The 143,276-nt window shown below is 46.4% G+C and overlaps 7 protein-coding genes across 12 annotated transcripts in view; 3 read left to right on the forward strand and 4 right to left on the reverse strand.

The window, feature by feature from the left end:
• Nucleotides 1-2,559: 2,559 nt before the first annotated feature.
• Nucleotides 2,560-19,035, reverse strand: LOC119458068 (fumarate hydratase, mitochondrial). Its single transcript, XM_037719870.2, has 10 exons — nucleotides 18,765-19,035; nucleotides 17,943-18,068; nucleotides 16,968-17,078; nucleotides 14,227-14,403; nucleotides 11,994-12,149; nucleotides 10,907-11,018; nucleotides 9,848-9,928; nucleotides 7,616-7,819; nucleotides 4,515-4,731; nucleotides 2,560-3,055 (listed from the first exon to the last, which is right to left on the reverse strand). The coding sequence occupies exons 1-10, from the start codon at nucleotides 18,876-18,878 to the stop codon at nucleotides 2,848-2,850; spliced, it is 1,506 nt and encodes a 501-aa protein (XP_037575798.1). The 5' UTR covers nucleotides 18,879-19,035; the 3' UTR covers nucleotides 2,560-2,847.
• A 478-nt stretch (nucleotides 19,036-19,513) lies between these two features.
• Nucleotides 19,514-32,073, forward strand: LOC119458069 (kelch domain-containing protein 2). Of its 2 annotated transcripts, none has more exons than XM_037719871.2 (10): nucleotides 19,514-19,809; nucleotides 20,285-20,355; nucleotides 21,944-22,165; nucleotides 22,916-23,009; nucleotides 23,754-23,822; nucleotides 26,075-26,214; nucleotides 28,102-28,214; nucleotides 30,017-30,177; nucleotides 30,487-30,533; nucleotides 31,828-32,073. In XM_037719871.2, the coding sequence occupies exons 1-10, from the start codon at nucleotides 19,657-19,659 to the stop codon at nucleotides 31,958-31,960; spliced, it is 1,203 nt and encodes a 400-aa protein (XP_037575799.1). In that variant the 5' UTR covers nucleotides 19,514-19,656; the 3' UTR covers nucleotides 31,961-32,073. The 2 variants fall into 2 exon arrangements, with proteins under 2 accessions (XP_037575799.1, XP_037575800.1); XM_037719872.2 differs by having other exon boundaries at nucleotides 19,515-19,752.
• Nucleotides 32,074-38,000: 5,927 nt separating this feature from the next.
• On the reverse strand, nucleotides 38,001-98,888 carry LOC119458070 (UTP--glucose-1-phosphate uridylyltransferase). Of its 5 annotated transcripts, XM_037719873.2 has the most exons (15): nucleotides 98,761-98,888; nucleotides 97,772-97,819; nucleotides 58,802-59,038; nucleotides 57,528-57,713; nucleotides 55,087-55,220; nucleotides 53,632-53,700; nucleotides 52,414-52,547; nucleotides 48,280-48,368; nucleotides 46,768-46,836; nucleotides 45,571-45,602; nucleotides 45,358-45,454; nucleotides 44,403-44,481; nucleotides 41,607-41,773; nucleotides 40,794-40,898; nucleotides 38,001-39,809 (listed from the first exon to the last, which is right to left on the reverse strand). In XM_037719873.2, exons 1-15 carry the CDS (start codon nucleotides 98,794-98,796, stop codon nucleotides 39,702-39,704), a joined length of 1,590 nt encoding a protein of 529 aa, XP_037575801.1. In that variant the 5' UTR covers nucleotides 98,797-98,888; the 3' UTR covers nucleotides 38,001-39,701. The 5 variants fall into 5 exon arrangements, with proteins under 5 accessions (XP_037575801.1, XP_037575802.1, XP_049526691.1 ...); XM_037719874.2 differs by lacking the exons at nucleotides 97,772-97,819; nucleotides 98,761-98,888 and adding an exon at nucleotides 87,011-87,168; XM_049670734.1 differs by lacking the exons at nucleotides 97,772-97,819; nucleotides 98,761-98,888 and adding an exon at nucleotides 86,246-86,385.
• Nucleotides 85,389-97,768, forward strand: LOC119458071 (uncharacterized). Its single transcript, XM_037719877.2, has 4 exons — nucleotides 85,389-86,425; nucleotides 87,673-87,801; nucleotides 91,166-91,320; nucleotides 94,918-97,768. Exons 1-4 carry the CDS (start codon nucleotides 86,053-86,055, stop codon nucleotides 95,074-95,076), a joined length of 816 nt encoding a protein of 271 aa, XP_037575805.1. The 5' UTR covers nucleotides 85,389-86,052; the 3' UTR covers nucleotides 95,077-97,768.
• A 2,693-nt stretch (nucleotides 98,889-101,581) lies between the features above and the next one.
• LOC119458073 (ras-related protein Rab-4B) lies at nucleotides 101,582-115,509 on the reverse strand. The gene is made up of 7 exons (XM_037719882.2): nucleotides 115,351-115,509; nucleotides 114,159-114,239; nucleotides 112,714-112,828; nucleotides 109,721-109,783; nucleotides 108,096-108,250; nucleotides 107,336-107,431; nucleotides 101,582-105,406 (listed from the first exon to the last, which is right to left on the reverse strand). Exons 1-7 carry the CDS (start codon nucleotides 115,364-115,366, stop codon nucleotides 105,294-105,296), a joined length of 639 nt encoding a protein of 212 aa, XP_037575810.1. The 5' UTR covers nucleotides 115,367-115,509; the 3' UTR covers nucleotides 101,582-105,293.
• A 1,254-nt stretch (nucleotides 115,510-116,763) lies between these two features.
• On the reverse strand, nucleotides 116,764-117,381 carry LOC125946762 (proteasome assembly chaperone 4-like). Its single transcript, XM_049670736.1, has one exon. The coding sequence runs from the start codon at nucleotides 117,181-117,183 to the stop codon at nucleotides 116,770-116,772; it is 414 nt and encodes a 137-aa protein (XP_049526693.1). The 5' UTR covers nucleotides 117,184-117,381; the 3' UTR covers nucleotides 116,764-116,769.
• Nucleotides 117,382-133,748: 16,367 nt separating this feature from the next.
• Nucleotides 133,749-143,276, forward strand: part of LOC119458072 (sodium/potassium/calcium exchanger 4-like) — an 80,551-nt gene continuing 71,023 nt past the window's right edge. The window contains exon 1 of the mRNA XM_037719879.2: nucleotides 133,749-134,342. Coding sequence (XP_037575807.2) covers nucleotides 134,171-134,342 — 172 coding nt within the window. The 5' untranslated portion in view covers nucleotides 133,749-134,170. The remainder of the gene's footprint in view (nucleotides 134,343-143,276) is intronic.

Genomic DNA, 143,276 nt, shown 5'->3' on the forward strand with positions numbered 1-143,276 from the left:
TTATTTACTGCATAGGAAGGTTTGCTTTATATTTTTTTCTCCAAAGTTCAGAAGGGCTATCTAATTTTTACAGCAGGTGGGTTATCATAAGGCCAATCTGCGCAATCAGATGAAAGAACCGCACATCACGTGACCCACATTGCTGGCGCCGACATTAAAGAGCAGGCGCTGTCCATTTCATTGTCAGATTCGGTGTGATTTGTCAGCTTTCAAAGCTTCTACAATCTGCAGGGTCATGGCAAGTTCATGCCACGACGACAACCGACGTTAAATTCGGCACCATATCGTAACTTAAGTTGCCGACGTCCAATGAAGCAGCGCCAATTAGGCCTAATAGCTTAATTAAGCAGTGTGGCCGTGACAAAAATTTGCCGCTGCATGGCCGATGTCGAAATAGGCCGCAAGCGATCGCGGAATGCTTGCTGCTAGTATATATGGGTGGCTCATCATGCGATTGGTCCTGGCTGAGGTGACGCGTGCGAGTTAGATTGATGGCTGTTGAGGCGGTGTGAAGTTCGTCGCCGTCTATCCAACACAATGTGCGTCGACGGCTATCGACGAGTTTGGGTGCTGCGTGTGCGATTGCCGCACTGAGCTGATGTCAGGGAGCGCTCGCACCACTACTGGCGGCACACTCGGCGGTCTTCTTGCGTCAAAAAAGTGAAACGTTCGCTTGGGCAACATCGAGCACAAGGGGCTCTGCGGCACACGCGACACTGCGCGAGTCTCTACACCGAATATATCGAATGATATTCGATTCGCCAATAGAATTATTTGAACGTTCACAACTTGATTTGATTCGCACACCGCTAGTTTTTAGCTTATCAGAAAATTAGCTTGACAAGTCTCGTCTCCGACGTTTCCATACGACGCCACAAGGTGGCACGTTGCATCTCAATTGTTGTACTGTAATGCAGTTAATGCCATAATTATCCATGGTTACTATCTCGATGTGGTTATTGTGGCAATGAATGCTGTTCCGAATGCCCACAGCTATTCATTTCTACCCATGGCGCGATGCTTGCAGCGCAAAGCACTGAAGTGCGGAAAGAAAAGGAAATTCAGTGCCACTCCACTGTGTGAAGGTGGGTGACCAGCAAAGCTGTGTATGTGGTGATCGACCGTTGCTCCGGTGAAACGATCCAATTTTGCGGGATTGGGGCCACATGGACGGTTCGCATTTCCTTCTGCCTCGCGGTCCTGGCGGCAGCACGCTTACGCTTGGTGCCCGCGGCCTGCTCATCGTCGGTGGTATCCTTCTGCCGCTGCCGTGCCCATTCCCTTTTCTTCGCAACACCCCAGAGATTTCAGTGGGCGCCACAAGGTGGCCCTACGCTTTGGAGCGATGTACGTTTCGCTTTCGAGGCGCTCACATTTCCGCCAGGGTGAGCTACATCACGTAATAGAGAAGCGAGCATAAGTTCCTGCGAAAAGCATGGTTTTTTTATGATCCCGAAGTTTAAAAATGCCGCCATCCCGACAACTTCATACGACGCCACAAGGTGGCGCGATGCGTTTGAAATTGTTTTACGATCCTGAAGTATAAAACGACGCCTTCTCGACGTTTCCATACGACGCCACAAGGTGGCACGTCGCATCTCAATTGTTGTACACGGCGGTCGGTCTAGTACACGGACGCGATCTCCAGGAACCTAGCCCTTAACAGCTTCGCTGTAAAAAAGAAGGAAGGGTTATCAAAAGACGGACAAACAGAAGCTCTGTTGTTCTAATATTTCATGATGACACCTGTAATTTGAGCAAAAACTAAAAAAACTTCACTGTGATTGCCGCTGTGATTGCCGCTGAGTACCCAGAGCACTACGCTTATGCTAAATTTGTGCTCTCATGGCCGTCTCTATAATCTTGCAGATTAATAACCATGTGGGCAATAAGCAGAGTGTCTAGTGCAAATCTTGCTTGGTTGGTTTAGCGAGATCTTCTTAGCAGAGCTTCTATACACTGAAGTCAAACAGAATTCATAATCAAGGCTTGCAGTGTTTATTTTTGAAAAAATTGCATGACTTTCTTTAGGAATTCCCAAGGCCCTGAAAAAGCACTTTTGAGGACAAAAGTAACATTCCTTTTGAATATTTTAATGTAATTTCTTGGTTTTAATACGGAACAAGCTATATTTTTTTTCTACCCAATACTGAAAAGCAATGCAAAACGGACTTCACAAGTGAACCACTACGAACTTAAGACAAAACTGCTAACCAGATTCGAATGGCTCGACTTTTGGATTGTACCAACCACGCAGCCAGATATCTGAGCCATGTCCACATACTTCAAAACGAAATGCAAGGATTTTGAAAAACCATCCTATTTAAGGGTTTTTCAAGCCCTTCAAAATAACATTTTAATATTTAAAGGTTGCTACAGGCCCCTATCTTAATTTACAGATACATGCAAGACAAATGCAAGAGTTTTGTACTGTTGTTTAAGATTACAGGTCCATTACCATTAAATATGGATCACACCACTTGCAACCGTCTATCCTGGGTTCTTTGTTTTGAAGCTTGAACGTGTGTTAGAATAAAGGCAAGCGATGTTGCAACATGACTCCATCAGACAAGAACACCATCCTTAACACAAGATGCATAACACTTTCATAAGGATTCGAGTCATCACGTCTTCAGCACAGTCCTTGCACCCATAAGAGTCAAGCAAAGTGCACGAACCGGGGAAGCATAAACTCTCAGGTGCTCGGGCAACAGTATGGCCAAGTTTTGTGTGAAGATTCAGCAAGATGAGAAAGAGAGAGGTGTTCCAGCATGAACGAAGAAGGAACGCTGTCACCGGTGCACTCAGACAAAACGATGATGGGAACCTCCCACTACTGCGAGCTCTTCACTTGGGTCCCAGCATGTCCTTGGGCTGGACCCACTTGTCAAACTCCTCGGCCGTGAGGAATCCGAGCTTGATGGCAGTCTCCTTAAGTGTGGAGCCCTCCTTGTGCGCCGTCTTGGCAATCTTGGCCGCTTTGTCGTAGCCGATGTGCGGGTTCAATGCAGTCACCAGCATGAGAGACTCATTCAGCAGCTTGGAGATGCGCTCCCTGTAATGGCGGCAAAGCAGTCAGCTGTTTTTATCAAAGTTGTAAGTGGGTGATGTAAACAAGGATATCTCGACAGGTGCAAGTACCAACTTCTATAGCCATAATAGCAAATCCACTAAAGCTCCATGCGCTGCCACAATTATGCTCAAATAACAGTGCTGGAATGAATATGCTGCTAGTGCAGCAATGTAACAACATTTCGTTATATTGAAACGCACTTCGTTATATTGACGTTCAAAATACAAGGTGTTTATGGAAAACAGGTTATAAAAAGTTTAATACTTTGTTATATTGAGAAGTTCGTTATATCAAGGTTTAACTGTAGTATTACCAAATCGAATCGATTCCCAAATCGATTACCAAATTGAATCGAATCGACAAGTAGGCTCAGGGGACATATGCTCTAACTCCAACATGTGTCTGCGCACTTTAACCCTTTAAGAATGGAAGACGAGCTCAGATCATCAAGCGAAAACTTGCCAAAACGACAAACGATGAGACCAGCTCGTTCAGCACTGTCAATAGTGAAGTTGGGAGCATACACATTTGTGTGCAGTAAATATTATATATTTTTTTCCTTTGTAAACTTCACCTTTCTCACAAGCTTTTTACATGGTCTTGCTTTATATAATCATCAGAATCATTTGCACGTGATGTTTGAAGACTGCAATAACTTGTTTGCAGTGAAGCCCACTTTTGTGTGTAAAACATTTTTTTCAAGGTAACATTCACCTTTCTGACAAATTTTTCGTGTGGTCTTGCTTTATATGATCATGAGACTCATTTTCACGCAAAAAATTTAATTCTGTTTTCGCATTTTCTTTCCATATTTTTGTCGTCCATAAAGGGTTAAGCTGCCCTATCCAAAATAGAGGTTGATAACTTCTGTGTTGTGTTAACTATCTTTCCTTGAACAGCAATATTTAAGCTACTTGCAGACAGTCATGTATTCCTTTTTGTGGTCACTAGGGCACTTTCAGTAATGTTTTAGCAAATTGCAGCTGTCAGTAGCACTGTATTCCCACAATTCCTGCACCTAAATTTTGACTACAAATACCAGTCGGTATGCAGACCGTATTACAACTCCTTCAAGCAGGCGTTCATAACAGCCAAGACATATTGGGGCAGTGCCCAGGCAGCTCTCCTAAGAAAGTTCAGTGGCCGCAACAAGAAACTTGGTCACCCATAGTTCAAAAATTGCTCAGTCATTTTTTAGCTTTACATTTCCTTGAGTTCAGTTAATTCTCCGTGTTGCAAAATGCTGCAAAGGCTGTCTGAATGACAACCACTGGAGAGATACTATATAAGTAGGAAACATGGGACGTCCTCCACAAGTACAGGGTGCTATATCTTGCAGCTGCGACAATTTTATCACAACGCATGAAAGTGTTTGGTTTCGGTAAAGCGCAGGACAATGATTTGCAACATATTAGTGCAATGAACAGAAGCGGCTGCTCACTTGTTGGGCACGATGCCAGCCACACAGTGGTCCGTGAAGGAGACACTCGAGTCGGCCAGGAGACGCACGGAGCGGAGCACGTTGGACACGATGAGCGGCTTGAACACGTTGAGCTCGAAGTGGCCGTTGCTGCCACCGACGGTGACCGCAACATGGTTGCCCATGACCTGAGCAGCCACCATTGTGACTGCCTCGCACTGCGTTGGGTTCACCTTGCCTGCAGTTCACCGAGAAAAGACACAGCGTCGTCAGGTCACATTTTTTCAACAGGGAGGGAAGTCTTTGTACAAAATGCAGATTCCAAGCTAAGTGGAATGACCATAGGGGCAGGAAAAGAGTAAGAGAAGCTCTCTCTCCTGCAATTTGTGTTCCCCGCAAGGCATACGTGCAATTGCAGGAGCCTAGTTTGCTGTAGTTACACAGTAATGACAAATGGTAGCATAGGCGTGCAGCTACTGGCTCCACCTAATGGCGTTAGTTGTGCAGGCGCATGCCAACTTGCTTTCTTCCCTCGACAGGCGCAAATGTAATGCGCATTTGTTGTTCAGCTTCTATGAGCTATCCCAGGAAACATTTCTCAGAATTCATCGACTCCTGGTAGTGACAATCGCTCGCACGTGCTTCATTGCGAAGGAACTTGCTTGCAAAGGATTTCGTGCTCTGCGTTGGAAATGGGTGATCATTCACTCGGTGACCGAAGACATTAAGTTAAATATTTTTTATTCCTTAATGCACTAACTACTCCCAACAGTTTGGCTAGCTGGCATTCTTTATAGTACAAAGAGCAATAAATGTCCTTTTGTGTGTTCACACTCCTGTGTAGCTGTTTTCTTTGTTTTCGAGAACAAGGTCTGCAGTGGTGAATGTGCACCACGTGGTCACAGTACCAGGTCGGTGATTCGAAAGCCCAGAATTTGCTGCAAAACTTTCCAGTTTCACAGCTGTTATCTGATGCACAATAAATAAAATGGTGGCTTCGATGTTGGTTACGTGTGTGAAAACACAATGTTTTACTTGCAGAGAAACTATGCTTTGACAAGGAACAAACACCAGTGGGAGAGTGAAGCTCCCTTGCCCGCACGGTGGCATGCAGGTTCTCATGTCGTGAGCGGCTCTAGTTACGCTACTGTTCCAGCGACCGTTAATGGTTGGAAAACTGCGGGCTCAGAACTTTTGAAAACACCGGAGCCCTTCAATCACACTCGTTAAAAACTCCCCATACACCCCATGTTTCAGAAAATAGAAAGAATCATTGACAAAAGGCATATTGTCATGTAACCTATGGATAGCAAAACAAACTATAAAATGCCATTTTCCCAAGCACCGCGACAACAAAAGCAGATGTACGAATTGTGGGGACTCACATGTGCTCTTGGGACAAAGGAACGACAACACAGTTGTGCAAACAATCCAAAGAGCATTTATTGCACCTTTCATGCACTAATGCACGCTAGCCGAATTACTACGCATACAACATTCACATGGGCGCGTGAATATGTTAGCCCGCAGGCTAGACACCAACGATCCGTGTTCGTCTATACCGGTGCCCTGTTCCCAGCCTCGCGAAGCATGAATCGGCACATGTGCGGTACGTCCGCATCGCTCACCGACGCCACTTCGAAGAGTAAGTGGAGGAAGCACCTTCGACCTTTTGCGCCCAAATAACCCTGCCATTAGGTGGCGTTAGAAGCGCGACACTCACGCCATCTCTCGCAATGCACCGCAACCACACCGACCTCCCCCGCCGCCGTAAAGTTATGTGGCGAAGCCGGATTACAGGAGACGGGAGCCATGCGGGGAAAATCACATCAGGGGACGTGTGAGAGTCGTGCATCCCCACAGAATGGACCCATATGAACAGCATCCTTTTGGACATGCGACTTTCCTCAATTCAAGCACTTTTTGAGCAGGCAATTGGTGATGATGCATCACAGAAAAACCTTATTTCACCAGCCATTGGTGGCACGTCAGTCAGTCAACCTCTGCAAATTGATGCCGAAAGTACTCAGAAGCTTAAACTGGTGTAATTTAACCATGCAAAAACACTTCCTACGTTAATTTGACTTCAGATTCCGACCAGAGGTCCCGACCGGCGCCAATGCATTTCTATGGGCTCAAAGTTTCGTTATTTCAATCCTAAAATTGCCCTTCGTCGGATAATTCGAACTTGACCAGTCAGCACGCACATGCCTGACCTCAATGGTGACCCCAATAGCGACCCCTTTAGTGGCAGCATGCCTAGGACTAACTTGGAGGACAGTGAATTCGTTGAACATACATCATTTCGCATTGAAAATGTCTATTTTCGGCCTGCCCGAGGAAGACTGTCAAGCAATGACGGAAGTTCACAATGTTTGATTATGGTATTTACCCAATTATAACGTGCACCTTTTCAAGAGAAAATGGGGCTGGAAATTGCCTGCGTGGTGCAATCTATACTAAACCAAAACCGCTTTTGCAACGTTTGTATCCTTTACCGCATAACACTAGTGTATTGCGGCAAAGCTAACTTTGAAAACCGTGCAGCAAAGCTTACTTTAAGAAACCGGGCGTCATTACGCAACACATGCTAGACCCTTGCCCAATTTTCTTGCTAAAAAATCAATTGCGTGCCAGATGTCTACTTGCTTTTAATGAATGAGTGCAGCTTTATTTCCCTTTGAACAATGGAGGAGGGTAAGAAAAAAAACCCCCTGACACCACATGGCAGCAAGATAGGTCAATACAACATGCAATAAAGAAATCTAATAGCAAAAAGAAAAGACAATAAAGGCATAAATTTGGTGCAGCATGTCAGCACATACAGCAAACACGCTGGCACGTTTACATTGGTTTAGGAGCTTTAATGCCATTTCTACGTTAGTTGTTAACTTTGGACACATAGAAAGTAGGGTGCCCGTTTGATTCGGGGGTGTGTTAGAATCGGGCAAATATTGGCAAGTGAACCAGTGGTGTGTTGTGGTGTTTTTCTGCATCTTGTTCAATTCAACCCGCGAGATAATTTCATCAATTGAGTCGGTCCCATCAGGGTCGAATTAACGGAAGCCGCCTGTATCTGAAAATACACGGTGCAGTTACTACTACGCTGCAAACGCACCGACCTGGCATTATGCTGCTTCCCGGCTCGTTCTCGGGCAGCGAGAGCTCGCCGAAACCACACCTGGGTCCCGATCCGAGGAACCGGATGTCATTGGCTATCTTCATGAAGCTGCAGGCAAGGACATTGAGGGCACCGGACACCTCCACCATGGCGTCGTTGGCGGCAAGTGCCTCAAACTTGTTGGGCGCCGTCACAAATGGCAGGCCTGTGACAACACAACTGCCACTCAGCGCGGGAGAGCAGCACACATGACTACCAGCAACAGACAACCCACATTGTCAAACAAGAATTTCCAAACATAAAAGGTTTTTTTTAGTCATGATGGTTGCCAACAGATCGTAACAGGTAGTAATGTGAAAGTGCATGGATGATCAGCCACACACTGCTGCTCTCACAGTGCACGCTGATGGTTACTAGACAAGCGAATGTTACAACTAAGTTGCATCTGACACAAAATACCTTTGGTATATGCGGTATTTGTTATAAGCGTAAGTTCGTTGCACACTAATAACAAAAAACATGTTAGATTTACTTCGTCATATCTGATTTTTTTTAAATGTTGATTGAGGTTTGGCTGTCCAATAAGATGCTAGAAATATCAAACTGTAAATGAAACCTCAATGTAAACAGCGTGCGTGAGAAGGTGCACGCCTTCCGGCATGCTTCAAGCCTATTAGGAAAACATGTGAAGACCAGGGTTCTCCCCACGATGGCCAGTGGTGGAAATGCTGCCCACCACTGGTTGCAAAATCTCTACCTCTCAAAAATTTCTGCGGAGAACCCTGGTGAAGACATAGGCAGTCCCACAGTACAATTTCTTGTGCAGCAAGGCAAATAATGTGCCTACAGAACTATGTTGGTGAAGCACCTTTGTAAGCTAAAAGCAGTTGCGTTAATAATTGGAGTTGATAATTTGATCATCTCTAGCTTAGGCACTGCTCATTAGAGCCCAGACAAGCCTTGTTCTTTTCTCCGGATTGATCCCCTCAAGCCAAACACTGCAAAGCTGTCTGCGTCGCTAATGCTGAGGATTGGCTACATGATGAACATTGATGCCAGGCCGGCTAAACATCCAAATTGATAACTGAATAGCTACGCTTTCTTATCACTAGTATTTATTTCTACAGTAATAGGCGGTTGTGCTTTCTAGAACATAACAGAATGCCAGGTTACTTTCTTACCAATGTTTATTTACTCGCTCATTTATTCACATGCCTTTTCTAAAACAAACTGCAAGTGTTCGTGCTTTCAGTGGAATATATTCGATGAATGAAAATGCAGTGTACCATATTTTCCGGTGTATAAGTCGCTTTTTTTTCTCTCTAAATTTTCGTCAGTGCGTCTTATAGAACAATGAGACTTGTATACGATTTTTTTTTTGTTTTGAAAAATTGCCATCAAACTTAGGTTGGATGCTATGGCCACGCGAAGCGCGCTGGGTTGACCTCCTCTGGCAGTTGCTACTGGTTGTGTGTCTGCTATGGAGGTACTGGGTTCGTTTCGTGATCGAGTTGCCGCGCGCTGCGCGAGAAGGACGGAGCAGCAATGCAAGCGTCGGCAGGCAGACTGCGAGTTGACCGACCCCGAAGTTGTCGCATCTGCAGATTGCTTTCAAAATACGGTGCACACTGCTGTGCAAATTACGCAGTTGCTACCAGAGTACAATCAAAGCCCCCTCCCTCCCACGCTGCCTTCCCGCTTTCCTGCCTTGTGCACAATTTGGCTCACTGTCGCACGCTTTCACTCGCACATACAGCATACCGTGCACGGGGACGATGTTATTGCTCTTGGACTTAATATAAAACATCGCGGCGACCACGACAGCAGAAATGCGCCTATATCATAACTATCGCAATTATATAGGAATGGCACCTATACACTTGGCGTGACTCGCGTTCACGAAGTGAAACGTCAGTGTAATTTTTTTTAATCGCTTATCGAATGAACAGCTGCGTCTCATACACCAATACGACTTATATAAGTCTCTTTTTTTCTTTTGGAAAAACTGCCAATTTGAGGGGGTTGCGACTTATAGACCGGAAAATACGGTAGGTGAACAGAATGTGCTGTTGGGAAAGTTGGTCGATACCTGGGGAAGCCATTGTAACACAAATAAGGCAGACACAGACAACAGAAGAAGGCACATGCTACAATGTCCTTGCTACATTTGCGCTTACACTGTAGCTGGCTGCCCAAGGGCGCTAATGGTGGCGTGCGGCCGTCGTCAACTCACCTGTAAACTGAGAGACCTTTTCGGCCACTTTCTCGGCAAAGCCAATTCTCGTGTTGAGGCCAGTGCCAACAGCCGTGCCACCTGGAGAACACGCATGCACAAGTTGCACTGAACTGCAGGATAGACAATTGCCGAGTTTCGTTGAAACAAAACTTGGCAAATTACTTTTGCTGGCATGACAGTCGTGATGCTACGGAGATGCGCACGACCGCAAATAGTTGTCCTCCAATATGAAAAAATAAGGATGTACTGAACACCTTTTGACCCCCTGAATGGCGTATATTCAGGGAATGAAATACCAACCAGCCCAATCTACCACTTTTTGTGGAGAGAGAGTGGTGGAAACACAATGCATGTCAGCTTGTCCTATTATGTTTCAACAAGCATTTCGTCACATAAGCTACTACGAATAAATGATGTGCGCTTAAGTTTGAATGCTGTCAAGTAATGGCCTTTTCTTTTTCTCTATTTTTTCTGCTAAATGATTGTGAGTGCCAAGTTAGCATCAGTGCTAAAGTATCAGTTGCTTGTAATAGCCGTATATCAGCAGCAATGAATGTTTAAAATAATCACAAACCAGAAGCTAACTGCTCTTAGGAATGCAGGGCTCCAATTTCTTCTTAAAAGTGTGAATTTGAAACCTCTTCGTTACAATATTTCACATCTAATAAGGTACATATAATCGCACGTAAGGATGTAATGCTTTATCTAATTTATCCTTGTGATTAGTATAACAATCACGACAAGAAAAGTGTGCCAATTGTATAACCTCACATAACACCACAATCATAATTTCGCTGCTGCAAACAAGATTAAGCCTGCTTAAACCGAACATGAAGATTATCATCTCAAATAACCATGCAACAACAAACTGAGTGCAAGAGCGAAACAGACCATTTCACCACGAAGCTCAGAAACCGTGTTGCTGAAGATGAAGAAACAACGTGGATGCTCAAAGTGGCAAGACAAAAATGCCAGCTTAGAAATGTGGCCGTCTCATTTCGCACGTGACAGAACATCGTGTAGTCTGCCGTCAAAGAGTGATCAGCGCACACCAACCTGCAGCCAGGTAATACAGACGCGGCAGCGTTGCCTTCACTCGCTCAATGCCGTACTCAACCTGGGCAGCATACCCGCCAAACTCCTGGCCCAAGGTAAGGGGGACGGCATCCTACGTGAGAGACATACCTATATGTACTCGTTGTCCAACAATATGCACGGAAGATATTTATGCCAGAAGTACACGAGAAGGACACCTAGGCCCAAATTCTCAAAAAAGTAGGGGTTTCAAATAGCGCATATTGAATCGAATCGAGAAAGAAAAAAGAAAAAGCCATATATTGAACCGAATATAGGATATCAGAAAGTCTTTCACAAAATTTAATGCTTACAAACTTTAGGCAAGAAAACATGGTGCTGCACTTGCTTGGGAGTCTTCTAACATTGCATAAGAATGTTGCAAGCTATCAGTAACCTAGGTACATAGAAATCAAGATAAACAGTAGTCTACTCTTACTAAAGGGAATACCAAATTAGTATTCCAGTACCGTTAACAACTCAGTTCTAGTATATGAAGGTCTGGAAGATATCTTTCCTTATCAATAAAATTTCTGTTGAATAGAATTAAGCGTTTAGTTCTTTTTTTCCCCTCTGAAACTAATGAATTAGTGATGTTCTGTTGTACTGAATACCAATGAGTTTCTGAATTCAATAGCAGACCTGTGTTTAGCGGCAATCTTATTTATTGCACTAAAAGTTTTGCTTTCCAGTTTTTAAAATACAGAAGGGCTAAACGAACTTTACGGCAGTTGGATTAACGTAAGGCCAACCTGCGAGACAGACGAAAGGACCCTGCATCACATGACTCAATCACCTAGCTCCTGACTCAATCACATAGCTGGCACAGTTTCGTTGTCAGGTTCGCTGTGACTTTCCATGTGTCAAAGAATCTGAAATTTGGAGGATCACGGCAAGTTCGCGCAACGCTCGCTAGCCAACTAGCCAAGCTAAGAACTCTAGTGTTATTCCTTCAATATTAATTAGGTGCTCCGTTTAATAAAGAATCACTGTATACTAAACGCTGGTAGAGAACAGGCTATTCAGAGTGGCGCAAGCTAAAACAACAGCCACAAGTGTTCAGGTTCACCTGAGTGTGAGTCCGGCCGATCTTGACAATGTCATCGAACTCCCGGGCCTTGGTGCGCAGCGCGTCATGCAACTTCTTGAGTGCCGGCAACAGGCGTGTGTCAATTTCCATGGCGACCGCTATGTGCATGGCGGTTGGGTAAGTGTCGTTTGAACTCTGCAAGTGTGCATACCAGTCTGAGTGTTAAAAGGTGCAGCTAGGAAACATAGAGGACATGAGCAAGCACAAGTGACGCGCGGGGAAGTACGTTCACTATATAGCCCCACCAGGAACAACAATGCGCACAGACACAAGCCACCAGAAAATGCTGTGAACTGAGGTTGGCTACAGCGTGTTGCATCTGGGTGTGCTGATACTACAACCGCATTTTATAAAACACCTACAAAAACATTTGCACGCTGCACATAAATGTCCTTGCCATTTGACGCTAACCTACGCGCATTTCTTAGGCCAGGAATATTTTGCCATTGTAGGGCAGAGCATTTGTAACCACTTTAATTCTTCTGATGCCCAACAGGCCTTTTATAAATCTGACTAGTTCAGAAGCTAACAGGAACAATCCAATGCGAGTTTGTAATGCTGAAGTGTGAATGCAGTGCCTGCTTTAGAGAAAACAGCCAAAAATGTCACTACATAACTGTATATTAAGTGTTAATGTTCAGCATCTAAAAATGAAACTGTGGGCTGAGAGGCACACTGAGCGGAAGGTTTTGAATGAATTTTCACAACAGGATGGTAATGCGCTTGGTGCTACTAAATGCCTGACAGCTTGTAAAAGGCCACACTTTGGGAGAGGTTGGGCTAAACCTTTCTTGTAACCTGACCATAGTGCCCTGAACCTTCCGAGCCTCTTGACATAATGGCAAAGGCAGTAGCCTAAAGAGTGCACTTAATGGCTGCAGCATTTGCAGGCATTTATTTTTGTATACAGTAGAGCCCCGTTGATACGTTTTCCAAGGAACTGTGGGAAAAAAAACATAACAGCTCGGAAAACGTAACAGCTCTGAATGGCTGCCAGTACAGTTATTAGACCTCGGCACTCGTACTGTGATTGGAGATGGCGCGTACTTGCATGTATAATTAAGGGACACGTACTACGTTCCATGACAGTGACTCCTTTCTACCCTTAAAGGGGCCCTGAAACACTTTTCTAGCTAATCAGAGAATTGCCTCACCATTAAAGGACGTCGTCTCACGAATGTTGTGCCGCAAAAGTTTTGCGAATCCATCAACCATAAGTGGATTTATCGCACCAATACCCGGCTTTCTCTCTCTTTTCATCTCTGCTAGTGCGCTGGAAGCTACACAGCAGCCAAGAGGGCAAAGCCCTGGCCAAAAGCCGAGTGTCACGGCAGCAAAAGGGCTGAATAGCGTAGTCTATAGACTACGCTACACAGCACCCCGCTGCCATCTCGGAGGCCACACGCAGTGCTAAGATGAAGCTATTGTTCGGTCTTTTTGAAATTGCAGACATGTATATTTATCATTTATTTATCTAAAAATTAGTAATTATTAGCGAGAATAATCTTATGGTCAAAATCAGCCAATGGCGTTAGTAAGCCAACTGCGTTAGTCGCCAACACTGCGGAAGTGAGTAAGCGATTTTTCGCCGATTTTGACACGAGATTGTAAATTCCCTGCTGCATACAATGCAGTAATATTTGGCTCACATAATCACAGCCGCCTCTACGACAGATTGCCAATGTTTTTTTGCTATGTTCAAAAAGTTTTTCAGGGGCCCTTTAATATGCTTCACTGCAATAGCTTGCATAAGCTTCACCGTATGACATCGCGGTATAGCGGCGAAGCTTACTTTAGAAAACCTGTGTTCAAATGCATTGCAAGATCCGAGAACATTACAGAATGGCGACATATCCAATGAGAAGATCATACACAGGAATCAATGGGCTTCAGGACAGGACAGCGAAAATGCGACGTAGTAGTAAAGAATGCGCAACAGCAAGGAACATTTCAACGGGGTCCAGTACTTTCTCGTCAGAAATGCCACAGCTACATCTAGATGTTTGTAGCATTCCTAACGGAAAAGCACCAGGTAGGCACCATTCAAGAAAGGAAATGTATGCAAGTATAGTTATTTCTAGATAGAGATTACACCCCAAAAAGGTGTAATTGTTCACCTAATAAATGGCACAGCGCACCACAGATGTTGGAGCTAAGCACGAGGTGGTCACCATGCAGCACATGGGAGTTGCACAAGGTAAGGCAGTCCCACCTGGCTCTTGTTTACGTGGTCGTTTGGATGAACAGGGCTTTTGCTGCCAAGCTTGCCTCCAAGGATCTCGATGGCCCGATTGGCGATAACCTCGTTGACATTCATGTTGGACTGGGTACCCGAGCCGGTCTGCCAGATCACCAGCGGGAAGTGGGATTCCAGCCGCCCATCAATCACCTACAGGGTGAAACAGCCACATTAAGATGTGCTCATCATCACCACCAGCTTGTTTAAATTTGCCACAGGACAAAGTTTTCTTACAGCAATCTCCACTTTTGTGACAGCTGACTTGATCCTAGGCATGCAATTTAGTTTTTTATCTTGTCACCCCATACCTTTTCCCTTGGTCCCCAGTCTGTTGCTCTATAATAGGTCACAAGTCATCTGCTTCAACACCCATGATACAGCCGATTCCATTTTATGTTATTGCATAGTTATCTCACTAGCTACATTTGAAACTAGCAGTAATAATGGAGTGAGATGTCCATATGAAAAAGGTGAGATTGTCCTTGGCTGTACTCGTAAGAAAACGACAGGGGATCTGGCGTGTTATAGGTGGAGCACGCAAGTATGACTATACAATTTGTACTGCGATAAAGAGGACGACACCACAGCGAAGAAAGCAGGACATTAGCATTTGTCCTGTACTTTTCGCTATGGTGTTGACCTTGTTAGGACAACATAAATTACAAAGTAGTGGCCCAGCAGTGCACATTGCCAAGAATGGCTGAAATCGTCACGGAACAGTTATCCAAGCTCGTGCACGAGGACGCAGCGAAAGGAAGACGAAGGTGCACCTGAGCTCGCGCGTGGATTTTGCCATATCGCCTTTTGTACATATGCTACTGTAAATACATATTTCTCCTCTTGCCTTCCTTGTCCTTGTTCAAATATTGACAGTGGAGAACGACTGTGGAACAATCTTTGGATGTCTTGTAGTGCTAGTTCTGACATGAAGCAGGCACGAAGAAAAATGGAGGACCTTCAAAGGCCTTTGCAGATCCTGTTAATCAGAAGACAAATGTAAAACTGTGAGGTGGCAAACGGGTCCAGTTGGTTGTATAATGCAACAAGGGAAACTTAGGATGGCACACACAAAGCATGAATCATAGCTCCCTATATACTTTCATGCATGTCAAAAGGTGCGTGCACAGGGCACTAGTCGTCGCCCCTAGTTCTGGTGCTCGGCGCCAGTCGGCGGTGCCAGCCGAGAATAGAGCAGACGATGCTGAAGCGCGGCGCCCACTTCAGCTGGCCTTTTTTTCTACGCACCTTATTTCGCTCAATTGAACCTAAGTGCCAGTAACACCTACACTGGCATGAACAAACTGGCCGCCGCAAGAAAATATGTGTATGAGAAAAGAAATAACATGAGAGTGTTCGCATTTATCCTAAGTGCTTCCTTGCATTTTTACATACTGAAGCTGGATTACACGCTAGCTAAGCAAAAAGAGCAATATGAAGTTTGAAAAAGTACGAACCACGCACAAATATTGCCATCATTCGCAGCTACAATTTGTAGCCATCCGTGACAGCGGCTTCCGTGTAAACGTTTTGGCTATGTCATTCTTGTCCATCACCTTGAGTGCAAATTACTTAGTAGAGGGCGGAAAAAGTTAGCCAGGATATTCTCAAAGAACTTCTCGTGATGATTAAAGCCTAAATAGCTTGACAGCGTTGTCGCACCACTTGAGCAGTGTTGGTGCTGAGGTCACACAAAATCTTGCGTTTGTGATTGAATGACACTGGCTAAATGCCTAGAATAACTGGCAATCTGAGCTTTCAGGATTCGGTATGTAATCAACAATCAAACACATCCACATTATTCTTGCGATTGTCGGTGACTGTGCGCAGAACGAGAAAGGCGACCCATTCAATTTCTTTTAGCTCGCAGTGCCACGACAGTATGAAGCTCTCGGCTAATGCAGTTTTCGGATAAATGTAATTTACAGAAATTACAAAGCAGTGCAAACTAAAGAGTTCGTTCAGTACAAAGCACAACAATAAATTTGCTAGGACAGGCCCACCTGTACCCTTTTCTGGGAAGGGCATGCCTGTAGTCAGCTTCACAAATGAAACCACCTTTTTGCTTTACATATAGCAGCCACTGCTTTATATTCATTTTATCATTTATCCTCGGCCATTGCCTCACCCAGGAAAAGTAGTATTATAGTAGACTTCCAGAAGTGCACACGCTACCTTTAAGCTTTTCACGCTGCCGGCCACAGCTCGCAGGCGCCTAGATATCGCCCCTAGAAGAGGGCACTGTCAGCCCAGAATGGGCGAAATGCGAGGCAAAGCGCGGAGGTTGAAAAGTAGCACTGGAATGACTATGCGGGCACAGACAGTATACGGGAGGTTATTCATGAACTAATGACTGCCCTATTTAAAAGCAAATAGCCTTTCATATACAACTATACATGATTAAACACAAGGAAATTTAAAAGTGCACCCTTAAGCTATGCCAAACCGCAAAAGATGGGCATGTATTTGACTGTATCATTTCCAGGTGCTCATTGCATAGAAATCGGTGTCCTTGGGTGCATGAAGCATGGTTTCTTCAGATATAAAATGGTTGTTGGTCTATGATTTCTGTGTCGTTCAATACAGTACCTTGTTGCATTCTGTCGCCCAAGATAACACATTTTAGAGCCAAAAAGTTTCCCTGCAATTACAATGCGAATGCACGAAGAATTGCACAATATGGTTTGGCAGCCAAAATTAAGTCGAAGTGCACTGACCTCATCAGCTGCCTGCGAGATGGCATCTGCCAGTTTGTTGTCCAGGCCGAACTCCTTGTTTACAATGGCTGCGGCTTTCTTGAGGATGCCAAAGGCTTTTATCACTGGGAGCTGAAAAGAGGACAAAGATTGACCAGATCAACAAGCTTATTTCAAGGAGCAAAAGGCCATTGTACCATTGGTAGCCACATAGGCATGACTCAGCATCATACAGTCACCCCACACTTGAGGCAACATTTAAAGGAGAGGTAGGACACATAAAAGTGTCTTTCTGCATTCATGCGGCACTATAAATGGTCGATCCAGTCTCCTTCAAGTGCACAATGTGGTTTAAGATGTTTGTACAGAAAAATAAAAAACATTACAAGCTAATAAAACAAAAACATGGGAGCATGGGAACCTCCAGTTCCAGTTCATCTCAATTATCTCTATTCCTGCTGACAAGTTATTTGATGCAAATTATTTATGACATCCTGGCAAAGTGAGTTAAGAGGAAAGTGGTTCCGTCTTGTGTGCGGTGTCAACTATGAAAACTGTATGGTAGTATTCCAACCATCCCGTAAGTAATCTAAGTACACAGGTGTTTTCGCATTTCGCCCCCATCGAAATGCGGCCGCTGTGGCCGAGGATTCAATCCCGCGACCTCGTGCTCAGCAGCCCAACACCATAGCCACTGAGCAACCACGGCGGGTTACGTTGTAAATAGAACAGTATATGTGCACAATATAATTTCAGTACGTGGTACTTGACTCTTTGAAAGCAAGATTATCATCGGACAATTTGAAATTATGGAAAGGTGCTGTGTACGTTGCTTTGAGCTCCACACATTCGACTTAAAAATGCATCACTTAATGCCAAGTGCAATGATGCCATGGAATGAAACGTGCCAATTCATAAACGGTCCTTGCTCTGAAGTGGCACCTGCAAACAACCTATAAAGGTTAGCCAACAGAATTCACGTCTCATGACACCTACTGGCATCCTCTCGTGCTCGCCACCAATGTCAAAGTTGAGCATGGAACGCATTGTTTGTGCTCCATAATACTTGTCACTGGGCACCTTCAGCTCGCCGAATGTGTCGGACTCAATCCGAAAGTCTCCCTGCAAAAATAACAAAAAGAAAGAAAGGAATTAAATGTGCAGCTAGCAATATGCATAACAGCCATGGTGGAAACAAAGCTTTGCACTATCATTTCAAAGCCACAGCCACAGCAGGTTTTCCTTTAACAGTTCTAACATATGCAGTGTTTGGGCCAATCGTGGTGTTTCGAACTGTGAAATTTCCAGAAATGTTCTCAGTTTTAGGATGAGCTTTAGCTCGTAGGGCACGTTGAAGGAATGGATATGTAGGCTTTACGTGCTACCTAGTGTCGTGACTACAGTGAATATGCCATTCTTGACGTGACTTCGTTAAGGCAGACCAGGAGAACGAGTAGCAACGCCATAAAAGATGAGAGCCTCTGGTTTTCTTTTCTTTTCTTTTTTTTAACCGGATCGACTGACGGACTTAGCACGATTGCAGCTTCCACGTAACGTAAAACTTACCAATGCCGATGCTATATTCTCAAAAACTAACAACAACAACAAAATTAACCGAGTTGCGTTTATGAGGGCCGCGAAGACGTGAGGCGCGAGCTCGTCCGACGCATGGCAAGACCGCGATAAAGTTCGCGTAACCTTGCCCACTCGGAGTGCAGTTAAAACGCTGCGGTGCTCTGCACGGCAACCACGCCAAGTGCACGACATATGCTCGTTCGCGAAGTACAGGTTATCTTTTCAACATCTAGCGAAGCTCACCGATCCAGCGGCTGCTGCCTTGCTAGCAGACGAGTGTAGGGCCATCCTTCCTTGAGAAAAATTGTGTCGCGCAACCTGCCGCAGCTGGGAGACGAGGGCGACTGGTAGCTTCATGGCTGCTTGGGCCGATAACAGCACGTGATAAATGGGAGGACGATGGGGGGAGAAGAACGCGTTTTGATGAGCGGGCGCTGGAAAATTGCTACTCCACGCAAGCACGGAACTTGACCGGCGACTCTCACGAATGACCTCCCTCCCCACTGCCTCCTCCTCACACGCTTGTTCCCATATGGCGTAGATGTCGCTATGTACCAAAATACTTCAATTACAATATGACGTCACATATAAGCTTATTTCTCCAGTGCTAATGCTTAATATAATGTACTAGCAAAAAAATTAAGTTTCCTTACCTCCTTTACGAATTAGTAGCGTTGAAAGCGGCCTTTAGCCATTATATTTTTTGGTTATTCCATAAATCACCTGCGTGATCACCCCGCTTTGTGCAGTCAATTCAACAAATAAGTGCTTCTCAAGAGATTTAATTACTCTTACAAAGCACAAAATTAAGAGGACGCGTAAATATAAATGAAATAAAACGGAACCCCATTGCACGAAATTTATTTCAGAAGATATTATATGACGTGTAAATATTAGTGGATGACCAAAACTAAACACTTTCTTTTAGCATTGCATGTAGCATTGCAAGTCGCGTCAGTCTAGTTAGTGCGCTAGCGGCCAACACGAGTCGATCAGAGCCCGGCCAACAGAAGTTACCAGTTCCATCGAGCGGAAAAGGAACGTCTCCAGAGCTTCAGCCTGCGTGTCGTGCGGAGATAGAAGTATCGTCTTCAAATGCGAGCGTCGCACACATTACCAGTGCGCGACAAGCAGCATGAGCAACGCAGAGAGCGCTACCAAACCGCTCCAGAGGACAGGGCACGTCGCCACTTCGTACAAGAACGGCGTGCTCGTCTGGGGAGGTTACCGGGTAGGTTCGTCAGAGGAGGACCATTTGCGACGCCGGCGATTCCCGCAGCAGGCGGCGGTTCGTGTTTATTTGTTTTGGTACGATGCGTGCATATTAATAGCCGTCGCTGTGCGCGCATGTTTTGCTTTTGGTCATCCAGCAGCTCGCGTCACTGCGCTTCGAAAGTGCAGCGATGCTGCGCGATGTGGACACAGCTGCTTCTGACAGCGTTACGAAGCCCGCTTAACCGCACATCGTGTTTAAACTTGCCGTCGAACGTCTTCACGAAACCTTGAACGACACGGGTATGTGTAGTGAAGCTGCCGTAACGATCCGCTCATGCATGGTTTCGGCGCTACCTGCAGTTTGCTCGCGGTTAGATGTGTGCATCGTGGTTTAACTATAGAACTACGTAACAATGATCGCGCTTTGACAAATTGCACTTAAGCTTGCACAACTTAGACGACGTTGCGCTCGCGCGTCGCGTGCACTCTGTTGCGTACACTTCACGCGGGAAGGAGCGCTTACAGTTTGTGTTTGCAAACCATCGCAGGAGACGGAGCGATCGACGAGGTACCTGCCCGGCAATGAGCTCTGGTTCTACGATACTTTCCTCGAGAGATGGTAAGAGCGTTGAACTTTTTTTAGTGGTCTCAGCATGGCGCCTGGCATGTCTGTCGCGAACTTTGCGTGGGACGTTACGTACGCTCGCATGATGCAATACGAATTGGTGGTGTGTGCCATGGGCCACGAATTATTGCCAGTGATACCCGCAATCGAGCGTGTTGCAACATTGCCGGCAACGAGAAAAGGGGACAGTTTCGAAAACGCGGCCATCTCGGGCTGTCAGCTATTCTTGGCACGGGCCGGCGTCTCGCGAAACAAAACTGCACATCTGCGAGTCAGCCGCGCGAGCAGCCATGTGGTTGCTTCTTTTGGCAATGTGCCAACGACTCCCCCGCTTTGATGTACTCGTGTGTGCCGTTTCTTTATCACCTCAATCACGATGAAAGCATTAAGGGGTTTTACGTCGTTTGTCTTTTTTTCCGCTCGACGACGGTGAGATAGCGAAACGAAGGCAGCAGGCGTCTCGCCGAATCCGAAACTGCCCGAGCGCGTGAGACAGTATGCTGGCTTCACGGCAACGCTTCTGTGTCGTACTAGGAAGCACGGCAAATGATACTTATTGCTCGTGTTGTGCAGGAAACACGCGTTGTTCCATGAAGGCAATACGTATACTGGACAGGCGAAACGAATCAAGTGAAGCGTCTTCATAAGGTGTGTTGGCGCAAAGCAAATCAGGAAGCTGGTTGACTCGTTTTAGTTTGCATATATGCAGGTAAAATTGTTTCCATAAACTTTGCGTGCTTGACAGCTTACAACATTATTTTCGAATCGAGGTTTGCTTGTCGCGACTACCCTCGTTTTTGTCACGTCCGCTGCATGCTGGTGAAAGCACTAATGATAAAACCCAAGTTGCGGGGATAGTAGGGTTTAGCTGAATATTTTAAAATGACCCCTTAGCACTCAAATATGCGTTGTTAACCCTTTCTGGACGGAAGACGAGCTGAGTTCGTCAAGCATGCACTTGAAAAACAGACGGACGAGCCTAACAAGTCCAGCGCTGTTTTACTTCTCATGCAGCCCTCAAGACAACTTGTGCTTGTCCTCTGCTCTGTGGTTATTCTGAACAATACCACATGGCATAAGGTGCCTATTGAAGACATAAGTTGTGAACCAAGACTTTTTGTTGTTGCATCACCAGCTGCCTATTTCAACAGGGCATTCTCCATGGGATGAGTGAACGCTTCAAGATAGTGTGATGAAGAAAACATGAAGGTTCAGAGAGTCCAGTTTTGAGTGAGAGCGAGTTTGAGTGAGAGCGATACAGTGTTGTGTGGAAACATGTAAGTAAGAAAACTAAAAAACATGCTGTGAAACCAACCTGTGTGTAGTGAAGCCCACCTTCGATACAGTTAAAAAATATTTTTCTGATAAGCTTTGCCACTCTGACCCAAAATTTTTAACAGAATCGTTCGCTTGGGGGAAGAAAAATATTCCGTTTTTATGCAAGTTTATTTCATTTTTTCTGGTTGTGTGACAATTACTAATGCTGCCAAGAGTTACTTTCTTCGTCTACCTTCAAACATAATTTGAACCAAGTTGCGACAATTACACTTTTACTACATTTTGTAACACGTACCTAACACAGGACCCTACGCACCCTGACTGGTGATGTCCCACCAGGCACGTCGGGTGCGGTGGCCCGAGTGCTGGGGGACACGATGTACCTGTTTGGTGGATTCCACGCCGACCGCAACACCAACCAGCTGTACCGACTCGACCTGATCACGCTCGCGTGGGAGCTGGTGGACGCGCAGGGAAACCTTCCGATCCCTTGTGACAAGACAGCTGGTTGGACGCACCAGGACTGGTGAGACACTCGGGCAACCAGATGAGTCTTTGCCAAACTGCTTCAGTTCCTTCCATTTGTTATATTTGCCTTGACTTCTTTAAAGGATAGCTTTAAAAAATAATAAAATAAAAATCAGCAGACCAGCACTGTCTCTGGCGCTGAACTCATTTGCACTGCAACTGCAACAGTAGCAGGCTGTCATAGTTGAAACTGCCATCTTCTCAAGAACAAGATTTTTTTTTTTTATTGTGGTGCACACATAACCTTCGCCTACCACAGTACTGGCCATTGTAGCCTCTGAAATATATGCACAGACGCCACCATTCTGAGTCACTGTGGGTGCAGTAATTGCAATAACCCATGGCAAGTGCCAAAGCTCTGTGATAGCACAGTTGTTAGCTCGTCAACCTCTCAAGTGCACATTATCACAGAGCCTGTGCTGGGCCAAGTTTTGTTTTTCTTTGCTGTACGATGATGGTAAGGATGATGAGGTGGCCTGACAATGGAAAGACAACAACATTGACTTGATGATGATAGTGCAACAGAGAGAACAGACAGACACAGCGTTCAAGCTTTGAACTACTGTTGCACTTTAAAAATTGCAGTTAAAAAAGATGGCAGTAGGAAGTTGCAGGTTGAGGGGGCAGGTGTGTCGGAACCTGGAGGTTGACCTCTGTCATTCTTGTGTAGTCTTTGCGATTGCTTGGTTGTGTCTCATTCCTCCCGTTTGGCGCGAACGAGCATTGTCATCTGTCCATGCGTTTGCAGTCTGTACGTGTTTGGTGGGTTTGGCATGGCGCCACGTGCGGGAGTGCAACGGCCGCTGGACTTTGCCTACGTCCATGACATGCAAGCACCTTGGGTAAGCATTTGCTCTTTTGTAGGGTTGTTCCAATGCTCAAATAGGAATTGAATACCTCTGATCTAAATATAAGTATATTCAGTTTAAGAATTTTGTAATCAGTTACTTTGAATGTTCATACACTTATGGCCAATTATACATGTAATTACTACGAGTATTTGAGTCTACCCGCTCGGAAAAGAGGGCTAACTTGAGTTCACTACTTAAGCTCCTCACCAACCTGGAACTGTGGAGGCTTTTTGCTGTTGGTCATCTACAAGTTGTCCAAATAAATGGATTTCTGAGCACTAGCATTGGAAAGGGTAAATCCAGCCCTTTTATAATTTAAAAATTTTTGTCACACTTCTGCTTCATGCTGCTGCTTCCGTTTTGGGAAACAGAGGAAAAATTGCTTTTCATTCACATTGTTAAAGCATATATTTCTCCAATATTTAAATTTCGCTAGAAAATGTCACCCTTGTTGCGTAGCTGATTGGTCTCAGTGAGTTGAATGCCACCGATTACCCCAGGTCCTTTTCACATCTCCGTTGTGGCAATGTTTTGTGAAACAAGAGAGATAGAAGCCGAAAGAAAGGACTCTCTTTCTGCACTGTTTTTTAGGTGCTAAATTCTGCGTTTCATATCTTGTGTCAGTTTTGTTTGTAACCCACCCTGACAGGAGGCTGTTGCTCTGAGTGGTGTCCTTGGTTGCTGTCCTCTTTCTTGTGTAATTGACTGTCCGCTTTATGTTTTCATTTCATCCAGAGGGGATGGACCAACCAGTTGGTGGTGTTCAACACCCACACCAACACTTGGAACTGGCCCATGTACAAGGTTTGTAACTGAATCTGATTCCTTGGTGGGGCACTAAACAGAGAAATGTTTGGTCAGTTTAGATTGGGTGATTGCTTTTTCTGATAGCTTACACCGCATTTCTTTGGAGGTCCCGCTGACAGGTTTCTTGCCTTTGGGACTTGCACATGTAACCATCTCATTAGTTTATCCTCTCTGTGGTGGACACAAGTGAATAAAACTTGGAACTTTCAATAAAAAATAAAAAAAAGCAGAGAAAGCTAGCTCATCAAAATATGTTGCACCCAGACATGTCAGTAGGGGTGATGTCATTGTGACCTGCACCGATTTTGTGGTATTTTTGCAAATGTCATTTCTCCTTATGCAGCATGTTCTAACAAAAGTTGCTTTTGTTAGTTTGGCTCGCGTGTTGTTAAACAAAATGCAAGCCTCTTTGCCACACTCATCTTTCTGCCGCGCGCACTCCCTGTAGCATGGTGTCGTCGCATTGCCTTGAAAAAGAAATAAAAAAGACATGGGGGGTGCCGCACACACTGCACGTGCCACGCCTTTGTCATATCGCGCCTTCTCTTTCGTCTCCTTCCCACCATCTCGCCGACGTCGGAGGGGTGGAAGGGAGTCCGAAGAGGGCCATGCGGGGTGCACAACATAAAAGTGGATGTAGCGAAGTGGCTTGCTTTTCTTTTTTTTTTTTTTTGTTCCTGGATTTCGCAGTCCTTTTCTTTTCGGTGCAGACACCTAGTAGCCAGATTTGATTGTTATAGCCAATAATGTTGCATGGGAGCATTGTAGTAAGTGGTTTATTTTACCATAGAACACACACAAAAGTTCAGGATGGGTCAGCTGCTGATTGTTACATTCGAGTATTGTTAAAGCCAGTAATGCTATAAGTGGGTTGGACTGTGCTTCTTTCTGTCTGATATTTGAATGTTTGTCCCTTTTTTCGTGCAACCCGGTTATAACTGGCATCAAGTTATAGATAGTCAAGTGACGAGCGTCACTTGTCACTTGATTATTGTGTGCATGTGGTTGCCTCTCTATTTTGAGCCTTGCGAGCCAGGAAAGTAAGCTCAGCACTACGCAATACATAAAACTATCAAAGCATGCGAGCACAGATGGTGCGGAGTCTGGCTAAACAACCTTTTGACCACCTGTCACATCGTTGTCAAAGGTAACGCCAGTGAGTTCTTTTTTGTAAAAATTGAAAGAGACAAGTAGCATTTGCTTCCATGTTATAATGCAACGCAATGATCTTATTATCAGTGGTCGAGAACAAATGATACAATAATAATGAGTTATTGCTACGTCATCAGGCTAGTACTAGGATGTCCCAGTGGAGTCTCAAATCGTGTGCTTCATTTACCTAAATATTTGAATTGCAAAAAAAAAAGCTCTCTTCTCAATAATACAGAAGCCTTAGACGACTTTGAGCATTATTCTATCACTTTAGCTTGACTTAATATTCGCCTTTTGTGTCTCTTTAAAGAATCCCAGGTGGTCAAAGTTAATCCCGAGTCCCCCACTAAGGCTTGCTTCATAATCACCCTGTGGTTTAAACATATAAAACCCCAGAATTTAACTTTAATCTTAGTATTCCAGAGGTGTAAGACATCAATCTAAGCTAACTTCAAGTTCATCTCTACACCAAAAGATGCAATGAGCTCTTCCTAGGCACATTGTGAATTCTTGCAGCTTCTGTTCATGAGCTGCTTGAGACTTGCAGCTAAACTTTTTCCAACAGCCATTTACAGGTATGCTGCTGGGGACACTTATTGGTTAGCTCTGTAGGTTAATCCAGTGGGTGCTGTGATGTATGGACCTGTTGGAGTGCACTCGACAGGTTGTCTTTAGCCTCACCATGCAATGAGACGAAGAGACACACGGGTGCATTAACTTTCTCTGCATCTATGGTTATAATACCATCGTACGCTGTGGCCAGGGTCTCATGTAGTGTTGCTCGTTCTGCAAATTGATATTGTTGAAGCCTGCATTCACGTGACAATGCGATGAAAGAACACTGTCTGTGTTGTACGCGGAATGTTGTCTTTCGCTGCCTGGGACAAATCGCAGCCAACGCCACGATTGCACCTGGAGTGTCCGTATAATTGCTGCCACAATGAAAAGAGGTGCAGGGTAAGGGCTTTGTAACTGTTATTTATTGTTGGAGCGTCACATGGGACTTACACCAAACCTAACGTTTGAACGAGATATGTGCCTACATGCTTGAATGTGCAAGTTCTCCGGAGAGATAAAAGTTGCCAATTGATTTCCAGGGCCGAGCACCGGTGGCCCGAGCAGCTCATGCGGCTGCGCAAATTGACAACCTGGTCTTCGTCTTTGGTGGTCGGCACCAGCAGAGTAGGCTTAACGACATCCACCGGCTGGACCTTGATGCTATGCAGTGGAGCGGCATGTAAGTGAGCCCACAACCTTACCAACCTTGTGCTGAACGTATTATAAGGGTATGACAAAAAATAATTCTGGCCTTTTTGTATTATTAAAAGCGGAGGTGTTTAAGGCTGAGGTTGAACCGTGCCGAGCGTTGATCAGATTTGCGAAGCGCGCGCCGGCCACAGGTGGTCGGAGAGTGGTGAGGATGAGAAAGGGAGAGCGCGCGCCGAGCAGCAGGTGGGAGAAGCCAAGGAGAGGGAGATGGCGGCGTAGGAGCGGCGCGACGCTTTTCGGGGAAAGATAGTAAGAGTGGGAGGGCGGGGGGGGGGGGTCTACCGAGCAGTATAGAAGCGTGCACTGTCGGTGCAGAGCATTCCAACGTTCGGCGACGAGCAGGACGAGGACGAAGAAGCAACTGTCTCCGGAAGAAAAAGCGGCGCGGCAGGGAAGATGACGGGAAGCTGCTCAAGCATGGGCCCAACGACAACGTGCCAACCCAGAGTTCCGAGCAAGGGACGCCAAGGCTAAGCGATGGCGAAGATCCGAAGACCCCGAGTTTCGAGTGAGGGAGGCGGCCTCGCGGCAATGGTACGAAGAGACTCGTTGGGAAGTAAAAGCCAAGTTGAAGCCACCAGCTCCGCTGTTTCATCAGTCTTCGCGACGTTAAGTCAGTGAAGCTGCGCTGATTTTATTATTATTATGAAGATTTGGCAGCGTTGAAATCGGGGAATTGCTTACAAAAATCAGGTGGTATCTTCATTACATTTCTGAAATGAAGTTGTGCAGAAACCATTGACGATGATTGTCAGTGTACGCAAATAGCCTGATCGAACAAAAGAAAGAAAGGAAGAATGTTTTCCTTGCCAAGTCCGACCATTAGCCAACCACGAAAACGGTCGAAAGAGCCAAAGTAAGCTATTCACTTCAAGAATGCCAAAGGGCCTGTAGGTGAGAGCTTTTGCATGACAGCCAATTTGTATTTTTGAAACTCAAGACCCCTCGTGCAAGGCATACGTGCAACTGCCCCTTCAGATGAGCTCACTGGCTTACTTTCATCTGGTCTCTCGTGTCTCAAATTGTCGTGCCTACTAGCTTGGCAGTGAGACAGCCATGCTTCCCGAGACAAACTTTATTGGGCAAACTTGTGGCCGTTAAAGAAGCAGCAGCGGCAGCACGGTGGACAGTCATCGTCAACGGTCAATGCAGGAATGCCATGCAGATTCCAAGGCTAGTATTTATACATGATCGTGTACTATATCACCATAAACTGAAATATGAACAAGTTGGAAACGACCACTGTGTATTATTGCGTTTCTTGGTTTGTCTGCATTTCTAACCATGCATTATTTTAGGCTCCAAATAGTACGTACGGGACTTCACCATGCTATTAAGCTGACCATGGGGTGATTGTTTGTCATAACTCTAATCTAATATGGCATAACAGGCATTCTGATCAGTTTTGTTTTTTATTCGCATTTCAATCTATGCTGGTAATGCACTGCAGATTGTTTTTGGGATTTCATGCATTCGATGCAGTGAATGTTTCACTGCAAACAGCAAGGGACAGGTGGACAGCTGATAAGTGCATCAGCTCAGTGCAGAAACAAAACACGATAACTACTCTGTCATGGGGGCCCCCAAAAATGGATAAATGTATTGCACTGCAATATTCATTTGGGCCAGAAATCTCAGACACCCTGCTCAGTGAATACAATTCTTTTGCTCTGGGAACTACTAACATCATGAAAATGCAACATTGAGCTGATCAGTTTGCATTCAACATGCTGAACGTCACAGATGATGTGATCAGATAGACTGTGCGATCAGATAGGTTGTGCGATGCAGTAATTTGCCCATGCACTGCCTCTCTTCTCAGCCATTGGTAACGGTTGATGCATCTTTGTTGCAGGTTGGACACCATTGGTGAGAAGCCGCGTGGTCGGTCATGGCACAGTTTCACGGCCCTTCCTCCATTCCGCATCGTCCTCTATGGAGGGTTCAGCCAAACGGAGGAACCACTTTGTAAGTGGGCGTACACAAACTCTGTGTTCGGTCATGATCTGGTTTTGGTGAATGCGGTGCAGTTACATGAAAAGTTTCCTTTGGCACTACAGCAGCTTGTACAAAGCTTGACTGTCGTATGAACCAAGTAAGTGGTCACACTACCCTTTTCTGCAGAACCGCAGCCGCATTGAAACAACGCGCTGTAACTTGTTTGCCAATTGTGTCCGCGTGTTGTCGGCAGCTTTGTTTTCTATCATTTCGATGACTTGTGCGCACATTTTTATTTACAAAGATAATACAAAGCCACAATTGCAAATAGGTTGCTAGAAATAAAACTGGACTTGTCAAGTAACTGAAACTGATAGTACAACACATTCTATGGAAAGATACGAGCTTGCTCTTCTAAAATTGAGGCTGTGTAATAGGCCAGAGCTAGCCTGAGCCTGGTGTGAAAGCCATACAGACGAAAGAAAAAAAGAACTGTGAAAGCCACACAGACGAAAAAAAAAAATATAGAACTCCGGGCCTTGTTTTCACACCCAGCAAGTGAAGTTGACAGGTGTACTGGCTTTTGAAGATCAGTAATATCATTAGTAAATATTTGAGAAGCGGTGACATTTTCCTATTGAATCTTTCAAGGCGGAAGCATTCAAGGTTTCTAGTCGGAGCAGCGTGTGTAGCTGCCAACTTTTGTGATTTTATCGTAAAGTGCCTGATTTTTCGGAGCTTGTTTACGATTTACGTAATGACCCAATAATCTGACTATTTTTGGTTTGCATTTAGTTTAGACCAAAACTAATTTCAAAAGAACATGAATACAGAATGTATAGTGGCAACCAAAATTTAGACTGTCATTACATGAATGTTTCACAAATAATATTCATGAATATTTCTGTTAGCCTGCAGCGCAGATAATTCTAGCTGCTTCACTAGAGCAGTGTATGTGCTCACAGCGTCCATAGAGAAAGAAGCTCGCGAATGTTTCTAATTAAGTCAGCAGCTTGAGTAATAATGCCATTTTTAGTATTTTTCAACAAACTTAAGTACTTCTTGGCTTCAAGTGTAACACTTTTCAGGTGTGAAAGTTGGCAGGTCTGATAAACACAGCAGCTTCCTTTGGCGCCAGCATTGTGGAAGCTGCTAAGTGTGACAGCTGTTGAATAGTGAGCAGTCTTTTGTAAGGTACGAGTTTAGGCGAGTTGGTGTTCTGTGGATTAAGCGTTACAGTGTAGTGCGTCTCTTGATTCTTGTTTTGGATTCTGTTTTGTCCTGCACTTGCGCCTTTTATTTGTGGTCCTTTTTAGTTGTGGAGTATCAAAAAAGCAGATGATTTGCAGGTTGCTCACTGTGGGGGGAGGTAACAATTGTATGCAGTTGGAGTGCTTCGAAGTCAAATGGGAAACTTCGCACAGGTTAGTCGTTTAGAATGCAGCGGTGAGCCCATGGTCAGTGTGCGCACGCCAACGACTGCTGCTGAAAAGAAAAAAAGCAAGTTCCTTTTGCACCTGCATTATTCACGCCGTCAGGTGTCACGTGCATCGGAACGCTCGCGTCGTCTCTCGTCACATCTGCATAACTGCAACACTAACTTCCACCATCGCGTGTGTGTTACGCGGTGAAGCCGACCTTCAGGAGATGCTAGAACCATGCAGGGAAGACGCACATCGGAGGACGTGAGATAGATGAGCGCCCTCAATACTTAAGTGGCCATTGTCTGTTGTGATCAATATTTGACGATACTGGCAGCACATAGCAGCTAGGAGGCAGCTCTTCTGTCGAAAAGCTGCTGATCTGGTGTCAAAATTTTCTCACCATCGCAGCTGACTGCTGGCTATTTGTGGTTCCTGCCCTGACTTGGGTCCGCGTGGAGTTGCAACTTCCTCCACGGCTCTGGCACTCGGCCTGCCTCAGCTGCGAGAATGAGGTCATCGTGTTTGGTGGCTGTGCGGGGAACATCTTTCAGCGTGGCGGCATCCATGCGGTAAGCCAACAGCATGTTACTGGGCATGAAACTTTGTTCGGTCTCTGCTCACCAGTAGGCTCGGCAGTGGTGACTGGTAGTGGTGATGAGCCACATTTTTTAGAAAGTACTCGGTGTTTGCCAAGAGACATGCTAGACAGCATAGGACACTTTTAACGATAAGATTCACATTGAGCACTTTCTTGTCATTGCTCAGGTGTTAGTATAACGCCACCAGTAGCCAGCTGTTGGGTTTGTCCTATGATTTCCCTTGCTGTAGAAACAGAGATTCATGGTGTTTTAAATCCTTTTTTTTTTTTTCCCTCACAGGAAGACACGATCATCACGCTGTCCTTTTCGCCAAGAAGTCTCTATCGGTGAGTTCACATTGGTTGAGCAGCATTACAATGCTAGTAATGTGCATGTACCTTGGCGTAATATCCAGCCACAGTATAGTTTATTTGATGTCGACTTGGTGCTGGCGAATCTACTGCAGAGACTTGGCACTCGTAACTCGTGTTAGATGTTGGTAAAGTTTCGCCTGAAGTCGTGTAGGCCACAGTAGTCACGTTTCTACAAATTCGTTAGTGGAAAACTCCCAATAGCCCCGATTCTTCCAGATCAGTTCCTACACGTCGCTTCTAAAAGATTCGCTTCACAGAGTAACGTTTTGTTACCTAAACCAAGAACTAATTGTGGAAAATTCACCACTAATTTCACTTCAGCTTGACTATAGAATGCTGTACCCACCAGCCTTAAAGAATATTCTGCCATTAGTTGGTATAAATTCAAGTTGCACGCATTCTTGCAATATGTGTTGTACTCAGTCACTTGTTTTACATATCATTTTTTTTCTTTATTATGTATCTATGCTTATATTTTAATCACGTATACATCAGCTTGCTGTTCGCTGTAATAACAGTTCTTATCTTCCTGTTTGTAAGTATTAGCAGGAGGTCTTGCCCTTGCATTATTTGACTACGAGTCCTCCTCCTGTATATGTTGCGTACCTAAATGTACTCTTATGCAATCAGAATTGATTCCGATTCTGCAGGATGATATGCCGGGTGACAGTGGCTGTGACAGGCTCACCCGATCGTATAGCTCGGGACCTTAGCAAGGCCACTCAGGCTGTGCTAGATGACCGTGCGGGATTGCTACACCAATACACAAGATGTCGCAGCATGCTGCACTTCTTAATTTGCTTTGCTGTGATGAAATCCTGCATGGCTTAAGCCTTGACCAAAGTCATAGCTCCTGCAGTCACCGTTTTCACTTAACTGTAATCAACGACCCTTTTGTGGTGCAACTGCGGGAGCATGCCAAGATATTCCACCCATCCCGTTGCGGGGAGCAAAGCTTGCATTTGCGGGTCAATGTTATGCAGTGAGCATGCTGTGTGTGTGACACAGCACAACAGCAAACTCGGAGTAGAATGCGCGTGGTGTACAAGCTGCCCACGCGCATCCTGTGCTCGCTTGCGTGTCTATCTTTCACTATGGTGGCAAGCACTTTGTGTGCACACAGGGTTGTCAGCATTATGCAACAAGTTTATTGTGAGGCTCGATTGCATTTGGGGGTAGCCCCACGTAGGGATTCAGTGATTGCTTTCCGTAGGAGAAGCAGTAGTGCCGGTTTTTCTCAATTTTTTTTTTCCCCTACTGCCTGCAGGATCTGCCTGGAACAAGTTCTACGACTCAGGCATCTTCTCCAGTCACAGTGGCCGATGCTGCCTCCGTCTGTCCGAGACACGCTGTACCTCATGCACGGGAACACACAGGGCTCCAGGCTTGATGGATCATGAACAACGAGACCCACCCTTGCTCACATGAATGATGATGCAATATGAACTTGTATATAAAATTGACAGAAAGAGCTCTAATTTATAAGGCAGAGTAAAAAAGAAATTCCATCAACAATTCCATCAAGATGTCTGGTTGTGTTGTCATCAAATGCCATGAGCAGCGCTGGCTAACGCTCCAGGAGCCAGATGTAGTAATACACGTACATGAATACTCAAGAAAGTGTACAACGAGGATAGCCTCCACCATAGCTCGCACGCGTAGTGCGAAACATGTGGGTTCGGCTCCAATCGGTGGCAAGTTGTCTTTTTGTCCACTTCCTTATGTATTCCTACTAGGCGTGTGCGTATATCAATTTTTGAATATTGAATCGAATAATGATATGTACATGCATTTATTAGCAAGTTGGTGAAATTATGTTTGAACAGTTCAATTACATTGTCAATGTTAAAAAACTAGAATAGTAAGCCGTTATACTAAGACATTGTGCATTTGGCTCATGTGAACTTGGACAATTAAGTAATTACTACTAGCTGTCCTCGCCAGCCTGTCTGTGCCTTATTATACCGCATCAAATGCCCGTAAGCTCAGATGCATTTAATCCTGTGCCAGTCGTCTCTCATTGCATTTGCTGTCAAGCAATAAGCTCATAATTGGAAGTGGCGCTGCAAAAAAAAAGTGCACCCTCGCTGTCTGCAAACCCCTGCTCCTTGCTACTGAGAGGCTTGCTTTCCCGCAAGGTTCCCACGCTAAATGGTTAAGTGTGCTTTACAGGCTCAATTTCGCTAACAGTACGAAATTATCGCAAAATTCAGCACAAAATCGCTCCATTATTCTTAGATTAGATAGAAGCAAATGCTAAGAACCGTGTTTGCTCCCGCACAGCCAGCATTATATTCGATTTGATTCGAATATTTATTTTTTGAATACGAATATTAAAAATATAATATTAAATTAAATGCAAACTCTTTGAATATTTGCACACCCTTAATTCCTACATTTCACTTAAAAACCACATTTAAGTTCACCTGTGCTTTTCCTGGCCTGATATGATGGTGACTGACAAAAGTTGATCCCTCATTTCCCCTGTTTCAAGCTGCTTGTGTTTTGTGTTTAAGTTTCTCAGTAACTACAATCATCTGACAAATGGAATTTGTGCCCAGAAAAGCAACTGCACCTCAAATTTGCTGTTGAGCAGTTGAAGTTTAGCAGCAAGCTTTTAAAATTTGAGGCTTGGTGGCACAAAAGTAAGTGTAAGAAAAAAGAGACATCGTACTTTGCTAAAGTAAGTTCAAAGCTTTACCTATCTCTTCATGATCGGCGTTGTTTATATGTTCATCCATTGCAGTGCATTGGTGGCTATGCCATTCTGCTGTTGAGAACGAAGTTGTGGGTTCAATTACCAGCCACAGTGGCTGCATTTCGATGGTGGCAAAATGTCAGTACGCTCGTACTATACACAAGAGTTTGGTTCACAAGAACCCCAGGTGGTCAAAATTAATCTAGAGCTCTTCACCAAGGCATCTCTTGCAGCCCATGTTGCTTCGCGACATATTAGAGGGCCTCTGCACCATCAGCTCGAAAATTAGTTACGTAGTAGCCGATGTGTACTAGTCTGCAATGAACTCACCAGCGAAACAATTTTTAAAAATGGTGCCGTAGTAGCAAAGTTTCAGACGTTTGGCGAACGACTAGGCAGCTGCCGCAGTTTTCCCGCTCTCCTTCACTACCCTGCCCCGCAGACACTCTCGCTGACTCCGTGCAGTGTACTGAAAGCTAAGGGTCGCATCGGCACACCAGAAGCAAGGCATTGCGCGCCCCTACTCGCCCTCCGCGAGACGCCAACTGAATGGGAAGCTTCATGAAAGGTTCAGTGGCACACAGGGGGTGAGCCCCCGTTCAGTCTCGAAACACGCAGGCGGCTATCGTCATGTTGGTGTGGTAGCCCCTCGTAGACTACGAGCCATGTTTTGAGGCAACAACAACTCACCAGTTGACAGTGTTTACCCCTGGCGACGTCACCTGGAGCACCCTGATAACATCGCCACGCAGAGAATGGCCAGGAGAGGAGCACGGGATCGTTTGTTAAAATTTGTGGCATCTCTTTGGTGCGTAGTGCTGCCGCATTCGCAAAAGATTATCGTCGCAGCATTCTGTACATGACACAAGTGTCTGTTTGAAGCACGTAAAAAAAATTTGAGGCGGTTCAGGGCCCTTTAAGCCCCATAAAAATACTCGTCTTTTATGTACGTTACAACACAAAGGCCTCTCTTGGCAGTTGCAGACTGGCTGACAGTGGCTGTTGAAACCAAATAGTACCATTGAAGTCCACATGCCTAATTGGGTCCTTAATTGCGCGAGCTTGCAAAAGGAAATAGACCTTACGGGTTTCAATGATCTTTAACTTCAATGGTTATTCAATGTGCATGACTGCAGTATTACCCCTCCTTTGCATCAACAGACACCATTTATTGCCTACTAATGCTCTATTTGACGAGGTTTGCTGCATATAAAAGAAAAATTTCAATTTTACTGACTGCAAGGAGCAGATTTTTCATTTTGATGACCACATTGATAAAAATTGCAAAAAAGAAAAAAAACTTAACTCGACAACAAAGAACAGTATCGAAATTCTGTAAGCTGCACCTAAAATTTTCTCAATTAAATTCTGGGATTTTAAGTGCCAGAACCACGACCAGATTGCGAGGCATGCTGTAGTGGGGGGACTCCGGATTACTTTGCATATTACATTAAATGCTTGGTACACTAGCACTTTTGCAATCTGCCCCTAAACGGAATGCCACTGCCAGGAATTGAGCGTGCAACCTTGTGCTTAGCAGCACAACGCCATATCTGCTAAGCCACCACGACGCCATTGCTGCATTTATTGCTACACCTATTGTGACATAACGGGACAAAATTGATTAGTTATGCACCGTTCTGGAATATATCGCTATATCTGTGTAACAATTTCGCATGAGCCTGCTTCACATACTCCAAGAAATGCAGTTTACTGAATTGCGATATCTGTTTTATTGCGACTAGCAATTATATGGACACTCAAAGCGGATTTCTGCCGTCGCCGTGAGGTTCCGTATGACGTCAACAGCAATGAAATCGTCGCCGTGCACCGTATGCTGTATGTGCGAGTGAAAGCGCGTGTGGGACGCGCGCTTTCACGGGGAGCGAATGCACGGCGGAGAGCAAACGCGCATTCTGCGCCGTGCTCCCTGAAGGGCTGTAGAATTAAGCGTCTCTGTACTCGCCGGCATGGCTCAGTCAGCTAAGGCATTGCGCTGCTGAGCATGAGATCGCAGGATCGAATCCCGGCCGCGGCGAAATGCCGGGATCTCGCCTCGAGGGAGGCGAAATGCAAAAACGCCCTTGTGCTTGCGTTGTAGTGCACGTTAAAGAACCCCAGGTGGTCAAAATTACTCCGGAGCTCTCCACTACGGCATGCCTCATATTCAGAACTCGTTTTGGCACGTAAAACCCCAGAAATAAGCGTCTCTGTCCTCCTTTACAATCGCCATATATATAGAGCAAACGCGACTTCTGTCGCACGACAGGCCATGGGGGGAAGGGAGGGGAGGCGATGTTTAGCTGTGCCACCAAATGCATAATTATATAAAAACGTCGCGAGGCGAGAAGGTGGTAAAGAGTTCCGACGCTGCTCGACGAGCGTCTCATTCTCATCTCATCGATAACCGCCGAGCCGCCCCCAGAGGCACCGGCAACAGTCACCAACGCCGCGCCCGTTCGGTGCAAACGCGGGAAAAACGTCGACGGCGTCGACAATTCTGTGCATTGCTGGTGCTGCTGCATGTCCAAGTTTATACAGCTGATAAAACTACTATCCTTACTCCGTATAGCTCTCTACTAATTTGCTATTGCAATTGATGCTTCGCCTTTCGGGTGAAACTGCTAAATGTTTTGATGCAGAGTTCATACTTCAATTTTTTTTTTAACAGAATCATGGCAATTTCTGGTACACAGAAACCCTAAATCAAAATTTCACTCCCTACAGTCAGTAGAGCTCAGAACTCTCTCTTGAAGGGAACGTCTTAAAGGCAACGCTGAATTGATTTCGATTATAATCGAAATCAATTCAGCTGTTATTTTCTGTGAAATGCAGAAATGAGAGCATTTCTGTATTTCACATGTATGTATTGAACAGGGAAATTGGAGTTAAAGGCAAGGTCAAGGTAAGCCTCTTTTGAACACCTATCATTTTTTGTTCCATAGCTCATTGCATGGTCCTTGACGGTCCGAAGTTTCTCAAGCATACTGCACGTGGCATGGTGGAGCTCTTCCTCAATTTTTTTAATTTTTTTTACCATGATAGCTCTTGTAGCCTCACTCCTCTGGTCTTTTTGATGTCCACCAATGCCCTAGCTGGAATCCAAAGATCCTTTGCGAGAGAATTGCAAAGAAAGAACAATTCTCACGGTGCTGCGTGGATTCAAACTAACGACCAACAGATTGGCAGTCCAGAATTCTACCACCTCTCAAATACTGTGCCGATGCTGCAGCAGCGGAGAATACTGATCCTGGAGAGCGCAATCGTGCCAGCTGCTGCCATGATTGGCTAATGCTTGCTCAACATCCGTGTACTGGATAGAGCTGGCATTCGCACCTTGTTCTTGTTGTGGCTTCAACATGTGTTCTAGCACGTCGTCTTCCCAGTTGTGGAGGTGGTCCTACATTAAGTTTTCTCCCACATGTTGGTTGGTTGTTGTTTAGTGAAATGGCACAGGGGGATGGGCCATGAATGCAATGATGATGATTGTTTATTTAATGGCACAAACCCACTGTGCTATGTGGCACAAAGCCACGCACCGGATGGTAATGACAAATGACCGAGTGCGCCGGCTTCATCTTCTTTTAGCACTCGTTTATGTTTACTGGCAGCACTGATGTCTTGTTTTCTTCAGGATTATTGTGAGCCCTATTAATGGGGCAGCCCAAATATCAGTTTGAGAAAAGCTGAAGAAATGCAGCAGCGATAAGCTAAAGAACTGTTTTACTATCAGCGGGTGGTCGAGTCGCAATAAGTAAAAGGAGGAACCTTCACAACCCGGAGGCACAACTTCCACAAACAAACACAGTTTGCACTTCTTTTACTTCTTGAAAGAGGACTGCTCACTCGCACCTGCCAATGTTTACTCCAACAAACACCGCACGAAACCGCCCAAGGCTTACTGCACATTCTAGGTGCGTTTGATTCGCCTGCACCACCTGAACCAGTTCACGAGGTGCTGCACCCTGCCATTCGTTTCAGCGGTACAGCAATGGCGCCTTCTGAACCACACCATTCGTTTCATAAGGTGAAGGGTTGGTTTACCATTTTTCTGCACCCTCTCTATTGTCGGTGCCAACTTGGTGCAGACGTACAGGTGCGAAGCAGCAGTGCAGCAAATTGCACTGCACACATGTGCAAGCGCTTACCTCGCTTACGTGCATCTGCAGTGTCTATGCAAGCGTGGGAGTATCTGCGCCTCAGAAGCCGATCATACCAGCAATTCAGGACCTCCCAAACTTACGCACTCCGTGACAAAACATAGTGCTTGCACCGCGCCTGCACCGTGCCTGCACCGCAGAACTCGGGCTGCACAATTTCCTAGCTTCTCGCGAACCGCCGTGAACTGGTTCACAGTGGTGCAGGCGAATCAAACAGACATTCTATTTAACCTGCTATCGCGTCACTGCTTCGCGTTACAGGCAAAACATTCTTTCTGCCAAGAAATGAGGCAAAATTGCGACTTTCTTCTAAGCACGATAGCAGCCAAAATTGGCAAAACTTGACAAAACATTTCTTTGATGCTTGCCCATGAAATTTGTTAATATTACTATGCAATGCTTCATGCCTCAGCTATGGTTAAGTAACATCGACTTATTCCCCATTGGACATACAAAATAAAAAGAACCCAAAAAAAGATCGAAACAATTTCTACTTTGATTTATTGATGTGGTTAAAAACAATGGATGCTTATCGGCAACTCGCCAATGGCAGAGGAAGGAAGTCACACAAACCAAAGCATGCAGAATTCAAGAATAATTTATTTCACGGCCTAAGACAAAACTTCCTACTTTGTACATAACTGCAGTCCATAGACATCCTTGATGACAATGCAGCTGGTGGATTGCTATGCATCCCTTTCTCTCGGCAACATCCGCTAAAATACTCATACAGCTAAATACGAAAATTGTAAAATAACGCTGCCCAGAGTTAACCAGGACACGCCCGTCACCCTGGCGCCAACACCAGATGTACGTGTAATCACACACATTAAGTAAGCTTTTGTTACAGCACATCCCTTCCCCGAAAACCATTAACGAAAAAAATTGCATACAAGATATCCCACATTTCCCAGATAAATAAAACCAGACAGCTGAAAAGGAACCATGGCCAAATAAAAATAAAAAAAGGAAACCATAAGAATTCATTCGTGTTTTATAGAACTGATAAATCCATCGGCAGTCAGCCCTGGCATCACTTCTGCAACAACAATCAATAACACGAAGCCTCCTGGTAGGTGTACAAAGGCAGGCTTACGATTTTCAAGTTGTTTAAAAAGTTAAAGAAAAAAAATGATTAGACTTGTTGCTGACTCAATGACTTATCACAAATCCAAGGCTTACAGCGCCGTTGAAAGAAATGGCACAAGGTGTATGCAATAAGTTCACTCCTGTAACAACATTTCTTTTTTCAGTGAACCACTTTTTCCATTCCTCTATGGCACAGGTGTGAGCTCAATTTTGAGATGTTAAGCTCACATGTGAATACCCCTTAAAATATGGCATCCTGAAAACTGCTGAATGAAACTGCCTGACAACATACTAATCACCACTCATTTCTGTTAACTTGGCTCGGACTAGGAGTTCTAGCTACAGGAACGGCACTACGGGTGAAATTCAGTCTTACATGCGTGTGAACAAGCGCGGGAGCTACAGGAAAATGGATGGTCAATACCACACGAGATGTAATGCCTTCACAAATGATGCAGCAGGTGAACGGCACCCTGTAGCTATCACGTAAACTAGTGTCGTTAACATTCATACGTGCAGACGAACGTCTGCGAAAACACTTACACGCAACAAGTTAGCACCGTGCGTCAAAGTGCCAAAAACATCTCTGTACGAGACTTTTGCTGCACGGCAAGGCTGTACAACACCTCTGAGATGTCTGCAAGGAATGCCGCAATGAACTGTGACACAACCGTGTAAGTGAGCAGACACAGTGCATCACGACGGTGACGTGACCATCACAACCGCGGCATGACTATGTCACGACTTTGTCACAATGAACCATGATACGACCATGACATCATGGAGATGTACTGAAAACAAGCTTGCACAGCACGCAGCTGCTACCTGCTGCATTACACATTTGCCTTTGGTTCACCTTAAATGCCATCGAAACATTATCTAGCTTGCGCCAAAGCTAGGTCAGCATTTGCCACACGATACGGGCATGGCTTCTGTGCACGGCCTATGCTCTAGCATTTCTTGCATTTCCTGCACTGGTTTGGCAGCATTAAATCTCCGTGAAAGAGCTTGGGAGACATGATACTACAGAATGGGTGAGAGAAAGCAGATAAGGCCATCACTGTATAAACCAGATAAACAATTCGCAACAGGAGAGAGCAAGTGTCACAGCACAGCCCAAGCAGAGGAAGGTCACCAGATGGGCACAACACGATAACTGCGGGATCGCAAGTTTTCCGAGCATCCCCACCCAGCCTAGTGGTCCAGGATGCGCAGGTTGCCCGACACAATCTTGTTTTCGAGCACGGCCGATGCTGGTATATCGATCCGGTCACCATGGTTGGCTATGATGATTACCGTGCCCTGCAAATGAAGTTTGCAATGGTTTTGTGCCAAGTATACAGCTGCACAAAGAAATGAACTGCCTCCTGGAACTTTCCAACAGCATGTTGCAGATAGCACAGACACACCAGCAGATTCACGCCATTAATGCATAAAGTCATCTCACAAGAATGAATATGAAGAAGGGGAACCGAGGGTACCGATTTTTGTTCATGTCTACCATATGAAATTAACAGATAAAGAAGCCAAAGAAAGCATAGGGGAAATTACTGGTTGTTTTAATTGAAAGTAGACATGGTATTGTAAAGGGAAATGAAAGTGGACAAAAAAAAAAAACAGCTTGCCGCTAGTGAGAGCTAAACCCACGTCCTGTGCATTACACATGCCATGCTCTTGCCAATTCAGCTATGGTAGCGGTTGTTCCCATGTCCACATTCTTAGATATATATATGTGTGCATACAAGATCTGAATCTGGTAGTGTTACCCCTGGTCAGGCAGTATAAACCAACAATTTTCCTAGTTAATCCTGGGCATTCTTGAGCTAAGCGAACAAATAAAAAGTGCAAGGGTTTCGCTTTCTCTATGCCCTATTTGGCTAACTTAGCAAAAGTAAATGCAATGCAAGAAACATAGGGTCATTACACGTCTCATCAGAGTTCCAGCATCATGATAATATTGTGAAAGTCAACTGCAGTATGTTGGTATGCACAGGCTAACGTAGACAAAGTGTAATGCCATAACCGATTGCCATTACGAGCAGAGTGTGCTCTACTTGCACGTTCTGAAGATGTCGTGTGAAATGATGGCAGAAATGGCAGCAGGAATCTCCCGACATCAGCGAATTACTTTTGCAACCCAGCTACGTATTGTACTATCCGTTGTGTAGCATAAAGGTGTCACCACAGCTGAGAGAATGGCCACAGTGTAATGGCCAACTGGTGTACGCGTGTACACACATGCACACACACACAAAGAAAAAAAAAACACCTTCACAGACAACTCACCCTGAGGGAAACACCTTTGCCAAAAGTGACATCACCGGACACCGTCAGGTGGTCCAGTTCCAAAATGTCTGGTATGCTCGCAAACCGGTTCAGGAAATCTCGTACCTGCATTGTAGACCGAGGTGAGACTCTTGATTCCACCATGTGCTGATTGTGTTTATACAGAGAAGTTACATCCATGACAAAGGTTATGCACAGAAGTTAGTTCAGTTGCTGAAGTGCTCTTTTTTTTAATGTTTTCCCTGAGCACACACCCTTTGTGGCACACACATGCACTGTATTACGATTGTTTACATTTAGATGCTGTAGACCAGGAGCAGCAAGCTAGGCACAGCAGATACAGCAATACAGTGTCTTTGAATCACAGTGACCTTTTCAGTGACTTTGCTTTTGCTGATTTAGCGTGCTTCAGGAAGTTGTCTTACTCAAAGCGAGTAGCCCTCTGTCTTGTGCCTTGCATTTCTACGAAAGGGCGGTGCAGGCACCATCACAATTTCTTTCTCGTATGCATATTTTTCTTCAGTCTTGCTTGCCACGTCTTTCAACATTTTCGCAAGCAGAATCTATTTTTCGTGAAACTTGACGCAACATTCCTAAATTTGAGAGAGTTGACCGGCATGGAGCCTCTCAAGCAGAACGGCTCAAACCCAAGTGCAGCAAGAAACAGCTGCTTGTTATAGAAGGAAACAAGCTGATATAAGACCTTCTCAGCAATTGTAAGAAAAGTGGTCTGCAAGCTTAACCAGCGATTCTGGCCGCACATCCGAGCCTTTCGAACTTGCTGCACAGCCAGCGGACAGCCGAAGCTCCCACCTTGGAGAAGTGGTTGTCGCCCAGCTTGATGAGGGGCACAGTGGGGAAGGCGCGTTTGGGGCTCATGACCAGCGTGCCAAACTTCATGTGGTACAGGTTGCTCATCACCAGCAGCAGGTCAGAGGTCTTCTTCACCGGGAGGAAACGACTGCGCGGCACGTTGATGCCTGCGGGTTTCGATAGAGCACACGACATCAGCCAACGCGGAATATGCGAGCCGGGACACGTGGGTGCAAGATGATGCCCGAGAAAAAGAAGTGGGCATCCGCTTTTTGCCTGGTTCTTATTATTGTGAATAGTTCAGTGTGCGCACTATACATGGCGAGCTTGTTCAAGATGCATGACTCGCCGACAACACGCAGGGGACACTCTTCCACACATTCAGCTTTATCAGCATTGTGCCATATCAGTGATGTTTTTATGCGCATTCTGCGCGTGGCTCTTGAGCAATACGCAAAGTCACCCTGACGAAGACGACAATGAACTGACCCCCTTGCTCGAGCTGACCGCTATATTGGTCAGTGCTGCAATTGCTTATGTAAATATATCTTGTAAATAGTTTTTAGTATAATTACGGCTTCACGCACAGAACAATATGAAGCACACTGCGGCTGAAAGTAAGCTACAGTTCAAACACGCAGAATAGAGTCCGGTAATTTACTTTAAGAATGGCAAACAAGAAAGGGCTTTACAAGGGCTGTTGGTGCATATCTTATGTTCACACGCACTGAAATGGTGTGCGGTTACGAGCGAACTTACAAGAGACATCTGAATTTGCCACAAATAAGTTTCAATGAGAAATGAAGCTTTCAACCGAGCCTTGACTATTTCTCAATTAAGCCTTCTTTCTTGGACCTGAGAGGGAGTTCCAGCAAGCTTGCACATTTAAGCTAGCCATAACCCCCAGCAAAAAGCTTATCAAGACCAGTATCACTGCCCGAAAAATGTATGGAAAACAAGCAATGCAAGTCAATTGATTGCAATGTAAACACTCTTTTTACATCATTACCGAGCCCGAAAATTGACACGAATGTATAGGCAGTTGCTGCACATGCATGTCCTATATATGGCTTGTTAATGTTGCTCACATCGCCTGAATGTAGTGTACTAGTAGTTCAAAAAGTTCACCGATCGATTACGATACTCCCTAATGTGAAATTGGAGTGTAGCTCTATATGTGTTTTCATTTCGCGATATATTGGCTCGAGCGGACAATCTGCGGCACGTTGCAAACGGAGCGAAATGTGGCGACGACTGCCTCGCTAATCTGGAGATGGTGGGTGACGCGTAGGTGCGACTCACAGCAGTCGCCTCCAACAGAACCTCCCAGACGCCGCGTGCTACTCTGGCGCCATCTCGTAGCCATCGTCGCCGCACTACGCTTTTCTTCTCACGCTTTCGCCATACCCTCCTCCTCCACTTTCCTCCTCGTGGTCTCTTCGCTGTCACCGTCTTTCATCTCCCGCTGCGCTCCGCATTCACTCTCATCCTTCGCCGTGCTCGTTCGCTCCTTTGCGAGGTACGAGGCTGACGCAGGAACGGGCGCCTAAGAGCTGCACTCTAAAGGAAAGTTCTGGCAGAACCCATCCCACGTTGACTGGTGACATTAATGCGACTAGCATTTAAGCAATGTAGCGACACACTGTATTGCTCACGACATCTTCATTTACTATATATAGCGGTCATTCAGAGATTTCCATGGCCTCGTGTCGATTACCAATTGCACTTATGAGGGGTTCGTTCTTTTAGCTCGGCAGCTTATAAGGCCTTCTCAGGTGGATGTCCTAACTGCAAGAAAGGCTCTGCAACTAGTTCTATGTATAGTCATGATTGATGTAATAGCTGGGGGCAACATGCAGCTGTTTTGTTTTGTAATACGTGGACTTGTGCACCTCCAGATGCCACAAAGAAAGCTTCGCTAAGTGTGGCTTCCCAACTGCAGCCGGTTTTGTCTCGCTGGCACTGTGAAATTGGGGTTCAGCATATCTGACTTAGTGTGATTCCATAGGCTTCTCTTTCAGGCAAAAAGTTTTTCATTTTTTTATTGTGAGCTAGAAGAGTGCACATTCTCACTGTTATCAGTACCGTATTTGCACGATTCTAACACGCCCCCGAATATAATGCGTCCAAAAATGATAAACTGATAAAAGCGATAAACTAATCTGCACAAAAGTGAGAGCGCCCCCCAAATCAATCTCGCAAACGTGATTGCAGTCGAGCACAAAATGAACCCACAGCAAGCTTAAAAAAAAACGTGCTCTGCCGCCATCTCGTGATCGCGATGACACTGCGTCTGATGGCTCTGACAGTAGGTTATTGCCAACGCTGCTAATACCATTTTGGTATTTGTATCCGATTCAAACGTGCAGGCGAATTTCGGACCACTTTGTTTTGGAAAGAGGGTGCACGTTAGATTCATGCAATTACAGTAAGTTGTTGCCAGCAACTCGCATGCCCAACGTCTCAAAGCGCTGGCTTGCACAATTGAAGCTGGTAAGAGCGTTATGTGGAATTTGTAGGCATGCATCCATGGTCTAATGGGTATACAATCGGGCTGCTGTGCCGAGAAAACCAGGTTTGAAACTAACCGTCGGACATGTTTTCGTTTTTTTTTTAGAGAGTCTGGCAATAGTGGTTAGGTAGCAGCGCACTAAATTGAGGTTAGGCTAAGAATGCCAATTGCATTAAAAAATTTTGCTCTGGATTCACATAAACTACTGATGTTTTCAAACCAGCCAGCGGGCACATTGCAAAACACAAAAGGGAGGATTTCCCACATCTTGAATCAAGGCTCACCAATGGCATTCTGGAAGTCCTTCATTGCTGCTCCAGCTGCCGTCTCGAGCTGAATGATGTTGATGCCCGAGTCCAGAGTCTAAAAAAAAATGAAAGAAGGTTAACCCCTTTTGGCCGAATGAGTCGTAACGCGTTACGACAAATGTCCGACACGGAGAAAAATAAACACCAAAGCTAAATAACCGAGCATTACTCAATCTAATTACGTAACTTGTCAATTTGGCACCGCAGATAAATGTGGTTCTACTCGATAAGTTGCAAATATCCTTTGTGTCTCATCACACAGACCTGCTTAGGTACTATTTGAAGGCCATTAATCAAAGAATTACACAATTGAGTGCCCTGCAAGATTGCAAAGATTGCTTTAGTAGTATATACTATATTCATTGATAACCAATTTAGCCAAAGCGAAATTTATTTGCCCCTTGCTTTTGAAAGGGACATGAAAGAGGAGCACTGCATCAGTTTAGATTATTAAGAGACTATTGTTAAAGAATCCTACTTTTGCGCCGAAATCCCCGGGTTACAGATTTCAAAGTATTTTCTTGTGTTTGGGCTGTTGTGGTTGAGTAAACATTCTTGAAACTTCTCAAGTTCTGGCTCTGGCTCTTTTAGGATGCAATGTAATCCATTTTTTACTGATAAAGTTTTAACTAGGCTTAAGCAGACACCATCAAAATCTATGACATGACGGCGAGCTCGTGTGGGAACTTCAAGGCAGAAGCCCCACTTGTCTTTTGCGTTTGCGTTTATTTCTGGCTTAACAAGCCTCTTCTTCTAATGGTAAGTGTGGCTTTTCTGGTGTATTGTAGAAAGGTAATTTACTAACACAGCTGAAACAATTGGTCTCTTTAGGGGGTCTCTCTCAATTGGTCTCTTTAGGGCCCTTCAAGACATGCCAGCCGTATCCAGCTTGTGGACGCACAAAATGAGAGAAGGGATCAATTCAACTGACCTTGTTGTTGATGATGACCTCCATGTCGATGCCACCAGTCTCCACCAACTGGCCAACACTGCTCAGCTTCATCCAGAGATTGTTCGTGTTGAAGATCCTGCATGACAAGCACAAAGGTAGAAAACTTAAAAGGAATGTTCAAAGAGATAAAATATTAACGAAAGCAGGGATACCAAAAAGAACTTGTTGACACATGCAAAGGAAAAAACTCACTTGAATTTCTTTACACTCTTAAATTCGTCAATCTGTAAGGAACAGAACACATCAAGTCAGCAAGAAGTGTAGCATCTCGTAGGAAGAGAAATTAAAAACGGCTCTGTGCGAATTCTAGACCATGAAATGCACATTTGCACCGTGCCTCAACAGAAATTCCAAACCCTCCTCAAAGATGCATGAACGAAAGTCTGTGAGGTCACGACATTGGATAAAATCTCAATCCTTTTTTGTGTGCTACATTGCTCATACATGCACATGTGTGTGTTGTACTACTAAATTTCAGGCCGCAGGCCTAGACTTCGAGGAAAATGTGTTGTGGAACCAGTGTTATTCCTCGCTATATATTGCATCACCGTGGTTGCAATCTTGCACCAACTCACGCAGAGCCATTTAGCTGGTGCAGCCTTGCCAATGCTATGTAGCCATGTACTAACGACTGCAAAAGGTTACCACCGATATTACACTTCTCATCAGCTGGTGGCACACACACACTTCATTTCCTAGTGGGAACCTCAACAGACCCTTTTCCTAATTCGCAGGTGTGCTTTTTTTTTTGCACTGCACATTCGCCCAACCAATGTCGGCAACGACCTTTGTTCGAATGGCAGACGAAGTGCTACCTGCATATGCTGGATCTTGTCTCTTGCGAAAGGCTTCATCAAGAGAGCCATGCTTAAAATTTCCATGTCACACAGTCGCCCATGCCCAGACAAGCAGACTGTGCTCGTACAGTCAAACCTCGATATAACAAAATTTGCGATGTAATGAACTATATTTACTTCCTCATCTTAGTTCTATTGAATTAAGGAAACCTCGATATAGCACTTTCGATATAACGAAGTTTTTCGCTGCAAGTACAACTTCGTTATATCGAGGTTTGACTGTACGCACCGATTGCAAAAATGACCACACTGCCATTAGATCGATAAACTACGTCGTCGAAGAGATAGCTTTAAAACTATGAAAAGGCTTCATAGTTCAACCAGCTAGCTCCAGTCATAGGGAAATGTGTTTTATCCAGATGTTCTGCATTGCACTAACTTTCAAATTAAAGTGCAGACTTCACACAGTGCAGAACTTCGACCCAAGAAAAGGTTAAAGATTCCAGTGAATCCTTAACTGCTAAAAAGGAGAGAATAAAGCCTGTGAATGTCAGCTTACCTACAATTAATAGCAAAAGAAGGAGCAACTCACATTTTCCTTAGGAACCTGCGCAATTTCCAGTAGACGAATCTTGTTCTCGTACTCAATGAGCGTGCCACCCTACAAATTCAGAAAAAAAAAAAGAAGAGAATCAATGTAGACACCATTTCTGAACTGGTTCAGCATCACAGCCAGTGTCAAAGCTCTGTATTCGTTGCAACAGTTTCTTTGCTGCACTCCATGTAACACTATCTTGATGTTGGCCCTGTGCAGCTTTTTATCTTTACTTCAATGCCTTCCTCTTTTTACATAAGAAACTGTCTTGGGTGACACTGCAAAAGGCATACAGTTCCTAACAAGGCCATGCCACACTTACAGCAGCATCACAGTGAAGCAGACATAAGCGAAACAAATGCATTGAAAAAATATACAAAACATTTCTAATGTATAAACACAAACAAAGCAACAGCACAGTACATTCTCTACAGCAATCAAAAAATATCAAGCGACAGATAATAGAAAAGTAGCTTGCAGATTATGTAAAAGCCAAGTATGACGAAAACTTGAAGCGTAAACAAAAACAAGTTGCAGTTTCGCCCCAAAGGCTAAGCACTGATTGGGATAGCAAATTATTAGAGAGCTATACGAAGTAAGGATAGTAGTTTTATCGACTGTATAAACTTGTAAACATTCACTTACTAACCAAGTTAACAAGCATGGTGTCACCCGCACACAGGTAAACGAGAACAAATGTCACTTGATGACTGCAGACACTCGCTGTCAGAACGCTGGCGTGACGAAGCGTGCGGCAGCAGCGGCGAGCGAATTGCCCTTTGTGCTGCCTCTCGCTTCAATGCGAACTGAGCGATAAGAACACAGCGCGCACACAAAGCCGTCAGCACTCAGCGCAACTAGAATCTGTGCCCACCGCAAATAGCTTTTAAGATAGAGCCCGCGCGGTTGTACTCAGCCACTGCCAGGTTTGACTGTCAAACCTCGATATAACGAACCTCGATTTAACGAAATTCACGATGTAACGAACTATCTTTATTGCCCCCATCTTAGTTCCACTGAATTAACGAAATCTCGATATAACGAAATTCTCGATATAACTAAGTTTGTCGTTGCAAATACAACTTCGTTATATAGAGGTTTGACTATCTAAATGCATTTAAGGAGTCTATAACCCTTGTGTCACAATGGCACACACCCAGAGGGCCAAGTTGTTCATTCCGCGAGAAACCACAGATACCAAGCCCCCCGGGGGTAGGCAGAAAATGCTTCACTTTAAATATTGAATCTGAATAGTCCGGCATGTGGTTGTACAAAAGTGTACAACCCTGCACCAATGGCACAAATACGAATGCCAGGCTGCATACCAACGTGTAACAGAAATTCACCTTCTTCAAGGAAACCTCGCCCCGTGAACTTTTGGGGCCGACTGTGGCGAGGTACACCAACAATCAGGCATAAATGCATGAAGGCACCAATACCAGAGACATTCTATGAGATGCACAGGTGCAAAGCAGAAAAAAAGAAAAGCCTTGCAAACAAGCCACGCACCTTGACGTCGGCTCTCGTCTTGTCGGTCACTTCCATGACGAAGTCTGGGGCTTGACTTCCACTTGTACGAAGCAGCATGTTTAAGATGTCTGAATGCATTTTTTTCCAGTCAAGGAATGTGTTAGCTAACTATACAGAACCGCTAAAGTTAAAATAGTTTTTTTAGAAAGCAGCACACACTTGACACACACTTAAAGGGACACTAAAGTGAAATAAAAAGTCAAGCTAAAGTGATAGAGCAATGCTCTAGAACGTCTAAGGCGTCAATATAATCGCGAACAGAGCTTTAGTAATCGATAAATTGAGGTAAATGTAGGACACGATAAGAGACGCCCCAGGGACATTCCGGTACTTACCCGAAGACGAAGGCACTCCCAAGAAAAAATATGTCACTAGTACTCAACCACTCGTATTAAAGAGATTGTTTCGTTGGATTATAAGACGGAAGAAAATGCTACTTGTCTGCTTCTATTACATTATTAGAAAACAAATACCTTTTTGGCGTTACACTTGATAACGATGCGGGCGGTCAAAAGCTTTCGTTTTCGCTCGACTCTGCGCCGCGCTTGCTTTCGAGTTTCAGAAGTTTCGTTATCGCGTAGTACTGCGCTCATGGAGGAAAAGCTTTTCCTTCCTCCATGACTGCGCTGGTGCTGCTGGCTCGCTAAACTCGCACTTGAATTTGCTAGTAGCCTGAGTCGTGACGGCACGTCCAGACGTTGACCAGCTTCGTTGCCCGACATCGCATTGCAGGGGTCCTCGCTGCTTTCGCGCTCGGAAGAGCCGGTGTCGAGGCCGCTGTCGTAGTAGGCAACAACACCGGCAGCACGAGCCCTCAGCAGCATGTCATGCTCATCGGAGCTTAAATCACTAAAATCGAGCCCAGCATCACAGGCCAATGCGTCGTTCTCAGGGTCGTCAACTAGTTGGTCCATTGCGACGAGCGTTGACGATCACCGCGTTGACAATTCGGCACGCACTTTACCTTCCGCTATGGTGGCTAGCCACCATTCTTCCGCTTTCACACTGCCGTCGGCTCTGTCTTGGCTCTGTTGCTGGCCGCGCGTTCGCGCTTTCCGCAAAAAAAGAAGAAAAAAAGAAGCCGCAGCGCCGTCTGCGGCCGCCGTTTTACTCACCGGCAGCACATCACGATATGGCCATGACGTCACCACTCCTCGCTCGGGCGCGCGATTTGAATTGCGTTAGAGGTACGCGGACCCTTCAGACGCAATTTTCTTTTAAAATAAGTCTTTTCTTGGCACGAAAGAAGCGTTTCAAGGTTTCTGGTATCATATGTTAACAGTCCACATTGAAATAATATTTACCTTTAGTGTCCCTTTAACTCTTTGAGGTGCCAATTAATTCTGTTGATTGAAAACTTACTTTCACTGCGTTTATTGCGTCTACAGAATTATTAAGAGCATACAGCTGTAGAATAGATAAAGAACTTTCAATTCTTTAGTGAGTTTTATGAAGGTTACAGATATGTGGACTCCATGCGAAAACTCACTACAGGAACGCCAAATATGATAACATAAACTATTTCATGTCCAGCAGGCTTGAAAACAACCTATCTAGGCATTGAAAATAATGCCTATTGCAAAACATTGTGAAAAAAACTAAAGAAGTGAACCCGCTACATACAACAACGTACAAACACTGAGCAAAAACATCCAACCGACTACCTTCCCACTCATTTAAGACACTTTGCACTTTCACCGAAATCTGCAGCCCTATTCCAATTAGAAGTGTTTCAAGATGTATGCAACACGTTTTGAATATCATTACTTTCATCAATGCCTTTGCTGTTGATGCATTACCTTGGTCTACACAATCGTGTACACAGCGCCCTAAACGGTTAAGAAGCAGATCTAGACAAGCTAACTTTAATTCATATTCCTTTTGAGAGTAAAGCAGAGAGTTAGTCAAGCATTTTTTGTTTAAAAGTATTACGAAATGAACGTCATTCAGCTGGCAGTAACTTTAAACGACAAGGAGGCTGCGCCTTTTGAACACAGCTAACTGTTTTCAAGGCTTTTATACTGTAGCTGGTTTGTTTTACTGTTGTTCTTTGCTAGCGTCGGTGCTCTCTCACATTCATTACCTTTATTTTGTGTGTGTATGTGTGGCACTAAGCTATACACTGTAATGCGAACACCTGGGCATGGTTGCCCCGATCCACTGGCGTTCTGTAACACCACAAAATTATGCACAAGAGCATGTGCGAGTGATTTATTACTGAAGAAAGTAAAGGAATTGCTTACAGCGCCGTAACACTCACTCCAGTGAGGACACCTCAGCAGCACTGCACGAGGAGGGAGGGGTAAGGGTTTGGAAAGAGGGAACAGATGTATGAAGGGGAGAGAGAGTATGTGCAAAAGACCACTTGTCCTTGATTGTATCTCCTGCGTAGTTTTTTCTGTGTAGCATAAAACCTGTCTCAGCTACAAATACACTGCCTTTTGAAATAAATTCACATTTAATATTTGTCTGTGCCTACTTCCTCATTGCATGTCTATATTAGTGCTGTTCTTTTTTTCTTTTATTTAAGTGCCCAGCTTTCCAGCCAGCTCCCTCAAGTTCGCTTTCTATTGAAGTGCGGAGAAATGAATGTACATGCTTGCACACTCCACAGGTAAATGTGCTACTGCTGAGCAAATACAGTGGAACCTCGCTGATACGATCTTCACGGGAACCGGAAAATAAACCGTATCCATCCGAAAATCGTATCATCCAACATATTATCCAACCAAATCGTAATATAGGGAAAAGAAGAAGGAAAACGTATTACGCCGAATCGTATCAACGAGGTTCCACTGTATCAGGCGTAACTATTTACTGTGCTCATTACAAGGGCCTTGCACCATCTTTCATTCTGTCAGCTCTAGCAGCGACACATAGGCCAAGCGCAGCCCTTGTCGCACTTGCTGCACCATATTACAGTTAAACCTCGATATAACGAAGTCAATAAAATCAGCAAATTGCTTCGTTATATCGAAATCTTGCTGCAATGAAATTCAACCTTTTATGCAAATAGGTACAGTCACCAATGGATTTTTATTACACGGAAGGGGCCGCTAAATTTTCCAGTTTATCAGGCAATCGGAAAACGCAAATTTGAGAAAGAAAGTCGTATTGTTGAATTTGAGAGTCGGCGACAAAAGATAAGTTTCATGCCGCGTCTACGGTAGCTTCACATCGGCGGTACGAAGCGAAGCCAGCCACGTTTTCACGTGCACTCCACCCCCGCGGCTGACAGTGGCGCCCACAGTGGCACGACGCTATCATGAAAAGTGCAGAGAGCAGTGAGCGAAAGCTTTGCCTCACGCTTCAACTAGTCTTTGAAACTCGAGATTACGCAACCTCCAGTACTAAACTTGCCAGACGACAGCGCCCATGATGCCACGGCATCTCGGCACACCCATTCTTTGCACACGTGGCAGATTACCTCTAAAACGGGGCACGCAAGCTGCGTATGCGCTCAGCTTCCCTGACAGCCATGTGCAGCCACGGCCGCGCTAAGCAAGAAGACGCGCGCCAGCCTGCCCCTCACAACCCTAACTACCCTCTAACCTGCTCTATAAAACCTAACTACCCTCAACCTGCCCATCACTAACCCCCACTCTAAAGAGTTTTAGCTTGTTCATGAAGAAACATATTGCGCTTTGCGTAATACAGTGTTACCAGAGGCGTTTATGAGAGTAGCCGAGTTGGTGGCGCCATCTTATGATACAGACTTTAACCAGAAAGGACATGGCTACTATTGTGGCGACTTACCATACTCTGCTCATCTGTGGTTGTGAAGTGATTGCAGTGACATAATCATTAACATTCAGTCACTCTATAATTTGTACGATGGGAACACTCGCGTAACACTAAAATGTTTAAAATGCATTGTAGTTGGACAAAGCATCACAAGACATCGCTACCAGCATAGCTACTGCCATCCACAGCTCCAGTAAACCTGGTATTTTGTAAAGGGCACTGCATTTACAGACAAGCTAAACCTCTCTTTTAGCACGCACCTAAAACTAAGAACAAACCGTGTAGTGGAAGAATGAAGAATACTCCATTTTGCCGTGTTGCAGCAATCCTGAAACGGGGGGCTCTCCCAGAGGGGGAAAAAAAGGATACTGAGGTCGACTGTGGCACCGAGGTTGTCAATGTTGGAGATGAAGCAGTACTCGCGACCTTCCGTCAGGAAGTGGTCCATGAGCCCCGATTGGCAGAATGACGTGTAGAAGTCCCCGTGGCCAGGAGGGTAGAAGCTGCCAGAGGGAACGGAGAAATATCAATATCAATGCTTGCATGCAAAAGCAGTTTGACAGCACATCGACAATCCTGCCTCGCATGCCACAGGAGAATGTAGGGCAAGCTGACTTGGGAGGCAATTTAAGAAAATTAATATTTTCAGAGAACAATATGAAATGCATTTTCAGTATGGCATCGTGATGTTCAGTACAGTTAACGACTAATGCGGTTTGGCAGCGATAATACTGTCATGCGTACGTTAATTCCATTTTTTTTTTCAGAGACCATTTTTCACTTAATCTTCACTGTAATCAAGCTATCACTCAGCACAAGACGCACCTGCTGTACCTGAAATTTCCAGAATGTGGCCACCAATTCTATCCTGATAATAAAGCAGCGGTAAAGACGTAAGACAAGAACAAGAAGGCAACAACAAAGCACTTGTGTTGTCCCCTTGTTGTTCATGTTTTTGTCTCTAGCGCTCATTTATTTATTGCGCATTACCAACTCATCCAGCAGTCTATCCTTCCGAGTCTTGCCTAATGATATTGCGGGTGTGATGCAATAGCATTGCCTATTCTAAAATATATATATGTATATATATACACAAGCAATTACTCTGAGACATGCGGTGATGCATGTATAAGCAGCGGACGGACTTGACTTGTCAGATCAGATTTGATGAACAATGACAGTGCCCACCTGTACCATTGTCATAGAAGTGTTGCTCCTCCTTCTGTGCAAAAGTTCGACCAATAAAGAGTTGGATTCTTAAACCACGCTTCTGTCAGTGCCACCACGACTTGACAATAGGAAAAAATGGACAATACCCATTGAAATTGGGCAGAAATATGTTCTGTAACAGACTGTAAAACTTTTTTTACAAAGAATCGTTAGTACGGTTCTGAGGCCTGGTCAGCGAAATGGAATGAAATGTCGCGACATTTGTAATTTCAGTAAAGACAGACAAGCTGCGTTCATCTACATGGAGATGGTCAATGTTATCGACACTCCATGCACACATCTAGTCAGAATGTTGTTTCTAGTATTTGCTCAAGACCTTGGCCTTGAATCCAGACGAACAGCGACAATCGTACTCACCCTTCATCTGATGGTGAGTTCAGCGAGGTCACAATTGGCATGAGGGTCTCCTTGTTTATCCTTGGATACCTGGAGGGTGAACAGATGATGACATCAGATCGTTATTCCTCAGAGAGAAGGGAGGGAGGTCACAAACAGCAAACTCAAGTTCTTCATTTACCCTTACATCACGACTAGCTGCAATATGAAATCCCAGTTAATTACACTAAGAGGAAAGGGAATATATCGACAGACCCTTCCACTAGTCACATTGTGTGCTAAGAACAAGACAGAATACAATGCTTGCATGCTCATTTGAATATAAGTCAGAAGCAATACACTCCCCAAGCCAGGAACTGAGAGAAAATGAGACTAAACACACAAAAAGAAAAAAAGAAAAAAGAAAAAAAACGGGCAAGTTTGCACTCCGTCGTGCAAAGCTTCGGCACAGCGAAACTGTCGATCCTCAAGCCTTACTGGCTGTTACTGCTAGGTATTAACTTGGTTTACCTTAACTACGCATGTAGGAAGGTATTCTCGAGTGATCATTTTCGGAGGTACCTTCCCTTTCGCGACATTTCGCGTGACTAGCGCTGGACGCATCGGCGCCTACGAGCTACAGCGTTCCTGGCATGCCACAAATACAGGCAGGCTAACCAAGGTTGGCACAGTGCCAAAAACGCTGCTGCCTGCTGACGCCGAATGCATTAGAGGCAAGCCGCTCGATATCATCGGCCAGCTTCGCTGTGTCTTGAGCTTTGCGCAGTCTAGTGCAAGCTTTCGCCTTTTTTTTTTCTTCTCGTGGCTCAGCGTGCCACGGAGAGAAGAGAGGCGGGGGTCGGGAAGGGAGGGATCTGGCGAGGAGGAGACCACGTGTGCATGCGCCGCGCCACCCTCCTCCGCCCTTATAGTTGCTACGGCTATGGTGCGGTAGTTTCTTGGTACGAACCACAAATTACAGCTGGCTTAAACAGCTTCGCTGTTAAAAAAAGAACGAATAGGAAACTGTGCTGCGAGCTAAATTTCTCTGTAACCCACATTCTTCCCTTCCAGTGTGGTTCACTGCTGTGCCATCAGCACTCGAGTATAAGAGAAAAATGAAGATATCCTGTATATGAACACTAAAGGTACCCAGCTGGTGAAATTTAGTCTGTCTTTTATAACATAGGTACAGCATCTGGGTGCAAAAAATTACCCCCCCCCCCCCACAAACCTTTCAATGGCCCCCCTCTCTCCCTATCACCCTTTTCCCCCTTTATTGGAAATTTTATAACGTTAGGTTTAACACAATGAAGCCATAGTGAACTGCAAAAGTCGAAAGGTGTTGAAATACCTGTTCAACACCTCTGCATCCCACACAATACACCTCGCAACTATGGCAGCAGTCAAATGATCCTTACCACATTTTTTTTCATGTGTGCGTGTGTGTGTTTGTGTGCAAGCACTAACTTAATCTATGACACAGTTTCCACGCACCTGCTTTGGAGGAAGGTGTATATTTTGACCTTGAAGCCCTTGTACTTGCGGAGAACCTTGGACGTGTCGTCATCAGTGTTGAACGAATTCATGAGCACCAGGGGCATGTTGGCATTGTACGTCCTGTTCAGGTACTGCAATGGAATACAAACAAACTCCGAAAACAGCTTTTCCCGCATCTATTCTACTTTGTCTTCAACACCCGCTACACCTAATGACCTGCAGTGAGTGAACAAAGGATGCCACAAGGTGGGAGCCAAAGTTCCCACAAGGGGACTTGTCTTTATTGGGGCTTTTGCCTTTTTTTTTCGAGGCTTACACCTAACGAAGTTGCATGATAGCTGGTGTCAAAATCGCTCACTCCAGCTATGGCCTCCCTCTGCAGAACAGAAGCAAATCTCAAAGGCCATGCTTTTACGTAATGCAAGAACCGGTAGCGATTGCAGGAGCCAAGAAATATGTCACGGTTGCCATGTTCTGCGCACCACCTGTAGCTCATTGTGCAGATTATGCAACTTTAATGCCAAGGGTGAGATGTTATTTAATTGATTAAGCATTACTGTTTAAAGGTAGAGTAACGCAGCTTTACATACACAAAACGAGCCATACACAGCAAGTACATGCACTTGTACAAGCACTTAGTTACCCTTTCTAAATCAATGTTTTAGAGGTGAATGTAGCAGAAGGCTGTGTTAGAGTCACTAACAATAACAACTTAATCTATCTAAAGCCAAGAAAGAAAGACCTTCTCAAACAGCCTTAACAATGTGTATAGTACAATGTTTTGGAAGCACACTTAAATGCTTCTTGAACATGGTAAATAAACCTGCATCAGTTGCTAGACAATGCTCTCATGAGCACCTAAGTCAAATGTCATTCTTGTAAATGTAACCAGGGAGCATACAATTCCATTGAAAAGACTGCCTGCCTTCTTTGACCTCACGAAATTGCTCAAGGTTATTGTGGCACACCAGTAAAAATGATGCCTACTGGCCAGATTTCTTTAAATGTCACAACAAAGCATTACTGCTTCCAGCAGGACAAGACACGGATAAATTTTGTGACGGATAGGGCGACAGTATGATCTTGTGGGGGGAACAATATTACTGTGCTCATAGTATGGCCTTGGAGATAGGGTGGCATGATGGTCTGATCTTGGAAGCCATGTTGACACTAAAGCATAACGAAATGGTTCGAGGAGGAATGCAGACATGCACAACTTCAGGTGCCGAAGCAATGAAAGAGATGCTGCGGCAAAGGCAGCATCTGACTGCCGACGACTGCTCACGTGAAGCACATACAAAAACTTCTTTTGTAGTAAAATATTGCTGAATTCATGCCTTTATACAGCCACAGTACACACCTTTCCTAAAAGGTGTCACTGTCCCATTTCAAGGCTCAGTGTGCTTCAAGACGTTCACAGAGGGCTCACTTCAAGGAGCACTTGAGGTCACCTTGGGAATCTGTCTTATCAGAACTTAAATGGCATTGCATAGTCACTGTTAAGTTTACCAGAAAACTTGGGCTGCCAGATTTTGATTTTAAGAAAGTATACTGTACAGTCCTACTGCTTATAGCTCAGCTGGCTAAAAGTGGAGGAAAATACAAGTCAAAACAAGAGTTACAACACCAACCAGTCTGCAACAGTCTAGAACAAAACTCGGAGGGACCTATCAGTTTTGGGGGTGCACATTGTTTACAGAAGGCTGTGCTCGACTAAACTGGTGGGCAAAGCACCCCATTAATTACTACGGTGAAAACTTCCTTGGAATTGACCACTTTAAAATGCGGACTAAATTCAGCATTCCAAGCTCGCCGACCAAAATGTACATAAACGCGTCGCCTAGCACCTCTGCCATTCAGCAGCGAGGCCATGCCAGCGCAATTCTTCGGGCATATCCGCTTTGCTTGACATCAACATAGAACAAGACCTGTAAGGACGTCTTTGCAGAGACCAAGCGTGTCAAGAATCAGTGAAGTGGGTTACAGAACTGCTGGGCCAAATATGAAACCAAATTATAATTTATTCTGCCACCGTGTACAGAAAATACAGATGGAAGGATTGCAGATGAAAGCTGCTCCTATGCAGCTGGTCACGACCACAGCCCCTCTCAAATAAGTTTTGGCAGAGGCAAAACACAGCACACATGCACTTTTGCAAACAAAACACTAGGCTTAATATAAAAAATCAGGCTTAAACTATCAGTACATCAGAACTCAGTAATCAAGGTCAGGTATAAACTTGACTGTGGTTCTTGATATTTACGGACAAATACATCGAGGTGGTTCAAGCAAGACAAGGTTCTCCATGTCTTGTTGGGTAACGCAATATATTTCACATCAAGTGTGCCAGAATTTTCAAATTGCACGCACTTTGCAAATATACTCCACTGAAGCAAGACAGAAGCACGTGCGCACGACAAGACAGTCTCGGCACCCACCTCAATTTGTTGCACAGTCATGTCGAGGAAAGTGAGGTCATTGCGGACGGGGATCACAGACTTTGGGCCCTTGCAGCCCATGCTTGTGCCGAGGCCACCGTTCAGTTTCACCACCACCAGCTTGTCGAGCATGGACCGGATGGCCTCCTCGTCTGTCGGCGCTTGCAGCGTCTCATACTTGATGACCTGCAATGGCACATTACCCGCTCTAAGTATAACCACACCCCTCTCTCATCAGCCGCCCTCTCTTGAAGCTACATGTGCCACACGCTGCTCTGATACTGGCCTCTCACACTCTCCATAGTAGTGTTGCTTTTGCTATACAAGTGCAGTTGAGCCAAAATCAATGTGGTATAAGCAAAGGTAAAACACGAGTGAAAATTAAGATCAGCCACCGGGAGCAAACGAACTGTGTCGGTATTTCAAAATTCACGACATTCCCGTCTCTCAGTTGAAATTTCACTTGAAAGGTCAGCTTCATGGATAACCATCTTCACTTCAAGCACTCCTTCAGCCATACACAATCTTTTGACCCTGCGCTGCTTCATAAGCAGATGTTGGAATAATCTTCCCAAGGGATGTCAAGGTGGAAAACTAGTTATGCAACATTTGGCGAAAAGTTTCATATTTATGCTTGATCCCTTGTAGGACATTATATAATGTTACGCATTGTGTTTTGCATGTCTTATGCTTGTATTTCCTGCCACTACCTGGGCCCCCCCCCCCCTTTTTTTTGCTTTGTATAAAATGGTTGACTTATATGATCAGCCTTGAGCTTTTCTGTATTCTTTCCCTCTATTCTCTATTTCATTTTGTCCTCCACTGCCATTATTTTACTGCAAGCGCTTTTACTCGATGCTTCTTAGGAGTTTGAAGGACTGTGTGAATAAATAAACCGCAATAGCCGCACAGCCGAGCATACGCCTTGCTCCTACCCAGCAAAATATGTACTTTTGCCCTCTAACTCTTTCGTTACCACACCTATTCAAATTAGCCAATTTTGACACGTTTAAATACAGTCTCTCACATACATAATGCTATCCAGTAGGTAGCCCCGAAAAAGGAATTCCGGAATGCATCTGGAAACACCAATTAGTTTTCTACCATCTATAATGCCACATTATATGCTAAAGCATTGTCTACAGCAAGGAAAAAAAAAAGAAAGAAGGAAGGGTATCCTAGATTCCCTAAAAAACAGTCATTTTCTCGCCACTTTCCCGCGAAAAAGCTAAACAGAGAAATTACTTTGCCCAACAAGACAGACAGACACTCACCGAATTTTCGGGCACGGGCTGGATTTTGTCCCAGACGACAGCTGGCCCGGTGTCCTTGACGAACTTGTGGAAGAGGCGCTGGAAGCCGCGAAACTCGGCCTCGACGGTCTCGCGTTCGGCAGCACTGGCCGTGCGGCAGAGCTTCTCAAGCTCCTGTGCCAGGTGGGCCTGGGCGTCCGCCTTGGACATCTCCTTGAACTCGGTGCTGTCACTGTTCTTCCGGCTGTGCCCGAACATCTGCACACACGACAGAGTGGCACGGAGGCCGTTAGTTGAGGTAAATAAGAAACACGCAGATAGAATTGCAATGTTGGAATCAGGGGATGGATGGTTAGCCTGCATCCCAAGACAGTCCACATCGTGCTAAATTTAATAACACAGTATGTGCCCTGCATCAAGCAAAGTAACTTTCAAATATTCATGATACTGGGTAAAATTCTGACTGCCGATTCTGGGCAATGTCTCCATCAAAGTATATAGCCACACAACATTTATGAACAGCGATTTATAATTTGTGACCAAATAGGCTGCGCAAAGTATCTACAACACAGGATATTTGAAAGAGGGGTGTAGGAAGGGGCACTTTCTGTAATAAGTGAAATGCACAGTGTGTTTTAGTTATTACAGAAACTGCCACTGTGTACATCCCTCATAAGTACTCTGTGAGAGTAGTTGTGGGTACTCCGAACAGCCTCTTTTTCACTTTTTGCGTACTTCTTTCGCGCCAACGCCAACTAAAGCCACATACAACTTTAGAAAGGCAGCAACATTTGCCCCTCAAAGGCGGATGCACACTAGCCTCCACCAATGGGTGCGCACTCTAGACTGACGTCAGAAGCCAGAAGGCCAGTGATCCCGTCGACGGAGAGCATGGCAGCCCACGCTTCGAACTGAGCCGAGTCGCGTCAGCGGGACTACTACTTTAGTCATGGAGGCAATCAGCTGCTGCACTTTGGTCATCTGGGCGGGGCCTCTCCTGCCTTCTTAAGTTGTACCCGACTATAGCTCTTTGAGGCGATCACCGTGTGTCGATTATGATGATTTCCGTACTATGGCAAAGACCTGGGCAATAAGCGGGTGGTACATTTAAAATAAATAAGGAGAAACGAAGGAATACAAGCCACTATAACAGGGTGTGCGAGAGCACATGTGCATGCACCAGTTTCCTTTACGCCAAGTACGCAGGAACGAAATGGGCAAATTCATAGCATTTCATTAGCGGCTTCACAGAGATTCCGAAATGTGCATTGGACCTGCATAACTTTTCTTATCGGTAAATTCTAAGAGAGCCAAACAATGAACTTAGCAAGTTCTAAGAGCTTTTACTGAACCACCACAGCTCAAATATGAAAAAGTGCTTTGAAATCTGTGACCTCACAGTGACGTACCAGTGCTGGGGTGCCAGTGCAAAACTAACAAAAAATTTAAATTTTAACATTTATTCTCACTTCCAGCAGGAAACCAAAAATCCTATTACCGTGAAATTAATGAACATATACTTTTGAAAGGATACCTCATCAGTCTAAACTGACTTGGTGTTTCTCTTTGGTGCATCTTTTAAGTATAGTGTCTGGCATCATCCTGCATACTAATGCAGTACAGAAAGCGCTTTTGACCATCAGAGGTTGTCTTTTACAATCTGCTAGGTTGCACATTATTCCTTTATGCGACTGCCCAGAACAAACAAGATGTTTCGTCCCCATACGTAGACAGTGAGAATGAAGGGGTCAAAAATATGGTTAAATAAGCGTAACAGCACTCTAGGTAAGCAAAATTAAGCATGCTGTATTTTCCGGGCCATAGTGCGCACCCGCTGTATACACCGCAAGGGCAACATTCAGCTGAAAATTAAGCTCGTCTTTACATTGTCTGCAACTAGAAGACTTCACGATGTCGGTCTCACCGGGGCAGAGTCGAAGTTGTGCAATTTAGCGCAGCAAAAGGTTGCAGGCACAGTCAGGGCTGCTACGTTTTGGCCTAGCAAGGCTGCAGGCCAGGTCATAAGACAACTCCGAGAACAAGGAGAAGCTTTCAATGCGGCACACTCACCGACCAGAAGGGACATCGGAAAATGAAGATGCAGGCAGCAACAGTGTCCGCCACATTTAACCCACTGACTACCGGAACTGCCGAATCGCGGACGCAAAAAAAGCCGGCAATATTGCCAAAGCCGGTGATGCGCCTGGTGGACAGTATGGTTGGGTTAAAAGGCTCTTCACAGATGGTGCGACTGGAAATATACGCTACACATGATTAAAGATGTTGTCGATAGATGGATCTATTTATCTACTACAGCGAAAGTTAGATTTTTGTTAATATTTAGTATTTACTATGGAGTGGAATGTTCCGTAGTGCCTGTATGTGTAAAAAATTATTCGTGCGGAGGGCAGCGTGGCGTACTTAATAATTGGTAACCAATGGGTTAACGACAATGCAGATCAATAAGCAGCTAAGTGGGCACAACAGTATCAGATTTCTCACGATGGTCTAAATAAATGTTTTTCTCTCTCTCTCTCTCTCAAGTCAGCTTGGCTTTGTAGTGATGTCAGACGCTTGGCGACGTATGGAGTGAAGGCGCAACAGGGCCCTGTTTTTAAACGTGCCTACAATATTAAAAAATTAACTCATATATAGCTTGCACCATGCTAAATTTCACCTTTTGGACATGCACACCCAAAGAACTATAGTCTGGAAAGTACGATAAAAAAATATCAACAAGCACCACCAAAAACTGATTTAAAGCAGTGAGTAGATCAAGGCTCAACAAGAGTTGTATAGATCTGTGTTACAACAGAGCAGAGAGAGAGGAGCTGTACTTGAAAGCCGTCGCATGCAGATAAAAAGTTGCAAGTTTGTGATATTTTCAGACAAGAGATTTCCTTTTTATTTTTGTTGTTCTCAATACCATCTGGTTTTTAATTCGAGGAAGTGTGGAACTTCCTCAACAAGAAAAATCTAAAGCGCAACACACAGAGAGAGTGGTTCCGGTAAGCTGTTGTCAAAAGCCGAGCCAACTGAAGAGCTGAGCTATTTGTCATGTTGCAGACATCACGGATGAGCCACGAAAAACAACACATTATAGTTGGGCTCCCAAGTGATGTTTGGGCAAGGTCGTGTAAACTCATGGTGGTGCGCACACATGTTTGTGTACGCGTTCACATGTGCGCATGCGTGTAATAAGGCCACACTGTGCACAATGCATGTGAAAAAAGAAAAAGAGGGAAAAGTGCTCCGCTGCAGTTCAGTGTCATATTACTTCCAAGGCCTCGTGTGACGTTACTTTTTCGCTGCCCCCCAAATTTCATTTATCTCCGATGTAACTGTACCCTCCTGTAGTAAAACAAATTAAAAGGGCACAATGAGACAGCTGGCAACCATCTTATATCATCAAAACTATCATCAGCATTAATTTCTTTCAGTCAGCAGTTATTTGTGTTTTTATTTTATACATCTGAAGCTACTGGAGCAACTGGTAGTCAGGGCACTAGTCGCAGCTTAAGTCACCAAAATGTCTCTCTTTCTTGATCCAGAATGGCTGAATTCCTTTAGCCAACCACAATGAGCAGTCATCAGAGGTCTCAAACTTGACTTGATTGATTGTGGCATGCGAAATCCTTGGTAAATGTTTGAACACCACTTTGCAAACAGCAACGCCTGCTGTTAGATCATGTTACAGTGCTCTTGTAGCATGCATGACGAACTCCATCATAAGCAACAACTTCACTATATGCATGAAGGCGCAGCTGTCACTTCCATAATAAACAGGTGCACACGACTCGGGCCAGTCAGTGTAGTCCACACCCCGCACGACGATGCATGTGTTCCTCGTCTGGCCCAGCTGTGCACACAAGCGCTTGGCTGACTGTCACAATCTCAAGCCCGTAAGAGTGAGGGGAACTGTCTCTCTTAAACATGCACCATAGGAAATATTGAGTAAAGCTATGCAGTTAAATTACGCTTACAGAAACCATGTTAGTTTTGTGCCGAGAGATCCATTAGTCAGATCCCTTAGTCCGGGAGAAAACTGCGAGTGAAGAGGCCGCATTCTTACGCAACTAAAACTGAACACTTTCAACAGATAACGTGATGTACATCAGCGCAGGTCATCATTCTCCATTATTTTACCGCTATCGGGTAACACCAGAGTTGGAGGAACACTTAATTTTTTTTCTAGAAAATGGCAAAATTACAACAGAAAATGGAGCGAACAGCACGGAGACAAACCAGAAAGAAGTAGTTAAACGCCCCATTGCACAAGAAAACTGTAACACTGTGCACTTCACTTCACTTGTTGCGAAGGGCTCCGCTGGTGCACCTACAGTGAGTGCTGTGTTGCAACAAGGATTGTTGGAGGAAACAGCTTTGTTCGGCACCTGCCTTGAAAAAAGAAGCCTTCGCAGAAAGGGCCGCCACATTTCCAGAGCTAGCAACATGAAGTTGTTCAGTCGAGAAGTTTGTGAAATTTGGCCGAACCAAATTTTCTTTCGTGTTGCTTTGCAACGTAATAATCTTTCGTTATTATAAGCGGTGGACTTCTAACAGTATGTCACATTGTACGGCAGAAAGAGTGGGCATTGCATTCACTAGCTCTGTTCTTGGTATAAGAGACACGTGACAATTTGGACACATAATAAAGACGATTTGCGGCTCATGTTTGGGAGTTACGGAGCCCAGTTGCTCAGACACCCAATTTTCAATTAGCACTACGCTCTGAGAGCACCTTTTATTTTAACCAAGCCCCTATGCTGTTAGACGTTTAGAATTGGTGAAAAAAGAAACAGTGCAGAAACATAAATAATGAAAACAGACATTGCTTCATTGCGTGCAGAAGCCTACAACAGGTGCGTAACCGTTTAACTATCCGTCTAAGTTACCCGAGGGCCACTGAGGTCAACCACGGATAACTGCGAAATATATAGTGCTACACTTTTTAAGTACGCACAGCAGTACAATGCACGACAACTGCCTAACTAAGGCAAGACAATGGAAGGCAGATGTGTGGATTGCGAAGGAAATGAAAACGACTGTCAGGCCGAAGTTGCTGCGCATGCACAGATGTGGAGCCTTGTAACTTGTATTCGATGAGCTGAGTGTATGTACTGTGAGCGGCAACCAATCAACTATAGCCAAGGAGCGGCTACGTGTAACCGCACAATAAAACACGCATAAACACACAGGTAGAGAACACATACTTTCACACTGTCCTTTGGAAACTAACAGCAGCCTTTTTAGCAACTAAATTGTAGATGACAGCTTAGACGAGCATTATGTTTTCACCGACTCAAATCGATGCTAAGAGGAAGCCGAGAGTTCTCATCTGAATACACAGCAGCGGAGAAATAATTTCGTGTAGGGCATCCGCTGTGCCAAATTTGATCAGGTTTCTTGCATTTCAAAGAAAGGATTAAAACCTGCTAAGTGTTGACCAATGTATTTTACGAAATTTGGCAAAAATCACTGAGGTTTATCAAAGGTAAGCATAGAACTTTAAAAATAAAATTAAATTCTGGGGGTTTTCTGTGCCAAAAGTGCTATATGACTATGAGGCATGCCTTGAACTCTGGATTAATTTTGACCAGCTCGAGGGGTTTCTTAACATGCGGCTAAGCTTAAGTACAGAAACATTTTAGCATTTTGCCCCAACCAAATGGAGCTATCGCTGCCACGATTGAACCTGTGAACCTCGAGCTTAGCAGTGCAATGCTACAGTCACCAACCTATCGTCGTGGCTGAGCGTAAAGTTAACAACTCAGAAAAGAGTAAATAAAAACGATGTCACAATTCTGCGACCCGCATTTATTTGGGACATCTAAAGCGGACAAAGTTCATGCGGTATGCAGTGCCGTGCACTATACCGATAATTTGTGAACAGTGGTTTTCCAAAACTTGTACAAACAATGCAACTACTTCACATAAGCTATAATTCATCATATTTGTCTGTTTTGGACAATATAACGAATTAAGTTTACAGAACTGCGATGTGTGTTGTTGATGCAGAATTATGAAACTGTAAACATTGTGCTTAAAAATCATTTTTGTTTATATTCGCTAATTTTGGGCAATATTTATCAAAAAATAAAAAATGAAGCCACTAAAGCAAGCCTCCTGCCTCCAAAAGTCAATAAAGTTCAACTTCCTAATTCCAACAGATTTCATTCAGGATGGCTCAGTGGTTGACTAAGACGAGCATTTCTGCCTTTTGCACGTGTACGAACAGGGTAGTCGAGAGGTTGCCCCAAGCTAAAGATACCTACCAATCAAAGAACACTTGACATTAAAGAGATCCTAAGAGCACAGCTTAGATCAAGCTTCTGGAAAATTTCTCGGTGTTCCTTTTGTACCAAACAATGGCACAGGTGACAGTGAAAATTGCTATTGACGAGGCCACACCATTCTTCCGCAGTGCTCTGGGCAGCCTGGTGAGGGTACAGAGTTAGGGAACCCTTGACACAGTGCAAGCATTGACCGAAATAACTTTCTCACTGCCCTCTTCCCATCAGTGGTATCCTTCAGACTTCAAACCTGCACTAATTGAACACCTTGCGTAACGTGCAATAACATAGACAATCGTTTTTATTTTTATTTTCATGTAATTAAACCAGCTCCCTACTGCCTGAATGGCTCTGAAAGCAGTAAAATGAAACGAAATGAACAGTGAACTACCGTGGCCACTGGATTTCATCTCAACTGCGCTCAACGAAAGAGACAGTACATAATCTATCCATACCTTATAGCCCGAGAAGCAGCGACGATAAGCCGCAAGTTCTGTGCAACATCCATTTTGCCTACCACTGGCGATGGGCATGTTTAAACGAAACCTGAGCTTTAGTGGTGCGACAGAGTGCACTGTAACGTGCCTCAGAATGAGAAAGTGCCTGTCAGCTCGCCAATATTGGAGCAGAAAGAAAGACTGCAAAACAAGGCTTTTTTTTTTAAAACACATGTACATGAGGAAGATCAGCTGCTGCAACACCTGCCTACCAGGAACGACCTTGCACCATCCACAAGTCTAGAAGGCGAGTTTAAAGAGAACAAATAAAAGAAATGATTTGAAACCGTGATCCAATGTAGCATACGAGCAGGAATTCCGCAATAGAGCAGGAAGATATGCACCTGCCGATTTGAGAGCCACTCATAGGCAATATTTTTCTCTATAACTTTTGCATTTCGCTGTCGCTGACTTCCTCCTCTGCAGCGGGACCTAAACAACTGCGCCTACTGTGCATACTATAAGAGCTAAATGATATCACATTGTCAGCACGGCCCACTTTAATTATCCCCGAGGGCCACAAACAGGCATGACATAGTAGAGCGCACAAGACAGGTAGAAAGCAAACGTCCATGCAAACGAGATCGAAATCTCGCAGTACACCATGCAGAATTCCAAGAGCACTGTAAGTACTTATAACCCACAAACACCAAAAGGAGCCTTCATGGAGTTTTCTGTCCGACTGTCTGGTTGCATGTAAAATTTTTCCTGTTTACCCATTACACGCAAGAATGGGTCAACGGGATGATGCCAAACGGTGTGTTTTGAAGTGCTGGCATAACTTAACATCTTTAATACATCTCAACACACTGAACACATTATATACATACTATCTGCAAGGTATTTACACGAGCCAGGCAAGCAGGCTATCTAGTGAGTGAGTGAGTGAGCGAGCGAGCGAGCGAGCGTGCGTGCGTGTGTGTGCAGCGTACCAGGAAAGCACAGCAACTCAGGCACTTTAGAACTTCGCTTGACAAACATCATTGCCACCGAAGAAAGAATAAAACCTACCACATGACCGAACATACTGGCTCTATGAGCAAATGGGCCCTAGTCATTTATGTTTTCATTCTTTTTCTCCAGCACACTTAGCACTTAATACCTAATCAGTCTTGCAGCTCAGGTGCAGCATGTATATATGCATATGTTTGTCAGCAGGTTTTAAATGTCATTAGTAGCTGGGGAAATGAAAGTGGATGAACAAGCAACTTCATGCCAACTTGGCAGCAACTTTGCCCTGTGCTTTCCTTGGCTTTATATGATTGTGACTAACAAGAATCGGGCCTTTCAGTCTCTCTGAGGTATGTGAGATACAGTGTAGACCGCTTATAACGTAAGTCGCCGGAGTCGCGAATATCGGCACTATAAGCGGTACCGCACTATAACCAAAACAACGATTTTCAAGCCCTGGACGTATGCAAAACATGTAGACCAAGCATGTAGACACGCCCCCTTTGTACCATCGCGCATACCTAACCAGCCACTTGAAGTCTGATGTAAAACATTGTGAAAAAGAATTGAAAAGGTCAGCCCGCTACATAATGACATACTGAGACTGAGAGCAAAAATCCAGCCGCCTAACTTCCAAGACATTTTACTAAAGCACTTTACATATATTACTCAAAATTGCAGCACAGGTTCGATTGGAAGTGTTCCGAGATGTATGCGTGAAATTTTAAATATGATTATTTCAGCAGTCCTATTTTTTTTGGCGCACTATCCCGGGAGTGCACAATTGCGCACACAGCACCTGAGGGCATTACCAAACGCCCGGAGACTTGACCTCAGTGATGAAAAGCAGAGAGATGTAAAAAAGATGAAAGCACACAGTGCACACAAATTTGAGTGTGTAGAGGTGGCACTTGTACTTACGCACAACAGAACACATCTTCAGAGTGAGGCCAGTGCTGTGCAAGAAAGCAGGCATTCACAGTTGAAGCCAAACCATACACATCCAATATGTCCCTATGCAAGTCTATTGCTTGAGGTAGAGGTCAAGGTTTTCTAGAAACAATGAATGGTTCTTAGTGCCTTGATAAGACATCTCTTTATAAGCGGCTTTCTTTTACAACACCAACACGAGTTGAATGCCGTGCCGAATGCTCCTGCTTTAGCGTTAACGTACAACAATGCAAGCTGTTGATGATTTTGATACGAAATAAAGGTGACAAACAAACAAATAACCAAATAAAATTTGAAGTAGTTAGTGAAGTTGTCATCAAACGATGCACAGCTGTTCAGCTTTACAAGGTCACTTGCCCACTAAAAGAAAGCCTTAACACGTCTATAGTACAGACTACACATTCTGACGAACTACACATTCTGAACTAGTCTTTCACCAAAGTCTGTACCATTTGCTCTTGTCAAGAAAACACTCAAAATAATGCCAATATATCCAGACTTCAATCGCAAAATCCAGATGCTGAAGGGAAGGTCTAAATAGAAAGATATGGCCGGGAATAGACATGACATTGGAATGACCTTGACGCAGGGCTGGCTGGGCACAAAGCCCAGCTTCGAAAGAAGCCCTGCAGTACTTGCATACAGATGTTATTTTTGGCTCCCGAAAAAACGGAGCGGCTACGACACTTTGGGCCACTGTCTCTTCCACTCAACAGCATGCTGTCAGCAATACAAAGCTACTCATCATAACCGACTGGAAAAAACATTGACATAAGCTGTGTAATTTGTCAACTGCAGCGCAGCATACGCAACATAAAGACAACACAATGTGCTGTCAAATCGTAATTTTCGTCTTTGTTGGATCGAAGCTAACATGCTGCACAGCTCGCAATGACTGGTCTAACGTGTACTACTGATCTACATAACCATGTCGGCTCCTAACGAAAAAAAAAAAAGCAACATAAGATAAAGGTTTGCCCTATTCTTCAATAAGCCATTACAAAACAATTCTGCATGTACAAAGCTAGCGTAGTGGCTGCATGTCTGCGTAAGAGCCTTTAGAAGCAGACTCTTTTCAGTAGGAATGTAAAAAACTGTAGCTAAGCTAATGTTCCCAAATATCCCGTGCTGTTCCCTGTTCTGGAACTCTACAGCCAATAACAGATAACCTGACAGCAGCTAACCTCATGAGAGTGTATAAGACATGCTCTTTGACACAGACATGCTCTTTTCCCCTTTGACACAGCGCAAGAAAAATGTGAATTTGAGACTGCAAACGCTAAAATCTCCGTTTTACGAGTGGTTTGAGAGCAAAACCTCACGACAGATATGGCAGGCATCACTGCCATAACTAACTAGCAAGAAGTGAAGTGATGGCCGGCTGCAAGCACGACGCCGCGAACTCACATCCCAGTGCCCCATATATTTTGCTTCTTTTCAAGTTTGTCCATTGTGTAGGCTGATCTTCACAAAGCTCACACGATGTGGCCACCACACAATCCAACTGCGCAGTAACCTCTAAAAACCATTCGCCAGCAGTCAGCCACATTCGACCCTAGTGTAACTGCAACATCACCGCTGCTTCATCATAGTGATCACGCCACCTTAAAAGATCAGTCAACCACAAGCTGCTTACTCTGCAGCACCTGTCAGTGTGCCTGTCCACACATTTCACTTGTCATAACAATGTAGTAAATGGATGGCTCAATGACTCACGTGTTCAATCACACCTGCGAACCTGGACAATAGCAAGAAGCAAAATCTGTGTGCCACGCGATGATTGCCAGAGTTGCAGATGTGAACGTTATGTTCACATTATTCACAAATGCACTGCATTTGCGATGAATTTGCGGCAATCCCTCTGAACCTATTTATAATGGAAGACAGCACGAAAATGAAATGGATAGCATTCACACGCAAAATCTAGAGGACAGTTGTGTGTGTACTTCACGCATGTTTTTGCTGTCTGTCAGTTCCAGGCCGTCGAACCGAACAGAAACTGAACTGAACTGAAACTAACTGAACCAAAAACTGGAGTTGAACCGTTACCTTCAGCTGAACCTGAACCAAACCAAATAGTTATTTTTCCACCACCTTGGAATTGAACACGAACTTGTTGGAGGAGCTGTTCCGAACCAGTTCGATAAGCAGTTCATAAGGCTCTGGTAATCAGTGTTGCCATAAAACTTTGTCTATATTTTTAACGATCTGTCTTGTCTGTTTCACAACAATTTTTTGTATTAGGTGAACTCTGACTTTTTTTTAGTGATGTGACAGAACAGCTGGCGACATTTTAGCCACTTCGAAATTAGAAATGTTTCGAAGATTGCCTTCTATAGAATACAATTTACCATTTTAAAGCTACAAGTGAGTGGCCGAAATTGGATGTGTGATGCGTGGGCTCTGTGACCATGATGAAAGAACAGTTGCTTTCGCATCAGTCGTCTTCACACTGTGTATCCCAGCACGACAACTTTCACAGGATTTGCACTGCACTGACAAAATGAGCGGGTTTTTTTTAACGTCTTTACAAAAGCGATTTGAATGTGTCTTAATGCTGCAGGTTCAGCAATTTCACTAAATACGTTCGATTGGTGAACAGTTGCAAGCGTAGCAGTAAAATAAGTTGGCCAAGGCCTGTTGCTATGAATTTTATGGTGAGATTTAGAACGTAGTACAGTAAGACAGATCAACCTTAGGAAGGCGATCTGTAGAAAGGAGAGTGGAGCGGCTGAACACATTCACGCTACTCTGAGCCCGCTGCTTCTTTTTCTCATTGCTTTTGGACAAATCAATATTGCATGGTGCTTTCATCTATATTAAAGGGCGGAAATGCAGTATTTGACCTCTATATATCTCACGTAATTGGCTTCGTTAGTCTTAACAAGCAACCAAGCGCGTGTTGCCGAACTTAGCTCTCGTTTCAGGAGCACCAAGGACTACAAACACTGCAGGTATAATGTGGAGCAAGTCACTTTTTGTGCTAGGAAAATCAGATAACTCGTGTTTGTTTTAATTGTGCTGCATTTCTAACTTCACAATATGAAGGTAAGCGTACAACTTTCGCTGTCATCATCCGTTGTTATGTAAGCATACATCAGTAAAGCCCTCTACGTTTTATTGATAAATTCGCTGCTTATTCCTCACCTGCATGGACATTAGACAAACGTGAAATGTGGCAGCAGATAATTTACACCTGCGTTAGCCTACACTATAGTGTTTACATTACTTAAAATTCAGCTGAAAAGCTTCACTGACAATTTTAACAACTTTGACGGAAAATTTAGCGACATTATTATTTCAGTTTAGCAACACGCTACAAAAAAAAAAGTTAGCAACACTGCTGTGGACCCTCTGCTAGGGCATGTCAGACAGGATATGTTAGAAAAGGTTCGAAGCCTCCCGCAATCAGCAAACGGCTCCCACGCTACAGGCAAAACTCAAATAACCTCACCTCAACTTAGTTCTGACACTCATAACGCTTTTAATTTTTGTGCAACCAAGGCTGGTTGAAGTGAGCATGGTCATAAAATAATTGATCTCCATCAATTATGCAGCAAACTACAAAATGGTGCAAAGCTCGTAATGTGGAAGGTGCATTAATTCAAACACGAAAAAAAGAAAATTGATAAGGCCTAAGTTTTAGTCTTTTAAAATAGCGGAATTTGCATGGGTGCGTCATTACAGTTTCATTGCAGGCTGTGGAGAACAAGACATCCTTGTAAGGGCAACGCCTGTAGCACAGCTAGGTCTGTGTCAATACGAAATCTTGCTAAATGATTTCCTCACTAGTCCCACAACCTCAATGGGCAAGGTGCACGCAGATGTATGGCAGCTTACAGGTGCAATAATGGAATTAATCGCGCTTTCAACGCATTTGGCACTGCGGCTTCAAAAACAAATCCCAGTAAACCTGTGCGCCTGCAGTCACTGCATAATCAATTTGGTGCCTATAATATTCAAGACATTAGAGGCACATCAGTAGGCGTGTCACGTAAGAGTAGAAATAAACTATACCTTTAGCTCAAATTAAATGTGCAGGGTGAAGCTGAAAAACATCATTTTCTACAGTGTTGTGTTCTCCTTAATTCCGAACTGTTATGAACCCCTATGAACCGGTTCGAACCATTACATTTTTGGCCCAGAGCAGAACCTGAACGAAACTGGAAAATATTCAGAAGTCTAAACCTGAACCCGAAACGAATCCAAAATCTTTCTCGTTCAACACTCTCGTGAAATCTGGGTTGCTGACTTCAATCAGGCAGGTACCAGTTAACTCAGACTAAACTCCTCAGATTTATATATGTAGACAGAGGGGCAGGAGGGTCGGCGTCTTACACTCTAGTCATATGGTGCAATTTTGATCATGATTGAGACGATTTCAAGCTGCGCAAGGGAGCCAATCGCAGTCGAGAAGTTCGATCATAAATTGACTTCAAAAGTGCACCACATGACAAGGGAGCGTCAAACCATAATTAAAACAATGACAGCTGCAGAATCAAGAGTACGAAGCCTACTTACTGGTACCGGCTAGGTACACATCATGAAAGAGTGCACGAGGTAGTATCAGCTCGACGGCATGTAACAATTGTGACTTCAAAGCATGCATTCCCTTTCATAACTGTTGAATCCATAATGGTCTTGCGCATTTACACACATCGCCATCAGCACAAAATGAAATGCAAACAAGTAGAAATAGACTACAATGTCTTTGCATTTCTATGCTGAGCATTAACGACCTATCAGTAATGCAGGCTCTGACACGTGGTTTTGGACTACGGCACCATCAGCAACAAGCTATGCAGCGACTGTGCATCTGAACGTGACGCAATCATGGATGAAAGGAGTTCAGGACCAGTAAAATGTAAGAATTATTTTTACTTTGTTCATACTGCTTTCTTATCTGTCTTATCAGTTACAGGTGCCCAATTATGGTGCCAACCAGTGGCGTAGCCAGGGGGGGGGGGTTGGGGGGGTTCAAACCCCCCCCCCGAAATTTTTTCCGCAACCCCCCCCCCCCCCCCCCACTTACCCGCCCTTTGTTTTCGTCGCTTCGCGCTGACATAATTCATGAAACCGGTGCTACTATCACAATTTCATTCCTGGGCGCTTCCGTTTGGTTGGTAATTTACAGCGAATCATGTCTGCATATGAAAAAAACTGTCACGGTGTTTGTCAAGGCTTTGACACTCTGTGAAGTTTTGAGCGAGAATGTGGCGGCCGCATTCTGAAGCAACAAATGTGCAACAAATGAAGCAACTAATGCGGCAGCCGCATTTTAGATGATGGCGAAAACGCTCGAGGCCCGTTTAGATAGATTTAGGTGCACGTTAAAGACCCCAGGTGGTCGAAATCTCCGGTATACATTTCCGCCGCTTCCCTTCAGGTGCCGATTAGGTCACGCTCGCGCAGGATCTTAGGCTACGTTCACACTTGGTCTCGAAGCTGTAGGAAGCGGCGAAATCTTGCAAAAATCCGCCAGCCTAGGCGGCAAAACAGGCAGAAAAACAGGCTGCGAGCCAAATCAGTCTCGGGCCGATTTTTTCGCCATGGCGAAGCGGAAACGCGGCGGAATGTCGTTCTGCTTCACTGCAAGCTACACTAGCATGTAAACAACCGGTCGTAAAATTGAACATGGCACCAGAAGTGTAGGCTGTAATGCTGATCGACGCGATCAAGAACCAGCCCTTGCTCTACGACAAGAGTGGCACTAAAACGTACTGTCGGCAATACTCGCGATAGTATTCAACGTCGCGCGACCGGAGGTGCGGCAATGAAGCCTTGGCGTGACCCAACTTCTCGCGCTTTTGCAAAGCCAGGCGAACCCACCACCGCCGTTTCCGAGGTGTCCGCGTCTTCCGTTTATTCATTGTCCATTTCTAGAAAACAAGTAGGTAGAAGTATAAAAGCCATTTCTTCTTCCACTTCCACGGCAGACACTAGTTAGGCAGATTCCTCGTTGGCGCTCCATAATTCTCCTCGCACGTGTACGGTATGTTGCAGAAGTCGCGGGGTGCTTTCTCGTCACGTTACATGGGCTTGCCAAAAACCAAAGGTAGCGCCAGTACACAAAACACCAACACCGGAGCATGAAGAACAGCTCAAGCTGATCGACAGAGCTCGCAAGATGGCAAAGGCCACAGGGGCCCTGGACTGAGGGCCCCTGTGGCCTTCAGTCCACGCCGGGAAAACTCCTTTGTAAAAATAAAGTTTTTCATTCATTTCATTCATTCTCGTCGCGACGATAGATTGGGAGCGTAGGTCTCACGTAGGACGCGCAGGCTTTGGCGAGCCCCAACACAAGGGCCAGCCCGGGTTTTAGCTGTGGTGTTCCCGTTGCCCCTTTGGTGTCCTGGAGGCGCCGACAATACGAAATGATGAAATGTTATTACAAATTGTAAATAAAAGCTATTAAAGAAATATTCTCACGCCTAGGCACCAACCTGTGACTCAGCGCTACCGCGCCCGTCTGCGGAGAATTACGGATCGCCAACGAGGAACTTACCGAAGGTCGCAGATGACAAGCGAATTTGCGTAAAATGATCACTTTTGATGACGGTACGTGGGTCAAAGAACGAACATACCGCTCGACATAATGCGATAATGAGCGCCACCACGCCGACAAACGTACGCAGACTAGATGGATCTGGACGAAAACGGCAGCGGCGGCCGCGGTGGTAGCAAAACAAATGTAAACAACTTGGACAGGCGCGGAAAAAACTTTCCGGCCGCTTTGGCCTTTCCGCCCGCTTGCCGCTTCCCAATCGTGAACGTAGGCTTAGTCTGCGCGAGAAACGTCTCTTGTTTGCGATTGCGCCCCTATACGGAAGGCTGGTAATTACTGTTGTGTGGTTGAATCCCAAACCAGCAATTACGGAAGGCTGGTAGTTGCTGTTTTGTTGTGGAATCCCAAACCAGCAATGTACACACGAAGGGGTTGATGACAGCAGTGGAATTCCACCGACTCGCAACAGAATGCACGAAACAGACAGCCGACAAACATGAATTACTGCTGTGCGCAGTACAGCGTAAGTGAACTCTTGTTGCAGGTGCTGACAGTTCTCGTCGGAGTTCACGCGTCCTGAGAAATTGATTATGTGCACTATGCACTGAACAAGACCGGATTTCATTCCTGCATCACTAGTACACCAATCAGTCGAGATTCTGTGAGGTACAAGGCCACTTTCTGTTTGCACCAGCGTAAGTGAAACAGAAATGAGTTGCACGCACTACTTAAAATGCGTACACATGCCATATCTACGCTGTGCGGTGAAATATTCTTTACAATTCTGAATCTGTTGACGTAAAGGCCAATGACGGCTGCACGCTCGCACACAGCGGAAGACAGAGCGGCCCATGCACTTGCCGCAGGAAATGCAACCCTGTCGTATGAGGGAGCAGGGCGACGAAAGCTTCGAAAGAAAAAAAGAGCCTTACGCGTTTTTGCGCGTATTAAGTTTTCTAGCGCAAAGACGCAGCGAACAAGCTATTTCTATGGGAGTAGGTATAGCCTGGTCACACGTGCATTTTCACGCGTATAGCCGTCCTTGACTTGTGAAACGCACATCGCCCCGACGAGGACGACGCCATCTACGCTTAACGGAAATTAACGATTAACGATGTCTTCTCCGATCGGGCGGGTCGTCTCAATGATGCGTTTTCGAGACTGGTCTACTAAATGTCTTTGATATACATGTATAGAGTGTGCTGAAACTACCGACATTTATTATCGATCACGTGACCTAAAGGAAACCAGAAGCTTGCCCCCCCCCCCCCCCCCCCGGTCGGGCCGGTGAACCCCCCCCCCCCCCCGAAAAAAATTTCTGGCTACGCCCCTGGTGCCAACGCAGGAGCACTGTGAGCAAACAGCACTGAAACTTTGCGTGCCAACAGCAGCGCCATAAAACAAAGCCTAAGCCAGCGGAGGAAACAGTTTTCAGCAGCAGACGCTGCAATTTCGCGTCAGAAGATTCACTGCTCATCTTGAGGCACACATGTGTCGAGCTTCTGACCCGACCGTGCAAACTGGCATGTTAAGACATAAGACTGCATGTGCTCCTTGCAATGTGCACGGACAGGGACAGAGCGCTTTGCTAAATGCACTGGGCTAAAGCAAACGTTGATACATGTGCGTGTCTGTTAATATCATGGCCTCTCTACTAGGCAGCATCAACGCATCTGCAGTTGCACACTCTCATAGCGCCTCTTGGCCAGCGCTGATTCCACAATGGGGCTACTAGTGAAGAGTGGAAAATAACAGAATTTGAATAGTTACCGCGGTTCTCATGACAGCATTATGGTAGCGGCCGGAGCGGCAGTTCGGGCGCGGAGGTGGGCGGGGCTTATCTCGACGACTGGGCTACGGGTCCAGCCGCTCCCGCTACCACAATCATCGCCGGCGCACGCCGACGACCGAAACAACAGTGGTGGTGGTGGTGGTCAGTGGCAGTGGACAGCACGACCCGACGCGCGCGCCGAAGTTGGCCCCTGAAATTTTGTCGCTTGCCGGCGGGGGGAGGGGCGACGATCGAGCTACGGCGAGGGATCCAGACTTCCTCGGCGACGGCGGGCGTCGCACAATTTTCTGCCGATCATTTCTACCGGCCAGTCACAGCCACACAGGCCTGCCGGACGGCGCGCGCCCCGATCGACGTCGTCTTCCTCTCTTTCTAGAAACGAGCTACCCAAATACCCAATCGCGTCGGAGCGAAGAGCTGCGGAAGACAACGCGCCGGTGGTGGTCCTGCGTGGAGTAGAAATAGTGTATCCGAGCAAGGGAGGCCCTTAATTGTTGTTCGCGCTGCCGAGTTCCGCCGTGTTCCACGCGCGCCAACGAATTAAGCACGGTGTATACTTCAGCGCCTCCCCTTCTGTGGGGTCAGGCGGAGGCCCGTTTCGTGCAGATATTGCAAAAAAAGCGACTAATAAAACATATTGTCTATTATATCCATCTTTCATAGTCTTCAGGTTGGTCGCATCTCCACTCCACACACTTTCGCGGACTTTGTCCACGTCCATATAGTGGATGGCGAGCATGTCGCTGCACACGCAGAATAAGCGGAACACTTAATCAGACATTGTCTTCCTACGGTTGAGCCCAGGTACACTTCCCTTTCCTGCGATAAACGCTTTTCGACATCCTCCCGGCCTCCAACATCTTAAATCGGGCCTTTTCCAGCCCCGCAAGGGGACGCCACTCAACCCATCATCGCCCTCTCCCTCATTCTTTTATCCCGTTTCTTCCCACTTCCGTCTCCCCAGAGACGCTGAGCCGTGCTCAATTTAGGGATGCCTAAGTGTGTGCCTCTGCTTCGCCTCAACCTCCCCGACAAACGCCATATATATGTGCGCTGAACAATGACTGCGATCTCTCTCTATCACTTTGGAAGGGAAGGAATTCAGGTACGGGGGGCCTTCTATGCAGCTGCTACGTAGTCCGAGCTGCGACCGCACGTGATTTTGGGGGGCCAATATAGAATTGGCACTGAAATTTGGCTCAACCTCCAGCGGTTGGAATCGTTCCGGGGCGTGACGACGACCAGCGTATGGTCAATCAATTGAGAAGGGCGCAGTGATCGATCGGCGGATAAACGAGAGGCTATAGCAAGGGGTTAACCAGTTCGCGGTTCAAGGACAAGCCAGCCAGCGCGCCAAACGTGTAAATGAAAACCTTAATTATGAACAATAAGCCACTTACGCATGGTAAGGTATTCTTGCAAAACGCTATTTTCATTCATTCGACAAGAAGGGCCTTGATGAATTATTGGAAAACACGGTCTAAACTTCTTTCTTTGAATTTCGCGCCGAAACCACATAGCGCTACAGGCGAAGTTCTCAAAACTTCGCTTGTCTCATGACGTCACGGCGGGCTCCAGGTGCGGTTTTTTTTTTTTTCGTTCTATTTATTGATCATGATTCTTTTCTCCCCCTTGTGGAATTTGATAACGCAAGTGTGCTTCCACCGTGATGTCGCTTTTTGTGCCCGCAGAAAATTTAGTCTAGCAACTAAATTTTTTTTTTCTCAGGAGGCACACCGGCCCAACCATAGAGTTGTCAGCAACAACAATAAAAATTCTATGGGCCGAACATCAACACACTCCCTACCATTCTGTATGAACTATACGCCTGACTGACGACTGGCCCCGCGGACCCGGACTATAGGCTTCCGCGTTAAATGAAGTAGTTCTGTCTCTGCCAAACGCTATCACCCGACGCATGTGAGGCGACCTTTGGAACCTCTCCCGATCGGAATAATTTCATTCGAGCACCGGAAGACGATGTATACGAATCCCAATCCCCGCGGCAAACACCAAAGCAACCTACAACAACGCTCCCACTGACATTTGCGCGCCAGCTGTATGTACAAGTGACGCTGGAAGCCTAAGATACCATAGTACGCGGAAGCGTTTCACACATACGAAATTAAAAGAAAGTCGCAGTTTTGCACGAAAGGCGAAGCATCGATTGCGATAGCACATTATTAGACAGCTATACGCAGTAAGATTACGCAGCTAATAAAACTATACTAAATTACTGTAAACATTCATTCACGCGCGGTGTCGCGCGCACAGGCAAACACGAACACATCTAATTCGATGTCCGCGGACACCCGCTGTCAGAATGCTGACGTGATGAAGAGCGGAAGCAGCGGCGAGCGAATTCCCCTTCGTGTTGTTTCTCGCTTCAACGCGAACCGGCTGCAGGTGCGCGCGAGAACACAGCACACACGAAGCCATCAGCTATCTCAGGTCGGCGAGCCTTCGAACCCAGCGCAGATTACTTCCACGACGCGCGCGCCGCCGCGCTAGAAGCCACCATCCTTAGCGGCTCACCTTCGCACCTACAGCATATGCCAGCGATCTTATCACACGTGGACTTCATCCGGAACATCACGGCGTCGACAACGCCGACGAGTGTTTTCGTCGCCTGGAGTGTCCATATAATTGCAATTGCAATAATAATAACCATCGTGAATGCGCAGCCTTGCAAAATTTTCTTTTAATTTTATTGCCGTGATATGAGGCCGTACTCAGAACTCTATCCGCACGATGTTCTTACCCACGCCGTTGATGAGTATACCGTATTTACTCACATAAAATGGTCGCATCAGTTCCTCAAATCTTCATCTTTTTATGCATTTAAACCTGAGCTATAACTATAAGTTTACATCCCTCGTTTATTACCTTGCGATATTTGTATATATTACGTAAGCCTCTAAAGTTATTTGACTATAGCATTGCAGTTCGACCTCCGAACGAACCCCGGCCGCATTTCGATCGGGGTGCATTGGGTGCACGTTTAAATAACCCCCCAGGTGCACGAAATTAATCCAGAGTCCCTCACAACGGCGTGCCTCACAATCAAATCGTGGTTTCGGCACGTAAAACCCCTGACTATTTTTTTTTAGCGGTTGTACTTTCGTTACAATGCATATCACGCGATAGTGATTGTTTTTTTTTTATCTTTTAGGTTATGTTTCATTTTTTTTCTTTTTCCTTGACGCTTGCTGCTTTTCTTATTTTTTTTTCTCAATTTTTGTTACTCCGTAGGTCCCGTTGCAGCCTGTCACCTTGGGACCCTGCCTCGTCCGTATATTACCTGTAATCCACTGACTGTCTGTTGAATGAATTATAAACTAAAACCCCCTAAGTTGGCCATCAAAAATTATTTTTTTCCCTCGAATAATCATCGCACCCTCAAAAATTGTCGCAGAGACAGTCGACTGCTTGTTTCCAGCCTGACTCCACGTTCAGCTATAGCGTATGCAAATAAAGGGAATTTGCTGTTCCCGGTTGCATATAACATGTGCGCTCCTCTTGCAAAGATAAGTGCTGTATGGAAGCAATATTTTGTTTGAGCTCAATTAAAAGTCACTTCATTTTTCGTTCTCTTATTTAGCACCTAGAACGTTCTTCTCGAAAATTTCCCCCGCGTAATTATCGCACCCCCCAAACACCGCATCAATAATCCGCGAAAAAAAAAAAAAAAAGTGCGAGCGTTATGCGAGCAAATACAGCATTACCCGGCGTTGCCAATAAGCATATTGTGTTTTGCTTTTTACCAGGTCGAGCACGCGCACGGTCTTCTGCTCTCTCTTTCTTTCTTTCTTTTTTTTTTTTTTTTTTTCTTTTTTCGGCTCCGTTTTGCACGTGTTTGGTCAGCACGGGCGTGCAAGCGCAGGTGCTGTTTCGTTTTCATGCACGGAAAAGTACATTTTGCAGGTCTAGTCGGTTCATACTGCTAAGTAGACATTAAAAATAAGTTTATGGACGCTTAGCGCAAACAAGGAAATACATCATGCCCTTGTTCCGTCCTTCCTTGTGTGCGCTAAGCGTCCAAAAACATATTTATTCTCTACTGAGCAATACGAACTGTAGCCGGTGAGTTTGCAGGCATATCCGTTTGGAACAAATTTTGAGAATGGCACGTGTTTCGAGACACGCGCCAATCAACTCGCGGTACAAATACAATGTTGCTGCTCCACGTACTTTTTTAACAAAACGCCTTTTTTTATATACATTAAAGCAGAAAGTGAACTGGAACGGCCATATATTCGAACACGTTGGCAATGAATATTTCGAAACTGGTGTCATTCTGAAAAATTAATTCAAAGTGGATACATCGCCTTGCGAGCTCACCAATTACAATTCGTAAATTGCAATACATGCCACGAAGTAATTCGTTAAGTTAATTAGCGATATATTTTAATTAACTGAAGATGTGTTTCGGTTTTTCGTGCAAGTAATGTCAGCTTCTTTGAATAGTCCAGCTCAGTGACTAGAATTATGCTATGTGCCACCCAGGCCGACTTTTTTTTTCTGTTAAACTTCAAAATTATCACCGCGTATATTCAGTTGCGCCAACATAAACGACTATGCTCGTCCAGCTAGCAGACTCCGCTCGCCGACCTTGATTATCGCTTACTAAAGCAGATAGTCGGGCGTTCGGCCATCGACTTCGCCCGTGATTCGATCCCTGCATCTAACACGTATGTCGCTACAATCAGTCAACGTTCTCGAGTAAAAAAGAAAAAAAAAAAGTTTGGCAAGAAGAATCACGATAAGATCCCCGAAGGCGTGCGCGACTGGCAGGGCAGGTCAGAGCACGGCAAAAGATCGAGACATCACCAGCCCGTTCGATGCCCAATGGGGCACGAAGACCAGTATCGGAGATCTGCCATCGACCCCCTCCTCTCATGGCAATCTAACCAATTTACTAATCTCAACGCTATAATTCTGCTACCCTCACCCAAGTTTTCATTCTCGCCTAGGTGAGAAGCGCGAGATACTTGTCATTTTTCCTCAGTGTTCCATGTCTGCACTGGAGGCACGCAAGGACCACTGAGGTCCATTCTGCCTCGTGGACATTCCTTCGGGTTGATTCCTTGCGAACTATACCAACTATAAGCGATAGAGTTACTGTATAGGTTAGGGAGCCTATAAAGAAAGCCTATACAGTAATTCTAGAGGGCGCCAGCTGCGAGCGCCCCATCAGCGACGCCTATGCCATGATCTGCGCACACAGCGGGCGACGTCACACATTAGGGGAGGAAGAGCTGTGTGTGTGAAGGCGCAGAGCACAGATCACGGCACAGGTGGTCTGTCGTGGATAAAGGGAGCCTATGCAGTAACTCTAAGAGGGCGCCAGTTGCGAGTGCCCCATCCTCAACAGACAACTGTGTCGTGACCTGGTGCACATCTTACACAGGGACGTGCGGGTGACGTCACACATCACGGCACGAAGAGCTCTGAGGGTGAAGGCGCAGAGCCGCAAGGGCCCCCGCAATCACCGCAACAAGTCGAGACAGATCATAAGCGACCATAAGCGATCACAAGTGGTTTTCCAGGACCTTCCCGCCTTAATTATCACTTAATTAATCAAGTCGGACGTTCATCGATTCTTCCTGACAGGGAACTGCGACACATCAAAAACTAAGCTAAAATGTGAATCTAATTTGTCCCGTCGAGCGCGGCCGCTCGCAGCCATTGCAATGAAGAATGGTGGGTGCTAGCTGCTACGGAGTTTCAACTGCGGTGCTGTGATCACAACAAGATATACTGCGCTGTCGTGGTATATCATTCGGCATTGTGGCTGGCAGAGAGATCTTTTTTTTTTTCATTCATTCAATTTTTATTGATAAATCGCAAGAGATATGGTTACAAGCTATCCGGAGCGACATAGCCTACATTGGCTAGTGGTCTATCCACTGAAGAATACGTCGAACAGGTCAACAGTGCAAATATATATGTATACAAATAATATGTCCACAATCGCATCATTACAAAATATAACAGGTAAAATAGGTAATAGATTACACCGACGACAGCAAGCGAAAATGACTGTTTACAAATCTCGATATTGCAAATAAAATATTTTCGCACTATTTTTTAAAGTTTCGTGCTACTTTAACTTCTAGCTAGGGGTAGTTGATTCCAAATATTTGTCCCGCGAAATTCAATTGATCGTTTTCCGCATAAATTGCAGCACGTAGCAGGCAAATTAAAATTGCCGTTCGATGCGTGTCTATAGTGTTACGCGATGGTAGAGGGTGAAATTGTCACTTCGCGTGTCTGCCGATGTGCGCCAATAAGGTTTCGTGATTCACGGATGGCATGGAGGATATATGCAGCAGATTACAAAAGAAAGCTATCGCCGACTTTGACCATTTTTCGATGGCTTCTGCCCAAAATGTTTCGTCTGTCTGTTTCCTTCGTTCATGATCATCACCACTGACCCTACAGCTCATCCGTGCTAGGGTCACTGAGCCGTCCGCCTTGTGGAGAGTCTGCCAAACTCCATTCATCATGCTTTGTCAGCTCAGCTGAATACGCACCACTCTATATATACGCACTTCTTAGCGTCAAGTAAAGAGCAGGTTGCAAACATCTTACGCAGCCGCAAGCGACTGCTTTACGGTCACGCGTTCTCGTGAACCTTGTCGTATATGCAGGGTGTACCAGCTATATCATGCACCAAGATTTAAAAATATGCAAACGCCACGTAGCTGGACAGAACCGAGGTAACGCCGTTTGCCGTCGCTTGGAGATACTCAGATTCTTTTTTGCATTCCGACTTGCGGCAAGAAACCATTCCATATTCCATTCTTCATACACGCTTCGTCAGTAGCTCGGATGCCGCCGCGCCGCTGCTACCGGCGGAATCGACCTGGCTATGGCTACAAATGGGAAAGTGTTAGGCAATACATGTACCAAGGCGTGAAAGACCCGAGTGGCAGACAGAGGGTTAACGCTGCTCTGTAACCATGGAGATAGCGCACGAGGTCCGCGAAGCCGGAAGAGTGATCTCTATATAGAGAAATTCGTTGTAGAGAGAGCTATACTCAAACCACATTTATGCTCCATCCTATGTGTTGTATAACGCAAGCGGTAACGGCCGCACGCCTGTTATAGTTTGGTCTGGTCACAATTGGAATTACAAATACCATCCTCAGTCGACGTTCTATATACTTATCCGTGTCTTCAAAGAGAGAGAGAGAGAGAGGTTTATTTGAAGAAAGGCAGAGAGGTCGGCTTGAGCGTTAGTTAGCGGGCGGGCTGGTTATTATGCACACTCAAGTTTGCGCGCAAAAAAAAAAAAATAAAAAAATCACTAAGGCTATAGACGACACCGAGCGCTACCCAAGTAGTTTGAGCTTGATGTGTCCTGCGCATACGTATGTCTTGGCGTGGTTCTTCCGTAATGTTTGGCGCGCAAATTCAAGTGTCACCATTCAAATCGTTTCAATCGTCCTTTCCAGCCCGACGGCGGCCACGTTAACGAAACCAAAAAAAGGGCGGAGCTGTAATCAAGCGGCAATACACGGCGCAGGTAAATGAAAATGCGCGCGCAGACCAACCTCGCGCCGCCAACGACCAACCTCGACCAACAACGTATAGCACGCGGCCGCAAAACGAGAGGGGGCCGGGGCACAACATGAGACGAGCACGACCTCGTGGTCACGTCGTAATGCACGGCAACCCGCCTCCCACACCGCGGCCTCTTGTAGCGAGACGCACTTTTCCCTCAAGGTACTTCAGTCTATACAGCGATTTATCTCGCGGACTCGAGCCGCGCGATCGGCCTTGGCCGGAACAATTATAACGAGTCCGTGTAGCGCAAACTGTCGCGAAGTTGTGTACAGCGGGCGCGCCCGACCCCTGCAGCGTGACGACGATATTTAAAGCGGGGGCGTTATCTCTCTCCCGAGTATATATACGAGGTTGGCAGAGGGAGGGTCTCGTGTAATCGCGCCCAAACACGCGTACGCCCATCCACTCCACACAACAGCTCGATAACGAAGGGCGATAACACGCACCCTCGTCGGCTGCAATACAAACACACGACGGGGCCATACAACAACAAAAAACACAGGCGCGCTTAAGCATTCGTATCATCGCGCGCAACATCTGCATTATCACGCGCGCGCGTGCGAGCTCGTGGCGACCCAGATGCGATCCACTATCGGAAACGAAAGGATGCAGAAAAAAAAAAAAGTTGAACGGATGCCATCGAGGGATCTCTCTCTTACCACTCTTTTCTCGAAGTAAGTCGACATGCTTGCGACGAAGGTTGTCTCCTGGGCTGTCTCTCAAGTTCGGTTTGATGGGAGGGGGGAGAACAATCGCCACACAAAAAGGGCGGCTCTGTTCCAACAACAGTTACTTTGCGGTAACTTCAACCGCCGGCAGGCACTCGTTATAAGAAACGCGCGCACTCGATAGGTCGAGATTGGGATGGCGTATAGTTGCCGAAGGCAGAACACGATGATAAGGTCACAAAGGACGCCACCACGGCGGCGGTGGCATGATCGACGTACAATTTCGCCTGCCCCTTTATGAGCCGCTAACGCGCTCTTTGGCCCCGCAGTCGTCACCACGTCACTTCCCTTTCGACGCCCGCCACAGACGCCGCGGCGTCGAAAGGAATTGCCGACCGCGTCGACCTCCAAACTCGGCCCACTCAGCAGCGGGCTAAACTGACAAGCCAAACGACGCCTATTGGATCGGGTCCGTTAGCTGGCTCCGCCACACAGTCGCCACCGTCGAAAGCGAAACTCGACGTCGCATCGCTCTCCAACAACACTGTCGCTTTCGCAAGGTCACGCGAGAAGCAGAACTTGGCACGACACGCATGTATAATGCGATCCTCGCGCGACAGCCTTCCGCATCATATTTCTCTGTCGGTACGGACTCCCGCCGCGGGCAAAAACGCAAGGAACATCGGGGCGCTCTCGGATCTTAAAACACCACAGCAACGTGTATCGTATATAAGACGTTCGATATTATCGTAATTACACGCATGCAGCGTTTGTCTCGCGCACGACGCTTTTTCTTTTTCGTAAACATTCGGACTTCCTGGTGGAGGAGAAGAAAAGAAAAATAAACACAGAAAAAGAAAACCGAGAACGGTGGCAGACGACCTTCGAACTACGGGAAAGTAGCAGACGAAAAAAAGACGAAACCGAAAGTGCTGTTTACGCGCGCTCTTCACGCGGGAAAAGACACGACAAATATCGCGAAGCGATTGGCGAGCGACAAAAAACTCGCGCGAACGAGGCGATAAAAAAAAAAAAAAAGCGGCCAAATTTGGGGAACACGTTTTGTTACACTAAGTTTGCGGGAGAAAGCGCGCGAATGGACCGAAGTTGTTCCGGTTTCATCCGGGAAATCTAGCCGACGAGACAATGGTACAATCGTACAACTAGCACCAATCGATCTTTTCACGCGACACCAGATACACAACGGCCGCTATATAACGTTGCCGAATTGCCGCGAACAATGCCGAGAAAAAAGGTAAAGCACGCAGGAGTCGGTCGTGATCGAAGACCGGCGCGCCTCCGACGGCCCTTTTCTACTGAATCGCGGCGATAACGCCAATATTTTTTTTTTTTTTTTTTACAAAGCACAAATCACATCGAGCGTAACTTTCAACAATACGATCCACTAACCCTAAATATATAAGAACATAACATAAACATATAGAAACATAACATTTGGACATAGAGTTTCTCACTAGTGAGGAACCCTATGCATTTGGATCCCGGATTACGGCAACAGCGGCGGCGGGATCGGCGGCCGACTCCGCCGCATCGCCCAACACATAACGGTGCACGGCGCGGAAAAAAGCAGACGAAAACAAAGAGCAAAATAGGAAACCGGAGCAAGCGGGCAATCAATGCACGCCGCGGCAGCGGCGTCGTGCAAAGCGGTGGGCCGCTCGGTGGTGCCCCGTCGGGTTCGTGCCCAGCGTAGCGTGCAGGGAAAACAACGCCCTTTCCCGATAAATTCATCCGTCTCGCGTCGCGTCTGGTTCACCCCGCCGCACACAACAGACACCAACGCGGTACTTTGCTGGTGAGTGGCGCACCGCCGACTCGTACTACGTGTGTATGTCGTCGTCGACTAGGGAGCGCGATCCACAACGAGAGGGCAGCGACGCCAGGTGTGACTTCGCGCCGTAGACATCAAGGTGGTGGTTCCCATGTGAAACAGGAAGCGTGAAAAGGCGGCGCCGGTGTTTGTGTTGGAGGTGGTGGTTGCCGCGGTGCTACGAACGCAGCGACGATTCCGAGACGACAAATATGGTGCTTCGAAAGTCCGAGTACCGCAAGAGCTTCAAGTGGTTCTCGCCCGACAAACGCAACGCCCTGTGGCTGGAGAACGCGCTGTACCGCGCCGAGAGGCGCCAGCGCGAGTACGGCCACGAACCGCTGGGCGACGAGGCGGACAGCGGCTACGATGTGGGAGACTCCGAGTCCGAGGAGTGCGGCTTACCACCGACCAAGCTCCGGCAGCTCCGGTTGAAGCTCATCGCGGCGGCGGGTGCGACGGCACGGGCCGCCGAAGATCACGACGACGACGTTGGCGACGGCCGCCACCGAAAATCCACGACGCCGCAAGCAGCTCCCCGTAGTCGTCGGCCGGCGGAGGAGGAGATCGACGCACGCTTCCTCGGTATGTGCGTGCCGATAAATTGAGATGCGCTTGCACACGTGTCGGCGCTGAAAAGAGACCTCCTGTATAGTTTATTAACTAATGCTGGCGTCTCAGACGCGCCGGCCAGCGAACGGTGCACGCACCTGCAAGGAAACGCCACAGCCAACCAAACGCGCGCGCGTGGTCGTCTGCGAAGCGGTGCATCAATGCATGCGCGACGCGACGTCGATCGGAGGTAAAAAAGCGTGTGACGACCCACATCAATGCGGTCGAACGCTTGACACGTCGCGAGCGTTTATAGAAGGCCCCTCCTTGCCAGGCACTTAAAAACAATTGTTGACGCGTCGGCGCTTGGAGGTGTCGTCTGCTACAAGAGCTCCGAAAGTGCCGTTGCAGACGGCACCTACAAAAGTCAACGCAGACGAGTTCAAAAAAGAAGCAGCAGAAGTAAGAAATCGGAACACAATCGCGGTTTCTCAGCGCTCGTCAAAAAACAGAGAGCGAGCCAAACAAATAAACAAAAACTTTTCTCTAGCGCATTAGCGCTCGTACAAACAGCTGTACAGAACGCGGCCGAAACGAAACAAAACTCGATCTTCGTACCGAAGCGTCCCAGCGCTCGAAGTGCGATCGTCTCTGACCGAAACGCGTCGTGGAGTCGACGCTCGCAGCGGAGCCGTTCATGATGATGCCTGCCTCCCACGCGCGCCCTCGGCGACTTCCGACACTGGACGAGGACTCCCGACGTTTGAGCCAGCTTGATTGCGTGCTTGGCTGCGTACGCGCGCTGTCATCGAGATACGTGTTTCTCTCTTCCCCTCGCGTCTTTTCCCTCCCCTTTCGGAAGCCTTCGAGCGTATACGCAACATATTAAAGATGCGATGGAGATGAACGAGGAGTGGGAGCGAGAGAGAGAGGTCAGACTATCGAGAGATTGTTTTTGTTTTCCTTTCTCGCATCTTTCCGACATCATCCGACAAAAGTGTGTCGTCTGCAAAAAAAAAAAAAAAAAAGGAAAAAAAAGGAAAGGAACGTCGTCTGCTATAGCGACGCGTGGCCCGCGACGCCGGCGTCACCGACGCGATAAAGGACAACAACGTGCTGGCAGTTCCCGAGTGCGCACGTGAATCTTATCTACATTAAGGCCGCACTGGCACATGTGGCGATATCAATGTGCTCTCGCGCAATTACACAAATGCGATATGCAGCAAAACATGTGGATGTGCTTCAGCTGATTTATTGTCTGTCGTGTCTTATATCTGCAGCACCTCCTGACAAGCACACTGCCACCACACAGACCGCGCGGCCAGCCAAGAGAGATGTCACGGTGCAGACTGTGCGGGCTGACATCATGAAGCTGCCCCGAGTCACTCAGGACCACAAACGCCGAACTCGTGAGTCAGAATTAATTGACTGATACTATAAGCACGTGTTCAAGCTTCACAAACCCTCAGTACATGTACGAGGCTCTGAACTACCAGCTGCATGCTGCATTGCAGCTACACTTCAAAAAAAAACATGGTAGCAGATGCTTTGCACATCCTAACGCAAAGTGGTTTAATGCAGCTGTAAATGTAATGTTAGACAAGGGAGCGTGCAATTGAAATGTTTTAAAGAGCTTTAGAAAGTGTTTGTTTACTTATGACTAAAGAAGTATTACTAATTTGGTTGTGCACACCAAGCGCAGCAAAACTACACATACGGCCAACTGTTAGAACTTTGTACACAGAGGTGCACAAAAGGGGGCAAGCAATTCATTACTCAGTGCCGCAAGTGATACTACACAATAGAGGGACATAATCTTACTACTTGGCAAATCTATTCAGACTTTAAGCCTTCCATCAAGTGACATACAGCACCAAGGATTGCAACCACGCTTTTTCAAGAAAACCCCTTACAGCTCTAAGCTGTCTTTTCACACTCGCAGAGAACCAGACAAACTTTAAAATCAAGCCACAAGTTTTTGGCCCAGCTTATGACGAACATGCACAGACGCATAAACACCTGCCTGTCCAGCTCAAGGAGCTACACTAGCAAAATGTATTCTTATTTATTTATTTCAGAATCTCGCATTCGCTCAAGAGCATTGTAGCGGGAGGAACGTGATTACATTTGCAATATTTTCGTAAAACAACAACGCAGCGTTTGGTCACACTCAAGAATAACACAAAGACACATGCGAGAGCATATTGTTATGCCTTTAGCTTCAAAATCAGCAAAAAGCTGCAAACTCATGAAAAAAGGTTCTGAGGTAAATATTGTTCAGTGCTTCATGTCCTTCAATGTGCGTGTCACACTAGAAGCTGGGTCATTGCATCATTGCACTATGCTGCTCTATTGTCACTGTGAAAGGAAACCGCGAGTCTATCATCGTAACAAAGGCATCAACCTTCACAGCTAATGTGGTACAAATATGGTACATCTGTACCACAGTGTACAACATTTGGTACCACAACAGCATACATTTGGTACCACAAATGTACCACATTTGTACCACTGCTGTGCTGTGCTGTCTAAATGTGCTTGGAATGCAGTCGGGTGAATCAGCTTCAAGCACAATGCCTGCTTCTGTAGGTCTGATATTATGTCACCGTCGGCAGGTGATTGTCTGGGACCCTGTTGCGGTTTCATCATGTCTCAAATGACCCAAGATAGTATGCCTCATTGTCTGCCACCAGCGCAGTCTGTTTCCGCAGCCACTGTGCCAGTGACAAGTGCACTGACAGGCTCAAAGACAGAAAAAAAAAAAAAACATATTCTGAACTTTGTGTACCATTCTGGTCACCCAAAGCCAAAACTAGCTAGTACATAAAAGAAGAAGAAAAAAAAAAAGAGAAAGAAAAAGTGGAAGTCTATTAATGCAAATGCTAATACAGGCTCTTTTTCACTGTTTCTTCAGGTCACAACAAATATACACCGTTGAATCTCAATAAATTAAAAACAGATAAATTAACGGACATAATAAAGTAAATATAGACTGTTGCTCGTTGATATCGGTACAGTAACAAATAGATGCTTATAATAAACATCTGATATAACGAAGGTATTTCCATGTCAGTGTACCTTCGTTATAACGGTGTTTGACTGTATATACTGTGTATTTGACTGTGTATGTGTATATTAACCTTGCTTGGAGTGACTATAATGTGACATTGAAGTGGCAGTGAAACACCAAACACTACCACAACGTTTAGTTATCAATCTAAGTCTTTATTGGGCTAAGTTGTGCCCGGAAAGACAAGAGCGCACAAATCACAATGATAGTGGCTCACAAGGTATTCAAATCTACTCTCCCGGGTGAAGTGTGTCCGCTTTTACATACATATGTCTCAATGTACATTCCAAAGTAATTGCTGGTGCTCACGGACGTTCGAGAATGTATACAATGCTATTTGCAGTGAGCACAAGATCTGGTCAGATACTGCCTCCTTTGGTATGTAGAATCGGCGACAACGTTCCAAGAAATTTCGCATAGTGTAGGTGCTGTCCTGTGACGAGCGACAGCTTGATAACAACGATGATCCAGTAGAAACAACCACCTGGCAAAAAAGTAAAATGACGATGCGTGGTAATATTGTAACAGCCCAGACAGCTATGCTCCGAGCGTATATCCAGACTCTGCAACATGTTTTACAGGCACAGAACAGATGCCATAAAAAACTTGCTCAGCGTATTCCAACATGCACATGATGCACACTTTCGGTGAATGTAATGTACAAAAATAGTCAGTGCAACTGAAAGGCTCAATATTGTCACGGTATTGTGAGCACAGCAATGAAAACGCTCATCAACGTGATGAAAAAGATGAAGGGTTTGTAGGCTAGACTGTGCCATTTTGGCTGCTCCCCGATACTTTGTAAATAAACTGTACCTACATTTCCATTCAGTACTTTTTTTTTTTGAACTGCGACGCTTCGATGGAGGTGCGGGGTAACAATCCCCCATACCTCTCCACCAAGTGATCATATAAAGTACACAAAAAGAAAAAAAAAGGAAGCTGTCTGGTAACTGTAGGTAAGGGCAAGTTTGTGTGGATATGTATAAATATACTCTCCCCTACAAATTCCATACGGCTTAATTAAATAAAAAGAAGCAACTTTCCCCGATACTTTTCTTGGCTTCAGTGTCGCTTGCCTGTATGTGGTCGCTTATAGCTATTTCAGCGAGTACGGCACCCTTTTCACGCTTCAGAGACACACCCAAAAACCCTTCTTTAGAAGCGACGCATCAGCTCCCGTGTCTTCTTTTGCATGGTCGCACTCGCAGCATGCTATCTGTACTACCTCGGAGCAGCAGTACAGGTGTCCTGCAGGCATAAAACGCAAGAAGTTGTGTAGTCGAGCCGGCTACATCACTCAGGGAGCCAAGGCTTTACCAGTTATATTCAGCGATCATTCGCACTCAATGAGTATGTCCCAAGAATGCAAACAAACTTCTCATTTGTTCCTAATGCTTTATTTGCGTTTTTAATAAACGCTTCATAACGTGCAATATAATGACTGCAGACTGCTAACGTTATGAATGCTAGAGTGTGAACATTGCTTTATATCAGTTGTCAAAACGGTCTGGTCACTATTCGAAAAGTATTTCATATTCGATTTGCTTCTGACACTACTCGACTCGCATTCGATTAGGCCTCAAAATTTAGTATTCACGCACTCCGACATGCCTGCTGTCCTTCCCGTTCCGTGTTCCAAGAACCCTCCATTAGAGCCAAGCACAACAGCCTCGTGTCTCTCCTGTCATACTGCTCTCCAGGTAGCAGATACCGCCCAACTCCCAGGAAGGAGCCAGAACAGTGTCGACACTGTTTTGATCTGTGGGGCGCCCCCTTTGAAAACTTTGGCTGGGCAGATGAGGTCGACACAATAGGGGCAAAACAGACGTTCAACGTGGCCGCCTCAACCAACGAGGTGAGCACCAACTCCTATCGTACTTGTGTAGTTTGTGCGAAACATCGCACAAGGTGTGTGCGTGTGTGTGCTTGCCATTCATGGTCGTCCCCCAAGACTGAACAAGCCCACGATGACAAAGCACTGACACTGCTAGTGAACATTATTATGTGCCCAATGTACCTACGATAAAGTGATGTTGTGTTAGACAATATGGAGGAAACTAGTGCAAGGGCTCTAATAAATAAACAATAAACCAAGAAAGTGGACTGGAAGATAGTTGCCACGGTGGCATAATTTATAAAGCACCGCAGGCATAATGCAGATGTGGATTCAGCTCCCACTGCGTGAAATTGTGTTTTTGTCCCATTACATGTCCCTCTACCTTACCACATCTACCTTTCAAGTAAACACGACAATTAACTTCCCCTATGCTTTCTCTGGCTTAATTGTCTGTTATACTTCGTGTGGTTGTGAACGTGCAAAAATGTGCACAAGCTTTCCATTAAAGCTTTTTCCTAGTCATTGCAACATTCACTGCAAGAAGGTGAACTTCTGGAGAATTCGTAACAGTATCAGTGCCCCATGTTATCACACGTGTTTCAAGTACTAAGTGGAGACGAGTGTTACACGCAAATTTCACCTTGCAGTGTCGCTTTACAGCGATGCATAGTGCACTGCCATAAAGCCACTCTACTGTTCAACAGGAGTACCAACCACATTTCTTTTTTTTTTTAAGTTGCAGAAGCTCTGACACATGCTCCTTCCACATAAAAAGATAACACTTAGCAATTATGAGCACTGGGAAGCTATATCAATTTTAATGTTAAAGCTAGTCTCAGAATGCCGGACATAGAGCCCATCGACGTTATCTTCACGTCATAACACAGAGCAATATTTGCTATTGTGGCGCAGTAAAGCCAAGTGCGATGAAGTTGCTCATAAAAAAATAAACAAGAACGCTGTACATGCTTCTTCAGGCCGCGCTCATGTTTGGCAGCTGCAGTGATCACAGAAACGGTGCAAGCCAGCGTATCATGACACCTCCTGGTTACCGAAACTGGTTTGTCGAAACAAGTATCATCGTAAATTATATAGGGCGCTCTGAGGCTTATAAGAATTTCTTCTTGGATTTAGAGGGCCTGAACCTCCATATACAGCAAAAAAAGAACATGCAGAAACCATTGACAATGAAATTGTCTGCGTAAGTGAATAGCCCAAATGGACGAAAGATTGAGCGAGCAACAGTGCCCACCCCCTTCCTCTAACTCAATTGCACAAGAGCTAACGCACGACAGTCCCCCCTTTCTGCACTTTCACCATAATTGGCATTACGAGGCTCACGAATACAGTTCACTCATTTCACTTTGCCTTAACTACACGTAGAACTACAATACCAGTAAACGCATGCTGGTTGGGAGGATGCACGTTAAACTGGCAACGCCTGCAAAAAAGCAGCAGTGCTGCTTGAAAACCAGACAGGTGGCAGCCCTAGGTACATAGTATATCCTGAGCCAGGTTATATGTGCAAACATATGGCTTGCTTTGAAGACACAGGCATACTCAATGTGTTCTAGGTGCCGCACTAGGAGAGTTATGTAAGGGCCACCTGTTTGCACCATTTGTATTTATTAACAGCGGAGCTGTTTATGCCGAGCATAATCTGTCTGTCGTAGACAGAAAAAAAACCTCCGCAGAGTGATGACGTCACATCGCGTTGCCTAGTAACCGCCGGTGCAGGTGCGTGCTCACTTCGCCCGACACAGACACGGCTCCGCCGAGCTCCCGCCAGCTGTGCGCTACTGCGCATGCGCCGTGATGTCATCCCAGCACGTCTGCACTCGCCGCCCGTACACTGTGCATAGCTTTCACCCCACTTCCCCTACGACTTCACCACCAGCTGTGCAATACTGTGCATGCGCTCCTTCGTTCCGTACAAAAGCCGGTGCGCGGCGCGCCAGACGTAGACATGGGGAGACCAAGGAAGGGTCACACTGCCGAGGAAGAAGCCGCTTACCAAGAATCGCGGTGCGCTGCTAAGCGAGACTGCCAGCGTCGACGCCAATTGGACCCAGCACGGTTAGCCGAAGTAGCCGCTGCAAAACGACGACGGCGAGCCGGAGACCCCGAGTACGTCTAGCGAGAGAATGCTAGCGAACGGGAGAGAAAGCGTCGGCTCCGAGAAGATCCCGACGTAAAGTGAGGCTGTGGCTTCAACACGACTGTGTGATTACTGTGGTGGTGCGACTTGGCATTTGCCTTGCATTGCTTTGCATCACTACGTAAAACTTGGCATTAATTCATATAACTTAGCATCACTTGTAAAAATTAGCATCACTTGGCATTACTTCATATAACTTAGCATCACTTCGTATTGCCAGGACCAGCTAGGAACCGATCAACTCTGCTTTAAATTATGGGGTTTTACGTGCCAAAACCATGATCTGATTATGAGGCATGCCGTAGTGGGCGACTCCGGAAATTTGGACCACCTGGGGTTCTTTAACGTGCACCTAAATCTAAGCACACGGGTGTTTTCGCATTTCACCCCCATTGAAATGCGGCCTCCGTGGCCGGGATTCGATCCCGCGACCTCAGCAGCCCAACACCATAGCCACTGAGCAACCACGGCGGGTCCGATCAGCTCCGCTGTGTCTTTAGCCTTGCGCCACTAGTGCCAGCTACCCCGAACTTTGTGTTTATTGCCTAACATGTGTTATCTTTGTGCGTATTGTATGATGAAGATCGTTTTTGACTTGTATCTTTGTTGGTGGGTTATGTGATCTGTAATTTCTTCATCTGTGCGTTTTCATCGCGGTCTCACGTACATTTATATGTCGGGACTTAGTATAGTGTATGCTGCCACTTCTCCTTGCCTCTTGTAGTCTCTGTATGTTCTAGTGTATCTAGGACAATACCCCATTTCATGCATAGCAAGCAATGCTACAAAGGCTACACAGGCTTCTTTCACTGCTCTCATGAGCAACCGAAAAATAGTGCGCCACATATGAAAGATGGTTATCTATGTACGCACCATGTACTAACTCGACGTACAATATGTCGCAAAATATGACGTATTTACATGAAATGCGTAGAAGATCTCAATCTATTTATCAACAAATGAGCGCTGTGACCTGTTTCTGCGACCACAGCCCATCACTTGCGCTGGTGACCAAAACATAGTATGTTGCACGAGGCAATATGCTCCTCGACGTACACTTGCATACGCAAGTTGTAGTTGATAATGAAGTAGATCATCCGTGGAAAATGTCACACATCAAAAACAACTGCCCTGCGAAAGGCACAAATTGAGACCTCTATGACCACAGTACTTGAGCAGCTACAGCAGCATTGCCTGCAATGTATGGAACTGAGCCTAGTACGTCTATGCGGACTTCATTTACTCTCCTTAGCTAACTCCACTGAACATTTTACAAACCTGGGACCTTTCTTTTTATCTCACGATATCTTTATTATTTTCACTGTTATGCAAGAAGGACTAGCCATCAGCATTATAGGTTGACTAAATCTCTTCCTTTTATTTTCATTTCAATAAAAAACACCCACATTCTACAGCTGCTGGTCACGTCCGAACTCTCCTTTTGCACACCACCGCAGGTGTATCCCTCGGCCCTGGCTGCTGCGAGAACACGGCAGCGGTCACCGACGCCGCCACCGCCAATGCAGCGCAAAACCTTCCGGTCGGGCCGTCCACACTCGGCGCCCCCCAAGGACCGGCGCCTGTGGATCTCGGAGTACAGAGAACAGTACCGATGAGGTCGCTGTCTCCAGCAGCCACATCATAGTCAAGGGATGACATGCAGCCGTGCATGCCACCTGCTAAGCCAAAGAAAGATGCGCAACGACTGCCATAGCCCTGTGGGGCCCATAAGTTAGCAAGCCAAGCTGGTTCTGTGATGCCCACGCCCTTGCTGGTAGTCGTGTAGAGTGCCTGTTAGGGCAGCTCAGTGACCAACTATGCAGACAACTCACACACACACACACACGTCAAGCATGCTTGTCTCCCAGGCTTGCACCTATAACACATTCCAGGGAGTATTATGAAGCTGTGGTCATGGTATTATGCAACTCTGCCACAAGAGGCCGTCTAACCAACCAGGGCAGCCGTTCAGTTCCCAGGTGCTAGACAAAGCCCAGCTGCCACACGTAAGAGATAACAGGGTTCTCATATACATGCAGTCATCACTTAGAGCAGCCTTTAGACCTGGAACTGGAGTCTCTGGAACTGGCCTCATGCCTGTGATGATGTCAGTGGACAGCGACCGAGTTAACTTAATAGTGTGAGGGTTGCACTCGGCTAACAAATGTAACTGTTGAAAATTGTCACCGAGCTGAGCCAACTATGGTCTACAGTTCAGATTATTTAAAGGCTTGCCATAGGCTGTATTGTAGTTAATCAGCCTTCATATGAACCAAATGAAAATGCACATGCTATAAGCATTGAAGGTTTTGATGACTCAAAACACAGGTCATTTTATGTTGAGTTATTAGCTTGCAGCACTGACAATGCATGACCTCGTTTTAGTAGTTCTGTGGTGGGCGTGCATAAGAATAAGACTTAGGTAGGCTGCAACAGTTCCACGTGGGTTCACACAAGAAACCAAAGCTCTGTCCAATAATGCACCTTGGTGATGGGCACAGCACAGCACGAGCATACAGTATTTTTATTGCACTCTACTCTTGGTAGACGTGAGCAAATGCAGTGTGGCATGTTTGATTCCATTCATGCTCACATCAACCATAGTCGAGATGAGACTGCGTCAGACGTGTTGCTTCAAGGACACATCTCATGCAATTTTACGACAACAATGGCACACGTGGATGCGCCAGAACCACGCCAAACATTCCAGAAAGCACCATCTCACGAGTACTATTCAGGAGCCGACGAGGAGTATGATGTCGTTTTCTGCGCTCCCGTTTTGAGGGAGTGGTTGTTGCAAGCTAAGCGCATCACTGCCAGAATACCTTGCCTACCACTACTGTATACTCTAGTAGTTAGTCAAAGGAAATCTTTTTTTTTTTTATACCTACAGAGCCACGACAACATATGTCCATCACATGTGTGTGCAGATGCACTTATCACTAACACCAGCCTCCTAGATAGATGCCAACCGCAGTGTACAAACATGTATGCAGCAAAAGCCCAAGCTTTCTGCCAACTTCGCTACCAGAATGTAGAGAGGCAGAAACAAGTTAAAACCCCCAATGGGGTAGGGAGAAACAAAGGCACCTTAGCTACTTTTGCACATTAGTTGACACAAATCTTTTTGATTCTAAGCACCGCAAGTCTAGCATATAAACAAGCTGCAGAGCGTGATGTCACGAAAATGCAGTAACACTTCCGTTACAGCCTTTGCAGACAAAAAAAAAAAAAAAGAACAGAAAGAGGAAAACTCTACTGGCATGAATTTTCGATGCAGGCAAGTTCAACAGATGCAGCCTTGTTTCCAAAAGTTCCATTGCAATGATAGTTGTATGAAGCGGTGAACACCGAAAAAAGAAGGTTGTCAACGTGGTCATCTATCTTCTTGCCTGTTTGTTTTCAAATGTGCAGCTTATTTATATAACATTCGATAAAGATAAGGTACCTTCGATCAACTTAGCTTATGTACACTGCAGTATTTATAACCAACCCACTAACAGGAGCACTAGTCAAGCTCAGTCCTCTGCGACTCCAAACATACCGAGTCACTGTTGCTACTAGAAAAATCGAAGCTGCAAAATTCAGCGCATGTTCAAAGAAGGCTTGAAGATGACATGCTAGCAGGAATTAAATTTCAAATTCGCTTTTGCACTGAAAGTGTGCCTAAGGAACGAAAATGACTCGTTCCTTAAGCAGGGTTAGCACGGTGAAATGCAAAGCGCCATTTGCATGGCGTTTTTTTTTGCCATTTCAGTTTCATCTCGCTGCGCCGTCATTGCCCCTTACGCACGTTCAGTACAAATGAGAGTGGGAGACAGTTAACCACACACATAGTAAACCTACGTGTGCCCCCATTATTTGGGGGCAATTATACAAGCTGCAGTTGGCAAGCTGACTGAGGCGGCCACACAGTTTCGGCAAGTGCAAGCTTACTCAGGACTACTTTTTCATGTCACTTAAACATAATGTAAGGATTCGTTGGCTGTCAACTGCAGTGTACATATACTTAACTGGCTGGAATTCGTGGCTATGGAGGGCCTCTACGCCAAGCAAAGCTTGGCTTCCCCGGGTGATAATAATTCTGTGCCTTTGCATTGCGTGCACGACGTTCCACTATATAGTTCCACGCACAGAATGTCGCTACAAGGTTACCGATTTCGGCGACCCTGAGTCACGAGTCTGTGAAAGTGTCTTGCAGGTTTTGTCCCTTTTCTGCTCTTTCTTTTTTTTTCTCCGTCTTTTGGTAGTCTGGAATTTTGCAGGATAAGTATTTTCTTGGACGAATAAAGAAACTATGATGCAGCTTGCCTTGTCACGGGTGCCTGCATCTCCACGACCGCAAATGGAGAGTCCGTTCTGGAAGCGAGATAAAAATGGCGGGTTGCAAGCATACAACACAGAAAAGGCGCTCACGATTAAGAGGCTAGATAGCAAGAAGATGCAACAAGTAGCCAAGAGCGGCGAACAAACTGCCACAAACATCAATATAAACTATAAACTAACAAACATCACCTGCATTCAGGTAAAGGGTCAAGTGTGGTACCTTCCTCGGCGCGCGCAGAATAGTAAAAAAAAAAAAAAAAAATGCATAGGTTGCACTGGAGGTGCAATGCAAAAGAGACAGCGGAGCTGATGGGCACCTTGGCCTTTGGAGTAGGCTAAGCACTACCAAGTCATCCCCAGCAATTTACAAAATTTATTGATTATTGATCGATTATCTATTACCTTTGATTGGCTATCGATTGGATATCGCAAGGTATGGTCATGTATTTGGGCTAGGCTAAGCACTACCAAGTCATCATCAGCACTTCCCGGAATTTATTGATTATTTGTCGATTATCGATTAGCTATTGATTGGGTATCGATGACTGACTCAGCTTAAGTTGTCCCAACCATGCTTTGCTAGACTTAGCCAGGCCCAGCTTCGCCAATGGCTTCGCTAGGTCACAGGGGTACAACGTGCCATTGCGTTTGTACTCTTTCTGCACTACCGCCAGGATCGGCCCACATCCCACTTTTCTGTTAACGCGCTACAAATTACGGCCGGCTTAAACAGCTCCGCTGTTAATAATTGACAGAAATATACAAGTGAATAGATACGCGCGGAATGCGAGATAAGTGGAATACGATCGCCGAGTAGGGATCTGAAAAGTTTGTTCACCACTCGCACGAGAACTGTCAAAAGCGGGCTCGCGAAAAGTAAACAAGAACGCCAGCCGGCGTCTGCGACGCGCAGACGAGTTAGCGGCTGAAGTAATGCGGTTCAGAGGATGCGAAGACGTTGTTCGGCCACTTACCATGTTGTCGATGAAATTTCGGGTTCGTGGCAGCATTCAGAACTGACTTAACCAAACGTGCAATGCAACAGGTGTCCTCACAAGTGTCAAACGTTTACCGTCGAGATGCCGGCTACGCACGCCTGCCAAAACCGGCTGCGTTACTAGCGATTGTGATGCCGAATGCGGCCGTTTGCGGAACCACCAGACTACGCTTGTTACCTTTGTGGCCTCCGAGATTAAAATACGCGTTTACTACCTTCCCGGAGGCCACAATTCCCCTACGTGACTGCGATCCTGCGACAGGAAACGCGAATGACTTTTTTTCAGGGCCGCTATTTTGTAGCGATGCCTTTAAAGTAATAATGCCTTTTCGCGCTTATCGCGCTTTGTCAGTGGTCAGAGCGACGGTCCGCTCACGATATCAACGTTGATGACGCGAGCGCACGGTCTTTATTCTATGCCGCGCTCTGACCACTGACAAAGCGCGACAAGGCATTCTTACTTTAAAGGCATCGCTACAAAATACCGGCCCTGGTGGTGCTTAAAGCCCTCGAGTTGTATTTTGCAGAACGCGTTCACAGTTCACAGCAGTTCGCTAAGTTAATTCATTTTGCGGAATTAGATCGTGGCCAGAATGGTCGTCCTGTAACAAGGCTTCGCCACTAGACCTTCGATGCAGAAAACACGACCGGCGGAAAACAACGGCACGGAAGGGCAGATCTTTTATCAAAGACGTCAGTGGCCCAAGTCGTCCTCCTTGGATCGACTGATGGTACTCCACGAATCGGGTTCAGCGGCGGCGAATAGCGCTGACTACGAACAAGTGTTCACGAACCTGTTTCATTCTCTTTAAATTATTCAAATTTTCATAACTCCAAAAGCTAGCTCACAGTTCCCCAGAATGGCATCACTGGAGCCACGTAGATATTAATGCTAACATATGTCACATATCGCTGAATACGTACAAGTACCAACCAAAATTTCGGCAGCGCTGTTATTAAGTGCTTGAGAGATCCGAAAAAACCGAAAATACAGGTGCACATCTTTGTGCGTTTTAGGCAGAACATTTAAGCACAATGGTTGCTGGATGCAATTCCAGGAACGCACTTCAAATTTATGCTTGGGATGCTGCCTTTAACACCAGCTAATGTGGCAAAATTGGCAATGTTGGCAAACCTTGTCACAGGTTTCGGGCTCGCCATACTAGAAGCCAGACTTTTACATATAACAAATTTCGTCTAATTAACTGCTCGTAATCAACAGCATTTTTTGGCAGTTTTGTAATTTATCGATTACTTTTTTTCTAACCTGTAACACTCACTAATTTCAATCACTTCTTTTTTGTATAACCAGTTACTCCCATTGACGGGACAAACTGCAACGGGCGACGCAGCTTTGAGCACGGCCACAGTACTGCGCTATTCAGCAATCTCACAAACTCACGTGCTCAGTATTTGTTCCTTCAGCTCCGCCAGATGTTGGCCAACGAATCGAACTGGCTCTCCCATGGCTTGATGGCAAAGTCGGACGTTGATGCCAGGAAATTAACATACAATTTCTTCAGCTTTTCATTGTCCCGATCAAGAGCACCTTCAACAAGCCCCAGCTCTCAATAAAACGCTGTGCTTCATACAGAAGACCCAGTTACAAGCATCGCGGCATTGAGTAACCAAAATTTTGTGCACAAGGTACGGGTTCCTGCATTACAACACCGCCCTTCCCTCCAGCGGCCTTTCAGTGCCAGTGCCTTCGTAAAAGGTAAGATGACCGATGGAAATTTTGAAAAGTAATTGTTAATGAATATAAACAATGTGTGAAGTGCTGCAGAAGCAGTGAAAGAGCCACGTCAGCTCGTTCTATTTAATGTATTTTGTGCAATGTTAATGAAGGTTGGCAGGAAAATAATGCAGGAGTAATCAGTAACCTCACAGCAATTCCTCCATTACTTTCGCGAGCAGTAATTGGTAAATGCAATCGGTTACGTTTTTGACTAAAATAAATCTGTAATCGGCTTTTTTTTTTTTTTTTTTTGTCTTAAGCGGACAAGCCACAACCAATCAAGGCACTGAAATCCAGTCTTTTCTTTTCTCTCTCCAGGGAGTAGTCTTGGCATGTAATATATATGCTTATAACAAATATTGTGTATAACGAAGGCATTCTCGTGTCGGAAGCAACTTCGTTACAAGGTTTGACTGTAGTACGTAAATGTTGCTGGTACCAGTAGTGCCTTGAAGGATGCACTGGTTTAAAGGCAGGCAGCATTTAACAGAAGTTGGTCACCCTTCATTTACACAGGAACACAGGGCTTTACTGCCAAGTAGAGGTGCGCAAATAGCGATTTTTGAGACCGAGTCAAATACAAATCAAATAGTGCCAGAAAATACTTTTTTAATAAAAACAGCCGTTCTGACAATCAATATAAAATAATGTTTATATCCTAGTATACTTAACTTTCGCAAGTTTCTATCATTGCATAGCTATGCAATGATATGCTATGCATAGCTCAAATTGGGCATTAGGAAAGAACAAGCAGCTTTTTTTTTTTTATAAGCACAAAGCTCTTCCGAGAGTTCTTGTGCTTTATGTCTATAATATGCCTTCGAGGATGACTTTGCCCTACGCTACTTTCGTTTCAATTTTATGTTTAATTGGGCACACTTGACGCCTTGAAATATTCGAGAACTATTAGAAAAATATTCGTAGTTAGTGAATAGTAGCTATTCAATTCGTTATTCAAAGACTTCGAATATTCACCCAACCCCTACCAATAAGTGTGCCTTTTGCAATGGGGAAGTGCGCTGCACAGAAACATAGGAAAAAAAGCAGTGCAACACAAAGATCAAAGACAACCGGCCAACCAGTATTTCTGAACGGCTGCATCATTTTATTAAAAGATAAATCTTATATACAGAATGTCAGCTGCTACCTATATATATAGTATTTAATGTCTGTTGTATATATAATATGTATATATTAAAGTGTGTACGCGTGTTGACGAGAGGCTCGAAAATAACACTGGTAGCCTTAACAATGACTGCTTCTTGTACCCAAGTACCGAGAACATAACACTCAAAGAGCACACCCGCCAAACGTCATTCAACGATACATGAACTTGAAGGAAAAAAAAAAAAATACATGACACTTTTACATGAGACGAAAACCAAATCACAGTAAGGAGGCACACTATTGATCACAACCAAAGTTGTTGTGCAGCGGCTATAGTACATTGGTTAAAGACACCCCGTGTAAACATGTGCTCGGCGATGTGTAAATGCAACACGCGTGTGCGGGAGGGGCAGGAGGAGGGAGTAACGTGCATCTTCACGCTAAGCGAGTGCGCTAAGAACGAAATTAACGCGGGAAGAGTTCACAGCACGCAGACACCAAGAAGGCTTTCCTGCAAGAACACTGTTCAGTAATGTATGTCCATCGAACGTCCATCGACTATCTGCCCCCTGATTAAAAAAATTGTGCTTTCAAACGAATGTAGGCGGAACGTCAGACAAAACTGGTAAAATATGCTTTTTTTTTTTTTAACTTTCTCGACATCTGTTCCACTGAGACCCAATGGCATATAACAAGAGAAAGGGAAAACCCAGATGCCCGTTTGACTCTTAGATGAATTTGACTCTTAAGAGCAACCATAGCAGAGTCACCGAGATATTACAAAAGGCTCGCATATTTTTTCGCATACTTGGCCTCTTTCCATGTGGATACGGTCGACAGAAGTTGCAGGGCGTTTTATTTTTTTCATCTTGCGATTCAGCATATGTTATAAATCGCCTCTAGTTTTAGTAGCAGTGTCCCTTACAATTCATTTTTGTGAAGACTCCGAAAAGTGTCTCCAGCGATGTTTTCATAACCAAGAACCTAGAGCTGCGTTCCAGACTATACTGGCCATACATAGCTTTATATGCCTGCCATGGAAGGCTTCAGACGCTTCTTAGAATCGCAGCTAAATCATGCCGGGATGGATTAACATGGCAGCTATGCTGAAAACCTCACACACTAACAGCTAGCTGCAGAGCTAAATCTGCCGACACAATAGCTAATCTGCACTGGCAAGCAGTCTTGCAAGAGCCCTCATGATGCTGCGTCGCTTTGGCCGCAGAGGCTTTCCTGTCACTCTGTACGGGCAAAAAATCATCTGCTAGGCAAAGAAGCATGCGCATCGCCAGAGTTGCGAGACTTCTTTTTTAAAATTCTTTTCCCTTTTAATTTTCCATCCCCCTTACAGACACCATGCTTTTGTAACTACACTAGAGATGTTGAGCTCCTAAACTCCAAGGCAACATTTTTTTTTCTCCCCCAAACTCCAGCACATCGTCCTCTTTCAGTTGGGAGAGAAAGTTGCTCAGTGGGCCACGAAACTGCAGCACACCCGGCACCAACATATAAACAACCCCGAAGCGAGTCTGCGTTATTGCACGTGTTGCATTGCTCATGCTCAGCCCCTCCCAGCGTTTCTCAAGGCAACCAAGTACGAAAACTGAAGGAAAGGATCTGCCTGTGCTTCAGTCAGATGGAATGTTTAAAAGAGTAAGCTTCGATAATAAAGGCGAGTGCAATTATTTGCCACCGCTCTCATCAAACAAGCAATGGCAAACACTAGCGCAGCACGCCAAACTTGAGAAACCCACACAAGGACAAAATGTGAGTGCTTCCAGGTTAAACTCTCACGTGATACATGTGCTTCCAACAACTCCGGTCCGTCCTTGCGGGACCAACAGCGTAGGCTTGATAAAAAAAAGGCACACACACACACATACAGATCGGCATCGTAAAATAAATACAGAGCATTTATAAGCCACAAGCGGATGCACATGTCCGGAGTGAAATGCAGACAGAAACATATAAGAAAATGCTCACAGATTTTGTTGCTGATGTCTGCGTTATCGGCAGCATCAAAGCGAGGAGTGTTCAGGCTTAACGATTGACAACACGTGCCTTCAGTGGAACAAGGAAAAGAAAAAAGAGAGAGGGACTATCTGACTAGACAAACATAAGCTACGGGAACTAACCGTCCAGCCACTCTCTTCTGAACACTTGAAACTACACTAAATCACCTTTCCACAATGACCAGCACCTCCGACGTTTAGCACTTGAGCTTTCTTGGTCCTGGTCTCCCACGTGGCCCTCAATTCATTTTTGATTGCGCCCACCGAAAGCCTGTCCATCCATTTACCAGAAACCTCCTCAACTTGTCACGAAAGAAAAGTGTTCCACCTGTTTCCTGCAAAGTGACCGCTGCTGGACTTGCAAAAACGGCACACGGCGAGAACAAAAGCACAATCAGATGAACTCGACCGGACACCTCCGTATCATCTTTGGGACAAGACGCACTTTCCAAATCCTGTGATATGTTGCTCCCAACAAAGCTTCAACAAGGCTCTAGCGTACGACGGCACATGACCCTTCCGACGTTTACGCGAGCGCTCCTAAGCAGGACTCGCCAAAAGTTAAACAGCCTTGCACAAACCTCAGATAAAAGTTGCCGAATTATGGATCCTGCAGATCTCAACACGGGTCTTGCCCGTAAAACACATCCCAGCCGATGATGGCACGCCAGACTGGGTAACTTTAACACCCCCCGACACGAAAACCACGAGCGCACCTGGCCACCCCTGAGAACTGCACCCGACAACACCTAGTACCACAATGTAGGCGCACCACAAATGTGACTGTCACAAACATACGAAAAAAAAAGAAAGCCTCTGCATTGCAGGTAAAACTGGTTTAGCTATAGGATTGTGCAACTCTTAAAAATGACGTAACTCCCAATTCTACACTTGATTACAAAAGTCAGAGCCCCCCCCTCCTTCCCCCCCCCCAAACAAAAAGGGGGGAGGGGGGTGGAGAAGTGTGTGTATGTGTGTGTGGAGGGGGGGGGGGGGCATAGATTAGAGGAGTTGCACTCAAATCAAACACCTCTTCAAATCCCTGATGTGCTTCACGCCACCACACTAATGAACCACGCTGTGCAGCACTCTTGGGAACTTTCACATCAAGCAGTCATCAGATCGGTTGGAACAGAGACCTAGTGCTGCAAAGCCTAGCTCAGCCACATCTGGATCAGGTCCACTTCAGGAAAGCTTTGTAGAGACGCAGACACACCCCGAAGCAAACATAAATAAACTAAAAATGAACAACCCTAGCGGTATGAGCAAAATGACCATCTGAAAGATTAAAAAAAAAGTTTCCTAGTCCTCTCAGTATAATCTTCCATGGTTCTTGTAAGCATGCGCTTTCATAAGAAAGAAGAGGCGGTGAAGCGACAGTTAAAGCAAAAAGACACGTCAGAACAGAGAAGGATGAGGAAGACAGCTCGTAATCAAGAACATGACAACGGCACGAGGGCTTAAAAAAAAAAAGGACAGGATAGAGGGGAAACACTTGAAAATCGGCAAACAAAGGATGCAGCCATGAGTGCCACGGCAGCAGCTTGCAGCCTTTGTCTTCCCGAGGGTGTGCTGAGAGAAGTGTGCGCCCCCGTGTTGAGAAGAGGGGCAGATGACAGGCATCGCGGAACAAAAGCGTGTCGCGTCTTGACATCAGCAGGAGCACTCGGCACCTGGGCGCCTCTGCTGCTGCGAGCGGTTCAGCTTGCGCAATGTTGCCTCGCCGTACTGGATCCCCGATCCGATGCGCTCGGGGTCCAGCTCACCTGTGAAGAGATTAAAATTATGAGGCATGCCGTAGCGGGGAGGGGGGAGGGGGGGGGGGGTGCACTGCAGACTGATTTTGACCACCTGGGTTTCTTCAATGTGCACCTAAATCTCAGTAAAAGCCCATTCGCGCATTTCGCCCCCATCGAAATGTGGCTGCCATGGCCGGGATTTGATCCCGTGACCTTGTGCTCCTCAGTGCAACATTATAGCCACAAAGCTATTGTGGCAGGTCTCATCACGTGGCTAAAATCCGGATTTTACCAAGCCAGATGTGGTGTCGGATGATATCCTGAAGCAAAATGTTGGGACTCTTGCACTTCAAGTGAACATGAAATGCTTTAAGTTCAGTGATGGGTGGCTCTGCAACTTTAACAATAGGAATGCTTTACCTCTTGAGTATCCAGATACAGTCGAATCTCGTTAATTCAAACACGCTTAATTCGAACTGCCGGTTTATTCGAACTGACGCTGTGATCCCGTCAAAGTTATGTATATTTCAATGGGCGAAAACACTCGGTAATTCGAACGCAAAAGCATTTGCGACGGTCAATTCGAACATACCGCGGACCGACAATGCTCTCAGCAGCGTGCCAAATTACGCAGCAGCGCCTCCGACCGGCATTGCTCTGACACCGCCATAGAGCAAAAGCTTTGGAGAGACCCCTTAATGCAGCGGCGGAGGCCCTAGTCCAGCAAATGCTCGCTTCCCGATAACGGCAGAAAACGAAACTTTAGCAAGCGGGCTATGCTGGCGCCGGGGCGGTGCCGGCACAGCAGCGTGCGCACGCGGGGACCGTTGAAGGTGGGGGAGCTGCGAGGGAGTTGGGAGAGAAGGCGAGGGGAGCCACCGAAGCCACTGCCACCGAAGCGGCAGAGTTGCCGAGGCTAAATCCGCTTCCCTGCCATTCTCCTCCCTCACATTCCACGGTCTCCGCGCGCGCCTGCCATGCCGGCGCCGTCCGCTCCCTGAAGTTTCATTATCTGCCGTTATCGGGAACCGAGCGTTGCCCGGCGTGGGCATTTATGCTCTTTATGCGCTTGCGCGCCGCGATATTTCACGACTCGCACCGTTCCTGCACCGTGCTATGGTGCTCGAATACTTCAAAAATACGTCTGTCCTTTAATTCGAACAAATTTTCGTGCCCCTTCGAGTTCAAATTATCGAGATTCGACTGTACAACAGCATTAAGCCTAAACAAACCTTCAGGTCAACCGTGGATACCATGCCCACGTTACTGGGGCGTTAGACACTCCTCGCTGTCAACAAGCTCAAGAAACAACTGTACATAAAAGAGGGACCTCAAAGGCAGGCAGTAGGAAGGTGCCAGATGAGGCACCCATTTAAAATCTGAGGTGCACTTGAAGTACCTAGTAAATCTCTGATGTGGGCATCAGAGTGGGCACAGCATCCAGCAGCATAGCCAATACGCAGATCATGAGAGAAATGACTATGCTCGGTCTTTGAGTGCATCTCTTAGGCTGATCACCGGCAGTTGCTTCTACGGTGCAATGAATGAATGAATAAATGAATGAATGAATGAATTAATTAATGTGACATTTATTATTCCAAAGCTGCCTCCATGGCCTAAGTATTGGTGAAATAAGGCTCTACGCAAAAGAAAAACGATAAAAAACCCAGTCCCAGAACTGCATCTTGGTGTTACATTTCAGCTACCAACCGCAGGCACCGACAGAGGATCTCGTTTGAACAAACCTTCAGCATGTCTTCAAATGTTTGGTTTATAAAGCACGTTTCCCACCAACGTGCTTGGTAAAGTTCGAGAGTCAACCTGCTTCATTTATCTGTCATCTATGCAAGTTCCGATTGTTCCTATCTTGCTGTGTAAATGAACCCCACTGAGCCCTCACTCTTTCTCTGCGAGTACGTCCACCAAGTGTACCGCACACGCGTGTCAACCACTCACCAGACTCGATCTTGGCCAGTATTGTCTTTGCACACTTGAGAAACGCCTCCTCCACGTTTTCGCCCGTCAGGGCACTGGTCTCCAGGAACATAAGCTCTGCAAAGGAGACACAGAGTGGTCACTCAAAACTGACTTGATGGTGACTGCAGTAAACACTGAACGACCAACACGTGAGAATACACAATGACAGCAAGAACACATAATCCTTCTGAAAGCATGTGTGGTGCTGTGTTGGGACCCATTGTGTCCGTCTCACACAACCTACAACAGGAACAATGATGACATTTTCACTCAGTGACTACGAAAAACATGCAAATAGGCGTCGCCTGCGATAAATTTCAAAGTGCCAGAGGCTATTCCAGTTGGGCTGAAACATTTCCGAAGAGGTAGGGATGCAGTGTTTCCACGCCTTCTGCAAATGCCTAAGACGAATGTCAGCTAAATTCCTTCACGATGCCTAGTTTGTTGGATGCTGGAGCAAAAGACGGTGATAAAGTAGAACACCAAACACATGCTCCAGATTGGCCGTGCTCCAGCGTACGACATGCTTCACCGTGATACACCTTCAATAGTTAGTGACTGCAGTGCTGCCACTACTGCCGACAGAAAACGTGTCAGGCAGAGAGGCGCAGCTGTGCCACTCAAGAAAGGCTCTAGTACACTCTAGCTGCAGCCACAGTCAGCAAAGGCTGGGAAGGTTGTCAAAAGAAGCTTGTTTTTTTTTTTTTTTCAAAAGAGATGAAGGCAGAGGAGCACGCACCATTCTCTTGGGCGAACCGGCTCGCCTCGAGGAAGGTGACCTCGCGGTCGTCCTCCAGGTCCTTCTTGTTTCCCACAAGCAGAATGACAATGTTGGGGCTTGCCAGAGTGCGCGCATCCGTGAGCCAGTTCGTCAGGGCATTGTACGTCTCCCGGCTGCAGAGGGAGGGGCCACAGACGTGTCAGGGTCGAATGTGGGGTCAGGAATGGACAACAGAGAATAGAAAGAAAGATTGGCTAAATGAAGACACTCGGAACCTCTGTAATTGGACTTTACCAGCTAATGGCAAAACGAAAAAATAGTTATGCAGAAACTCCACTGGAGTTGTCCAACTATCTGTAAGCATAGCCCCAAATTTCAGTTGGCCCACTCTGAAGTTTCAAGTTGGCCCACCCCTACTATAGGATTATGTATCCTACAGGTATGCATAAATCATATCGTAAGAGTATTCTCTCTGATCAAACTTTTTTTAGGGGGGGGGGTTCAGTTGTTTCTCATTACTTATAAAGCTACCAATCATCTACATTTACACGTAGATGATTAAATGTCTTAAATTCGCAAATTACGCAGATACAAGTCATTACACTTATCGCGTGATGGGCAAATAGATTTTGCTGCGGTACTTGCCAAAGAATGCTTCTGCATTAAAACGGTATGCCCAGGAAGTACAGGACAGCCAAAAGGATTACTCCAGACAAGCAAGCGCAGTTTTAAAGGGTCCCTGAAACAGCTTTTGTCGTATGCCTAGGCACAGAGGGTATCTCTCAAGGAATGCTTCTCACGAAGCATTTCGTGTCAGTACGCTATAATAAAACAGGTAGTAGGAGTAGTTAAACATTAACCTCCACTCAAGTCGCAGGCCACTTCCCTAAACATTTACACAAGTGTGGTCGTCACTATGTTCTGCCTCCTTCACGCAGTGAGGCAAGTGTTGTCGCCTTCCAGATGATCTGAACTGAGTGTTCCCGCATCTGTTTAGCTACGCAGTTTCCCTCTTTAAGCCTGGGCTACATGGAGCAAAATTTCAAGACAACCTTTGCAGAGGCCCCCTCAAACCCGCTTGAAGGACTCGTTGATGTCTACGAACCACACATCAATAAACATCCTTCTAGAGAGCGTATACGGAGTGGCTGGTACAACTCTGGTTGCACAGGTCAATGCTGCAGTGAAAGTGTGCAATTAGATTGCTTCCATGCTGACAGCTCCTCTTCCAGTCTACACGACGCGCATCTCATATGTTAGCAATGTTCGTAAGTGGTTGAGTTGGTAATACATGTTTCAGTCTTTCCTCACCCGTGTTAATTTAGCACTCACTTATGTCTTTCAAATTACACGAGTTACTGCATGGTGCGATAGAGACCACAATTTTTGGCCGGCTGTACATTTATGGTGTTAGCTCACCCAAGCTTGAGCCATCCAATTTCACTTGGCCACGAAATCAACCTGCCCCCTCTGCATGCTCAATGCAAGCTCTCAAACTGCGGTCTGTACGTGGTGCAGTCCCTGGAGCGGTCAACTTCAATGGCAGTGCCATCGTAGCAACAGACATGTAGAACAAAGTTCTATGGCCAGGCAGCCCTTGCCCCCTAGAGCTGAAAGCAAAGCTTCCAATGTGAGGCACCCACCTCGTGATGTCGTACACCAGCAAGGCACCCGCAGCTCCTCGGTAGTAGCTCCTGGTCACAGACCTAGTGAGAGAATCCCATGGCAGCGCATGTAGTTGTGCAGCAGATGAAAATCTTCTAAGCTTTGAAATAAACCTAAGATTTTGAACCCCTCTTCCATTCTCCAAACCACATACAGAATCTTTACCAAGACCAGATGGAAAACACTGACAATGATGCTGCTGGCTCATGCCATTTCGAAGCAGCTTGTGGAGAAGCAAAAAATGCATTTTGGAGCAGTAAATTGAAATTTCGGAGTAGGATTATTGAACGTGTGAAAACGCTCCATATTATAAAGTCCTCTAAAGTTCAAGTACCTGTAATTTCGATATATGACCAGCTACGCAAATATTTGCTTGCATAGGTCACTTATGTGCTTTGGCAGACACAGTTTTGCAAACAAGTAGAGCTGGCAAACGAAATTTTTTTTAATGGTTTATGGTATATATACGTTTTAATTCAAAACTCGAGTGATCAATGCCAAGACCACTTCATTTTGTCCGATTTTTCAAGAAAGCTTCCGTTCCAAAATATTCATCATCAGATTCGACACTCAGATAATTTCACAGTTATAGGTAGCTCTGTAGTTAGTGTATTCAGCTCCCAACTTCACGTGGCCTCGAACATTCATTACAATCCCAGTATCAGTGGCTAAAGGTACATTCGACTGGTCCCTACAGCATTACGAATCAGTTTGCAGCGACAAGAAGACCTCTTGACATTGAGGCACACGCGAAAGTGTGCCCGAGCCCAACGTTCAGCTGTTCACAGAGCAATAGGGAGGGCCAAGTGATTGGAATTCCAAGGGGGGGGGGGATCTCAGTTGTGCTCCCACCTTGAAGGCGAGACCGCATCCAAGTGCGGCGTTGTGAACGAACTGGGCAAATGTGTTTTGAATGCTCGTTTTTGACCAGCCAAATGTAAACGTCATTGCGAGAGCATTTTAGAGAGCTCGAAAGCAATCAGTTGAATGTAGCGTTTTTGTTTTACTTCTGCTCTACGGCGAGAGTGAAGCTGAGGACAAAATGGCCTAACAAATATGATACAATAATGCTGATGGCCGTCATTTTCTACATAACAAAGGATGGACACAGCAAAACCAGTTTCGAGGTCTTAAATGCTGTAGCAGTAATACATTGTAACCCATGACAACACACTGACATCACTGGGGCCAGGGGTCCTGGCACAAAATTCAAGACAGGAACATATGGCTTTCGATTTCATTGCTCGCGATGAGTTTTCTTTAAAAATAAATGGGGAGGAGGGCTGGACAAGCAAGTTCTCAAAGAACGATCTGCTAGCCTAAACTGGTTTAGCGCGATTTCAAGGAGCCCCTTTCAATAAGCATGCCTGGAAATGGCAACACAAACCCATTACTGATGACAATGCAAAGACACCAGGAAAAATTCAAGTGAACATTGCCAACCTGAGCGTGAATGCATCCTTTTCGGTTCTATAGCCTATGGTTCTATGTCCTTGTCTCAAATTCTCTCAAGATAATAAATACAGCACAAGGCACAAGCACTTCTGCTGAATGCAATTCTTCCCTTCATTGTGGTTTTGGAGTTATGTAAATATCAAAATGATTGCGAAACAAGTGACAGTTTTCCATGTTAGGGCAGCAGAGAAGTGGCAGTGCCCGAAGAGAGCCACTGCTACAAGTTGTGGGCTTTGTTTTCAAGAAGCAAATAGTACAGAGGCTGATAGCGCACAACTAGATAGCCCTCACAATCCTGTGCAATCATAATCACACAGTGGCCTCAGTAGATGAGACAAAAGAAAGCCTCGGAAACAATGTACGATGGACATGTGCAAAATAAAGAAAGCGCAACGGCAATCCTGACAAGATAGACATCCACAACAATCACTACGCCACATTACAATACACACGCAACACTTGTAGAGTCAAAACAACAATTTCACTGCAGTCAGCACTCTGCTAGAGATCAATGGCGCTAAGAGTATACACCTAGTCAGCAGGACACTGTGACTCGCTAAGTGCGTCTGCTCAGAGTTTCCACGACTGCAGACACCTCTAACGTGTAGTGCACACTTACCGCTTCCTATGTATACACTCCGTCTGATACATAGCAGGCAATGTTGCGGAAGCCACACAAGCAGTGTGGTCATGGGAGCCTCACTCTGCGAGTTTTGTGGTGCAGTTGATTTTGATCCGCAACACATTTTACGGAATGAATATTTCATCTAGTATTATAATTGCAGCTTGTAGACCTAGCGCTACGTCAAATCACAAATTATTTGTGCACCTTCGTGCTTCCAGCATACGACACACCATGTTTCGGTCACGAGTGCGAGCTGTGCCTGCTGGTCGCAGAAATGTGTAGCTCTGGTCATTTGGTGGTAAATCAATTGATATCTGTGGTGCTTTCCATGCTATAAATGTGTCATATTTTGAGACATAAGAGTAGTAGACTTAATGTTACGTCGAGTTAGATGATGCATGACGCTATTTGTTGGTCTCAAATGCGAGCAGCGAGAGAAGTCTCTCTAGCCTTCATAGCTTTGCCGGCTGTGTATTGAACGGAGTATAGGAGGTCCTCTGTAGCATGCAGACGATCCCACTAAAGCCAGGGATTCAGGGGCAGTGGAGCTCTCATGTTTTTGCAACTGAGGTGTCAACAGCAAAGACAATTTAGGTTTTAGCATGATGAAATGTTTGAGACATCAAGGCCTGCCTATCGTACGTAAAATATAAACCTACTTGCATAGTGTGATTACACTGCTATGCACTATTATGTAGGTGACTCAATATATGCAGTGCAAGCAAGTGCACATGCAAAATGAACTCGACAAACTGAGGAGGAGGCAAACAAAAAAAACAAACAGGCTTGCAAGTTGCCGAGGCAACTTTCGATACACAACCGCTGAGCTTGCCTTGGTGCAATGACATGAAGGGCCAGCAATCCCATCAACCGACCGAGAAACTTGCCCACCTGAATCGTTCCTGGCCAGCAGTGTCCCAAATCTGCAGCTTGACGGACCGGCCGCCAACATTCACCACCTTGGAGCCAAACTCGACCCCGATGGTGTGGTTGGACTCTGCTTTGACTGCGCTCCCCCACAATCAAGGAAAAAAAAATAAAAAATGAAGCAGATGAGTAAATAAATCAAGTGCTCAAGTCTTGACGAATCTGTCTTCAACACTGCAAGCATATACAGTACTCTGCAATTTTATTATGAAGATTTTTAGCATGTAACTGCATTGAATTGGCAGCAAGATTTCCTCCTTCTGTTTGCATTGTTCAATAAACACTAGGCATCACCGCCTGCCTGGTTCGTCTGGACATTGAAATGTCGACTGACAGCTAAACCCATTTCTTCAGCCCATTGCTCCTTTTGCTGTTCTTATAACAGCAGTGTTACATTTTTTTTTTTTCCACAAGATGAACAAGCCGAGTAAGAATGTCAATGTACCAGAGAATGATGCAAACTATAAAATACGATATTGTTAAAAAAAAAAATTTGAGTGTGAACAAAACAGTGGTAAGAGCTGAGTCCTCTTTAAAGTTGCTCGAATAAAAATGCCGGGTGACATGTCGTACATTTCTATAGGCTAAGTGCATGAAAGACCGCAAGTCCAAAGCCCGCTTACCTCAAACGTCAAGCATACATTACTTTGTCTTGCACTTCACTTCAGCCAACTCCTTAACTATGGCTAGTCAAAAATCCTCAGCGCTGTTGCTACGACATGCACGTAGTATAATAGACATCCCATAATTTCTTTATAATCTTGCAAGCTGCACAGCCGCTTTGAACAATGGAGTTCACACGGAAGAAGCGCAGTCAACAGCCAAGCGAGGATAGCCCGTCAAGAGTACAGAGACCAACACACTTCTCTAGAATGCGCGAACCACGTTGCTCAGGACTGCGCTGGCGATATGACATGTGGCACAAAATCGGCTGTAGTGTAAGGCTGCGCGACTACATTTACAATTTCCATTGATTTCTCTCGATCTGGTGGTTGGCTTAAGCTTTGGTAGCGCTGCTTTGGCCCTCAGGAGTGTCGTCTAGACAAGTGTGTTGACCTCTGAACAACGCTGCAACATGCGCATTTCACAAACGTGAACGCTTGGCCGCAGAAGCTTTATCCCTTTGACATCGGTCGGTCATGGCATTATAGGCACGCTAACTGTTCGCCGCTTCGTCAAGCTCTTTTTCTTTCCCCGATCACATCTCGCCATGCTGCAATCACCGACAAACGCCGCCGCTCCGTAGGACCCGTGCTCACAAACGAACACGTGACGCTCACAAACGAACACGCGACGCTCATATGACACAAACCGCGGTCAGTCATCGCGAACACCCCCGAAGAGGGGGGTCTGATCCCCCCAGCAACAATACCCGATCGCAGAGAGAGGGGGACAAGAAGGTCACTCACACTTGTTTTCAATGAACTGGTGGAGAAGGCATGACTTCCCTGTTCCCGCGCTGCCGATCACCAGGAACTTGAACAGGTAGTCTGCGAAAAGGAACGGACGCCAGGATTAAGACAAACGGCGCGACACCGATCGAATGAGCCGGCGGGGGAGTGCGGATCGCTAATCCTGCAAACACAATTATCAGCGCAACGGGGTTTTCGGGCGCAAGATTAGCGCGGAAGCAATTAGTTTCCGCGCGTCTCACGTCACGACCGCGCGCGCGGTGGCCTGTCAACTGGCCTCCACAGCTACCGTCAGACAGACGGGGGTAAACGCACCAACAAAACAAACCGCGAAGCGCAGCATAAAACACGGAGGCGTTCCTTTCTCTCCGTTGCTCCATTTTGCCTGCGAGCTGAAGCAGTGGATAAAAAGAGAACTGTGTCATCAACGCGTTTCTTCTAAAAGGGGTCTGATCCTCGACAAGGACAATCACTTCTCGCTACATCCGATACGCACACGCTCGCCGGGAACACAAAAATCGTTTCGAGAATCGACAGCAACTGGCATAGACACCTTCCTTTCATCCAGGTATCATGGATAGTTAGAGCTCGATCGCGTAGTGCAAGGAATCGCAAACTTCGAAAACAGACCTGACAGGAAAACAAGACCGCAATCGCCGGGGCAACAACTCGCGTGACACTGCGAAACCGGAAGAACAAAAAAGACCGTCGCCGCAAAGCCGCAAACGCCGGTTGTCTCCGACCGCTGCAAAAGATTGCACGGTGGATCGCGTACCCGACTTCCTACGCTTGAGCATCGCCGAGCACGGTGTTACGGCGCGGGAACGTGTTTTTCCAAGCCCTGTCGCCCGGTGGTTGTAGGCAAAGAAGCCGCGCCCTCGCAGAAGCAAAACTTAGGTTTAGCCCCAGACGACGTCTAGACGACGGTCGCAGCGCAGAAGAAAAAATGTCCTCAGAGACACAGAGCAGACTGCGCAGCAGCGTCGACTAGGTCGTCGCCGTAGAGGAAAGCGATGTAGGCCTACTGGGCGAGAAACCCGCTGCAAACCGTACTACACACAGCTGGTCGAATCGCCAAGCGAAGAGGGGGGGTGAGCACGGTGCGGGGGGAGACACCCGCCGTTGGGACTTTATTCTCCTCACTTCGAGCGGCCGCGCAACGGAACGCGAGACGGAAACGTGCACTCACCGTAGGACTCGGACATGCTGCCGCCCTACTACGATGCCGCCAGTTTTCGGGCATCAAATTTACACGGCGCCCGGAGCGCAGCGCATCGAGACCTCTCGGCTCCTCGGACGTTTTCTTGCCGTCTGCAAAGTGACGACGACGGCCTGGCTACTTCCGCGGCTCGGTAAACAACCAGCGAGCCAACGCGGAAGCCGACTAGAGGCACCTGCTCGCCGACGTAGTCGATGACGTAATCCCCTTCCGTTTTACCAATTTAATCGTTCTAGCGTAGTGAAACAAATTGCGCTAGCGTGACATAAAGGTGCTATTCGCTGCATCTGGCTCGTTCCGTCGCCATGCCAACGTTGCCTTCCCTCTCTACCCTCAGGCAATGCCTCAGGTGACGCGACACTACCGTTTAGTTCCGTCGAACATCCAATCTTTCGCGAAATTCCTCCGATTATTTTACACATTCTCCGTGAGGCGCTCTTCAACGCTAAAGCACGCTTTAGGCAATGATTGACACATCGATTTACACCCTACACAAAATTTATGCCCTATCAACATGTATTCGCGTTGCGCAGGAAAAAGAGAGAGAGAGAGAGAAAGAGACGAACGCTCGGAGCAGCGTTCGCCGGCGAACGGATAACGTAGTTGAGAGCAACAGACAAATTAGTGAACCAATGGGGCACCTCTAGATGACAGTGGAAACGGTGGAAACCTCGTCGTGCGTGGGCCTCGAAAACTTCATTGTCACGCATCGAACGTACGACGGGTGGCGGGACTATAAGCGTTGGACGTGTGTATTAGATTCACTGTCAACTATTTAAAAGTTGATGACGACACGTGCACACTATTTCGTGCAAGGCAGATAGGCACGCGTACACAGACGAAGAACGTAGTAAGTATTCTTTGCGACCCCGCCTAACCAAATTTTCCCTAGAGCGAAGATACTCGCGTTTGATAAGGCTCAGAAGTAAACACCTCCGCTGTTTTGTTATTTCGATGCTGCTGATCTTGCTGCCATACGATTTTTAACGAGTCTTCGACGCGCCCTTCGTCGACTTTTTCTCCTTTCATTCTTGCTTTTGCATGGATGCATGGTCTGCATGCAAATTCCTCGAGCACCTGAACTATCCTGCGAGATGACGCATGCTGTGGCCTATATGAACATTTACTTTATGGTTTGAAGCGTATATACACACAATTCCTAAATTGTGTTACAATTGCTATCTCCGATGCAAACAAAATTAATCTTGCGCCAGTCGAAAAATCGCAACTCCGGGAAAACAACAGCAGCAGTAGAAACATTTTCACGTGCAACGACACTCGAAGCCTTAACACAACATTTGTGCAGCTTACAAAAGAGACAATTTTTTTTTTTTCAGAAAGAAAAGAAGCGAGAGAACGTGCTGACGTTAAATTAATGCACCGCGGCTTTTAATGAAACTTGTGCGGCATCAGCGACATCTCCTCGACGATGCACTCGTGCACGAAGTTCACCGTCGCCGCGTCGGTGGCAGGGACGTTGTAGCTGACGAACACTTGGCACCCAGTTCGCTTGGCCAGCTTCGCTGCGAGAGCGTTGGACGTCAGGTCCGAAGCGTCGCCCATCAGGCTGCTGGCCGTGGGCCCCTTCTCGAAGGCCGTCGACATGGCGACCGAGAGGTTCTTGAGACAGCCGCTCTGCGAGCCGACCCAGAGGAAGAAGCTGGAGTCCATGCGAAGCACGAGAAAGTGCACGCTGTTGCCGTTGAAGTGGCGCGAGAACTGGTGCGTCGAGAAACCGCGTGAATTCGAACCGCCGGCCGACGAAGCCGTCGCCGATGTCGTCGTCGTCGTTGTAGTAGGCATTCGCGGTTCTCTTTCACTCCTCGGCGACCTAGCAGTAGGCGAATATCGTATAATGCGCTGTTGGCAGCCAGTGCGCGGGCATGCGTCGAAAAAATACGCCGGCGTCGAAACACAAACCGCGTCGAAAGCCGTTAATAATCAGAGACGACGACAACAATGCGTTTATGTGGGCGCAGCCATGTTGTCGCGCAGAAAAAAAGAAGAAAAAAAGAAAAACGGCCAGCAGGAGGAATAAAGCGATGTCTCCTTCGAGTCAGTAAAGTAGTGCGCGCCATCTGGGCGCCGCGGAACACATCAAAGATGGCGCGGCGGGCGCTAGTCTCGGAGCCCTGCGCGCTGGCAGCTCTCGAAACATCGTTACATGCAACTCGTCCGAGGATCATAGAATAAATAAAGAAATAGCCGGCACGCGGGCAAATGACATCAAGGTCGCATAGAGGCATTCCCACGCCGGGATTACGGCATGTTGAGAAACACGAAATACGATGTATGTTTTTCTTTCACTAATTTTAATGCTTGCTAAAAAGCCACGTATTGTGCATTCACTAGCTCGCACCCTTTCATTTCAAATGCGCGTAAAACGCAGAAATATTCCGATTAGGCAAACGCCACGGGCATAAGATGAGAAATTTGCTGCATTTACAATCAAACCCTGTTATAACAAATGTGTATATAGCGAAGTAATGGATACAACGAAGTAAGTTAATTTCCCCGTGAAATTCCAAAAGAGATTAATTTGAAGGACATGCAATAATAGATATAACGAAGTAATGGATTCAAGAAAGTAATTTTTCAACTTCGCCATAACGAGGTTTTTATTAAAAGAAAACGTGAAATCCTAATGACTGTTGGGGGCAGATCGTGTTCATTCGGGGTCGCATAGTGCTCCCACCCACCTCCACAGTTCTCACCTATACACAACTGCTGAGAAGTTAAAAACAAGAAAAGCCGTGATGCGAGCTCCAAGCAGCGGCCTAAATCTATAGCGTTCGATCACACGACGGATCGAATTCCGCGGATGAGCATGACGTCGATGCTTGCCGCCAAATCATGTCGCACTCAAGGACCTTCGCAGATTGGCGGCGCGTCTCCACATCTCGCTCATCCGCGGAGTAAAAATCAACGACACGGCCCGTCGCGTGACACGGAAATAACGCAGCTTGCTCGCGTTATAAAAACTGCACGAGCCAGATACTCTTATCGCGCAGATCCGAAACTATAGCACAAGGCGATTAGTTCGAGACTATATACAGGGTGTTTCAGCGAACACTTTCAAATATTTTAAAGGTTGCCTTTGGCAGATAGCACAATTCTATAGTTCATGAGCTGGTCTACTCGACGAGGCGGACATTACTTGCGCAAAAAATTGAAATGCATAATCGACTAATTAATAAAAAAATTCACTAGTTAAGATTTTAACTCATTACCTTATGTCCATATTGCAATCCACAAATTGTAGCCGTGGAGTTCGCAAGGCGGATTCTCAGGATGACACTAAGCATAAAACGGCGTTTTGTTAAGAAAGTAACTGGAACGCCAATGCATTTCTTCGCAATGTCCGGGAATTTATACCTCAAAACTGGTGTCATCCTGAAAATTCGTTCCAAGTGGATCCGTCTTGCGAACTCCACGGCTAGAATTTGTAAATTGCAATACGGGCCATCAGGTAATTATAGTTAAATACCTAATTAGTGTATTTTTGTTAATTAGTCGATTATGCATTTCAATTTTTGGGGCAAGTAAAGTCCGCCTCTTCGAGTAGACCAGCTGATGAACTGGAATTGTGCTATCTGCCACAGGCAACCTTTAAAAAAATTTTGAAAGTGTTCGCTAAAACTCCCGGTAAACACATCGTACGAAATAGCGCCGGCCACTGGGGTTTCGTTCGCCATTGATGACAACGTGTCCTTCGGCGGAGTTCTCTACCGGCGCGATCCTTCGACCTGGTCGTTCCGAAGTGGTGTCGCAGCAAAAACAGGTGAGAACCTTATTACATCAAGGAATAAGTGGCCTTCGCGTTATAGTGTGGGTAGAGATATGGGAGCCATATAACAATGACTCGTAACCCCCGTATTCAGAAAGCCCACGCTTGACTTGATTTAAATGACGCCTGTCGTGAACGCACCAAGGGAAACGCACTGATAGTCTCGGGCGCACGTTAACGCCAGACGTCATTTATATCAATACGGGGCAAAGTGTGGGTATAGGCGGTCGGCCGGCACGCATCTCGCATTGAATTAGACGCGGCGGCGCTTCGCTGTGAGCGTTTACGACGGATTGACGGCTAACGAAACCCGTTGACTGCATGCATGTAGTGAAGCCATGATATATTTTGCCCTCCAGTGTCCCAATTTTGCACGAAATGCACATAGCTTTCCTATTATGCGTGAAGGTACTGTCGTTTCTTATAGGGCGTCTGACGCTCGGCCAAACAGTTTGGTGTTTCAGTACTCGGGTGCTTATTGTGCGCGCCGCAAAGAGTAAAAACACGTCAAAAAAAATGTGGTTGATCCCTCTTATATAGGAATCGGTATAGAACACGAAAGTGAAACGTGTCTTCACAGAAGTAGTGTAATGTTTATTGCACATTGATATATAATGTCTATTGGTGTTTTGTGGCTAAAGCGCCCTTAGGCGTTGATGCACCCACGCTGACGCCTGGTGGCACGTCTCCTCCATCACGACTACCAACGTCGATGACCATGAGCAACCGTCGTGCATATGGAAGCTGCACTACGCTGCACACGCTAGCACAACGCGAAAGACGAAGCACTTAACTGACACACTAATACAACGCGCAAGACAAAGCACGTAACTGAATCGTCACCGAGTCAAATCAGCGCGTACAGCGCGTCGTAATTGCAGCCTCCGCGATCAACTTCAGAAACATTTTCAGAGCTAATTGCGGAGGCCACGCTCCGCTGTGCTGAGTACGGTGAACGCCACCTAGGTGGCGTTGGTAGTGCTTCTTGATGCCAGCGTCCCTTCGAATGCTGGCATCGAGGCGTCGTAGTGCTGAGACCACCGAAGCGTTCACTGTCGGTGCGCGTAAGGCCGGAATACATGGAGCGAATAACCGGCGTCCGAGCGAAGGACTTCGTCGGGCGGCGAACGTCCGACGGCCGGCGTCAAGAAATTTGCCGTCCGCAGCCGATCTGCCTGTCCAAACATTTTCGTCGGGCGAACGCCGCCGCCGGAAGCGTCTAGCGCGCAGCGGTGGACGACAGCCAATCAGGAGGCACTAGTTCCGGTCGCAATGCATGCTGGTGTTTCGCGCGCGCGCGCCTTTTCGCGTCGTCTGCAATCGCGTTGGTGTTGCCGTGTCTGCATGTCTCTGCACCGATCACGGAGAAAGAATAACTCAGGAGGTGCAACTCGGCTCCTTCACGCGTCGTGATAATGTCACGCTGGAGCGCGGCGGCGGACGTCGTGACAGCGCCCCCTACCAAACGCCGGACGCCTGACGTATGGTCACGTGACGGTTTGTCGAAGTGATGCAGCGGATGCGGCGAGCGCGGGGCTCGGTCGCTCCGTCTTGTCGTCTGCTCGCGCGCGGATGCTTGATGCCAGTGCGCCGCCCTTGCATTAGGTTGCTCTAGCTCGAGTACACTAGCTTCTTGAAAAGGGTGCCTGTCGCTGAACGAGACGGCAGCTGTTACAACGAGTTCTTGCTCAGTTGACCGCAGCGCCATAAGAAAGAGACTGACCGAACGCGATCATTTCTCGAAGCTCTCCACAATCGCTGGTGTGGTTTGATTTAACTTCAGTTACTTCGGCATGCTAGGGAACAAGTTTCCTTTGTGGGAAAACGGTGTACAATATGTGCAAATTACAGTGACGCAAAAAAATTGATGGAGCCTGCCGGACGCAACGTGAATTGCCGAGAAAAAAAAATCCACATTCTTCCGGCAAGTCTTTTGTTTTGCGTCTGTGATGATGAGTGACAACGAACAAACATGAAAAGCTTATAAGACAGCAGTTACGTCAGAATTTATTTCGAAACGCCAGTGAGACCGTTTCTTTTCAAGCGCAGCTTGTTATTACTAGCAGATTTCGGTGGCGTCCATGTACGCACAAAATTATCATCAGCATTGGCTCGAGCGTCGTCGTCGTCTTCCACAGCTGGCTCGTTGGCGCCCCTCGGGTAGTTCGTGCTCGTGCTCAGTACGTGCTCGTGCCACTGCTCCCGCGTTTGTCGTCGTCGTCTTCCACAGCTGGCTCGTTGGCGCCCCTCAGGTTGCGCTCGTGTTTGTGCTCGGCATGCGCTCGTGCCACTGCTCCCGCGTTTGTCATCGTCGTCTTCTTCCACAACTGGATTCGTTGCCGCTCATCATTCCAGCATAGAATTTCACCTCGCTTCTGTCGTCGTAATGGGGAGGCCGCGTTTACGGGGGTATGAGCCATTGCTTAAGGCTGTATGTGCCATTCATTGTCTTACACATTTCATTTTGAAGACATTTTATGGAAATCCGTTCAGAATGAACGCGCTCGGTAAAGGGCTTGTCGTCGACGTGAGCGTGAGGGCTTCCGAAGCCCAGGCGAAACGTCAGCGAAGAGCCGCGCGATGTTGAGGCCAAACGTCAGCGTCGTATAGCCCTCCAGGAACCCGACAACGGTAGTGCATGCCTCGGCAACGCTAGCACCAGGTGTCAACGCGATTGTCTCAACCGGAACTTCGGAGCCAGCAGCAGTGCGTGTGCCCGGTGGTGGTTCGAGCACAACGTGGTACTCGTAAGTGCAATTCGTTAGGAGGAACACCGAAGAAACACACGACAGGATTCGCTTACCCCTATTTCCTCGACAGGGGAGGGGCTACTGAAATTTTTTTTTTTCCAGTGTTCATTTCTTAAAAAAAAAGTGCAAATACGTGGTACTTTCTAAGCTAGACTTTACAAAGCCTAGACAGCTTTTTCTTTGCTGATGCCGTGTGTTCCTTGTCACGAGCTTCGTTTACACAATGCTGCCTCATTCGTAGTCCGACGTAGTAGTACAGAATTCTTGCAATTGCATCATTCTTGTGTTCACCACAGGGGAATGTGAGCTTAAAGTTGTCCACAACATGGTCGATCGTAGCCCAGAAGATGTCAGTGCTATTCATGTTATTTGCAAAATAGTCCTCTGCGCAGCGAAGTATCTTATACAAGCGACTGTTGGGGTGCACAAGGCCACCTCTCGTTTTGCAGAGGGTGAGAGACGCTTCTTTCATAGTCGGGGCGTCTACAGTGAGGGACTGCCTGCATTTTTCACAAGAGAACATTCTTGCCACTTTTCTTGTCAGGAATCCAGTAACGTAGTACAAAACTGCGTCGACTACCTCAGCACTGTGGTTACTCTCTTGCACGAGGTCGTCACAGTCCTCCAACTCCCACTCTTCGGTTTCCACCAATCCATCGAGCTTTGTTTTCAGCTCACTGAGGTGCGACCGGCGCGAATCACCGGAGTCTTGCTTCATAAAAATAGTTCGGAAGGAAGACAGGTCCAGCACTGATTTCTCCTCCCGTACCTCGCAGTTCCCTAGCTTCGGTGGCTTCAACAAGCTATATACTGTGAGCATCCGGTACACCTGAAGAAATGTTGGCATATCCGGATGGTCGTTCTCACAACCAGCCTGTCGAGCTTAACCAAAGAACCTTTCGAGCGGGTCTTGGTTTAGCTTCCCGGTTAGGACGTACTTGAATCCACACTGGTTCAGTAGGTACTCCGAAATTTCTAGCATAGACAACATGGTGACTCGGAGGCCTTCTGCAGTCGACTGAGTCAAGAACATGTCTTGCGAAATAGCTCCACTGCGGACATCCCGTTCCCAGTCATCCAGCCAGTCTAAGGAATTCTCGATACACTCTAAATCTCTGCATCCAATGCGCAGGCCCTCTTTAGGAGGCCGTCGGTTCATCGCGTCAAAGAGGTCGTTCATCCGTTCGGTGAATGCAATGGTGCCTGCGGTAGTGTTTGTGTGCAGTATGTTGACTTTAGTGTAGTACTTCAGTGCGGAAGCCATAGATCGGCTGAACAGTTGAGTGGCTAGCTTGACACGCATGAGCTCCATATGTGATGGGTAAATATGGTGATGCGTTACTTTAGGGCAAACCTTCAAGCCTCCTGCGTTCTTGCAGTCCTCTTTGTAGACAGCGACATAGCAAGACCAGTGCACCCACTGTCCGTTCACTTTCAGAGAGCGCTGCTTCAGGAGCCTGTTACGAACGCACTTTACGAGGTGTGGTACATCGGAGAAGACATACACCTTCCTTGCATCACTCATTGGGTGTTCAAAGGAGTTCTTCTTAGCACCGAGTTTGCCATCAATGCCGAGTTCCGTCCACATCCTCCTGTTTGTGCTCGCTCCATCGCAAACAATGCCATCCACGATCGCACCTGCATTCTCTAGCAGTATGATAGCCTGCAGTACCAGCTGACTTAGCACTGTTCCCTTCGTTGGTCCTCGTGAGGCAAACACGCCGACTGGTTGAGTGTAGCTTTCCCCAAAGGGGATAAACATAAAGACAAGCGCATGATTGGCCAGTCCGGCAGTATCAGCACTACTTTCGGCGTGGTTTCCTCCGTGACCGTGGTCAACAAGGCCGGTGTATGTAAGCGTTTTGGAATTGACGCACTTCCGTTCTCGGACCTGTATCTCGTCGAAAAGGAGCATTCCATGCTTTTGAAAGTTGGGTTTGGGCTCCAGTTTTTCCTTCAGCGCGGCGAAAAAATCTGCGTCAAAGCCACACTTCATTCCTACAATGGAAATGTATTTTCTGATTGTCCTGACGCAGGGTAATGGTAGGATATTGTTGTCTCTCATAAATCGGTATCCGGATGGCGTGCGGATATGTAGAAGCAGACAGAGCAGAAGCCAGTCATCTGTGTATCGTCTTCCCTGCTTCGCCGTGACCTTTGCAGCTGCTACACACTCCTTCAAAAGCACGCAGTGATTCTCTGGAAAGCCCGCTTCTTTCGCCGCATCCAGTACTTGATAATCGGCAAGCGATTTGATTTTCTCCTTGCTCGCTTCAAGAGCGGCTTTCAGTGTATTGTTTCTTTTCATGAGGTTTTTCTTTTTGCGGTATAAGGCAGCACGGTAGTTCCTAAATACCTCTAATTTCGGTCTGTAAGGCACACTGGGGCCACTGAAACGAAACCTAACAGCCGTCTGGACTCTTCTGTTTTCCTTTCGCTTTTTGTGAATGCGTAGTGTGTTGGACAATGTTTTACATCGTGAGCATTGTCTTTCTGCACCATCAAGAAGTATAGGACACCTGTTGTGTCTCCAGAACCCTGCCACGTCACACGAGGCACACTCTAACTGAATGCCTGGGAACCTATCTCGCGCAGGACCTCCACGACAAACGACTTGCTTATCGAATGCCCCAAGCATGTCGATAATATCTGTTGTCTGCTGGGTTTCACACCGTACTCCAACAACTACGCTGCTTACTTCGTGCCCGAGAACACGTTTCGTTGTTCTGTATCCCTCTCGGCACGCCACCAATTCCATGATTTTGAGTGCGAAGACGGGAGATGCTGCGGACGCTTTCGCCATTTCAACAAAACAAAAGCATTCCACACCTTCCACGCTGACATAGTGGTAGTTCCATGCATGGCTCGGCATCGGTATCCGATTTTCATTGGACAGATGTTGTAGCCAGCTTGCTACAGTGGACGAAGCGCATGCCTCTATTCTCTGCAATGGCACGTCTGCAGCAGCAGAATTACTTGCGTCGTAACTTGGCCGCAGTGGAGAATTCGTGCGCAAATGACTCGAAGGCTCAGAAGTGCACACGTCTTTCGCGACTGAGCTCACCTGGAAGTCCGCAGATGTTTGGAGGTTGTTACTGTCTTTGACGACAACTTCTGACTCGTTACGAGTACTGTCCACTTTCAGTCGTTTGGCGCTGCTTTCACCGGTAATATTAGCGATCTTCCGGTCCGCTCTTGGTTTCTTTACTGGGCACAAGCCAGGTGAAACTTCCGGAAAAAGACAAGGTACCGCCCCAGGGAGCAGCAATGGCTTTTTTGGCTGGTCAAGGACGATTGCGCCTCCAAGCTCAGCGTAGTATTTACGCCTGCGGACCATTTCACTGGGGAAATGTTTTTCGCAGACGTAATCGCGGGTTGTCAGTTCGCGGTCCTCTCTTCCAATAGCTCTCGCCCATTCTTGAAGGCGTTCCGGGTCATTTGGAGCTTTGAAAGTTCGAACGTTTTCAGCGCAGGACTTATATCCGCTCTTGCAGTTCTTGACGAAGCATCGGCGACCCATTTTCGAAAATCAGTGAACGCTTAGGAAGTGAACACTTGCATCGTAGAGAATCCGAGCAGTGGACGAACTGCAGAACTGACAAAGCGATGATTCTCACTGCTCGAAGCAAGCGGCAACCTGTGCTCTGCTGTTCCGTCTGTCCACGTCTGTCCAAACGTGCTGCAGAAATATAATTACATTTTGTTTCCCCGCACGGTAAATATGTATCGCATACTCTGATCGGCACTTTTTATGGCGCATGATAATAAAGATGAATTCTCGTTTTACGTTACGCCAAAAATTTGAAAAAGCGCCAAGTACAGTTTTATATACGCGCATGCGTATGGTTGCAAATCGTCTGCTCTTTCTTTACGCACCTGGCTACGATCGCAGATCATCTGGTCCTTGAAGTGCTCTAGTGTCTTGCTCTTATTACCGCATAAAAAGCATGTGATCCTAAATTGAAATCTTGAAAAAAATTATTTCTACCAATACGGCATACAGGTCTTTTATTCCTTGAGTGCAAACCGCGCTAGCGCAAGCGCCCAGTAGCAGACGACGCCGGGCGCCGTCGGAGAGCATTTTTTTTTTCTTCCGTGACCGCGGCCGCTGCGCCGCTCCGTCCGCGAGCACGGCCGCCTGGATCGGCGCGCGCGGCGGGGTAGCAACCCCGCCGCACGCGCCGATCCAGGCGGCCGTGCCGCGAGGGAAGTAGTTCCTTCCATCGCCGCAAGAGGCGCTGCGCCAACGAATTGCCAAAGAAAATATCTACGATAATTCTAGGGGAAGCTCTTTGTTGTTTGAAGCCAGGACGGGAGTATTGCGGACTAAGAGGTACCGAGTCAAGTACCAAGGTATAGACACGTTGTGCTGTGCGTGTGGAGAAGAAGAGGAAACGGCTGAACACCTCATACTTTTCTGTAAGGGGCTTAACCCTACAGTGCAAGGCAACGGGGCTGATTTTTTCAAAGCATTGGGGTTTAGGGACAGTGAAGGCAAAATAGACTTTAAGCAGGTAGAAATAACCAAACAGAGGTTATCTGATTGGTGGATAAAATTAAGGCAGGGGTGAAATTTCACCCACCACAAAGTACAAATTATGTTAATAGCCATGGCTAGGTGGCGTATGCCACCGCCCGATTTAAAGGGTTCAGCCTCATCCATCCATCCATCCATCCACCAGCGCGTCTCCTCCTCTCCCAGCGTGACATTATCACGACAAGTGCTCGCGCTGGCGCCGGCCGAGAGTTTCGCCTCCTGTTATTCTTTCTCCGTGGCACCGATTGAGTAGTTCCTAGTATGATCTCTCAGGAATCGCGTTGTATTTGTACATCCCATATCCGCTGATCTGCGAGGAAACAGACAAGCAGTGCAAGCTCTCTACAACCACCTTCAACAGAAATCTTCTGATCTCAGAGGCCACATGCTGTCGTCATGCCTATCTCCCGACTTCACCGATAGATGGCGCTGGCATCGGATATTTCTTTCGCTAGGCTTAGACGCGTTCGAAACGAGAAGCGATCTCGAAAACTACTCAAGGTTATCCATAATACTCTGTCGTCGAAGCGGCCTGAGACTAAGCGAAAGCCGTTTACGCAGTCATTTGCTTCCAACTAAGTGAATTCTACAAGGACAACGCCAAATTCAGTTCGAAGCGGGCGGCCGGGACCGCCGCCAACACGGCGGCCAACGCGCGGCGGCGTTCGCCGCATGTATTGCAACACAGCAAACATCCTGCGTCGTGTCGCCGCGTCGTTACTTGACGCGTGAAGTTCGTCGAGAAAGTTCGCTCCATGTATCCCGGGCTTTAGTGTCATAATGCAGTACTTCTCTTTTCTGCTCGTAGGCGACGGCACCGCCCCGAGCAAGAGCGCGGGTACACGGAGGAGTGTTAGATATATAAGGCGCGTCTGTGTAGCTCTCTGCAAATGCGTTTGTGGCGCAATGGGTTAAACGCTCGGCGATCTCTCGTCGCGGACCGAGAGGTCGTGGGTTCGATTTCCAAATTTTGCATGTTTGTGGAACTTTTTCTTCTGGTTTCTTTCTTTGTATTATGTTCTATGACGTATTTCCGTGACGGAAATACGTCAGTGAAGTCTTGGTGGACCCAGGCATAAAACACTTTCGTGTTAAAATGCTCGGATCGACGTCACATTTCTCAGGGAGGTTCCTATATAATCAAAGTGGCTTTGAAAAGTAAATTTGGCACGTTTCGGTCTGAGTGGGAATCGAACACTGGCCTCCGTGGCGCGAGACCAGCACGCTACAAAAAAATGCATAAAGCGTTTCTGCTTCGTGTATAGAGCTGCTAGATTCTCGCCAATTATTAGTCGTAACACTGACTTTGAGGAAAGACCAATTGTATACAACGGCTGTGGCCACCGCGAGCTGGGCAATTCGGTGTCATGATAATGAGCAAGCGATTTTGTCACACCGTCGAAAGACGCGTGTGTGGCGAAAACAGGAAAGAGCTAGACGCTGACCAGGGTGAAAAAAAAAAAAAGAAAAAAAAATACATTTCTTTCCCAACTTTTTTTTTTTTTTTTTCTGCCACGTGAGAAGTTCCCTGGTGTCGTGCACGGTATCCCCTGCGCGCAATGTGACTACAAATATATCGGAGAAAGCGGGAATTTTTGAAAGATGACTATAAAAGAGCATCGATAAACGACGCAAACAAGCGCTCCAGCGCTTTTAATTGCAGAACACGCTGACACCACGGGCCACCACATACATTGGGACTAGCGCCAGCGTGCTAAGAAGCGACAGAATTCTTAAGTCAACGGCTTTATCTTGAGTCACCACGTATTCAGACAATGACACCCACTTTGAATCGTATAACGACGGAAATCTTAATCCGATCTACACCCGCACCTTACGACATGTACTCGATCGCATACAGTCCAACCCGGATATATCAAACCCGCATATAACGAATTATTGCGTACATCGAACAGCTGTAAAACCCCCTTTAAAATCCCATGCAAATGCACAGGGCTGGCGCACACGTATATAGAACGTCCGTGCACCAGCACATTCGATATATCGAATTAACGGGGCGCCACGCCAAAGACCTCAAAAGGCACTTCTTTGCGCACTTTGAGGTCTTCTGGCACCTGGAGATGGAGAAGAGAAAGTGCAGTCAGTTGAGCCGTGATGGGCCGTGTGTGCACTCGATTGCGCCCCGTCGAACTGTTCGGCTAGCGCGCGCGTGCTACCTCGAACGTCAACACTCCTTCTTTCCGATTTTCGTAGCGCCGTCGTGTGGGTTGAGCGCCTATTACGTATAAGTTCATTTTGCGCAAGCGATGGCCGCTGCAAGTGTAGAGAAAAGAAACAACTTGGACTTTACCAATCAAGTTGAAAGTGATCCAGCAAGGTTTTTGCAGGTAAATAAACTGCTTGCTCGCTTGTTGTTTTTCAGAGTGGCGTGCAGTAACTTAGCGGACATCGGTAAGCCGCCGTTTGCCTCAGGGCCTATATTATTTTATATATGGAATTACCTACACTATACCTAACTCTTTCTGACCCCCCTTCAGACTCGATATATCCGGCTTCGACTGTATAACCTTACTTAGAAAAAAAAAAAAAAACTCACACACATTGCGAGGACAATGTATGTATGTTCCATTCCGCTTCTGCGAGGACAATGCATCGCAGCTCGCTGTGACTATACGCGGAAGCTGTTATATAGGTGTTTCTCAATAAAGGGCCATAATATTACCGCAGGGGGCAGCGAATTCACGGCGTAATTTTAGTTTGCTTGTGCTGCAAGCTCTGTTAACCATGGCACGCACACTTCAGGTCAGTGGGGTCCATTATTACCGGATACGAAAAAGGCGAGCACTGCGTTTATAACCAGAACAAGTGTGTCACGCATGATTCCTTGAAAGCGAAAGCGAGTGAAAGCGAGCGAGCGAGCGAGCAAGCTTCGGGCAGATTGGAAGGAAGGCTTTTAAGGTTAAACTCTTTGAACAGCAACAATTGCTTACTTTGTAGGCTAACTTTTCGAGCATCATTCTGCGACTGTGGTTCACGCACTGCTTTTAGAGTGTGTGTGTGTGTTTTAGCAATGCGTATAAGCATCTTTACTAGGTATCTAAATGCTGCGTGAAAATTTCGTAATGCTTCAAACTTAGGAATTCTTGCACGTTGCCTACTCTGCAGTTAAAAGCCGATAAAAAAAATCACAGCATATCCACGGGGTGAATGATGATGAGTGGGCGAAGCTCCGGAGGGAATCATCGGATCTCCCGCTTAAGGGGACGCTAGCACAAACGCGTTAGAAACGTGCAGTACTCTCTAGTAAGGGGGAGCGGCCACAGCGTCTTACGCAGCCATTTACACATGCCGGAACGTGCACCGCGTTTGCCGACGCCATCACATGACTGCTGAGAGAGTATACCCCCCGTATTCATAAACGCTCCTCGACTTGAACTTGACTTGCCACCGCTTTGGGCAGCGCGTTCGAAACGCGTTGAAGGTAAGGCGGAGAGGCCACAGCGTCTTACACCAGCTTCTTACATGGGCCGTAACGCGCTAGCACAAACGCGTTAGAAACGCGCTAGAAACGCGGCCTTTCGTTAATGTTGGGTATTTATTGCCATCGTGGTGCGTGTGTCCATGTCCGCTTCGTGGCGCAGTGGGCTAACGCGGCGCGCTCGGAAGCGAGGGGTCCCTGGTTCGATTCCGCGCTACGGACACAACTTCGGAATTTTTTTTCTCATTTTTCTCAGACTGGTTACACACTACTGGTTACACACTACAACTACGGCGACGGGGACGGAACGGGTGCCGCTATAAGGAGCTTCGCCCCTAAAAAGATGGAGGACGCTTCGCCTTTACGAGTGGAACGCGACAGCATTAAAATATCCCTGACTGCTTCTCACGCTTCCCGGCAATTGCCGCTTATGCAACCGTAATGTTTACCGGGAAACGCTGGCGGCAAACGCTACGCACGAAGGCGAGCGTTCTGGAATAAAACGAGGCCTCTTGCGTGGGCAGATCCCGGAGGTAGTGCACAGCCGCGCCAAAAAATTACGTGATTTTCAGGTTGCTATTATTGTTTCGCACTTTTAATATTTCAGTCTGAGAAGATTTAACATAAAAGGCATGCGCTGTCGGTGTTTTGCTCCGTGACATTTGTTTGTGGGCTGTCATTCTCAAATTTCCGAGGAATAGCTTTGTCAAAAATGTAAGACAAGGCATGAGCAACTTTAGTGATAGAAAGGTGTGGCAATATAACTCGCCTATCATCATCATCATCATCATCAGCCTATACATTTTATGTCCACTGCAGGACGAAGACCTCTGCCTGCGATCTCCAATTACCCCTGTGTTGCGCTAGCTGATTCCAACTTGCGCCTGCAAATTGCCTAACTCACGGAGCAAGAAACCTTTAGGAGTGGAAACTCCGCCAGTTGCGGCGACCAGATAATGTCACAAGCCCGAGGAGCCACTATCATGCTGGCGGCACCTGGCGGCTGAGAAAGAAATTACCGCCGTCTTGGTTGCCAAGGCAACCGGTCACATGTGTTTCTCTCGTTCGCGGCCGCGCGCGTTGCTCCCGTTCGGCCGCGCGCCTCACAACTTCTACTGAGGGCACTCACGCATCCCACCTGCATCCCATCTTAGGCTAGCAATTTCCGAACAAGGGTACACTGCACGTATCAGCGCTGTTAGTATTACGGCCCTCGAACAGACACCGACAAGAACAGTTACTGTTTGACTTAAAGGCCCACAAAAACAACGCTACGGCGTGCACGCTGAAGCAAACGCCGAACGCCTGTGTCGTCTACTTTGAGCGCGGGAGACACGGGCGCCGCCGAAGAGAACGCGCCCGAGCGGCACCACCGATCCGCCGGGCTGCTGCTCTTTTTTTTTTCGCTGCTGCTTGCATGACGTGCCGCAAGGCGCCGCCACTGCATGCGCCCCCGTCGGCGCATAATAATGTGACGTTATCTGGTCGCACGCGAGCGCCCGCGCTGACGGGAGTTTCTACTCCTAAATAATCTTCCTCCGTGGCCTAACTTCATCACCCCACCTAGTTTTCTGCCGACCTCGACTGCGCTTCCCTTCTCTTGGTATCCATTATGTAACCCTAATGGTCCACCAGTTACCCATCCTACGCATTACATGGCCTTCCCAGCTCCATTTCTTCCGCTTAATGTCAACTAGAATAACGGCTATATCCCCGTTTGTTCTCTGATCCACATCACTCTCTTCCTGTCTCTTAACGTTAGTCCTAAGATTTTTCGTTCCATCGCTCTTTGTGCGGTCCTTAACTTGTTCTCGAGCTTCTTTGTTAACCTCCAAGTTTCTGCCCATATGTTAGCACCGGTAGAATGCAATGATTGTACACTTTTCTTTTCAACGACAGTGGTAAGCTCCCAGTCAGGATTTGGCAATGCCTGCCGTATGCACTCCAACCCAATTTTATTCTTCTGTAAATTTCTTTCTCGTGATCAGGGTCCCCTGTGAGTAATTGACCTAGATAAACGTACTCCTTTACAGACTCTAGAGGCTGACTGGCGATCCTGAATTCTTGTTCCCTTGCCAGGCTGTTCGAACATTATCTTTGTCTTCTGCATATTCATCTTCAACCCAATTCTTACACTTTCTCGATTAAGGTCCTTGAATCATTTGCTGTAATTCGTTCCCATTGTTGCTGAATAGGACAATGTCACCTGCAAACCGAAGGTTGCTGAGATATTCGCCGTTGATCCCCACTCCTAAGCCTTCCCAGTCTAAGAGCTTAAATACTTCTTCTAGGCATGCAGTGAAAAGCATTGAAAAGATTGTCTCCTTGCCTGACCCCTTTCTTGATAGGTAACTTTCTATTTGTCTTGTGGATAACCAAGGTAGCTGTGGAATCCTTGTAGATGTTTGCTAAGATATTCACGTATGCCTCCTGTACTCTTGATTACGCAATGCCTCTAAGACTGCATATACCGCATATACCACATATACTGCATGTCATATAGCAAAAGGCGTGGCACATACATATTGGGGTGTTTCACTTAACTAGGGCCAGACTGTTAAAAAATATGAAAATGCTACGTAGCTGGACAGAACAAAGGTAATTGTTGTTAGCCGTCGCTTCAAGAACACTGATTATTTTTTGCATACCGCCCAATTAGCTAATTAGTCCTAATTAATTAATCAACTTGTCAAATATCGTTAGATGAAAAGTGCCAATGAGAAAATTGTAGAGCAACACGAGAAACTCCCGATACAGCTTTCTGTCACTGGATACGTGCTACATAAAAGTGTTTTTCCGAGCGTGAAAGAAGCCCGCGGATAAACGCAAGTGCCTCGAGGTCGCGCGGCAATTTAGCGTGTATTCGCGGGCCGTACCAACGCAGACAAATCACATCGCATACTATCCCTCTGTTTCGAACGTAGCACGCCGAATAGCGCGAAGATTGCGTCGTCTGCGCTCATTAGAGGCGCGCTGCGAAGCAATCCCGGCAAGCTAAGCCAAACCAATCCAAGTCGCGGGCAGTACGCGGACAACAGCGAGTTGAAGCAGCAAACAGAACTACTAGCGCAACACCAAAACGTGAAAGCGGCGCCGGAAATGGCTCTTTTTCTTCCTTCTTTATTATTATTTTTTTCAAGCGACCAACGCGTGAAACGAGGTGGACAGCAGAGAAACAGCAGACGACAGCAGCCCGGAACGTAGAATAAAGATAGAACGAAGGAAGAAATAAAAAGAAGAGACACCTACACGAGCCGGCAGAGGCGCACGGCGCAAATGTTCCTACGGCACGTAATTCCATCGACAAATCGGCGACGAGGACGTCAGATCTCGATTAAAAGAAGTGCAGAAGGACAACAGAAAGAGAAACGGGGCTTATAACCGGCACAGACATAGCCTGCAAAGCGTGGCGCAAAAGAAATACGAACAGCGTAAAAAAAAAAGAAAGCAGCTCGTCGCCGACTCAAAGGTACCCAGCAATCAGGTAAGAAGAGAGAAAAGAAGGGAAAAAAAATTATAGACGCGCAGGGAGTGAGCGGGTCACGAAGGCCACGTTCTTCGGCGCTGCCGAAAAGCTGCCGCCGCCCTCCCTTCTGCTCGCCGTCTGCGGGCGTTGCCACGGCAACGGCGTCACCAATAAGGTGACGCCACCTCGCGGAGAAAGCGGGAACCACAACTTTTTTTTTCCCTCCCTAAATAAGGAAGGCAGGGGAAGAGAAGGGGTGAGGTTGTAGGGAGAGCTAGCTGGGGGAACTGGAGAAATAAAAACACAAGCCTCCCCACAGCGTTCTCTCTTTCCCGCCACCCTTTCCCCACTTCGTGCTAGATGCGGCGGCGGCCGCAGCCGCATAGCGAGGGAGTGGGCGGTTGCGTACGACGCCTGTAGGTCAGTGCGGCGAAGCAGCGCTCTGAAGTGCACGCTCGCAGCCGTTGCCGCCGCCGACCTTTCTAAACACAAACACACGGGCGGGGCAGAGAAGAGAGGAACTGCGTTACGAGCCTTTCGGAGAGTGAGTGAAAAAAAGACGTGCGGTGGAGCCCGGACTCTGGCCATGGTGGTGACGACGGTGGAGGTAGCAGCGGCAGCGGCGGCGTTGGGCATCTAGCGACGACTCCCATCTTCGAGACTAGCGCGACGAAAGTTCGTTTTTCGGTTCTTTAGCGATCGTCGGCGAGCGAAGAAAAAAAACCACCGCAGCGAGAACTATAGGAAGCCGCGCGTCAGCAGCAGCGGCTTTTCGACGAAAGGGCGACGCAGGTGCGGCAGCCAGCCAGCTATGGAGCACGGCGCGGTCAACACCGGGGGCCCTAGCCCCGAGTGGAGCGAGACTCCGCCGCTCGGTGCTCGACGATTTGTCGCGGGACGAGCTAGGCAGCGCGCCGTGCGCAAGGCGGTCGCCCTGCTCGCCTTCCTCGCCGCCTGCTGCGCACTGTCCCGGCTCAAGACGGGTGAGTTACGCGTACACACACACCTGCACTATACAGTATACCGTTCGCTTAATTGCACCCGCCTCAGCTGCCGGCTCGAATCTTCCTGCTCGATTATCCTCCTAGGACCCCTTGTACAAGTCATTGCCTTCAAGCTTGTTTTTTTTTCGAAATTCGCTCGGAAGTGATTACGCAAAATATTCATTCTGGGTATGAAGTATATACGGTGCGTGTGTAACTGTAAAGAAGTGGTCCACTCATATTCTTGTCGTCCACTTTCGAGAAAATTTGACGCTAAATTGATCTAGACCTCTGTGTCGGCCCAGACGGCCGAAAGCAAGCTCGAGGTATGTTTCAAGATCACTCAGACTGCGTCAAAATACCGGGCTCGGCAGCAACATGGCAATGTACTTTAAGAGCGATTGTGTTCCATAGTTGCGTTCGGGTCTCGGGAGGATACGCCATTTAAGGATAGCTAGAGAAAAAAATACATTCTTCTATAGGTATTGTGTCATTTACGCGGAAGAACACAAGCGCATACGATTTACGTTTCCGCAATTAGGGAAAGCTGTTAAATGTAGTACACATTTATATCGTCCATTAGTGGCCGGGAACCGGCCAGACCACGGAAAAGAAAAAAAAGCAATCTCCTAAGACCCCTTCGTAACTTCGGATGATAAGCGCGCGTTCCGGCATTTGGCAGGTACTGCACTCTGACGTCATAAGTACGCCGCCGATAAAGCGCACTAAAGGTTTGTGGCTTGAGCGAGTCGGCGATTCTTGTAAGCACTGTGCCATTATCCTTGTATCATGTGCCTGTGTGCGCATTATGTGGACGGTATATTATAAGGCGTACTTGTATCGCGGATGTATATACTGCGACTAGTGGGTACGAAACTTGTCAGACCTGTAGCTAAACGAAACATGGAAGGGCACTTCGGAAGGTAATGCATTCACGGACGGAACTTGATAGCTGCTTGAATAGGTTTTACGGCAGCGCGATTAAAAAACCGGACAAAGGAAGACACGCAGGGACAACACGGGTCTTCTTTTGTCCCGCCTTTTAATCGGGCTACCGTAAAACCTATTCAAGATGCGTTATTGACGAGCCCGCATTGCAACCCTCGTGAACTTGACAGGTGCAACGTTAAAAAAAGGAAAAAAGAAAATTTAGTCCCGTGTCTTTCGCGCTATAGTTTACCTTATTTAATGATGTACCGCATAGCCCCAAACCTTTCTCGAAAATAGCATATCTTGACTGGCGTGGAACGTCAGCTGACGTCATAATTAATAGAAAAATAGGTCTCGGCAAGTATACATGGGTGAACCACTGCTGAAATGCAGCACTTTACTGACAAACGCCCCGAGAGTCAAATTCCTGCGTCGAGAGATAATACCAACGACGGCGGAAGGTCAGGTGTTGCTACATCATTACGAGAGTAATATTGCGCAACATCATGGAAGCGAGAGGCGCCGTCTAAGTAGTTTATTTACCAGTACAAGCCCGTCTCGGTGGATACGGCGCGTAACTGAAGCTGAGTAGTAGGACGGCGGTTCGACTGCCAGAGCCGCTGTCGTGGCGCTCCGATGAGGGACGGAATGCAAAACACGGTCGCGTATACCGAGCTTTGGAAGCACGTTGATGACCTCGTTGATGACGCCTCCATTAACCTCGTTAATCGAGGTTCATTCCGACTAATCGAATTATTATCGACCGTTGGTCAAAATTAATACGCAGCCCGGCTACTATTGCGCGCAGTTCTTTCGTGTGCGCGGCCTTAATAGTTTGGGACGACGTTATGAGCCTAACCAATCAATAAACACCGTTGACCGCTGCAAACGCGCTATTTCTGTGCCCGTTGGCAAGCGACCGTTTTGTCGTCCGTGTAAAGAGAAAAAGAAATCAAACACACTCGCGCATTACAAGCGGGATATTACGGTACACCTTGTCCTCCCACGTCATTCTCCCTGCTTGTGCATGTCCACCAAAGCGCGCGCCGCAATTAGGATATACGCGCTGCTGTCCTCCGTGGGTTTCTCATAATTATTCTTCGTCGCGATTCGATGACGAAAGCAAGTTCAATGGATATTTGCGACACCCGGACTTTATTTTTTGCTTCTCACTTTCTATTTCCCTCTCTCTCTCTTTATCGCAGTAATTAATACATGTAACCTGGGAGTGTACTAAGCACCCTCATAGGCCATCTAATAATATCACAATGGAGCAGTGGGAGGCACAGCTCGCCCGTTCCGACTTGGCAGGACAAAAGTCCTTAATTAGCCAGGTCAGGCAGGCGGCAGAGGCCAGTGGGGCCCTGGACTGAGGGGCTCCGACCACAGCTCCTTAAAATATTTACCAGCCAAATAAGGTTTCTATATATATATATATATAGCCCCTCAGTCCAGGGCCCCAGTCCAGGGCCCCACTGGAAACTTCCAAATAAAGTTTCTATATATATATATATATATATCGCCGTTATTTCACGCTTCCTCAGCGGAGAATACTCTGACCTCCCCCTATTTCTCTATTTCGTCTATTTACTTTTATTATTCGGCCGGCGGCTGTACTGCTACCAATGGCCGCAAATACTCATCGTCTCGGCATTTTACGTTCCGAGTACCGCGTTCAATCGACGGTCTCGCGTTCAAATCAGTGTCGCAGTGCCCGTAACAAACTATTTATTTATTTAGTACATACACTGAGCAGGAGTATCGAGGGAGTATACAAAACCATCAACGTCGACCCCATTAGCCATACATACCAATGTCGTCCGCCAATTTCCTCGGTACTATTTACCGAATAAGACTATACAGCACATAATGGGGTCTTCCGATTGATAATAGCGGGTGTACACAGAGACTGCAGAGAACGCCGCGCGCAGCAGTTCATCAGATATACCGTTTCTGTTTGCATCGCGCGTCACATCGACGACCGATGACTAAGGACCCTTCACGAGTCCGCGCATGACTCACACGAGTGTCAGGGGGAAAACAAGTAATTGTTGCGAGGTCGCCGAGAGAAAGAAGATTGGCCAGCACCTGACCGCGGGCGGGAATTACGGCCACGGAAAGACTGATATACCAGGATTTGTTCCATCAGTATATATATACACAGGACGTACGTCCTAGCTAATTTTAGCCAGAGGTAAAAAAAAGTGTCGATGCACTTTATAAGACGACGCGACCAGATGCATGTTCCCGACTACTGCATGGAATACGTCACTCTTTTTTTTTTGCATTCTGCTTAATTGCATAATTAGTCAAGATTAACTGTCCAACTTCCGAAGCAACGAAGTTGGGCAAAAAATTCAAATCGGAAAGTTGTCGAACGGTTTGCAAAACGTCGGGTTAAACAGTTTCTAACTTTCTACCTATTAAGTACAGCGCAGCGCGACGCATGACGTTGGCTGCGCGATTTACGCCAGCAACCGTTATCGCTTGCGCTGCGGTAACGAGAAATGCGACAACGATAACAATAATCAACCTATATACTGAAAAAAAAAACGAGGGCATTTCCCGTCATCCTTGTCCTCCAAGCGATCTCTAATTATCTCATACGACAGACATGTAACGCATCACGTAATCAGAATAAATCCCTTTAAGGTCACGCGAACAAAAAAAAAAAAAAAAAAAAAAACTCGTGCCATGCTGCCAAAAGGAGATATGATGGGTTTCACTGATGGCGCGCGATCTATTTCTTCGTGTGACCTTAAATGTTTTCTTCTTAACTCTTTTTTTCTGTACTAAATTCATATCAGCACCACTTTTTCTGAATCTTTCGGTTTCTACTCTTTTTAAGTAGCGTCAAAGCCTGCGCGCGCGTGCGTGTGAGTGAGCTAGGAGAATCCTGATTAGTTAAATTTCGTTAATATTTATCACACTTTTGCATACTTCTTGTGCGATGTCCTCTCCTCTTCCGAGTAATCCACCTCAAGGACTAGATTTGTGCTACAAGCCACAGCCAATTAAAAAAAAATTCCGCTGATATATAAAAAAGAAAAACCACCTGTTATGTCTTTCAAACGCTGTGCCTAACATTCTTTTTCCCGTTCCACGGCATACATTGTGTGTAACTCTATATAACATAGGTCGCAATGAACAAAGTAGAGTCGCGTCTACCCGCACACATGCAGTTGACGTCCGCGAAATCCGAAAAAGAACTTCGCGCCGCGTTCCCTCTCTCTCTCTCTTGGCTATACGCGCGCATAGCTAGGTGATTGATTAATATCCCCTGTCACGCGAGACAGATCTAATTTCCTTGCCGCAGCGTATGGCAGCCATTTAACCGAGCGCGGAATCAACCGCGGCCACATACAATGTACTCGAACTCACTCGATATCAGCCGTCGTCAGTCAAAAAAAAAAAAAAAAGCGTGCCGAACAACGGCGAAAGAATGACACTTGCGCGGCGAACATCGTCCGTCGAGCAGGTCCACTCACCATACAAAGCGTTAACACGAAGTCGTGGATTCGATTCGCGGCGACATCTCGATGGGGAGGCGGAACGAAAAATAAAAAATAAATAAATAAAATAAAAAAAAGATCACGCGACATTCTACTGCTGTGATGGTGGAGTACCAGCGAAGCAGTTTAGCACGCGACATAGAGGTGACAGAGAATTTAGATCAAAGGTATAGAGCAAATTTTATTTGTCTTGAGTGGAGACGGCGGTCATCCCGAAGACACACGCACACACACTTTTATTTTGATCGGCGGCGTACATTCGCGTGGAAGACTACCGCCAACTAGGAAAGCCGGATGAAACTAGGCACGCAAGCGCTTGGAACGACGACAAAGAGATGTACACGTGGCCGACGCGGGTCGCACAGCGGCAAATCTTTGAGAAACCCTTATTATCTATACCTGAGAGCCTATACTGATCTTGAAAATGGTGCCTACTGATACCTAATCTACTGAAAATGCGTATCCAAGTGATGAGACGTATAAGCTCTTGCACAGAATGAAGCGATTTTGCATCAAATTCGGGAGCCGAGTTTTTGCACACGCAGATCTGTTGACGGACACGAAAGATGCACGGAACCCTACACATGGACAGTTTCGCTGTAAAAAAACATTCTGCGGGTCCCACGCAGTGTGGGAACTGGTGAAAGAAGCTTTCACGAGCCAGCAAGGCAAACTGGCGCATTATAGGACGAGGGACGTATACGCGCTGCAGATTCCAGTGACGATCGAACGCGCGTCTCTCGGCCACCACGGTGGACCTTGGAGCAAGCTTTAATCGGCATTACCTACAAGACGTGTTGAATCACAGGACACGGTCGACGTTGTGAGACGGATAGCGAATTGCGTGCAGCGTGTCTAGTGGCACGCACACACACACACACACACACACACACACACACACACACACACACACACACACACACACACACACACACACACACACACGCACACGCACACACACACACACACACACACACACACACACACACACACACACACACACACATCCATCCTATACACGCTTCCGATGTGCCATTCAGTCCGGTGACATATTGACAGCCCGCTCCCCCCTCTCCCCATACCCTCCCCCGTGCCGCTCTGTGACACGCGTCAAACGCGCGATCGATCATCATCATCACCGCATCATCCATTATATTGCAGCAGAGCGGTTTCGGACCTCTTGCTCTGCGAATGCACGTAAATCACGTAAAGTGCCTCGAGCGGCCAGTCGCGCGGCAATTTTGCGCGTATTCGCGGGCTGCTTTCGCGCTCGGAAAAAACCAATTTATGTAGTAGCACATATTGAGCAACAGAGAGCTGTGTCGGGCGTTTCTCATGTTGCTCTACAATTTTCTCATTGACACTTTTCATCTAATTATAATGAGAAGTTGATTAATTAAGAGTGATTATGTAATTAGGTCGAATGCAAAAAAAATACAAAAACAATCTGAATATCTCCGAGCGACGGCAAACAACATTACCTTAGTTCTGTCTATGCAGCTACGTGGCATTTGCACATTTTTTTTTTTAAATCTTGGCGCACGATATAGTTGGGACGCCCTGTATATGTACCGGCAGGGGCCTCTTAACAAATCAGTGCTTTTCAGTCTACACAAGTCCACAGACTTCCAAGTAATTGCTTTTATAGAACGGTCCATAGACCAACAATAGCGGACAAAAAGCGTAAGGTGACAAGTCTACAAGGTGTACACACCCATTATACTATAAAGACAATGTAGAAAGACTTCCACAGACTTTCTACAGACCCTTTCCCTTGCAATGGAGAAGGCTCCGAAGAGCAATCCTCCATCCACACTGTCTTGCTGTACGGAAAGCAATTAGAGGCGTGCCGCTACAGGCGCCCTCCAACAGGGCCCGCGGAGGTAGACGTCGACACTCACGGGGCAATTAGGCTCCGAAACTTTTGACAAAGGCGGTACATCTGAGCAGAAAGCGGTCCATGGACCAAGGGGGCGAGGAGATGCAGTCACGCTTCAGAAACGCGCGTATATACTTGCCGGAGCACAGCCAGAAGGCTAATGCTGGGCCGGTATTTTGTAGCGATGCGTTATGCTTTATTCTATGCTAGTCTTATCATCCACCGCTCACGGCCGGCTGATCCCGTTGATAACGTGAGCGGACCGTCGCTCTGACCACTCACCGAGCGCGAAAAGGCATTAGTATCGGAAGGGCATCGGTACAAAATACCGGCCCCTGTGCGCTGGCTTGTGAGTATACAGCGAACATTCCTGTAAAGAAAAAAAAAAGAAAAAAAAAAACGCGGATACCATGCGCCGTGGGAATCGGTTTAGGCGAAGCTCTCACGGGTGTTTTGCGAGGAACGCAGCTATTTCTTTATAGCGACCATCTGAAAGCGCAAGGCAAACGTCCAATTTGGACACATCTTTCACCGAGAAACGCCTCGCGCAATGCGAACTCGTTCGCACTATACCAACATGCGTGGAAGCTCGATATTCGTTCTTCAAGACCAAGCGACTACACCTAGCTCCATTTAGCAGCGTATAAGGGACCTTGTCGCGACTGGTCCAACACCAAAGACCAGCGAACAGCGAAAACAACAACGAAAAGGCAAAAAGAAGTGGCCCTCCAAGTGCGGCGTCTTTTGAAGTGGCGAGTCCGTCGACGGGGATCGCGGGCCCACGCGAGCCGAAACTGCTCGGAAACTTCGCGCGGGCAAAGCCAGCCGTAATTTGTGGTGCGTATCAAGAAACTACAAAGAAAGAAACCGTAACCATGTATTAAAATCCGTTACTTGTTTTTACGTCGCCTCGTCTTCCCCTGCCGGACCCTCTCCGATGGTCAACCTGGTCCGAGCTCCAAGCAGACGCCGTTGAAGGCAACGTTACTGGCGCGCGGTGAACGGGGAGGGCCGTTACGTCACTTCTCGCGAACGCATCGTGAAAAAAAAGAAAAAGAAAGAGAGTGGAGTCACAGCTAAAACGCAGTTGGAGACAATTACGACGGCACGATTACGACGGCGTGACGATAAAGGAGTGTCTGTGTTGGAGCTCATCTGCAGCGCCGGACCGCCTCGCTTTGCACTTTTGGGGGTACTGGTTTGCAGTATATGACCGGGACCGGCCCGTCGCGCAAGCCGGCAGATAGAACCCACAAAGTATACGGGGAAAAGAAGACATATCGCTTTAAGACATAGCAAACAAAATATACTATGGTGATTATCACTGAATTATATCAGACTCTGATGGAAAGCGGCGAATTTTAATGGCTGTAAAAGAATGCCAACGAGCATTTATGCTTTCCCTTCATTTTCCCCCGGTTCCTTTCACTTGCGTATAGTAGAAACAAAACAAGAAAGCGTGTTTGCTACGTGACATATATCCGTATTGTAAACAAATTTTGGTTCGTCAATGTTAACCAGCGTCTTCAGTTTGTTTCGCTGCAGTCGCTCTTTATTTACAGACACATCGAGCACACCCACGCAGAAAAGAGCACAGCCAGAAAGAAAAGATGGAGCCGGTGGCGGCAGTCTTAATACGGCGACGTGCGCGCACCGATAATCATCACGTCCCCACAGATGTCGCTGGTCTCTCCGGCTTCTGGTTTATTACCCTCATCTATCCAGCCATCACAGATGGAGGCGCGCGGTGAACGGGGAGGGCCGTTACGTCACTTCTCGCGAACGCATCGTGAAAGAAAAAAGTTAAAAAAAGAGAGAGAGAGTGGAGTCACAGCTAAAACGCAGTTGGAGACAACACACTGGTCGGTGACCGAAGCGGCCCCCGGAGGATGATGGTCAGTGGTGTCAAAAGGCCGGAGGAGCAGCTCTTCCGAGACGGCGCATCTGCGTTTGTTTGCGGAGAGAAAGAAAAAAAAAAATAGAGCAAGCATGAAGGACTGCGAGTTGAGCGAACGAGTTGAGCGGAAAGCCGCAAAGGTGTCGTACTTTTCACAAAAGAAAAAAGTTTCGTCCACGCCTCTCAAACCGACCTATACAATTTGCTAACCAGCTCAATTTGTAAGAGCTACCGCCCCGGAAGGGCAGTGGTGCCGGGTTCGACTCCCAGGGCCAGGACGATTTATTTAACTGAGAAGCTTTCGAGGAAAGCAACCCGCATGCATTTCCTTCGTGCTACTTCTACAAAGGTTCTCAACTCTTCCTTTCAAATAGGTCGTGTCTAAAATTTGGCGGCCGTGACGGGTCTTTCGGCTCTGCAATCACTTCCGGCGATTGCAGTCCGCACAAGCGTGGCCTTCGAGATCTGCTTCTGTTGTTCAGAGGCAACCGTCGTTGGTGCGTGCATTCGCACACCACCTATTTTGAAGTACGCTTTTCGCGAGTAAAAAAAAAAAAAAAAAGGATGACGCATATAGCGAGTTTCAAAGTTGTGAAAGATTTATACAATATGCGTCCTAAGGTGATACTATAAAGTTGATTTTGAAATGCCCGAACGTCATCGAAATTACCGTGACGTCATGACAGTTAGCAAGGTCTCTATTTCGTGCAGAGGCA

Source organism: Dermacentor silvarum, chromosome 7 (genome assembly GCF_013339745.2).
Source record: "Dermacentor silvarum isolate Dsil-2018 chromosome 7, BIME_Dsil_1.4, whole genome shotgun sequence".
Lineage (NCBI taxonomy): Eukaryota > Metazoa > Arthropoda > Arachnida > Ixodida > Ixodidae > Dermacentor > Dermacentor silvarum.

What these genes read in the sequence shown, in the direction of transcription:
- LOC119458068 (XM_037719870.2), bottom strand. Translation starts at nt 18,878, where the DNA reads ATGAAGCTACCAGTCGCCCTCGTCTCCCAGCTGCGGCAGGTTGCGCGA. An exon ending in GGGAAGCAGCATAATGCCAG is followed by an intron (nt 4,732 to 7,615) that starts GTCGGTGCGTTT and finishes GGTGAACTGCAG; the next exon opens with GCAAGGTGAACCCAACGCAG. An exon ending in GCTGGCATCGTGCCCAACAA is followed by an intron (nt 3,056 to 4,514) that starts GTGAGCAGCCGC and finishes CCGCCATTACAG; the next exon opens with GGAGCGCATCTCCAAGCTGC.
- LOC119458069 (XM_037719871.2), top strand. Translation starts at nt 19,657, where the DNA reads ATGAGCAACGCAGAGAGCGCTACCAAACCGCTCCAGAGGACAGGGCAC. An exon ending in ATGACATGCAAGCACCTTGG is followed by an intron (nt 23,010 to 23,753) that starts GTAAGCATTTGC and finishes CATTTCATCCAG; the next exon opens with AGGGGATGGACCAACCAGTT. An exon ending in TCGCCAAGAAGTCTCTATCG is followed by an intron (nt 30,534 to 31,827) that starts GTGAGTTCACAT and finishes TACTGCCTGCAG; the next exon opens with GATCTGCCTGGAACAAGTTC.
- LOC119458071 (XM_037719877.2), top strand. Translation starts at nt 86,053, where the DNA reads ATGGTGCTTCGAAAGTCCGAGTACCGCAAGAGCTTCAAGTGGTTCTCG. An exon ending in GATCGACGCACGCTTCCTCG is followed by an intron (nt 86,426 to 87,672) that starts GTATGTGCGTGC and finishes TTATATCTGCAG; the next exon opens with CACCTCCTGACAAGCACACT. An exon ending in GGACCACAAACGCCGAACTC is followed by an intron (nt 87,802 to 91,165) that starts GTGAGTCAGAAT and finishes ACTGCTCTCCAG; the next exon opens with GTAGCAGATACCGCCCAACT.
- LOC119458070 (XM_037719873.2), bottom strand. Translation starts at nt 98,796, where the DNA reads ATGCTGCCACGAACCCGAAATTTCATCGACAACATG. An exon ending in CGGTGCCACAGTCGACCTCA is followed by an intron (nt 48,369 to 52,413) that starts GTATCCTTTTTT and finishes AAATGCATTCAG; the next exon opens with ACATCTTAAACATGCTGCTT. An exon ending in GCGACAACCACTTCTCCAAG is followed by an intron (nt 40,899 to 41,606) that starts GTGGGAGCTTCG and finishes TCTACAATGCAG; the next exon opens with GTACGAGATTTCCTGAACCG.
- LOC119458073 (XM_037719882.2), bottom strand. An exon ending in GCTGGCCAGGAACGATTCAG is followed by an intron (nt 109,784 to 112,713) that starts GTGGGCAAGTTT and finishes TTCTCTCACTAG; the next exon opens with GTCTGTGACCAGGAGCTACT. An exon ending in CTGGTGTACGACATCACGAG is followed by an intron (nt 108,251 to 109,720) that starts GTGGGTGCCTCA and finishes CTCCCTCTGCAG; the next exon opens with CCGGGAGACGTACAATGCCC.
- LOC125946762 (XM_049670736.1), bottom strand. Translation starts at nt 117,183, where the DNA reads ATGCCTACTACAACGACGACGACGACATCGGCGACGGCTTCGTCGGCC.